The 109,679-nt window shown below is 36.4% G+C and overlaps 5 protein-coding genes across 6 annotated transcripts; 2 read left to right on the top strand and 3 right to left on the bottom strand.

Annotated features, from left to right (window-relative positions):
• The first annotated feature begins 15,376 nt into the window (after window positions 1–15,376).
• Window positions 15,377–23,982, top strand: LOC129275961 (RNA polymerase II subunit A C-terminal domain phosphatase SSU72-like). The gene is made up of 5 exons (XM_064109263.1): window positions 15,377–15,847; window positions 17,892–18,035; window positions 20,196–20,335; window positions 20,995–21,113; window positions 21,887–23,982. Exons 1-5 carry the CDS (start codon window positions 15,777–15,779, stop codon window positions 21,986–21,988), a joined length of 576 nt encoding a protein of 191 aa, XP_063965333.1. The 5' UTR covers window positions 15,377–15,776; the 3' UTR covers window positions 21,989–23,982.
• Window positions 23,983–23,988: 6 nt separating this feature from the next.
• Window positions 23,989–32,047, bottom strand: LOC129276303 (echinolectin 1-like). 2 transcript variants are annotated; one of them, XM_064109261.1, is made up of 6 exons: window positions 31,479–32,047; window positions 30,370–30,561; window positions 28,075–28,247; window positions 27,600–27,790; window positions 26,805–26,932; window positions 23,989–25,390 (listed from the first exon to the last, which is right to left on the bottom strand). In XM_064109261.1, exons 1-6 carry the CDS (start codon window positions 31,762–31,764, stop codon window positions 25,176–25,178), a joined length of 1,185 nt encoding a protein of 394 aa, XP_063965331.1. In that variant the 5' UTR covers window positions 31,765–32,047; the 3' UTR covers window positions 23,989–25,175. The 2 variants fall into 2 exon arrangements, with proteins under 2 accessions (XP_063965331.1, XP_063965332.1); XM_064109262.1 differs by having other exon boundaries at window positions 31,530–31,996.
• A 6,397-nt stretch (window positions 32,048–38,444) lies between these two features.
• On the top strand, window positions 38,445–47,809 carry LOC129276696 (uncharacterized). Its single transcript, XM_064109675.1, has 2 exons — window positions 38,445–38,533; window positions 43,901–47,809. The coding sequence occupies exon 2, from the start codon at window positions 43,916–43,918 to the stop codon at window positions 46,514–46,516; it is 2,601 nt and encodes an 866-aa protein (XP_063965745.1). The 5' UTR covers window positions 38,445–38,533; window positions 43,901–43,915; the 3' UTR covers window positions 46,517–47,809.
• Window positions 47,810–49,286: 1,477 nt separating this feature from the next.
• LOC129275963 (atrial natriuretic peptide receptor 1-like) lies at window positions 49,287–63,664 on the bottom strand. The gene is made up of 6 exons (XM_064109730.1): window positions 63,557–63,664; window positions 55,116–55,359; window positions 53,574–53,672; window positions 53,171–53,262; window positions 50,679–52,462; window positions 49,287–49,751 (listed from the first exon to the last, which is right to left on the bottom strand). Exons 1-5 carry the CDS (start codon window positions 63,662–63,664, stop codon window positions 52,286–52,288), a joined length of 720 nt encoding a protein of 239 aa, XP_063965800.1. The 3' UTR covers window positions 49,287–49,751; window positions 50,679–52,285.
• Window positions 63,665–69,768: 6,104 nt separating this feature from the next.
• Window positions 69,769–73,831, bottom strand: LOC129275964 (uncharacterized). The gene is made up of 2 exons (XM_064109729.1): window positions 72,110–73,831; window positions 69,769–69,837 (listed from the first exon to the last, which is right to left on the bottom strand). Exons 1-2 carry the CDS (start codon window positions 73,517–73,519, stop codon window positions 69,769–69,771), a joined length of 1,479 nt encoding a protein of 492 aa, XP_063965799.1. The 5' UTR covers window positions 73,520–73,831.
• Between the last annotated feature and the right edge of the window lie 35,848 nt (window positions 73,832–109,679).

Below are 109,679 nucleotides of genomic sequence, written 5' to 3'. Positions count from 1 at the left end.
TTCCGGTAAATAAACCGCATTTTTCACCGCTGTATGATCTTGAAAAGTTGGGTGCGGTTTATCCAAAGAAACAACAAAATTTCATCAGTAGATGAATAAGTTTCTACCAAGAAATATACAGAATATTTAGTTACATTGGTCATGTGACCGGAAACTTGCACAGGATGTTCACTGATATTTGATTACTCTTATGTCCAAGTTTTATGAACTAGATCCATACAATTTCAGAGTTATGATGGTTATTCAACAAATACCCCCACATGGCCAAAGTTCATTGACCTTAAATGACCTTTGACCTTGGTCATGTGACCTGAAACTCGCACAGGATGTTCAGTGATACTTGATTACTCCGATGTCTAAGTTTTATGAACTAGAACAATACACTTTCAGAGTTAAGATGGTAATTCAACAAATATCCCCAGCATGGTCAAGTTCATTGACCTTAAATGACCTTTGACCTTGGTCATGTGACTCAGGCAGGATGTTCAGTAATACTTGATTACCCTTATGGCCGAGTCTCATGAACTAGGTCCATATACTTTCGAAGTTATGACAAAATTTCAAAAACTTAACCTTAGGTTAAGATTGTGATGTTGATTCCCCCAACATGGTCTAAGTTCATTGACCCTAAATGCCCTTTGACCTTGGTCATGTGACCTAAAACTCAGGCAGGATATTCAGTAATACTTGATCAACTTTATGTCCAAGTTTAATGAACTAGGTCCATATACTTTCTAAGTTATGCTGTCCTTTAAAAAAATTAACCTTTGGTTAAGATTTGATGTTGATGCTGCCGCCACCGCCATCGGAAAAGCGGCACCTATAGTCTCACTCTGCTTTGCAGGAGAGACAAAAACAAGAAGTATATTTTCAGACGACGGAAAAAAGCTTGCCAATGTTTACTTAGGCATCTTGCATTCTTTGCTAGTAGCTAAGCTACAAAGAATAGATGCATATAGAGTCTGCCATCCTCTATAAGCATCTCGTAGCTTAGCTACTAACAAAGAATAAAAGAAAAATACAGAATAGCGCTGTAGTTATAGTCACATCGTGTTCGTCAGAGTATACAGTCCACAGTATCTATCGCAATGCACAGTGTACAGGGTCAATGGAGTTCCAGGTTTCTGAGGGCACAAGTAATATGCAAGAAATTGCAGAATCTCAATAATTTTCAAACGATACTTGAGCGATCCGATCACTGCAAGTGTGGAAAACGTGGCTGGATATCGTTATCACTATTGATACTTTCTAATATTTTTCGGCGAATTATTTTTGTGAGTACCACGTGATCATGACGTGATCTGCACAACGAACCAATCAGCGTGCCATGCTTCAAATCGCTGCCATGAGCTGTGCGGAGCTTGGCTGTTTGTGCTAAGTTCAGGGTTCCCAGCTTTTCAAGAAAACAAAATTCCCTGATAATTATTTAAAGGGGAATCCAGCCTTTGCCATAAAATGTTGTGTTGGGAAGGAGAAAAATAAATTAAATAGAATGGCGAAAGTTTGAAAGAAATCGGACAAGGGATAAGAAAGTTATAGCTGCTTTTAAATTGAGATCACTAATAGTATGTAGATTTCAAATTGGCAACTGGGTAAGTAAATTATGACAAGGGGCAAGGACAACTTTTCCATAGGCCATGTACTTTATTATCAGGGATTTGTGGTTTTCTCCTAAGTACCCATTCCCCTGGGGCAGTAATCTAAATATAATCCAGGTATATTGTTTTATGTCCTCATGATGAAAGAAAAATATAATTTGAAATAAAACTTTTTGGGAAAATGACATTTTAGCCACAATATGTATTGGAGTACATGGAAGAGTAGTCCTTGCCTTACATCACTATGACATCCCATATGCGGCCAATTTGAAGTCTCCATGGGTATAGTGATTACCAATATTTACAACTTTTAAAAAATCATTACTTTCTTGTTGTTTGTCCAATATTGTTCAAAATTTCACCTATCAACTTGTCTGATTTTTCTTTTTCTTATAAAAATAAGTTTTTATTTGGGTTGGATTCCCCTTTAAACCCAATACCAGATTCGCACGTTTTCTAAGTTGTTGAAGTGAATTACATGTATTTTCAGTATAAAAACGGTTACACTTCGTAATTCCGAAGGTTCGTAATTCCGAAACACGTAAATTGCCTATACCTCGATGTTCGTTAATCCGAACATTTGTGGCGTTATTCCGAAGGTTCGTTATTCCGAAGGTTCGATAATCCGAAAACGAAATAAGGTTTGATGTTCCGAAGGTTCGTTAGTCCGAAAACGAAATAAGGTTCGCTGTTCCGAAGGTTCGTTAATCCGAAAACGAAATAAGGTTCGTTGTTCCGAAGGTTCGTTAGTCCGAAAAAACGAAATAAAGTTCGTTAATCATTACGTTTTCGGACTAACGAACCTTCGGAATTACGAACCTCACTTTGTTTTCGGACTAACGAACCTTCGGAATTACGAACCTCATTACGTTTACGGACTTACGAACCTTCGGAATTACGAACCTTCGGAAAAACGAACCTTCGGAATAACGAACCTTCGGAATATCCGAACCTTTGGAATAACGAAGCTTCGGAATTACGAATGTATGCGATAAAAACAATAGTGTAAAACTAATTAGTACTACCATAACGAGTCATTCAATGGATGTTGTTTTGATATACAAAAAAATATAACAGAGTCTGACCGACTACCGTGCTCTCCACTTTTGGGCTGATCAAAATTCCCTGACATTTCTCTCATTTGAGGCGTTTTTCCCAGATTTTAGGTATTTTTATGAAATTTCCTGATTTTTCCCTGACTGGAAAAAAAGTAAAACAATTTTCCCTGATGGGCTAGGAACCCTGTAAGTTGCAGTCAACATGGTCAATGGATTCGATGTGTTCTTTTTCCTTTCCTTATTTTTCTTTTTCCCCTCCTCCCCTTCATTCTTTTTTCTCTTGCACTCCCCTGCCCCCAAGGCAATGCCCCCCCTCTTGCGGCAAGAACTGGGTCTGCATCACAAACAAGAGGAGAGACACTTACATTAGGCCTAGACCAAAAGCTTTGGTCTCTGTTACAAACTATGTATTGGTTGTTCCGCTGAACTCTGTTGGCTCCATTCACCGATTACACTGAGACCGAAGTTCTAACTCGATCTGTGCAGGGACTCAAAGGCCATATATGTTTATGTATAAGTTCGGATAAACCAGGGAAGTGGGAGTTGCGCGACAGCCGAAGTGAGTCAGTTTTTCAGTAAAGGCGCATGGCCAATATGGGAGACTTGTCTCTCATGAGGGAGATTATCTCCAATATCAGAGACTTTTGTAAAGAATTTGGGTATCCAATTTCAGAGAGTTTCCAGTTTGGGAGACCAATTTCCTTTGTTTACATTTGCTGCAAAACGGTTACCTTGGCGGCAAATAAAAATGTGATAAGCAGATTTCTCATGAAAAATTACCCCTTTCCACCATCTACTTTAAAAATTAAGTCTACTTTTGTTTTGATATGGATTTTAGTTGTCATCCACACATAGTACCGTAGATCTAGATGGCGTTGGCGGCTGCACAATCGCGAGCAGTCTATGAATGGTAGTGTGACCTAAATTTGCGTGTTACCTAATTTTGGGCACGGTCGAATATCTCAATATCTAATTAATATCTTGAAAAACTTATATCACCAACAGAAAGAGCGACTTCAAATTACTCAGTGTGGTAATTTTCTTGAAGGGTAAGGTCTCTATTTATTGGTGAAAATATTGGCAAAACATTGGCAAATTTTGTTACATTTTGCATCCGCTCAGAGAAAATCCGATCTTCTCGACAAGCATCAAGAAATCGTCAGTTTGCAAGCAAAGGTCTCCAAATAAGTAAAATGAGTTACCAACCAAATTTATGGCATTTTAACCTCCATCTGATACCTTTGGCTTTGTCTGCTTGATTTCTTTTCTAAAAGACTAAAGCCCTTGCAAAACAATCGTGCGCGAATTGAGGTCACATGCTTTTGATCGCCATGGAATTTTGAGATAGCGATACCAGCGACACCCTTGACCTACTTTATAATTCCGTCAAGTGAATTTGACTTTGGGATCTTGCCTTCCGTTTGGTATTACTATCAAATATAATGGTTTTGATTAATTTTTTACGTGAGCTGTGAGATAAAATTTTTGATTGAAAATCAACTTCATGATAAGTTTTAAAATGTGCGCAAATTATGGTCACCCCATCATTTGAGAAATGAAAAAAATTAAAAATGTTCATGTTAAAAAACTCCTCAAACTCAAAGAAGCTGTCTACACTGTGACTATGACTGTCATTACTCATTTAGTCATTAGCAAATAAAATTGAGTTTCAAAATGCATGAGATTTGGCGCGGGGTCGCGACCAGTATAGTGAGTGATTGTATTACCGACCGGCCTTGTATTACCGAACGCACGCATCATATGCATCAGAAAAAAATTCATATGCGCAAAATTTTGCAACATCCTTCCAAAGAGAACTTGAATAGAAATTGATGAAAAATGGTCAAAAACACATTTTCAAAGTCTTAATATTCTAACAATAATAAAATATGGTCAAAATAGCTCATAAGTGTTTTTGTTGTTTTCTCAACTTTTCCCATAGAAAACACACGTTCGGTAATACGATACCTTTTTCACGTGACCAAAATATTTCATGTGCGAAGAGGGGTCCGATTAGAAGCTAATATCGTAAAAAGGAAAAACGATTTCGGCAAAATTTTCACATATTTATATTTTGAAGGTAGTTGTGTATTTATGTTAAAAGTTTGGTGAATTTTATGAGAATAATGACTTTTAATGTGTTTGATATGATTGAATTCATGAGAAGTGTTCGGTAATACGATCCACTACCATACTAGACCAAAAGCTTCGGTCTCTGTTATGTTGGTTGTTCAGCTGAACTCCGTTGGCTTCACTCACCAAATACAGAGACCGAAGTTCTAGCGCGATCTGTACAGGGAAATCAATGGCCATATGTTTATGTGTATTAAGTTCGGATAAAACAGGGCAGTGAAGTTGCGCGACAGCCGAGGCAAGTCACTGTTTTTGTTCCTTTTAACTTGATTTTCCCCGTTTTTTGGCAATTAATGCCTAGAGGGAATATTAATTTGCATTTTGGTTGCGTTAATTTTCAAAAGTTTGATTCATTAAAGACAAAAATTGAAGAGCCCCGACGGGGGGATTTTGCATTGTAAGTCCCCTAACTTAGGCCTAATGGTGGCTGCACAGCCAAAAAATGTTTAAAAACTCCTCGAAACAGACGGCTGCCAGCTGTCTACTACCATACCAGCCACTTGACAAGCCGCGGCCGGTGTACCGGCGGATCCTGCGCCTGGCAGATACTGTTCTAGGCACCAAATCCGCCGGCGGATATGGTTCTCCTCCGGCGGATTCAGTACCAAAAAAGGCCACTCCCTTCGGAAGATATCGTTCTTGCGCTATCGCGATATCCTTCATTCATCACGTTCACACGTCATGCATGCACGCGCACCAGAAGTACAGGCGATATTGAGGGATCCAAATCTCTCCTTTTTTTTAAGGAAATGCATTTTTCATGATCATTTATGGTGTGGTGGGTGTGAGGCATCTGTGACAGCTAGAGCAAAGTTTGGGTGAGTTAAGTTTAGGGAATGTGGAGAGCTGCTATGTGGGAAAAGAATTCCTTTGAAGATGAAAGGAATGGTGTATAAGAGTTGTGTAAGATCGGTGATGTTATATGGGAATGAGACATGTGTTTGAACAAAAATAAGATGGGGATCTTAAGGAGGGCAAGGAGAGAGCAAAGGTGAGAGTGATGTGGGATGAAGTTGATGGACAGGAAGAAGACTGAGGACTTGATGAAGATGTTAGGGTTGGAAGAAGCGAAGGACCAGTTGGCAAAGGCGAACGTCGTGCGTTGGTATGGGGACGTGCTGAGGAGGGATGATGGGCATGTGTAGAGAAGGGCTCTTGAGTCAGCGGCGTAGCAGGGGGGGGGGGGCAAGAGCCAAAAATTTTGTGTAATGAGGCGACTATTTCTGCGCCTGGCAGATACTGTTCTAGGCACCAAATCCGCCGGCGGATATGGTTCTCCTCCGGCGGATTCAGTACCAAAAAAGGCCACTCCCTTCGGAAGATATCGTTCTTGCGCTATCGCGATATCCTTCATTCATCACGTTCACACGTCATGCATGCACGCGCACCAGAAGTACAGGCGATATTGAGGGATCCAAATCTCTCCTTTTTTTTAAGGAAATGCATTTTTCATGATTATGGTGTGGTGGGTGTGAGGCATCTGTGACAGCTAGAGCAAAGTTTGGGTGAGTTAAGTTTAGGGAATGTGGAGAGCTGCTATGTGGGAAAAGAATTCCTTTGAAGATGAAAGGAATGGTGTATAAGAGTTGTGTAAGATCGGTGATGTTATATGGGAATGAGACATGTGTTTGAACAAAAATAAGATGGGGATCTTAAGGAGGGCAAGGAGAGAGCAAAGGTGAGAGTGATGTGGGATGAAGTTGATGGACAGGAAGAAGACTGAGGACTTGATGAAGATGTTAGGGTTGGAAGAAGCGAAGGACCAGTTGGCAAAGGCGAACGTCGTGCGTTGGTATGGGGACGTGCTGAGGAGGGATGATGGGCATGTGTAGAGAAGGGCTCTTGAGTCAGCGGCGTAGCAGGGGGGGGGGGGCAAGAGCCAAAAATTTTGTGTAATGAGGCGACTATTTTGAAAAGGCCAGATATTGCGTATCGGGCATAATTTATCTTTAAAAAAAAGTGAGCGAAGCGAAGAGAATAATATTTTTCACTCTTCTCTCTTTAGATTCCTTTTTTTTTGGTGGTCTGTACGCCACTGTGAACAGGATTCTGCGGCAGTAGCGTGAAGTGTAAAAAAAAACGAGGGGCGCAGTATAGCACATGAGCTAAAAAGCTGCTTTATATAAGTCCCGAACGAAGCCAGCGAGAAAAAAATCACCTTTTCATGATAATACTACTAATAATACTTCCCTTATATAGCGCATAAAACTGAAAGTTTCTCTACGCGCTTTACAATAAATGAAACAAAATTCACATACTGCACACAAAGAAGAATCTAACTTTGAGCTATTTTTTGGCATTATATTCAGTAAATAAAATCATATTCTACACTTTTCCTTTGCTTTTCTTTCCTCCTTTCTTTTTGTTCTTGTTTGTAGAACTTTTTGGGACCATAGCCCAACCCTTCCATACGCAGTGCTGTGCGGTTGGGGTCCGGAATTTCTTGATATCAAAGCCATTTAAACCTCGCAGATTGCCGCAATTTTAATCAAATCGCGGGCATGTACAGGATATAGCTTTTACACAACACATTTATTCAACCCAGTTGCGTAATGAACCAAATATTTTGAGGGGCAAAACATAGTAATGTGGGAAAAATCTGTAAAAAGTCGCAAAGCGATCGAGCTGGAAAAAAATGCCTTTTGAAATTAAATTCTAATTATGTAATTGATTTTTCCATTAGATTCAGCAAATAACAAATTTCATTGTTTCCATTCATTTCATTATACCTCGTCTCCTTTAATTTATTTTATTTCTCTTGGGTGTGGAACCAAGACCTCCCCCCCCCCCCCCCGGCGCATGTGCAGTAATTGAACGTGATTGTGAACGGGAAGCGTTATAGAGCAATTTGAGGTTCAGTATAAATGAAGAGCCCCTACTGTGTGGGTCTGGGGCAAAGCCCCGGTAGCTTATTTACATAAAATTTAGCTAGCTTATAGCACAATGTTGTATGCAGTCCATCTTTCTTCCCGCTCTTTAATTTCAATCATCGGAAGCCCGGTCGTGTTATTTTTTTTTTCTTGTCCCTTTTCTTTGTTTTCCAAAAATTAGCTTTTGACTAATTGCATTTTACCTTCGTTTCGCGCTATTGTTTGCCATTTTGTCATCTTTTAATTTATTTCCCACCGTGCTATTGCATTACATATGCCTGTTTTGGAATGATTTGTTCTTTCTCAAATGTTCTTCTTTCGTTCATTTTCCCGATTTCCTTCCTTTTCCATTAAAAAGGGTTTTTTCTTCGTTTTCTTTTCACTTTTTCCTTTCCTTTTCCCCTCATTCCCCTTTCCCTTTCTTTCTCCCTCCTTTTTTTTCCTTTCCCGTTTTTCTTTTATTCCTGGTGAAATCCGCCAGGGGGCAACTCCCCCCCCCCGCCTGTTACGTCATGAATATCCATTAGGTGGACTGATGATGTCACATCTCCACTTGTTCTTTTGTAATTTATTATATGAAATTAGGTTTATTCAAATTTTTTCCTCCAAGAACTAGAAAATTTGGATTGACAACTGATTTAGTGCATTAGATATTTATTGCTGCAACTTATTTCATTATAAGGGAGACATATAATTCACACAAGTACGAAATAAATGAAAAAAATATGGTTTTGTGTGATAACATAAGAAAACGGAAAATGGGGATGTGACATCATCAAAATCGGATAATAATAAATAGCAAAGTTTTGGCGCATGTGCCAGGTCTATGTATACATGATATATCGAGTCATTGTTTCTCCTATTCCCTCACCCCCATCGAGCCCTTCGTCAAAAGCTGTATGGATCCGCCCCTGAATAAAAATTCACTAAAAGTCTAAAGGCGGACGAAAATCCCCTCCTCCCATTGGTAACGACATTGCCAGAGCCGCGCATGCGTGCGCTGCCGAGGTTGGACGTCTGTCCAAATAAATATTACACGTATCGTCAATAGAACCAAATCCGCCGAGGAACCAAATCTGCAAACATCAAGCCGCGTCAAACCCGGCGGATATGGTTCCGATTAAAAACGATATCGGCCATTAAGAACGATATCTGCCGGCGGATACGGTATCCGCCGGTGGAACCGAATCCGCCGCTACACCGGCAGCACCCAAGTCCCAGGGCCCCGGCTCGGGCCCGCCACGGCCACGCCAGCCAGGCTAGCCTTAGCCTGAGCGGAACGCACGTCCCCGATCAATCAATTCATAAACGGCATGCCTGGCACAGTGGTAGTGGCATGACCGAGTCTGAGTTGACGGAGCTGAGACGCGAAGGATCGAAAATGCCAAGCTAGTTTTGTCTCAATTTAAAATATGGCACGATTCTTATACGATTTAATCACCTTATTCAGGCTAAGCGCAGTACATTACAAAGTTATAAATAGGATAATAGAAAACTGCATGGGTATTTAAACTAAATTAATCACCTTTTTTTACCGAGTTGTAAGAACCAGACGGAAGTTACTTGCAGCCATAGTTGTTTCAGGAATTGTGGGTAAAAATGTGCAATAGGGTATTGATTTCGGAGAGTGCTCACTCTCGAAAAGCCCCAGTCAAAAGCACGAGCCAGCCAAGCAGGTGGTGTAAAAATAGGGGCGGCCATTTTTTTATTTTTCAAGTGTTTTAGTAGATGATAGGAATTCTGTAGTTACACGACACAACGTTAGACTTATTTCCTTTTAAAAAAATCTTTCTTCTTTTTATACTGCTTTCTACTCTCCTTTTGCCCTTTTTACTAGGCCTTGCATATATAGACGCCCTCGCCTCTTGTGTAAGACCCCCCCCCCCCTTTCACGAAAATCCAGATAATCGTTTGAAAATTCATATTTTCATATTAACAAAAAGATATCTGAATCCTTATAATAAAAAATCATGAGTGGATTAGCGCGAACCATTATAGTAATGGTCGACTTGTGGGCTTGATTCCCCTCACACACAAACGAGCGCGAGTGAGCGCATCGTGATGCAAAAGGTCTAACAAAATGATGTTTATCATCGTTATAGGGCCTCAATTAATCCAAGACCATTAACAGTAAGGCATATAGCCTTGAATGCTCCTTTGACTTGCCTCAATCTCATTGACCTCGGATTTTTTTGGTGCCACTATTGTAGTCTAAAAAACGGTGCCATAATCATGTGACACATACAAGTTTTAAAAAGGGCACTCACAGTGGCGTAACAGGCGGGGGGCAGGGGGGAAAGCTGCCCCCCTTGGCGGATTTCACCGGGAAAATAAAAAACCGGGAAAAAGATAAAAGGGAGGGAGAAAGAAAGGGAAAGGGGAAAAAGGAAAGGAGAAAAGGAAGGGGAAAGGGAAAAGTGAAAAGAAAACGAAAACGAAATAAAAATTATGGAAAAGAAAGGAAAGCGGGAAAAGGAACTGAAAAAGAACATTTGAGAAAGATAAAATCATTCCGAAATAGGCCTATGTAATGCAATAGCTTGATGGAAAATAAATTAAAAGATGACAAAGTGGCAAACAATAGCGAGAAACGAAGGTAGAATGGAATTAGTCAAAAGCTAATTTGGAAAACAAAGAAAAGGGACAAGAACAACTTCATAACACGACCGGGCTGCCGAGGATTGAAAATAAAAAGCGGGAAGAAAAATGGACAGCATACAACATTGTGCTATAAGCTTGCTAAATTTTATGCAAATAAGCTATCGGGGCTTTGCCCCAGACCCCACGCAGTAGGGGCTCTTCATTTATAACCTTCAAATGGCTCTATAACGCCCCCTGTAGGGTCCCTTCCTACATTAAGCTTTACGTTCAATCACTGGCGTACAGGCGGGGGGTGGGATGGGGGTGTCTTGGTTCCACACCCAAGAGGAAATAAAAGAAATTATAGGAGACAACGTTAAAAGAAATGAATGGAAATAATGAGATGTGTTATTTGCTGAATATAATGGAAAAATCTATCACATAATTAGAATTTAATTTCAATAGGCATTTTTTTATTTACAGCTCGCTTTGCTTGCTGGCGACTTTTTACAAATTTTCCCACATTGCTATGTTTTGCCTGCTCAAAATATTTGGTTCATTACGCAACTGGGTTGAATAAATGTGTTGTGTAAAAGCTATATTCTGTATCTACCCACGATATGATTAAATATAGCGGCAATCTGCGAGGTTTAAATCATGGATTTGATATCAAGAAGTTCCGGGGGCTCCCCCCCCCCCCGGACCCCAACCGCATAGCACTGTGTATATGAGTATGGAAGGATTGGACCATGGCCCCAAAAGTTCTAAAACCAAGAACAAAAAAAAAAAAGAGGAAAGAAAATCAAAGGAACACTGTAGGATATGATATCATTCACTGAATATTATGTCAAAAAATAACTCAAAGTTAGATTCTCATGAAAAGGTGATTTTTTTTCTCACTCGCTCCGCTCGCTCGTTAAGCAGCTTTTTAGCACATGCGCCATACTGCACCCCTCGTTTTTGTACTCCTCAAGCTCCTGCCGCAAAGAATCCTGCTCACAGTGGCGTACAGATTGCCTTTCCCCTTTGTTTCCCACACCTTTTTTCTATTCAGTTTTTCGCCTTCCACGGCCATGGGAATCGCATTTTTGCCAGTAATTATAAAGTATACATGGACAGTATGAAAAGTATTTTTGTTTATTGCACTGCCACAAAATTTCGGCTCTTCTGTTCAGAGCGGGTAAACCTTTATACCGTCACTCCCCGAGTCTCCAAATGCTTTTTTCCGTTTTTCAGCAGGCAATTTGTTGGCAAAGCTTCTGCTCAAAGGGGAAAGCATTAGATTCGTGCCGTGCTATGAGATATGCAAAAGTAGGTATACGATGAAACTTTATTCCATATCGCTGCACATCCATCTCCGATCCTGTTTTGGTTTTGCACCATTGATTTAAAATTTGGAATATCACTGAAGTTTTTTAATCATACAAAAGGAAGCGCTTAATTAATATTGAGCAAAATTACATGATTTTTTTTTCTTCCAAATAAGTCACAGAAGTATCCGTGCTTCGCGTGCATTGGAAAGGAAAAGTCCCTCTTCTAGCTTTCATCATCCCTTTCACATTTTGAGCTATACTTTTCTTCGTATTATCTAATAAATATCAAAATTAGAGCAGGTTAAAGTTTAGAAATTTATACAATTCAGAACTTGCCATTCGCGGGAAGAGATCCCTGCATGTATATTGCTTTTTACAGTCTGTTTTGCGAGTTAAAGAAATTTAATGTGGCTAAAGTTTTTACAATAAAATCTGATGTGACTAAGGTAGATATTTTATATCACTTTTGTTCTCATTCTTTTTAATAAAACGTCTTAGCTTTCGCGCTTCGCGCGGTAAGAGGAATTATTTTGAATTCCTAAATTCCCATTTTGTAGGCGCTCATCTTTTCTTTTGAAAACAGGTTTTGTTTTTAATCACAGCAAGTCAATTGAATTCGTGTTGATAACGGTATTAGGGACGCAAGAGACGTCTTATTTTGATTGAAATTTGATGAGATATCTAAAACTTCACCCCTAGGGAGCGCGCTTCGCGCGCTCTGTAAGTGTTGGCATGATTTGCGTGCACTTACTGCCCCTTCCAAAATTAAATCCTGGCTACGCGGTTTGATTTGATTTGATTTGATTTGACTTTATTTTACATATTTCACAAGTACAAACAAAATTATGAAACAATATCAGAAAACTTATGAGAATACAAATCAGACAAGGCATAACAATTAATGAATGATAGGCGAAATTTATGTCATAACTTTCGATTTTACATCCGATTTTGATGAAATATTCTGTTTATTTTCATATCGTCCAATGCTTTTCGTCCAATTATACCAACTCGTCTACTATCAATTTTCTACAGTCAGTTCGTCATGCAACTATCCACATAATCTAATGATTTCGTCTAATAACCAGTTAATTAGTCCATGCAATTTCGTCTAATTGGACAAGTGTGTTTGAGCGAAATGAATGAAAATAAAATGGATAGAAAATGGTCCTATGGACGATGGTAGACGAAGTGACGGTTGGACCAAATGGTTATAGACGAGATGTTGATGGACGTAATGGCATTATACTATGAAGGTAGACCACGAGTGGATGAGTTAGCAAGAGACGAATTACCAAATATGCTTGTTTGATTTTTCTCTATTGATTCAATTCCGGGAATGGACTTGACCTTAATTAAAGGAAAAGTCCACCCCAAAAAAAACTATTTTTATTCTTTTTATTTAACAGAGAGAAAAATTAAACAAACAACACTGAATTAAAATTTCATCAGAGTCGGTTGTAAAATAAGAAAGTTATGACATTTTAAAGTTTCACTTAACTTCACAAAACATTTACATTCACATCCTGGTCGGTATGCAAATGAGGAGACTGATAACATCACCCATTCATTATTTCATTTATGTGTTATTATATGAAATATGATAACTTTTATTTCTCCCTGAAATGGTTGTTTTTGACATTTTTCATTCAGCCAAGTTTGACCTTTGTTGCCAAATCTGTAAAATTCAAATATTGCATAATTCTTACAATAAAAATCAAAAGAAATAGTGAGTGATATCATCGACTGTCTCATTTAAATATCACTGAGTTGTGCATATAACTGTACAAGTTGTGAAAAAAAATGAGCGAAATGTCATAACTTTCCTATTCAGAGTATATGATTGTGTGATTTTTTTTTTCTTTTGACTAAAACCAACAATTTCTTGGGTGGACTTGACCATTAACTTTCTTAAATTGATGGAAATATTAGACTCAGTGAAGACCCAGGGAAACTGGGCGTTGGCGTGCGCCTGTAATCCAAGCTGTGTGGGGAAGTTACAAATTGATGCAGAGGTTCGAGGTTCGAGACCCGGTCACGTCTTTCGGATGGTGACGTTAAAGGTCGGTCCCAGACGTAAATAATCATATCTGATTGATACACGTCTGACAAAACTCAAACACACACACACACATGTCTTTTTGGGGGTGGTAATCTCTAGAATAAGTATGGAAAATGATACTTATTTAAAGGGCAAGTCCAAGAATTCGCGCGCGTTACGTATGGGACATTTCAGAGGCTTTAATGACCTGAAAAATAGTGTTAAATGACTTTGATTAAATTGAATACCCTCATGATGGTAGACATCTAGGAGAAGAATAATCATGCAAAAAATTGTGTCATATGGCCTTGACCTTGACCTTTTAGAGAGAAAAGATGTGCCGTTACGTATGGGACGCAGAAAAAAAGACAATTTTTATAACCTTTTTTCAAGTTGAGAATTCTCTGAAAGTATTTCATTTGACAGCTTGTAACTTAGTGTGATAGAAGTCTGTACACTCTAGTATATCTATGGCAAGTTTCATGTCATAAGCCAAAACCCTCTAATTACAGACTCTAATATAACAAATTAATGACATGTTACGTATGGGACAGTTACGTATGGGACATTTTGTCCCCATAGAGAACGTACATAATTTTCCCATAATTTCAAAAATCCAAATAATAAAAAATATGGAAATATCAAGAGTTTTTTTTCTTTTAAAATGTTCTATTGAGACATATTTGATATGACTGAAAAGAAAATTAGCCATTTCAACAATTTTTTTTCTTGTTTTTCATGGTTTCATGAATTTCTTATGTATTTCTATTGTTTTTATTTTTTTCATATTGTTCCATTTTCACAGTTTTTTCACTTTGATTGTTTTCATCAATCAGTATTCATAACAAATTAGTCTTTAAACACTAAAGAAAAGGTAAATAATCACTTTTTAGAGCACTCTTGAAATTGGTTTTTCTCCATTCACTTCGTACACAAATCTCCCCATTGACATTGTGTGTAAATGTCCCATACGTAACATGTTGTCCCATACGTAACATTTTTTTAATTAAGTTTTGATTAAAAAGTAAACTTTATTTTTGAAACTTTTTGTGGTATAACAATTTCCTACTTGGACAAGACCTAATTTGCATATTTAATTAGATGACACCACTTTTTTCCCCAAAAAGTAATAAGATGTTATGGGGTCCATGTCCCACCTATGACTAAATCTTACAAGTTTTGGTTTGATTTTCTATGAGTTTTTATAATTGTCCCATACGTAACGCCCATTTTACCAATTATGCAAATTAGGTGCCCCACATTAGCATACATATGTATATTATCAAATTTTTCTTTATGAAATTTTAAAATTCAACATTTGGGCTTTCTTACCCCACCAAAGATAACTTCTTAAATTAAAGATGAAATTTTGCCTTCTAGGGTGACCTTTTCTTGGACTTGCCCTAAAATGTAGCAATATGCCTGCATATGGGTAGAAATTTAGAATAGTCACTTGCGTCACTGCATTTCCGCAAATGTGTATGATACGCCGTTTATCCAAAAAAAAAAAAGAGATGCAGAATTAACCTTTCCTGAACCATTTTTTGAAGCCTATATTGCAACCTAAGTCACTGTATATGTTGTAGATTTATATTTTAGGGTGATTTTTTTTTCTAATACACCCCAAATGCCTAAAAATTTGCGGTAGGTCTACCACAGTTGATATGTTGACTTTTAATTTCTTTGCAATTTCAATCAAGTTTATTCTGTGTTGGGGAGTGTGGGAGAACATGACCACTATTATGTCAATCTAAATTGCATATTCTTTTCTGCGAATTCGCGCACTCCGCTCGAAAGTTCTACGAAAGCACGTTGAAGTAAGATGTCTTCTCAACTATGGTCTTCGCTTTGGTCTAATGCATTTTTATTCTAGGGGGGATATAGAGGCAAAGAAAGGACAACAAAAATGATAAAAAGTTTGAACTAGATTCGATGAAACTATAAGGTATTTTATTAATATGAATTTGTCCACTTGGACTTTACACTTCCAACTGATGAATTGCTGATGTCTGGCACCTTCAAAGTAGGTCCCAGGCCAGGCAAATCATCATTTTTAGAAAATGAATCTGTCCAAAAACTTTTGACTCAACTCGTCTCACCTGCATCACCCAGTACAGTGGTCTCACCCAGTCTCTCTCGATCTTTATCTGTCAAGATAAATAGCGGTAAATCTGGTCAGAAAAATGCCTCTAAAAATTGCAGTTGTGTGCTCGAGTAATCAAAACAGGAGTATGGAAGCCCATGCCATATTGAGGTACAATTCAACCCTATATTCATGTTGCTTATCACATTTAGAGCATATGCAATTGTTTGTGCGGTGTGTGTGTGCTACCTCAGGCTCAGGTCTGGTCCCATTCATCCATATCTACGTTGTTTCCATGGTCTAGGCCCTCTATGGCCTAATTAAACGCGGGCTAACGTATTGTTGGGCCTTAATTTTGTTTAATTTAATATTAATAACTCAGCCCCAGGGAGGTCGGGCGCCTTTGCTCTGCAGCCTTAGCTACAGTGGCATAGCTCCCTGGGTTATGGACTTGAATAAAGTTTATACTTTTTATAGTAAGGCAAGGGCAAGCATAGGCATAGCCATATTTATGGGTAGGCCTAACCTATTTAGTAATAGTATAGGCCTAGGCCTATAGTATTTTTTAATGATCAATTCAGACTTGGTCAAGACTCAATTCATCTTTCAATTCAAGAGAACAAGTCAAACTCATTCAGTTTTTAACTACAGACTTATAGAGGATCTAAGGAACTCATCAAGTAAAGTTAGATCAATAGGGGTAAAAAAATACATTGTGCGATTTCCATTGATCAGTGCCAGTGGAGAAAACTGTCTCTGACAGTGACAGGCCTTGCTGCTGCTTGGGCTAAGACTAAGAGCACTCAGAGTCACCCTCTCCTATTCACAGTCATTTGTCTAGATCGATCTTGAGTGAAAAGCAAAAAGCTGATCAGTGTAACTGTAAGTTGATGTGTTGTCTTTTGTGTGTGTGTTTGCTTTTATCGTAAAGGGGAAGTTCATTTTAGTTATGATAACCGTAATATTTAATGCAGGAAAATTAGAGAAAAATATTGGTAACAGTATGATGAACATCTGTGAAGGATTTATGAAGTTTTCGGTTAAAGTTTTGATTTGAGACAAGCAGCTCCTCCATACATGTATGTCATGACACTCATGTGATATAGATTCATAATCAAATCTTTTCCATCTACCAACGCTAAATTATAATTTCTCAAGAACTACCATTTCTTATGCAGGACCTAAGTTTTGGAACAAATTACCACAAGAAATCAAAATATGCCCTACTTTGAATATGTTTTAAAGAAAACTAAAAAAATACCTAGTTGAAAATGAATCCTAGAATAAAGTTAACAAAATATTGCCTTGGTGGGAGGTTCCGGATGTTTGGTTGTCTCTTGTTATTTCATTTACACTTATATTTCTGAATTCCATGTGTGTCTATTTCTTTTTCTATTGTTTTGTGTTATATTTTGGTATATATTTAAGAAACATTTTATGTAAATTTTATTACCTTTGGGAATAACCCTGATAGGCCTTTGGCCTTTGTTAATTCCCACCACATTATGATTCCGAACTGAATATGTTTCATTTTAATGTTTTTTATTGTATATATCTATCTGCATATGAATTTGTACTTGTGTTTTTAATCAGATGTGGAAATAAATTTGAATTGAATAGAATTGAAAAATTGAATAATTTTAAAATGTTATTTTCTTCAAATTTGAAAGTGATTTTATTTTTGCGGCGGATATATATCAGACACATCAATATTACCCCTTCTATAAGAAATATGTTTTCACTCATCAAATTTCATTAGAAGTTAAGGAAATTATATTTCTACTCGCATATGACTTTAAAATTAAAAAAATCACAACCACTCTTACTTGATTGGGCTTTCATTAAACCTACTGATACATTTTTCCTCAAATTTTCCTTATATTAAAACCAACTTATTGTTAGGGTGTACTCTTCATTTAAGACTTAATTAGATCTACTTTTTTTTTCCAATTTTGACCAATAATGTAGTAATAGAATTAGTCGATAATAGAACAATATTTCCATTTATCCTTGTTTTGAATTACTGTGTAAATTTTTGCTCAAAAAGAAAAAAATACTTTGCATTGTATTTGTAACAAGGGTGTTGAGTGTCATTGCAGGCCTTCTCCGCAGTACATTTTCACACCATAGTACATTTTAGGAAATGTCCTGATGTGATATGCCATTTCTGTATGTTTCCCAATGCCATTTTTAACTATTTTTTACTTCTTTGCAGCAAGAAAGGCTTCAATGTGAAGTCGTATGGAACCGGTGCCACGGTGAAGCTGCCTGGTCCGGCTGCAGACAAGCCCAACATATATGACTTCAAGACGACATACGAGGAGATGTATCAGGATCTGAAACGCAAGGACCGTGATTTGTATCCTTAATGAATAGAATAATTTATGATGATAATGGTAACAATATTTTGATGCTATATTACCTAGGGTACCAACTTCAGTTGAAATTTTGGTCTATTGGTTGGTCGAGCGTTATCCTTCTTCAATCACAAATGCTGAGCAAATAGCTTGAAGACAGAAGGTCCCATTATTACATGTATGTCTTTGGTATGGCTCTTCGTTCATTAGGTGCTGTACCACTGAGCCACTATGCCCTTCTAGTTACTTTTATTTTTTATGAATATATTTAGTACTTTAATTGATATTAAAGAAAAATGTTGATTTGAATAAATAGAGAAAAATCAAAGTAGTAAAACGCTGAAAATTTCATCAAAATCTGATGTAAAATAAGAAAGTTATGACATTGTAAAGTTTTGCTTATTTTGGCACAAAATAGTGATATGCACAATTCAAATGAGACAGTCGATGATGTCCCTCACTATTTCTTTTGTTTTTACTGTTTGAATTATACAATATTTCATTTTTATAGATTTGACAATAAGGACCAACTTGACTGAATAATATAGTATTAAACAATGCTCATTCCACTTTTTCAGAGAAGAATTAATCGTCGTTTCACTTGACAATAAGGAGAAAAATAGAATATGGCCTATTTCATATAATAAAATACAAAAGAAATAGTTAGTGGATGACGTCATCGGTATCTTCATTTGCATTCCCATCAGGATGTGCATATAACTGTTTTGTGAAATTAAGCGAAACTTTAAAATGTCATAACTTTCTTATTCTACATCCGATTTTTGTCTCACCTGCATAGCAGAGTGAGACTATAGGCGCCGCTTTTCCGACGGCGGCGGCGACGGCGACGGCGGCGGCGGCGGCGTCAACACCAAATCTTAACCTGAGGTTAAGTTTTTGAAATGACAGCATAACTTAGAAAGTATATGGACCTAGTTCATGAAACTTGGCCATAAGGTTAATCAAGTATTACTGAACATCCTGCCTGAGTTTCATGTCACATGACCAAGGTCAAAGGTCATTTAGGGTCAATGAACTTAGACCATGTTGGGGGAATCAACATCAAAATCTTAACCTAAGGTTAAGTTTTTGAAATGTCATCATAACTTAGAAAATATATGGACCTAGTTCATGAAACTTATACATAAGGTTAATCAAGTATCACTGAACATCCTGCATGAGTTTCACGTCACATGACCAAGGTCAAAGGTCATTTAGGGTCAATGAACTTTGGCCGAATTGGGGTATTTGTTGAATTACCATCATAACTTTGAAAGTTTATGGATCTGATTCATGAAACTTGGACATAATAGTAATCAAGTATTACTGAACATCCTGTGCAAGTTTCAGGTCACATGATCAAGGTCAAAGGTCATTTAGGGTCAATGAACTTTGGTCAAATTGGGGTATTTGTTGAATTACAGCCATAAATTTGAAAGTGTGTTGGTCTAGTTCATAAAACTTGGACATAATAGTAATCAAGTATCACTGAACATCCTGTGCGAGTTTCAGGTCACATGATCAAGGTCAAAGGTCATGTAAGGTCAAAGAACTTTGGCCACGTTGGGGGTATTTGTTGAATTGCCATCATATCTCTATAAGTGTATTGGTCTAGTTCATAAAACGTGGAAATAAGAGTAACCAAGTATCACTGAACATCTTGTGCGAGTTATAGTAGTTTTCAAAATCAGCACTGCTGCTATATTGAATCGCGTGATGCAGGTGAGACGGCCAGAGGCATTCCACTTGTTATGAAATTTTCAGCATTATGCTTGTTGGATTTTTCTCTTTTTATTCAAATCAACTTTTTGTTGGAATGAACTTGTCCTTTAAGTTTTCTGTTTCTCAAATGATAATGATAGCTGGATTTGGTACGTGCTTTTTCCAGAGGATATTAAATTCAAATGTTATCAACCTGAATTTGGCTCTAATTGCGGCTTCATCAGCAGTTTCCTTGCCTTAACAATTTTGAAATTTAAGACCTGGAAACACATCAAAAATGCTTTCATATTCATTCATAGTTTATACCATAGAATTCGTCAATTTGTCTTTAGAAACATTCATTTCTCACCAGCGCATATCATCATTTTGTCATTAACACATGAAACTTGTATTCTTACTCATATTCTTTGTTTGAAAGTCCTTAATTAACTTCTAACTAGATATACACAGAATGGTATTCTACATATGTTAGATAGGAACAGAAGGATAAAGCCAAAGCCAGAGAGATTTCAGAGCACCAAAGAGAAGTTTGATGTCGTTCTCACTGCAGAAGAAAGAGTTTATGATCAAGTGTTGGAAGGTATGTAAAAGCTAGGGTGTAGATAAGGGGAAACTTGGGGGGAAAATTCAAAGTGTTTTTAATTTTGTAATGTCAATTTGAAAGAGTATTATGATATTTTGTAGAGTGTTTGTTTGAAGCTAGTCTTCTGTCCCTCTCCATTTAATTTGATATATATATAAAAAACAATTTTACAGGGGCTTGCCTTTCATACAAGCATGGCTTTTCTTGGCCAATCCCTCTGTTTCTGTTTCATTCACTTAAAGCCAAAATCATTGTAGTTCACCTCATTTCCTGTTTATCCAACTATTTTTTTTATGTTCTTTTATGAATGATCTTGAAATGTTTAAGATATTTTCACTATGTATTGTTACTTTGAATGTATTTTTTTTTACAGAAAAATGAGTAGATGTAAATGTAAAAATCTAAATCTTATGTGCTGTAGGGGTACTAGGGATTGGTGGATAAGTCCTTGGACTCTCCTAAAGTCTATTCAGCTATTGTCAATTGCATTGACATAATATTTTCTAAATTATCTTTAATGTTTCATGATCTGTCTTTCATGTATCTATTCTAATAGATTATATTAATTATGGTATTGGCTTTCAAGATGACCACAGAACACTCCCCATTCCCTTCATGCCTTCCCATGTGACCTTTGACTTTTTACCCTTTAACAGATTTTGAATGCAAGGAGGAAGACACCCAGATGCCAGTTCACATCATCAACATTGACATTCAAGATAACCACGAGGAGGCCACTATAGGAGCATTTAGAATGAGCAACTTGTGCATAAAGGTAAGGCTTACCTTAGAATGAAAAGAAAATAAATCAGTAAAAAGAATCCTTTGTAGAATTAAAGGAGAAGTTCACCCTGGTGTAAAGTTAGTATAAAGTAATTCAGAAAAAACAAACGAAACCTGTTAATCAATATTTAGCAAAATTCCCTCAGAAGATTAAAGGAGTTATAGATTTTTTAAAAGGATTTGTGAAATCGAATATAGGTAGCTCATTCATGTGTCAGGTGATAGAAGTTCCATTTCATTCCTTCTTCATTTTATGACATATTCTCATGGTATTTGGCACCTACACATAGGTCTTGAGGTAAAGGTGTGCAAGACACATTTTTTTAAAGTGCCAGAAAAAATATTACCATGGTAACAGCATATCATGGCCAAAACCCCAAGGAAAACTCATTCCAGATAGAATTACTTCCTCAGGTTTTTAACACTTCTCATGAAATTTGGCAAAACTATTGGTCTTGGGGTGAAAAAAAAATGCAAGACCCATTTTCTATATATGTTGTAAACTGTGTTGCCATGGTAATGACATTGGGTGGGGTATTAATCACCTTCAGTGATATTTCTTTTTTTCTGTTGTTGATTGTTAATGAGCATTATGAACATTAGCTGTATTAGTCCATGTAGCCGCCCCCTATCAATCTTTCTCGTTCTTTCTTTCTTTCTTACCCTTGTGTATAGCTTAGCTAAATTTTTTTTGTTAAAAACTCAGTCTGATTGACGTTAAATAATTAATCTTTTTCCTACTTCCTTCCATTTATTTCCCATCAGCTTCAGGGGCTACGAGATCTTGACAAGGAAATAGATGAACTAATCCAGACATTTGAAGATGAACTCAACATCAGTGTTTTACATACGCTGTGTTTCTACTGACACTGGTTTAATTCAGTCTTCAGTCAGGTGCCACAAAGAACTGAATAACTTACTGGAATAGACTGCCCAATTAGGAACTGCTGATAAGACCTTGTTTTTTCAGTCTTCAGAGGGCATTCCTCAAAGAAGTAATTACGGGAAAGGACTGCCCTCAGGAGCATGGTGATGAATCTTGGGATTTCTTCATTCTTCAGTCAGCCGACACTTGGACTAAATCCCTTGCAGGAATGAACTACCATCAAGAACTGATGAGAATACTTGGTTTTCTTCAGCCTTGAGTCAGGGGCCATTTTTCAAAGCAGTAACTTCGTTATGTAGGCATGTCTTGGTCTTGTGGTTCTGAAACTCGCCTTTCAAACAGGGTCTTGGGTTCGAATCCTAGCCATGTTGTGTTTTCCGTCAGCAAAAAATGTAACCGCACTGTGCTGCACTCGACCCAGGTGATGTAAATGGGTACCCGGCAGGATTATTTCCTTGAATGCACTGAGAGCCGATGATGGGAGCTTGAGCTAAGACCGAAGAAATAATAGCAAGCGCTTTGTATACTCAGGCAAAAAGTGCTATATAAATCCAGCTATTATTATTATTGTTACGGTAATGGAGTGCCCAGTCGTTAGCTATTGATAATACCTTGTTTACTTCAGTCAGCGGCCACTCAAAAACTGAATCCCGTGGAGGATTGGTCTGTCCTCTAGAACCCAGCAATATTGCCATGGTTTTCTTCAGCCTTTCGTCAAAGGCCATGCCGCAAAGAACTAGATCCCTTACAGGAATGGACTGTCTAGTCAGGAAATGGTGAGAAAACCTTGGTTTTCTACAGTCGTAGGACACTTTTAACCCGTTGGCAACTGTATTCTTAATTTTCAAATAGACTTTGTACAGGAATCAGTCGGTTCCAGTAGGCAATGGGTTAAAAGAACTAATCCCTTTCAGGAATGACTTCCCTCAGGAACTGGTGATAACACCTTGGTTTTCTTAATTCTTCAGTCAGAAGCCATGCCCCCCAAAATTAGATCCCGTACAGGAATGGACTTCCCTGTGGAGATGGCGATAAAGCATTGGTTTTCTTCCGTCAGAGGCCACTCATGAAGTGTCAGAAGATGCCTTTTTTTTAGATATTGGAACGAGAATGTTGGATATCTATAACCTCAGTCTTGGTCTTAAATGATCTCACTCCATTCATTAGATATTGTACTATCATGGTATCAAAAATTAAGTTCAATCCCACACTTACTAAACCTTCCAAAATAGCCTTAAACATTCTGAAAGCTTTGTGGGACTGTTTATGGTAACAATGATAGTGTAATCTTTTGTGATAATTATTTGACATGGGAAGGCCAAGTTAGTACTTGTTCTGTATGAATTATGATTCCTTGATCAAGAATACTCTATTTGAAACAAAATATTTCTTTGTACTTCACAAGCAAATAGCATATTGTTAATAAGCCATAACTGATGTTCTCTTTGAAAATCATGAAAAAAAGTAATTTTTTGGCAGTCGGACTGTTCAGAATGACAACAATTCATTCTCTTATCTGCAGCAACCCCTTGTTTAATGAATAATGGGCTTCATGAATAATCATTGTTTTCTTACACAGCCGTATACATAGAAACCTTACCTTACCACTGTTCCTTCTCTTTAAAGAGGTTGGATGTCATGGTTTTCCATCTGTTTCTGTCCAGTGCTATCTTGCAGCATTTGTTTCATATCCCAGAAAAGGACCATAAATTTTATGGTCCTTTTCAGGGATATTTTTCTCATGTACATGCTGCTTTTCATGAATTTGATTGTAATTTTATGAATTATTAACCAATCAATATACAAGTGAGGCATATGATATTCATGGCTATCACTGGAGTGCAGACTTTGATGAATCTACTCTTAAAATTCTGTACCTAAATTTTTCTTCTTTTGTATTTACACATTATAGGCCAAGGTATATGAATATACTTCTGTATTTTGCTCTTTGTAATAAATCATGCCAAAACAAATATGCAAATCTTTTAATTCAGCATTTATTCTGTTTGAATTTCGTATCTAGTACATCAAGGTAATGGCAATTAATTTGCATAACAAGTAAATACTGAAACAAAAATAATGAAACATATATTTTAAAATATTTTACAGGGCCCCGTCTCACAAAGAGTTACGATTGATCCAATCAGTCTCAACTGTATGGAAATCAATCCATAGCATAAATTTTTCTACAAGAACTTTGCACAATCTTCTAAGTAAACAAAGAGAATCACACTGAATTTTCAAGAGAACAATGAATGTATGAATGTACATCATATCTAGAAAAATTTTGAACAAGTTTGCATTTTAGATGTTGACATTGTTGGCCGTCCATAGTTGTGTTTGATCGGATCAATCGTAAGTCTTTGTAAGACAGGGCCCAGATCTGTTTAATTCATACTCTGGAAAGTGGAGGTTGTAGTGGGGAAAAGTAGGGGTATAGGAAAAGCAGGATGAAAGGATGGGATGTGGAAAGACAGTGGTGATTAGAGGGAGAGAGAGACTATAATGGAATTATTGATTTTTTTAAAAGATATCCAAAATTGAAGAATGCAAAGATGAGGAAGAGATGGGACATGATAGGAAGAAAAAGGTTACAATCAAAGGTTATAATCAAGTAAAAAGTGTTGGTATGTGAAAATGGATGATAATAGACACATGAATATGAAATAAAAGAGAGAGAGAGAGAAAGAAATTGAATTGATTAACAAAATTTAATAACAGGAAGTTAGATAGCATGAGAAAAGAAAAAGGAGGGAAATGGGATGATCGGGAGAAAGATGAAGAAAACAGATATAGTACATTCTTAAGAATAATTTTTAAAAAGTTTCAAAAGAGTCATTATAAGAATGAAATATGGGGGACAATTTTATTCGTGCTACAAACATGAGAGATGCCACTTTGGGGAAGGGGGTGGCTGCACCTCCTATGAAAAAAGTACAGAAATGAAAGAAAGTAACGAACGTGAGTTTTGTAACAAATTTGCTGGGTAACTAATGTAACTATAAAAGTGACATTTTATTCAATGATCAGCCTCATTAAAATACCATTGCGCCGCATCTGAACTACATGATGAACTCTGTGATGAATACAGTAGAGAGGAAATACAATTTTCAAAAAAAAAAAACAAAACTGTCATGGTTGTGCTTTTTTTTAATTGTATTCAGCAAACTATTTTGCATAGACGTAGTAATAGGACCCATTCCAAGTGTATTTGTTGGACTGCCAGGACCCCATATACGTCATGGCACCGTTGGATGTTGATCTTGGACCAAAGTAGACGGACTCGATCAAGACCTGTTCCGATGCCTCATTGGGTTTTGGAACTTCACCCCATCCACACTTGTGCGATGTGCCAGCAGTGTTACGACAGGTTATCCGATTACCTTGGAAAAAAATAAAAGAGAAAGATATTCAAATCGATAAGCAAAACATGTTATTTGATCTATGGGAAATATTTTACCCCAAAGACCACTAGCGTACCTACGGTGGGGGGGGGGGGGCAGAGGGGGCAGACTGCCCCCCCCCCCCCAAGACTCTTTTTTTTTCTTTTTCTTTTTTTTGCGGACGATATCCTTTATTTGTGGTTGAAGACCTTTTTTTTTTTTTTTGCTTGTCAAATTTTTTGGCGGATGAATTTGCCCCCCCCCCTGTGGAAAATCCTAGGTACGCCACTGCCAAAGACAGATCAAAGGTTGACCGTGGAGACCCAGTGATGTACCTGACATTTACTTCCAAGCAAGTCAAAGGCCATCAAATAAAACAAAATTATATTTGGTTCCCCACCAGAGAAGAGAAATTGTAAAAAATTTGAAGATAATTTATAATGAAATAAGAATGATAATTAAGTTGGGCCTCGTGGCAAGTTTCATTTTACCCCCTTCTCTTATCCGCCCCTATACAAGTACCCATAGCCTCGATATATATATATTTTTAACAAGTGCACACCAAGTTAATACCAATAATGCATATAGCATTTCCATTTATTTGAAAGCAAGCTAAAAGAGCATTGTACATTAAATGCTTTGCCCACGGGCATAGGTGCCGCGGCCGGGGATCGAACCCCGGACGTTATATGTATAGCCAGGCGCCTTAGACCACTCGGCCACGGCACCATTTTGATATGTTTCACACACACTATCTCTCTCTCTCCTCCCTGCAAATGTTTACTCTCTCTACCTCTTTTTTTTTCTTTCTCTCTGTCCCTTTCCGCCCCTCTTCCTCTATTGCTATCCTTCATTTTCTTCACCCACACCTTTGCCCTTCTCGATATCTAACCATCCTGTTCTTCTTCCCTTCTTCCTTATTTTACTGGCTTTCCTTTCTTGACAATTATAAATGCAATCTGTAGGCCCTATTCGGTGACACGACATTCGCTCCGGCGACAATTGTTCCGGGTTTAGTTGGTATAAGATATAGGGTTAGGGTTGCAATAGGGTTTTATATTAGATTTATGACCGGGGTTTATGCCTAGTCTGCTGGGCAAACCCTTCACTCGAGTAAAGGGTCTGAATTGCAGCCTACTCATGCCTTGTGTACTGAAGGCCCTCTCGCTCAGGTATTGACACAGCAAGTTTTGTATGTGCTAGTCTTTGCGTGGAGACTCACTTGTTGATCAAAGTTTCAATCAGGGTCTGTGCCTGCAGACTAGTTTATGCCCGGGGGTTATGATAGGGTAGAGTACACATCAAGGGTTAAATCCCGGGGGTTGAATTTGGTAATTTCGTTAGTGTGTGAAATTTACAGCGGAGCAATTGTCGCCGGAGCAAATATCATGGAACCCTCTAATATACAACCCACCTCCTGGTAGGAATTCAAGCCTGGTGAAGTTCTCTCCGAATCCATCGATGTAGAAAGGGGCACGGTTAAACCAAGGAAGGATTCGGGCGTGGATACGGGATGGGTTCGTGCTGTCATCCGCTTGAACGCTTCATGAGAAATATGTGAAATATATAGAGCTTCAATAAGAAAAGATAATGTTGAAAGATCCAACTGACCGGCCCAATCCGAAAATGGTAAGGGGAGGAAATCGACTAATTATATAGACCAACGTGAGTAGTGACAGATCAAAGGGCACAGCAGCACAGGGCCACGTCCACTCCCAGCTTCCAACATATGTTAAAAATGCCCCTCTCCGACTAAGTGTTCACTTGTTTTCTTGAGAGCAATGTTGTAGTTTTTTAATTGAGAAAAAACATTGTCCTGGGGGTGGAGGAGGTCATCAACTACGCCCCGTCGCATAAATATTACTTGAATGATAACCAGAATGATTCCGTGGAAGTTATCGGGTAGAAGGGTTCTAACCCCCACTTATAACTTTTATGAACGAAAAAAGATTTCAGAGGAATAATCAAATTTGGAGTAAAAACCCTTTGGGGGTGCATGGTGTCCCGGGTACTTTCAAATAAATGGCAGAGAATAATGTGGCCCATATTGGGGAAAATCCCGAATCAAACCGTTTACGAGAGAATGCTTTTCAAACCAAATATGGGGATAAGCAAAGTGCTTCCAGTAGTATAATTTCCTTCAAATCTGCATACCCCCGCCCCTATCTACCCCCCCCCCTCTCTCTCTCTCCATTCCTTCTTCCATTACCTGAATGTGACATCTGTGTGGATCTTGAATGTATTATACTTCATATCTATCATTTCCTTTATGTCTGATGGCTCCATAACCTGTAGTCGTACTTCAATTAGGTCTTCGTCGATGAAGTTCCATACGTTCTGTTTACCCGCCTTACCATACCTGGCCCATCCGCCCCCAAACAATTCCATCTCACAGAAAACCTGTCGAAATTGAACATAGTATATTACAAAGCGTTAACTTTTTTATTTTGATATTCACGGATGACATTAATATGCTGCTGAAAGTACTGCATCCGAAGCAAGAACTTTCCATAACTCCTTCAACACTGTCAATGTTTTCATCAAGTTGGATAAGTTGCAGAAATTCGCAAGGTCTGGAAGTTATACGCAACATCCTTGTGGAGCCTTCAGCAATTTTCTTGAACTTTCCATATCTTCCTATAACATTGCAAATTTTTAAAAATCATTGTAAAAGTTTCTCGTACCTCTGTGAAATATCCGTTTTCCAAGTAGTAGTGTCCGGATGGTTTGTTACAAGTCAGTTTGAGCTGGTTGCAGGAGACCGCTGGCTTCATGGACGTACCTAGATCATCGCAATATTGATGGAGACTGGTGGTCGGTGACGACTGGGATGGACTAAATGTCATAGCTGGGAATCCTTTATCGAACCACAAAATAATATTTATAGATGTTACTTTTTGTGCAATATCGGTGTAAATCGTATCCCAGATCATTTCGCAATCAGGGTAGCCAATTGCCATTTACTAATTGCCAATGGGCTAATCACCATTACTAATAGTAGTTGTAGTAGTAGTAGTAGTAGTAGTAGTAGTAGTAGTAGTAGTAGTAGTAGTAGTAGTAGTAGTAGTAGTAGTAGTAGTAGCAGTAGTAGTAGTAGTAGTAGTAGTAGTAGTAGTAGTAGTAGTAGTAGTAGTAGTAGTAGTAGTAGTAGTAGTAGTGATATTAGTGTAGTAGAAGTAGTAGTAGTAGCAATACTGTCAGGGGCAGATCCAGTTTTCGACAATAGGGGTAGGGTGGAAAAACGTTTTTATCCACAAATTTTAACCAAATCGGCCGCAAAGAGTTGTTTTTGTTGGTTTCTCTGAAGGGGTAATCCCATTAGTGATTTATTGGCTTTATTCTTACAAACAAGATGATTAATCTGATTTTTTTTTACAAAAAGAACACTTATTTATATTTTGTAACATTGAAAAGAACGATTTTCTTCTTAAATGAACTATGCAAACGTAAAGCGCGGGCTGAAAATTCCGATTTGAAACTGCAGATTTCAAAGTTACTCAACAAACAATACGGGCGTAAAGCGAGAACTGTTTTTTTTTTTACAAATCTAGACCAAGAATTTGACCTAGAAACAAACGGGGCATTCTGAGCTCGTTTAGTAATCATGAAAATGATGGATATCTTCCTAATTAAATTATACAAGCGCAGAGTCGAGCCGAAAATCTTTATATGATACATGGAAGAATTTTCATTTTCCACGTCTTTCCCTCACCATGTTTTATTCACTTGCCTTCTCCCTCTTAGTTTAACTCTTTTTTTTTCTTCTCACCTCCTTTCCCCCTTTACTCCCCCTTTATCTTCTTTGTGTCGCCAATAAGGGGAAAGGGGCGGACCCTTCGGTCCCGCTGGATCAATTGAAATTCTACTTTCATAATTATTATTATCATCATTATTATCATCTGATATCAATATTATTGTTTTTATTATAATTATTATTAATCATTATAATTTATCATAATTTATTGTGATGTTCGACGGTAATTTTTTTGGGGATGATTACACAGGCCATTCCCTTCTCCGAAAAATGAATGAACATATATCCCCCAATCCCCTGGATTTACGCCCGTGGAATCAACACTCGCGTACGTCAGAGATTAGATTAGAATGGAGAAATTTCGTTAAAATACACATAATACATCATCATTAGGTCCGGGTTGAGAAAATTAATTATATTGCCATTACAAACCAATATTTCACAATTGAAAGCCTGGAAAAGAGAATGATATAAGGTACAATCGGCCGTCCCACACGAGGAGTGAACCTACAGGGTGTATACTCACTTTTTCTCAATTGTAAAAAAAAAAAAAAAACAGTTAAACAAAGTATATTGTGAAAGAAATGTAGTGAAATGGTGAAATATGTTGAAGTAATTATATATCCACACACACACTCACACATCATCCTCACCCTCACCACACACACACATATATAAATATATATATATGCATATATATATATATATATATATATATATATATGGGTGTGTGCGTGTGTGTGTGGGGGTGAGGGTGTGTGGATATTTATATATATATATATATATATATATATATATATAAAACTCCTGCCCTAAACACACACAACCATGCATTCCAACACACCCTTACACACACTCTAAAAAACGTTCGGATGAATGAACTTGAACAAAATACTGCGTGAAACATGTTTTATAATATTATCTTATCGAGTCCTGGAGCAAATACCGCTGTGACATTATGCGTTGTGACGTGTGACATGCATTAGAAATTTTCGCTGCGACAGTATGCGTTGCGACATGTGACGTTATGCGTTAGAAAAGTAACGACAATATGCGTTGACTGCGACATTATGCGTTGGTGTGAGATATCGGTTGTGACAGGGGCTACCCTGATTATTTAGCCCATTTACTACTGGAACCAAACATTGCCCCTTCAAAGTCAATGGGAATATCTAAATTTAGTATTTAATAGGTTAATACCGGAAATAAATAAAATAATAAATACCTTTCATCAAGTTGTGGACACCTAGTGCTTCTGCCTCCGAACACGTCTCGCCATCATCAGCAAGAGCTACGCTCATTGCCGCCAGGGCTAGCTTCTTGAGTTTGTTAGTCGATCGCTCAAGATCAGAAACCCTAGACTCTAATCTTGTCATCTTCTCCTGCATCTCGTCAACTTTGACTGAGTCCACAATTTCTGTGGGAGAATTAAAAAAAATCAAAGATAATCCTACAAAAATGTTCATCTACTAGTACCCTTTTTGGTGAAATGTCCATGCAGAGACGCCCATAACTGGGACAAATCACTTTTTAAAGGGCTATGATATCATGTTCATTATCACATATTTACTGCCGTCATTTTAATATCATTTTCTGTGTAAGATAGAGATTGATGAAAATGTATCTATTTTCATAAGTATCATCCTTAGATATTTTGATGTGTTTACTTCGGGAGTACTTTTTCTACATATTTGTCTGACAGGTTTTTAGATCTGACATTTTCCCTTGATTTTGATGAATCATTGTTACTATGGTAACTGTAGGATAAAATGGGACTTGTCGGATAAAACGCCCAAGAAGTCATTTCATAAAATATTCCCGTGTGGAAGAGGATAATATCAACGTGTGCTGAATTCAAATTCAAAAGGGGCCAAAAATACAATAAAGGCCAAATACAAATTACAGTAGGCCTACATACCGGTGCGATATTCATAAGAAATCTTTTTAATAAATCATGACAGTGAAAGTACATAATTGGTATATTACTGCAATGAATTCAATTATTATTGGTATCGAGCACATCTATCACGTTCATGATTTTTTTTTCTTTCACTTTTAACCAGCCTTTGCTGATCATTCAATATTTACCCCATTTTCGATTTTTTTTCTTTCCAAAATAATTATCATTATTCGTGTGTCAATGCTCTACTAGAAATACCCCCGAAACGCACATTCTTAAGCAACTTACACTCTCTGTCTGTATTTGCACCCCCCTCTCTTTATCCTTGACTTCGAATCTTTCTATATAACTTTCCATCCATGCTCAATCGTTTTTAGTACTCTGATTGAATTTCAGCACTAATTCGAAGTTACAAATATAATAGCCAACATCACCTTCAGCTAATTGGTCGACAAGATCAACAACGCCATCCCGACCCTTCATACCACTACTAGACGCTGTCGTTGTCGCCATCGTAGCCGTAGTCGTTGATGCACCGCCGTCCTCTCCATCGTTCGCCTCCGAGGCCGAGGAGCTGGGCTCGAAGAAACTTGCCAAAAATTCGTCAGTGGGAGTTGGTGATCGCACACCCTTAGCGTCCACACAGTCGGGGAGGTCGATGACCATGGTCGTGAGCAGGAGAACGAGGAATGCCTTCATCGTCTTCCCATGTGTACTCATCGTCAATGAATTCCTGGTCGATCAATGAGGAAACATGAACACCGTATTCCAGAAATCCCTTCAAGCAGTCTTGGTTCTGTCAAAATCAGAGTCTGATCTGACTTATTTCATGGCAGTGGGCCTTTATGAAGATGAAACTATCAACGAAACTTAGGAATACGTTCAGGGAGTTAGATCAAGATGGTAATACAATGAAAACGCTTTGTTGTACACTGTACTCCTGTCCTTTGTGGAGAGGGGTGGAGATGCACAACATATGAGTGGTTTCACTTTCCATGAAAACGAGCGGTTGGGTCTGAAACATTTCTTAACCGCGTATAGCCAGTCGTTTCACTTTTCCGAAAAAGGGGGCAGGGCACTTAGCATATCTGGTCATAGGGGGGGGGGGGAGGGCAAAGTGCCCCCTCACGTAATTTGGATAATTTTTCAAGTTGAAATTGCTTCCGGATATTGCAGTGACCATTTGTTGTTTAAAAAATGTACTACCCTCCCCCCTCAACCCGATTTTATATCGGTATACGACAGGGGCGTTTACAAGTTAACACTATAATATGAAAATTAAAGTATTTTATATCAATTTCGATACCAACATGACTTTCATCAATGATGCCAAAGTAATTTTGAGCAGAATCAGTCGCGGCACCAGGAAATTATAGTGGGGGGGGGGGGGTAAATTGCCAATTCGTCTACTGCCAACTCGTCCACTCACCACATGGTCTCCTTTCATGTAGTCTAATGCCATTTCGTCCATCAACATTTCGTCTAACAACCATTTGGTCCAATAACCATTTGGTCCAATCATGCATCACTTCGTCTTATCACCATTTCGTCTCATAACCACTTGGTCTAATATTCATTTAATTTATTTTGTACAACAGACACTGAGTCAAATTAGACCAAATGGTACACGGACTAAATGGATCAACTGGTTATCAGACGAAATGGTGAGTGTGCGAATTGGTAATTAGACCATGTGGATAGTGGACGAACTGATGGTAGACCAAATGATAGTAGACGAGTTGGCAATTGGACGAATTGGCATAAGAAGAATTGGAAATAAACCGGGGGTTGACCCAAATGTGCACGACTTCATTTTTGCACGCTTAAAATACATAATCATCGTATCTTATAAGGTTCCATGCACAGCACAGATCGACATCGCTTTCAATCTTTTCTTTCGTCTACCTTTCACTTTTATCCCTCTTCTTTATATTTTTTCTTCTCGATCCCCTCTCACTATACTTGAAAATCATAAAGGGGCGGTCGTCCCCTGACCACCCCACCCCTATATTGCGCCGCCCCTGAAAAGAAATATATTTTTATGTCTCTACCCCACCCTTGAACTACGCCGATGTACGACATCAAAGTCATCCCTTCCAATGTCTATTCCAAGGGATTTAATATGACAAGCTCCAGTTTGAATTGATTCCATTGGGGATGAGGTAGTCAAGGGCACTCGCAGTAGAAAAAGAGCGGCATGCATTGTCACAAATTTGAGTCAATTACACTTTGACCGGTAAGTTGGGGGAGAAAAAAAGTATAATGTGCTCTCCAGTCACACAGAAAAAATCCAAGCCGACAAGAAGACGTGATATTTCGGGAAAAAAAATTGTATAAAATACGTAAAACGTGGGCACCATTAGGTATTTTGTTGGGAGGTGAGGCAAGAAACCTGATGGTGACGTCATCTTTCCTCACCAGGGTTACATGACTTGAACCTCTTTTTCTAAGCGTATTCTTGACTGTTTACAATTTTTGCCTTTTGTCACGACCATGTCTCTTCCCCACCCCCGTTGGAACAGCCCCTGCTCATATCAGATTGAAAGTAATCAATATTTGCCTATTCCTTTTCAGTAAAACCGTTCAGACATTGTTGCTAAATCCAGTGTACCTGGCCCTCACTTTCGAAAATTTTCCACGAAATAATGAATTGTCTAAAACGGTTTGATAACATGACCATGCTGGTTTCGTTTTCTTTCAAGTAATGTCAATCAGATTTTCTAAATTCAAGCAAACACAAAAAACGTGACAATACATAATTTAGATATTACGGGATGCACAAAGCTTCAAAAATGTTGAGCTGACTATATAAGATATCATTCGCAAATAAGAGCACATATGTCTAAAGAGAATGGGTTTGGATCATGGATATGACCCTTGAAAGAAAGTGGAACAATGTGCAGGTCTAACCACGAATCTTTTTTATTAAAAGACTCATCATTATGATTTCAGGGGCGGCGCTACGTACGAGGGGGCAAAGGGCGACCCATCCCCTATGATTTTCAAATAGTAAAACAAAAAGGGGAGATAAAAGAAAGAAAAGGCTCAAAAGAAGAGTATAAAAAGGAGAGGAGTGTGTCGCGTAACTATAATATTACCCCTCACGGTAATTCAGTTGAAAAAAAAAACCTCACTTTAAGGGCGTCTTGCCCCCCCCCCCCATCATCACATCCAGGCGCCGCCCCTGCAAAATGGATCAAAGCATTAGTGACTCTCATTTATATAACTTGGTCGTGTGAAACAACTTTTCGGCAGTGGCTGCACCAGGATTTTTCAAATCGGTTTTACTGTGACTGTACGGGTGTTTATGAACACGCTTATTCTTGCGAATCGTAGCTGCGAAATACGATTGAGAAGCCTAAACGTGGTTTAAGTTTCACTGTCTTAGATTACCACCACCTCCCCCCCCCCCTCCTCCCTGCACAAATGATTCACGCCATATCATGCTAATGTAATCAGATATCCACCTAAAAATTAAAATATCGATATTCTGAAAGACGTGTTTCTGGCACTAATACAAAAGTGTCTAAGTTCTTATACTTTCATTTGGCGATCTTGTTATCCCCGACACTGCTGTTGTTGGTTTAACTTCACTGTTATGAAATAATTAAGGCAGATGCAGTGAAATGGATAGCCCTCTCCAAACTCTGCTCGGACCAGATCGCTCGGACGATGATACTTTGTTTTGGCGGGAAGTTTGCTTTGTGGCCATGGCAACAAATACACGAGTTGAGTGATGCTGTAGGTTGCTCGCAAGAAGCCGCTAGATCCCATCTCAAACTGAAATCTTACCCCTGCTTGAATGGAGATTGATTTTCTTGTATGGGTATAGGCCTACTAATCACTCTTGAAAAGAAATAGCAAAAGGGGAGATGTGTTAAAAGTCGGGAAAATTAATGAACGTGGGAGAGAACGAGTGGAGAAACGAAGCAGAATGATAACGGGCAAATGGGATAGTTTTGAAAATAAGAATTTTAGGAAAATTAATGAAGAAAGTTAGGAAAAAATGCTATGGGGAAGTCAACCAGATAATTAAAAAAGAAATCACAGAAACACTTCCAAAGAAGTGATTACATCATTTTGAGAAGTTGGAAGAGAATACATAAACTTAAGAAGGTGATTTTTCGGTTTCGGGACTTGTTTACGGAAGAAGGAAAAAACTTTTAATGCTCGTTCATGACAGCATAGGCTACTAGAGATCCATTATTTTTTACAAATGTTAATGGTGGTGGATTAATCTCGGACTCTGAAACAGGGGGTCGTAGGTTCGAATCCCAACCATGGCGTAATTTCCTGAAGATATTGACCCAAAATGCTCTGCACTCAGGTGAGGTAAATGGGTACCGCAGGAAGAAGCTCCTCGAATAGCTGGGAGCACCGGATGCGGGATTAGCTGGATCATATAGGAGCGCCTTGAGCACATAATAACCTTACTATTAATAAGGTGGAGAAATTGACATTACGATTGTTTATAATCGCGAAGAAGGTTGAGAAAAAATGCAAATATTAATTCAGTTTAATATTTGAATACTTTGAATCTTGTGATATTGAAAATGAAAGAAAAATAAGGTCTTTCCGAAGCGTGTCAAAAATGTCAAAATAAAAAACCATATATTGCTAAGGCGCTATTCCCTGTATTTCTTATAACATCAACACAAAACAAATAAACAAAATGACCAAACAAACTGAAAGGATAACAAAAAACAGGAGACAAAAATAAATTAAATGAAGAGTGAAATCAATAACAATAAAGAAAAAAGAGAAATAAAAACAAGAATGCATTGATTTTCAGAGTTTTTTACTTTTCATTTACTGTTCTTTTTTTTTCCGGCTAAAATGAAGGATGTATATCGTTGACTTTCTTCGTTCTTTCAAACAATTATATTTTGGCACAGGTTTTAATCTTCTTTTTTGAGAAACTAACCACGCTCATTCCCCTTCACTCGTCAAAGCATTAGTCGAAATGCCTAATGTGAAAAATAAAAAAAACAAAATGATAAAGGAACATGACATGCAATAATTGAATTATTATTCAACCAAGTGCCCTTGAAAATGGAACTTCCTCTTTTAAACATGCGAGTGAAAGATTCATCTTAAGTTATCGCCTCTCTCCCTCCCTGTCCCCCTCACACTATCTCCTTCTCCCCTCTCTCTCTCCCTCCCCTTTCTCTCCCCTCCCCCTCCATGTCTTTACACCCCCCCCCCCTTCTGTCTATCTTTCTCCCTCTTTATCGATATATCTCTCCCTTTCTCCCTCTTTTCCATCTGTTGCTCTCTCCACGTCTGCCCTCATCCCCCATCCCTCCCCCTCTCTCTCCCTCTTTCTTTTTCCATCTCCATCACTCTCTGTCAGTCTTCTTGAAGTTCAAGATCTTCTGCCCCAGGTCTCCTTTTCGAAGATACCTTATTAGGCAACATGTTTTAGTCCCTGCTTCCGCTGTAATCAGAAAATAAATCATCAAGAGTTGAAAGATCCAAACTCTTATTGGTATGTTCAGTTATTATATTGGGCATATCAGGTAGGTGCTAAAAAAGGGAGTTGACAGTACTAGTGTCGGTATGAACTTTAAGAAAATAGGGTTAGAAAATGGCGTATGTCCATAAAAAAACACGCTCCTGCGCATCGACTCATCCGCCAATGCACACTGTTAGAAAAAACAGAAGATTTTACAGAAGAAAAAAAAACTGATTTTACAAAAAGAAATAACCAAATCATTCTGTAAATTGGTAAAACAGGAAAGATTTTCTACAATTTTACAGAATAGGTCTGTTTTAAAAAGGGGGAAGAGGTTTTATTACAATAAATTTGTAAGGTTACATACACCAAATACCAATTTTCTGTAATTTTACACAAATGCATGTAATATTACACAGTGCAGTAAGATTACAGGCATTCTCGAGACTCTGCTGCGGGATTTTTTTCTAAAAGAAATTAAATAAAAAGCTTATTACATTATTGCAGGTATAATATGAAGAAATTCACCATGACGTCACACATCTTATATTACTGATTTATGAATTAATTTGTTTTTAAGTTATGTGACATAATTACGAGTGGCTCCTTTATTGTTTTGCATATATTTGAATAATTAGTTCCATTCATTTCAATCTATATATAGGTTGAATATATTGATATTATCGATTTCATTAATTTCAATTTATAAACAAAGTTTTAGACAAATTATTCGATTTTTTTTTATGCAAGCATGATGGAATAACGTGTTTGATATTTAATGTATATTGGTAGAATCATTCAGGATTTATTTTTGAAAGAAAAATCGTGGGACATACGTGACGTCTTTGACGCGTTGTCATAAGAGGTAAAATGTTTTCTTTTAAACATGACTCTTATATTTTTAGATGGATTATCGTGAAAGTTTTTAGATATTTTTCCCAGCTTTTATTAGATACGACTTGACGTCATGCATGGCACACTTCGCTCCTTTTTTAGATTCTTTATAAGGTGAAGCCCATTGGCTGTGAAAAGAGTCGCACGGTGTGTTCACATAGTCCACTATGTGAACACAGATGTGATTCATACTATTAAAGTACTCACATGTAACAGTGTGGAAATAATTTCACACTGTGGACGCCTAAACAGTATGTCTGTGTTAAAAAAATGAGTTGACATAGTGAAATACGTGAAGGTGTGACACACAAAGTTAAAATGCTTAAATCTAACAGTGTGCAAATGATTTCACACTGTGGAAACCTTGAGAGTGTTTGTGTGTTCAAAGTGTGTTCATAAAGTGGGGCGATTTTAATGAAATTCAACAGTGTGGAAACAATTCCACACCGTGGGTGCCTCAACAGCGAGCGTATTCACAGTGTATTTACATGGTGGACTCTGCAAAGATGTGATTCGTAGTATGAAATGCTAAAATGTAACGATGAGAAATTTATTTCACCTTGTTTTCCACACCAAGACCACCGTGTGGGACATACTGTGGCAATGGGGTACAGATGGGGGGCTTGGGGGCCGAGTGACCCCCAAAAGTTTCTCGACCAAGAAATCAAGGAGAAAAAAGAAAGAAAAGGACAAACATTATCGCTCGCTCATTTCACTTTTTTTTTAACTCACGCTACCGGCTACTGCAGTAAGGAAAGTACACACGACCTGTCGTGAAATTAAAGAGGAGGTTCTAACAATATTCCCTATTACAGTATCCCTTTACTTCACCATGAATTTCAAAGAGGAATAAAAGTCGACCCCGAGATGTAGAAAATGTTTTGGACGGATCGGTGACGCACCTCCGCGTCAATCAACTGATTCAGCCAACCGCGCTATTTTGCCTTGAGATCGTTCAACTTCTCTTACGTGAGTCGCTGATAAGGGGAGGGGCTGAGATGGGGCGGATAGTACTGGCATGAATATAAATAGATGGGTCTTAACAGTCCTCCTATTTTGCTGGTCTGCTGCTGATTTGGAGGGGTTTCTTTGACTTCCCTCGTAACCTCAACTTTTGCTTTATTTCTTGTCAAGTTAGAGGTAAGTGAAAAATGTATCCTATTTTATTGACGCGTGTTATAATTTTTAGCATATTTCTACTATTCATGATTTAAGTTGTTTTAATATGAATTTAGGAATATTTTGTATAAACATATATTTTAGGGCCCTCTGAGATGCGATGTTTCTTATGAACCATGAACCATCAAAACGTTCAAATTACTGTTCGATCCATTAACCTTTCATTTAAAATGATAAGAGTGATAGTTGAAAGTGTGATGACTTTTAAAATTATCTATGTAAGTGTGAAAAGTTCTTAGTTTGAATAAACTATTTTTTATTGCATTTAAACATCTTCAAGCTAGTATTGAATTTAGAGATCTTGATTGGTATTCGACAACTAAGATTATACACTGCACTGCCAAATAAGACAACAAAAGGTACTTTTACGATTTCAAAAATAGAAGTTAATAAGGTCTTTTTGAGCAAATAATCGACAGGAATATTTTTTATAAATTCAATGAATAACTTCTGAACGGATATTTAAGACAAATTTTCACTTTGCAGAGGTCATAAAAGGTATAGACAGGAATTTTTGTTCATCTTTGCTTCGTTAGTATTATTAATCATCTAATATTCGAAACCCTCACATTTATAAAATCTTATCCATCAGCTTCCTCCGGTTTCAAATTTTAAATCATATTCGCTTATGAATTTCTTAATTATGCTTTTTAAAATACATTAGCTTTAGGCAAAATGAAAAAAAACTCAGATATTTTGATGCTCAAAATGTTGTTTTACATCATGGGAGACATTGTTGAACGAGGAAACCTATATTGATGATAGTGATGATAATGAAGATAATGATGATGATGATCATGATAAGAATAATCATGATGATATTGATAATGACATTGATACTACCACTACTACTGCTTATAATAATAATGAAGATAATAATAATGATAATAATGATAACAATATTAATCCTACTGTTAGCAAATAATGTTTTCACTTTTAAAGTGCGATCACTCTTTTTTAAAAACATACTCAGGCATGACTTAATGGATCGGTCTCTAGTTGTTTGAGTTGTGTAAAATATTTGCGCTTCTGTTCAGGAATTGATTTGTTTAAAAGATTTGGTATTTTATAAGTAACTTATTTTATGCTTGTTTTATAAAGTTGAGTTTCATTGAAAAAGCGGCACATTCAATCGATAAATCTTCTCATTTAATTGGTTTGTTCCTGGACTTCTCCAAGGCCTTCGACACCATTAATCATGATATTTTACTTAACAAATTACATCATTATGGAGTGCGTGGGAATGCCTTGGAGTGGTTCAGGAGCTACCTCTTGAATAGGAAGCAATATGTCTTTTTAAACGGTTGCAATTCTCAAATGAAAAAAAATAATTGTGGAGTTCCCCAGGGTAGTATTTTAGGCCCGATTTTGTTTATAGTTTATATTAATGATTTTTGTAGATCATCAGACGTTCTTTCTTTCATTCTCTTTGCGGACGACTCTAACTTATTCTTTTCACATAAAAATCCTCTTCACCTTGCTAATATAATCAACTCTGAACTAGAAAATGTTACCGAATGGATAAGAGCAAATAAATTGTCACTAAATCTTCAAAAAACAAAATACATGTTGTTTAGCAACTCCATAAATACACTTCCTGTTGATATTATTTTGGATGGAACTCCCTTGGAAAATGTATCCCATATTAAGTTTCTTGGAATAACAGTCGATAATAAGCTCTCATGGAAATTTCACATAGATAACATATGTAAAACTATTTCACGCAACATTGGTATAATTAACAAGCTTAAATTTTGTTTACCATTATCGTCCCTGCTTACATTATATTCATCCCTTATATTGCCTTATTTAAATTATGGAATTTTAGCGTGGGGTAACACACAACAAACACTCTTAGACAAATTACTCCTATTACAAAAGAAGTCTCTACGTATTATATGTCACACGGCATATTTGTCTCATACTGACCCATTATTTTTTTAACATAGAATATTGAAAATTAAGGACTTATATTTGTTTAATCTCGGTCAGTTTATGTATAACTATAACAACAACAACCTCCCAAATGTATTCAATTCAATGTTTCCAAAAAATCAATCCATTCACAACTATCCAACAAGGCGAATGGGTGAATTTCATTTACCACTTTTAAGAACTTTGCGGGCTCAGAACACATTTATATACGATGGACCGAAGTTATGGAACTCACTTCATAATGATATAACAAATGCAAAATCTTTGAATTCTTTTAAGACTAAATTCAAATTATCTCTATTAAAACCTTATAATATACTCCCAAATTAATTTTAATTCATCATTTCTGTCAAGTCATCATCATTATTATGTCAAGTCATCATCATTATTACTTTAAACTAAAATTAAAACATAAAGTTATTATCCTTTTTTATTAAAAAAATCTGACACAAGTCCTTCTCAGATGTGCTCATTATTGTGTCTATCCTCTCCTCTATTTTCTCCTCTCCAGTCCGCTTATCCGCCTTCCTACCGGTTATTTGTTTAACGGCATCAATCACATTTTTCGTGCATTATATTCTTTCCAGGTTATTTTATATATTTTTTCTCCTCTTATACACATCATTGAATCCAGTTTGCTTGAGTCCACGACGGCATGTGTTCTATCTACGTACAGCAGCACCCATCCATCTTCTCAGGGCATTCTCCCCCCTTTTTCCCTTTTTTTTTCTTCTCAAGTTTTTCTGGGGGGGGGGTGGGAAGGGTAGATATTTTTAGGACGGGTTGTTTTGTCCTTCACCAAACTGTATATTTTTTATTACTTTGTATTTATTTTGTGAGTATTTCCCTCTCATTTATTCATTCTTTTCTCATTTGATTATCTGTATTTATACTTTGTTATTTTGTTATTTCTTGAGGGGCCCACATTGTACAAGCATTGCTTTTTAGTGGGTCCCTCCATTTCCATCTTAATTTAATTTCTATTGAAAAATAGTATATATATTTAAAACCTACAATGTGTTGCCCAAATCGTCTAAGTTTTTTTTTTTTTTCACTACATATGTATAATTAATTTTGTTTGCAACGGATACAAATATTTATGTTTTATATATGGTATACAATTTGTTTTTGTTTGATGGAAGTGAAATAAATGAATTTGAATTTGAATTTGAAAGTTGATTACATTATGTAAATATTGATGATATATAATACCATTGGTATTAAAAAAAGGATAACTAAGCAAACTATTTGCTTTTTTTAGTCCAGTTTGACGACAGGGTCGTTTTTGTTATCGTTATTGCTTTTGTTGTTCATGTTATGACATGTTATCTTTATTCAAGTTGTATGTTGTTACCCTGGAAAAACCATCACGGTAATTCCATGGTGTTACCACTGTATCGTTTTAATACCTTAATTTGAAAATAATCAATTTTTAACAGTTTTCATAAAGCTATTTATACAATAATTCATTTAAATACTTGTCTTGCAATTGTTAAATTTTCATACTGTGTATGTGTCCTGAGGCTTTTGAAACTGTTATTTTACCAAACCTACTCAAATGTGTAAAGATAGCTGACGGAAATGGTACTTAATATTATTTTTTATAATAAAGTGACAATATTATTTTCATTTTGCCGATAAACTCTTCATGTTTTGATAGAAAATCTAATAAGTACCCCTTCCCTTCATATTCAAATTTAAGTAGATTATTTTAAAGTATACGGGGGGAGCAGGATACCCCTTCCCATTGGCTTGCTAAAAGTTCGGGGGGGGGGTTTGCAGTAAAGAATAGGAAGAATTAGATTGAAAGTATACGGTAGAATAGGGAGATGAGAACAAAGGAAAACAAAGTCTTGGAAATATCTTAATGCCGAAAATTGATATCTCCCTTCTTTTAAGAAATGATGCAAACCATCAAGTCTGATCCTGCACGTGTACCCTAACCTTATTGCACGCTCAAACAAACAAAATCTCTTTATAGAGATTTTTATTTCATTTAAGCAAATTTATGCAATAAAATGGGAGTACTAGAAGACGACCCCTTTGTTTTGAAGTCTGATATAATTTCAAAGCTTTAGTTTTTGTCCGAGCTGCATGGAAACACCTCTTTCCTTGGTCAATTCCATCATAATGATTATGCATGCCCATCCGGCCGGTGGTCACTGTTTCTTACAATCGAATTCCTTGATCATACAAAGCCCATCTGCATGAAATATGAAATAAAAGTGATGTAGGTATTGAGGAGAACAAGAGAGCCTCGGCACGATATTTTTTTCTATTCGAAAAAAACGGGGAAAATTGAAACATTGCGCACTTTTCAAGATAGGGAGGGGAAAGCGCCCAACCTCTTATCTGCACATATCTGCTCCTAATCTTGGCACATCAAGTTCATTTCTTATCCTGAAAGGCTTCAACAAATTTTATGATGAAAGCTTCCGCGCTTCGAGCGGGTGGGATGAAGAAAACTACCGACATCATAACCCCCTCGTCGGATGGGAGTCGGTGCAAACACTATGTAAATCATTTGGAAGTCAAAGCTTCACAACATTAATTTCCATTGATGAACTCGTTTGGGATTTAGGGATATGGACCCCCCCCCCCTTCTCTTGGATAATTTACTTCTTCAACTTAAATACTTTCATCGAAATCCTTTGATTCTCTAGCAAATTTCAATTCCTACGGATCTTAATGGATTACTTATGAAAAATGAAAAAAATGGACCCTCTACCTTTGCTCGCGCACAATTTTGATAAAACATAAAATGAATTTAAGTGATGACCTTGTAACCAAGAAATGTTACCTTCGTAAAATGAAAATCTGAACGTGTGTTATATTCTGACGTATTTTTTTAAGAAAAGAATACAATTTTTCACCCCTTTTTCCGTTCTTTCTTCTCCCCCCCCCCCCCCCCTTTGTTTTGCCTTGTATTTAGGTATCAAGGTATATCGCCATTGGCTATTGTAATTTCAGACGTTTTGAATTTGCCCTCATAAACTCAAATGCCAAAATCAATCTTAAGAAAGAAGAAGAAACAATTTTATTCATATGATTAAATAGTTTTTAATGGCGAATACAAGCAAATACTATCCTTTAGCCGAACTATCATTTTTTTACAACCACATTCAAATCGCCTCAAAATTTATAGTTACTTACTTTTCACCCCATAACCTTAACCAACGGTAATTATTTGATTAGTTTTGCAAAATCAATGATAATTATGCCATCGAATTTGTGAAAGTGAATCGCGTGATGAGTTGCAGATTTGCCCATCAAGCTCAGGGTCGTGTTTTACATTTCGCTGATTTCTCAAGCAAAGAACTTTGATATATGTAGAGTCACAAGAAGATAATGACTTTCTTCCTCCCTTTTCATTATTTCCCTCTAAACTTACAGAATTTTCAAGCAAAGATGCGAGGGGTATTCATCCTTGCCGTTGTTCTTGTGGCGACCATCGCCCCTGCAACTTGCCAACGACCATGGTGGAGAGGGCAGCCCATCAAGCGACTTGGCCTGGGACAGCAACAACAGTTCCGGCCAAACGGCCAACGACAGCAACAATTCCGTCCCAACAATCAGTGGATGCAGCAACAAGACCCTGAGGCTGCTCAAGAGATGCGAGAGCAAATGGCAGAGCAGGCGGAACAGGAAGCCGAAGCCGCAGAGGAATTGCGAGAACAAGAAGAAGAGCGTGCACAGAAATTACAGGAACAGCAGGCAGAAGCCGCTGAAAGGGAAGCTCAATATGCACAGCAGATGCGAGAGCAGCAAGCTGAATATGGACAGCAAAATGCCTTCGCCGCACAGGGAATGCATCAGCAAGATACAGAAGCAGCACAGGAATTAGCAGAAGAAGAGGCCGAAGCTGCGGAAGAATTGCGGGAACAACAGGCCGAAGCTGACGCTGAAGCTGCACAGAATATGTATCAAGGTGAAGCAGGACAGGAGATGGAACAAGAACAAGATGCTGAAGCAGCACAGGAAATGGCCGAACAAGAGGAAGAAGCCGCTCAGGAATTAGCAGAACAAGAGGCCGAGGATGCAGAAGAAGCTGCCGAACTAGAAGCGGAAGCAGCAGAAGCCGAGGCTGAAGCAATGGAGGACCTTCAAGAAGCAGAGGCTGAAGCAGCAGAAGCAGACGCTGAGGCAATGGGTGAGCAGGGTGAAGCAGCAGAGGGAGCGGGAGAAGGACAAGGTGGGAGTTTAGGGACATCATTCTCCTTAGGAGGTAGCAATTATGGCCCTTCCATGGGAAGCGGGTCAGCTGGTCCATCATTTTACGATCCAACAGGAGGATTTGGTGGCTCTGGTGGGTCTGGAGGGTCTGTTAGCTTTTCATACGGAGGGTATCAAGGTGCATCTGGGGGACAAAACGGGGGACAGGGTGGAGCGATGGGAGCAACAGGCGGAGCAGGAGGTGGAGCAGGCGCGGGCCCAGGGGATATACCAGGAGGTGGAAACATTGGCTCTAATGGAGCAGCAACTGGAGGAGTGGCGGCTGGAGCAGGAAATTCACCGACAAATGGGGTAAACACTGGAGGAGTGGCGACTGGAGCAGGAAATTCACCGACAAATGGGGTAAACACTGGAGGAGCAAACGGTGCCGCTCCAGATGGAGCAGCAAATTGGCCATCAAGTGGAGGTAGCAACGGAGCAGGAAGTGGAGGAGCTACCTCAAATGGAACAACAACTTCAAACGGAGCAACCTATCCACCAAAAGGGGGAGCTACATCAAATGGAACAACAACTTCAAACGGAGCAACCTATCCACCAAAAGGGGGAGCTACCAATGGGACGGCAAATGGAGCTACTGGAGCGACGGGATCAACTGGAATGAATGGTAATGGAGGGGCAGGTACTCAAGCTGCAGCTGGAAACTCACAGGGCACAAACAGTGGAAATTCGAACCCTTCCGTTGTTGACGGAGTAGGACAAAGCATCGGAAGTTCATTTACAGAGACAACCAATGTCGGTGCCCGTAATGAGCCAAACATAGCCTTTGCACCGGCTCCTATTGCACAAGCACCAGACGCTCAACTTACTCCGGCCGAAACAGCTGCACTGGACAATACGTACATGGACAAACATCTTTGTGGTGGATTCCTTGGCGCCAATGGAATATCAGGACAGAAGAGTCTCGCTGTGCTTGCACTTGACTATGCAGGAATGAAACAAGCACTTAATCCCTGTAATGTGCCGAAGAATGGACGAACAACCGGGCGCACTCCAGTCAATATCGCTTTCCGCTCTGGTATGGAGACCCACGGTCAGGATCCTGCATCTGCTGTCCTTCGTGATCTTCCAGGTATGATCCAACGATATGGACAAACCCCGCGTAAGGTCCACCTCTTCTCTTGGCACATGCCATCCGAACATGCTCTTCGCAGCCTCCTCACTAAGAAACGACGAGGGGGTCTTGCAAACGTAGATGTGGCTCTAGGATACGTTAAAGAAAGCAAAATGGCTCTCTTCAGCGCCCTTCTCGGTGACACCACATTCACAAATCTATTGGGTCAACTCCAACAAGCCGGTATTAGCGTAAACCGCGTCTGTGACACTTGCAGCCAGATTGCCAACATGACCAACTGGCAACGCAAGCGCCAAGGACTTGTCAATGGGGTCGATGTATTCGACCAGCAGGCCGGACAGTGTGGACCCGTAGCTGAGGTTCCTGCAACTGATCAACTTGCCCTCGGCACACCCCAATGCAAGAGCTTCCAGGAATCCATGGGATCTTGCGTATTTGATCAGCTAACTGCTGCCTGTCCTTGGCTTCGACATTCCCAAAGTGCCAGCGAGCAACCATTGACATCCATCATGGAGAGGTGGTCCACGGAATGCGGAAAGAACCTCTCCTGCTGGCAAGAAAAGGGTGGTTACTTGAGTTTCCTTGCACGCTCAGCAGCCAGTTGCAGCATCTCCCAATACGGCGCTTCTTCGGCTATAGGTCAATGTGCGGGGGCAGCACAGAATGCACCTCTTGATCCTGCGCCACCTACACCTTCTATGTAGAAAGGTCGATATACCTGTTGATAGAGGATTTGATACACTGATATATTCCTGGTTATGATATGATGAGGAATAGAGTTATGTACATATACAACTTTTGTTCTTGTTCATAATCAGTAGGATTACTGGATCGCTTTTCTTTAATCCCTTACGTCTCTCTGTATCAGGATAAATGATCTTTAAGGTTGTTTATGATAAATTAGAAGAATCAACAATATATTCATCCTTTCTTCTGTATGTGCGATCTTTACTGTCTTTGTTGAAAACGGTAACATTGATCATCTTTGCAAAAGTTTTATCTAGTTCGTCTCCATCATTCTCAGTATTGAAAGTGGAACACCTTCCTCTTGTAAAGTTTAGAATTCCAGAATCAAACCACTTGCTATATCCCAATGATGCAATCCGCCAAAATACCTAAATGATCCATTACAATGCAATTATCATTGCTCGATTCACCAGAAAAAAAATCTCTAATTTGTGGAGTTTAATACTCCGACAACTAAAATTTCTCAATGTTTATATATATATACATATAAATCTGCATGCCTTGTATCGGTTCTGACCTCCGTACTCTGAATATTGGGTCCACAAACCGACTAGCTACTTTTCTCGTCTTGAAACTAATTACTTCATCAAACCTTTCTCTATGTCTAAAAGTCAAAAGATCCAGCCGAATGGTCTAGCTTCCTGTCGATGGTAGGTATCAAGATTTGCCGGAAAAGTTATAGGAAGATATATATTCTGTGAATTGTTCTACATACACTTTTTTTCATTTCAGTGACTCCCGATTAAGATTTCCAAGGGCCTAGGCTGGGTGTGCACTGGGTGCACGTGTATTCTCCCGCTGAGGTAGAGGAGTTCCTTCACTGGCAAGCAAAATGAAATACCCCTTTCTTCTGCTTTCAGCAGCTGATTTCCCAAGATGTGCACCCCCATACCACTTCAGTTCCACCTCCCCAGGATGTGCGCTCCTCATGCTAAAACCAGCCTACGCCCTTGATTTTTATAATATATTGGGGAAATACCCTCTGCAAGAACTGTACTTCAGAATGGACTACTAGCATTCAAAGAAGGCATTCACAACCTCCAACTATATCTAATAATCTTCTTTAAGACGTATCTAGACCTTTATTTGCACTGTGCTCTGTCTTTGTTATGGTAAAATGCACATTATAGATGTATTATCATGATTATGACCAGTCTTTACAAAACACAGAAGATATGAACACTGTTAATGCAATGTTATGAAAGAACTCATGAAGTACCAAAGTTTGAATAAATATCAGGTAAAATAAACTGATTCCCCACTGTTGTTGTTGTTTTGTGGTATATTTAGGTGGAAATAACTGAGACGAGCAAGACTTTTATCAGTGTTAATAAAAAAATACATCGACTCTGACTGGGAATGTTGCATAGATAGTTTGAATATGTTTTCAATTTAATCCTTCATATATGTATTAATTGCATTAACTGTATATTTAGTATGAGTTTTCTTACCTTATATGATCATTGAAAAGCTGAGTAAATGATGTTTACATTAACGATGTCACTGAGTGGGTGATTAACATGATTAAGCTATCGAGTGTCAAATTGAGCCGTGTTTGCTTTGATACATCTTTGGCAGTGATTGCTAGTTAATTAATAATCGATAAAATACCAGATGAATGTCGCATGAGGAAATATTATATTGTTTGCCTTATTGATCGATTGGTAAGTGGATTGATGATTGACTGATTTATTGATTGAATGATATATTGATTGATTGATTGATTGATTGATTTATTGATTGATTGATTGATTGGGTGATTGATTAGTAGGTTGGACGAATGAGTGATCGCTTGACTCTTTGAAAAATTGATTGTATGATTAATTGCTTGAATGATTGATAAATCGATTGATATATTGCTTGATTGTTTGATTGATGGTAAATGTCGGATACATCACCTGATTTTAAAAGGTCAATCCTTAGTGTGCAGTCACTATTGCTGTATATCGGATGCAATCGTTTTACCACGGAAATATTCTTACTCCTACATGTAGCACTGATTGGAATCGACACTAGGCAAACTTTCATTAGCCCCCAACAGTGAATAGATGAGGTTGAACATGAGGTAATCCCATGAGTAGATTGATATCGATCAGAAGAACGACAGTTAAGGCCTTCATTGTAAAGCATCATCCTGGCATTGTCAGTCTAGCTATAGCAGAGTCCACATGTCAGTGATCATCACTTGCTGTGTATAAAAATGGCTCTGTACAACGTTTTATATACTCAGCAAGTCAAATCTATTTCAAAACTTCAATATCTGTTGCTAATAAAGACGAATCATGTCCCCAAAATGGTCATGTGGAATCATTGAGTCTGCTATTACATCATGCAGTTCGAAAATAATATAGATGCAGTAGAATTTATAATGTATAAAAGTGAGAGAATTTCAGAGGGAATTTCCTGTTACCACTCAGTCTCCGCATTAGATCTTGGGAGCGGTTCATGAAAGAACTCGTCAAGTGTTTTGTCGACAAAGTCTGCTTCATCCGATAGTAACAATAGCATCATTCAAACATCTGCGCTTTTCAGCCAATCAGAATCATGGTAAGTTGTCAAATCTGACAACTTGTCAGACAAAAAGAAATGACGAAACGCTCCCTAGGACACTAAAATAATAAATTTATATTCAGTTTTGTAATCTTTATGATTATGACCCGTTCTGCCATTGAGTCAGTTCAAAAGAAACACGTCATAATAATTGCAAATCTTGACATCATTACTTTTCAGTCATAATGTTTTGTATTTAATGAACGTTTAGACAGTTTTATCATTTATTAACCTCTAAACAAACATTTGAATAATGGCATCTTTGTTTACGACATAAGGCGAATATTTAAAATCCTTTACGATCCGTGTTTGATACAGCGTTCCTTCCCAGCTGAAAAAGAAAATATTGTCACAGTGTCCCACGGTATGGTCGCAGTATGTACTCGGTAAAGATGTGATCCACACTGTCAATATGCTCAAAATAATTTCACAGTGTGAAGAAACTTTCACATTGTGGACACTTCTACAGTTTGAGTCTTCAATGGGCGTTCACGTAGTTGACTGTGTGAAAATATGTTTCACCGTAATGGTCAAATTTAACAGTGTGAAGATGATTTCACATTGTGCTTCACACTGTGGACATACTACAGTCAGGGGCGTCGATCCATTTCTCAGATTGGGGGGGGCAAAATCATGAATCAACTTTCCAAAGGCGCTCGATCACACAAAACAAACAGACTCAAACACACACACACACATATGCCTATATGTATATATATGTAGATTATATATATATATATATATATATATATATGTATATATATATATATATATATATATATACACACACACACACACACACATCTCACCAACAAACTAAATTTAAAAAAATTAAAAAATAATAGATGCAAGCGCGAAGCGCGAGCTGAAAATTTTGATATTTTGATCTTTAAAAAAAAAGAGTTTAATTGACGTTTTTAATAAAGAACAAGAAATATATCCAGCAAAAGATTATTGCTTATCGAAGTGGGAGTTCTTTTGAGGTATAGAACTGAAAACGGGACATTCTATTCACCTATTCAATCATGAAAAGTATGGGTTTTTGCTACAGAAATGATGCGAGCGCGAAGCGCGAGCTGAAATTTTTTTATATTCTAATCTGAAAACCGGACATTTTGAGCACGATTTTAGATGAAGAACGAGTTGTGTATCTCAATCTCGCTTGCTGATTTCTATGTAACATTACAATCTTATTTTATTTTTTGCACATGCGGAATTATTGGGGGGGGGGGCAAAACAATATGTTTGCCCCCCCCCCCCAATATTTTCATTGGTGGGGCGGTTGCCCACCACGTCTTGAGAATTGCTTGGTGTTAAAAAAGAAAAAAAGTTATACGGTTTAATTTCCACTGGTTTTTTTTGTTCATTCGAAATGGATCGTCAAGTGTGGAGGGGCTTTTGGTGGTAGGCAAGGACACTCAACAGACTTCCAGGGACGTGCATGACGACCGTGTTGCCATTTGATGATCTCTGTCATCAAATTATTTAAATTCTGTGGTGAATGAAATGTTTGGTGATGTTACATTGGCTATCTCTTTTTGTGCTGATTGCTATTTTCGTTATTCCTACATATAAAATTGAAGGTTTTCCTATCAAGAAATACCTTTTGGTGTCCTAACATGATAACATTGATGACAAATTTACAGATCACATATAAAATGCTGTAGTTTAAAAATATTAGAATTTACAAGTAAACTTAAACAAACTGACACGCATGGTTTTGTGTTAGGCCTATACATAAAAAAATACTGCATCAATTGGACATTAAAATACACCCCCCCCCCTCTCCCCTTGAGAAAATGTCGGGTGCTGGATGAATTGTACATCATGATGGCAACAACAAATTGAAGTAACATCTCCTGTACCATGGACCCTACTACATGCCTGTACTAAAGCTCGTTATACATTTTATTATGCATTGATGTTATCAAACCATTAAAAATTGTATTTGTCATGCCGTTGGGTCGCGATTTACGCCAAAGACAATGAATGAGACTTTCAACTCAGTGACATTCAAATACCTTATAATTAGCCAAAAATCTGATGATAGATTTTTGTATTGTTGCATTATCATATTTTTTTATGACATCCAGTCAAAATTGGGTTGGGTCAGATGTGTAGGGTCATATTCCGTGTGCCACCCGCTGTACATTGTGGTTATTGTATGACTCGAGCATAGGCCTATGATAATGATGATCATGATGATCTGGGTCGTGAATCACAACCAATGGTTATCGATTAAACGTTACTGTTAATCCGGCACACAATGAAACAGTTAAAAAATGCATTTTTGAGCAAACCTCTTTATTTCTTAACAGCCCTATATTTCGGTTCTGTTTCACTTTATGTATTTTTGTCTTCTCGTCTCCACACTATCAACCTGACGGAATCCAATATCATGCCTTGTCGTACCATTTTCTAATCCTTAATTCTCATCATGTTGCGTTTCGTAAGTTCCGTAATAATATGGCAATTCATTATACTGGTAAACAAAAATAAAAAATAATATCAACATTATTATGTAGCAATATGCCATTATCATGATTAGCTTCCGCCTGAACATACATAATGCATCAGGCAGCAACTGGGTAATGGTCCGTTTCCCGTAGTCCAGTTTCAATTCGGCCATTACCAGTCTAATTCTGTACAAAATTATGGGTAAACCGAGAATGTCAAATATAACAAAGCAAACAAAATAACAAAGCAAACAATGCAATGATTAAAAAGAAAATACGTTTCAGCTTGTTATAATCAAAGCAGGTACACATGCATTACTACAAATATGAACTGTATAATTACCCACAACTCTATGATAAAACAGTAGACACTTCAGTTCATAAAATTGATACCAGCACTCAATAAACCAGGCACTAACATCTGAAAAAATAACAATCTGGAAAACACAACAAATTGAACATTAATTCGGAATAAAGTTGAAAAACATGATTAAGCGGAAAGAGCTGTAATATACATCTATGATCATCGTTGCTGCAAATACATATCACAGTTTTACACTCTAGGCAAGATAGCTATACATATTTCAGTATTTAGGCACGGTATCATGACGTCATACGCTGGGCTATTTCGTCACAAGTATGAGTCTATTTCTCTCTATCGTCTCTATCTTATGCACAAGCTATCGGTATCGTCCTTGCTGTCGTTTGAGTATGATCAATTCAGCATTCTTCGTCACGATAGAAGCCATAGTTGAGGACGTCATTTCCGTTGACCTTTGACACGTTTCTTGACCCGGGGTCATCATGGTGACCGATGGTTACCTCAGGGCAAGGTGTATGGTTGCCTTGTGGAGGGTCCTTTCCAAGGAGCCAGTGCGTAAACATGTTACCCTTCCCCTGTGAAGAAAAATATCAAAATAGCAATATATTTTGCAATGAGAATGCGTGTTAAACATGTGCAATACAAACTTTCGAAACGCTGGAAAACGACGATCGAGTATAAGCAGTGCAATATGACCTAATCTGACGTAATTTTGACCATCCTCACAATTGCATCCCTATTTCAAATTTTGTCTTTTATTTTTGTAAATAACTTTTAAATTTTAGCATAATTAGATTTAGTTGTTTGTACTCAAATTTGGCTTTCTATAGTACATTTATGTTGTGCATAGAGACATGTAGGCTATCTAATATCGCCTAATTAGAATACGTCCTTATGATACAATGTTACAGTTTGTAATTTCGCAAAAGTGAGTTCCCGTGAGATTTACATGTCATAAAATTGATTCATTTTGCCAACTTTGCTGCCAATATGGAGTTGCTGAGTTTGAAAAAAAAATCAACCACGCCTTGAAGAAGTTACGTCAGATCCGACAACTTTCTTTGATTTTAAACGGCCGAGAAGCACTCTTACAATTTGAAATGTAGGATAAGACAGGACTTGTCGGGTAAAACGTCCGTCAAGTCCTTTCATGAAACGCTCCTCTGGGTCAGAATCAAACTCAAGTCTTAAATACGCGCATCTGATTGGTTTAAAATCAAGTTGCATACGTTTGATTGCAACTCTTTCAGCACCGCGGGGTCCCCGATACCGGAAGTACTTACTTTGACCTCTATGATACCCCTTGGCTCTGTCCGGAAACCTCCGATTGTATCCAGGACTGACTTAAACTCGTCACTGATGTGGATTTTCATTGCTGGATACAAAATAAAGGACAAAATAATGAACAATATATTCGAAGGGATAGTAGGCCTAGGGTTATAGAAAGGATGGGAGTTACTATTATCATAATAAGTGCGAACAATATTGAAGAACTGTTTCCTCCACAAATGCCTGCATGGGATGACACCAAATAAAACGGCTGAAACGATCGGGTCGACCAATGAAATTCAGGTGTTTTGGGCCAGGAAGCTATAAGAGAAATCCCGTCCCATTCTCCCCCCCCCCCCCCATTTTTCCCGTCCGGATAAATCATTTCGGATATAAATGAATTCGGTTTCTACTCACGATAGCTATTCGACTCCATCCGAGAAGCTGTGTTAACCGTGTCTCCGAATAAACAGTATCGAGGCATTTTAGACCCTACCACTCCAGCAGCACAAGGACCTGTGTGGAAATTACAAATTTCATTTGAAATTGATCAATTACTCTTGTAGTTTAACAATTTAAAAAAATGTGTACATTTAGAATTTCTGTTATCATATAATTCGGGCTGATATTTTGTAGGCCTACTGTTACGAAACAACAAGGAAAAATCATATTCAAAATAACTGTCAATGGTATTTGCAACATTTGCATTTTGGTTGCATTTGGATGGGAAAACCTGATACATCATCAAAGTCGTGCAATATGTCGGTATAGTACCTTATAACACGCTATAGTATGAAGGCTATGAAATACGGTCCATCACATACGACTTCTAGTGGTGAAGTTCGCGATTTTTTTTGCAAACTTTGCAAACATAAGTTTTGCAACGAAAATCGTGAAATTTGTGATAAAAATTGCAAAGTTACGAACTCCAAGACTAAAATTGCACGAATAGCGCGAACTTCAGGACTGTTCTTGTAATTTTGGCAACGAAAATCGAAAATTTTGCGACTGACATTGCTAAGTTTGCAACAAAAACCGGAGACTTCACGACTGAATTCGTGTGCCATGCGTGGGATCGACCGTACTTCTGCGCCACCATACTACTCGTTATAATTATGATTAAGCATGAATTGCTGATATTTTTAAAAAGTATGTTTGCGATTTCGAAATATATAGGATTTTAAGCTTATAAGCATAACGAATATATTTCATTTCCAAATTTGAAAAGAAAATACAAAGTAAAAAGAATTGTAATACAACATAATGAAATGAAATGGGAACCTTCTTGGAAGCAAAGCTCGTTTAAGAAGGTTCGCTTAAATAAATAAGTATATGAGAACGAATTTCAAAATAAATATAATTTACGAATCATATCTTGCATGTTATATTAAAAATAAATGCCTATTAAAAATATGTTTTTTTATCATATTCTCCCAACTGAGATAAACAAGGTTGGATAAAGGCATGACAAGAAAAGCGAAAGGGACAAACGCAACAAAACGTTACAAAAAGGACATAATGATGAAAGGAACGATACAAGAACAAGGTATTAACAAACTATATAAAAAACATAACATATATAGTACAATAACGGAAAAGACATAAAAATATAAAACAACGGACAAAACAAAACGAGTAAAAAAACATACAAAAAAACAAAGCTGTACAGGTAGATAGAATTAAAAGAACAAGCTAATGGACAGAGACGGGAAAGGAAGCGAAATAAACGAAAGGAGAGGAAGGAGGGAGGGAGGGAGGGAGGGAAGAGAGAGGGGCTGGTGAGGTAGAAGTAAATGTGGATAAAATGGAAGATCCTCAAAATATCCTAAGTAGTGTGAATAATAGGAGTGTTATAATCAATGAGATTCTTTAATGTTCTATTGAAACTTATTTCGTAAAGCGTGAGGACAACGGGAATAGGAAAAGATTGGTGCAAGGTGCACTAAAGATAGCTCTTACCCGTGTGTGCACCGATTCTTAAGAGCACCCTCTCCGATTTGAGATGAGGTATGCGGAAGGTCTGTACCCCTTGGATCATATCGAGGGCAAGAGAGGCGATCTCCAAGGCATGTCGATCACCGTTTCGTATTGGGACGCCGCTGACCACCATGTAAGCGTCACCGATTGTTTCCACCTTGTAGACGTCGTATTTTTCGATGCATGAGTCGAAGAACTGGTAGAGCAGATTGAGAAACGTCACAACCTGTCACGTGCGAAAAAAAATGATAGATCTTACAACCTTATTTTGAATCATCCTGTTTTTTCTAATCTTCCTTACCAAGACTGCAACATGCCGTATTGAAATAAACAATGCATCAAGGAGAAACTTAAAATGCGTCTCAATTTCTTGTTTGTACAATTTTCATAAAGACATGAAAATTCAAGACAACATTTATAGCATTTATGACAATACAGTCAATCATACTAGATCGCTAGTATGCGTTCATACCAAAAAAAAAATCACAGACGTCTTTCGCTTGGTTTTATGAATTGGTTTTTATAATTGAAATCATCTGTATGTTTCGACCTACTTCGCGAACAAAGCAAAATACACTCTCTTTTACCAACATTTAGAGGTAAAAGAAAGTAGTTGCAGCAAACAATTATTTCATGAGAAAGTCTTTAAAATCAAGGTTAGTTGTCACCATCATAGAGCTGGTACATTGAAATAAACTTATCTTTGTGAAATCATGAAATCTTAGTTGAAAACATATAATTCTGAAGATCACTAACACGAAAGGCATATGTCGGAGAGTGTATTAGTATTGCTTGGAAAAATACCCGGCATTTGATGGGATTCCGTGCTTATTTCTCAGCTATTACACATTCTCTTCAATAGTCATTTGGCACATATTTTTTATTTGTACATACAAACACTTGGGTGGTCATTATATTGGATTCCTTTCAAACTCATTTTGAGATCGTTACCACAACTGGTATTTACCTTTAAGCTAAGTTGACTATCTGTTATTCATTTATCACAATTTGATAGGCCTAATTCTATAAGATATTTTTTCCCATATCAGGTTTTGACTTGTACCGTAATGTATTAAGACACCATCATCATAAAATGAATATCATTCACACAATTTAACATAGCAGTTACATAGTATATAATAAGAATTGGGCCTAATATGCTCCCATGTGGAACTCCACATACTCACACGTACACACAAAGCACGTACGTAGTATCGCGTACACACGGACACGTTCTCTCTCTCTCCCTCTCTCTCTCTCTTCTTCTCATTTCTCCTTCATTTCTCCTTCTCGGTTCCTGTTGCCATCGAATAATTTGTGCGTGTTAAGTATGAACACGATTCATGTGTAATACAATACACTTCGATACTAGCTTTTTGAGAACAGGCGATTCAAATTTTTTCATACATGGCTAGCTACATCAAGTCACACGTGACGTCATTGTAGTGAATCGGAGCTGAAAGCTATGTTCAATAGTCAAGTCAAAATCAACGAAAAATATCACTTTTGCCATGTCAGAGAATCATGTACCAAATGTTATACTTAATCATGTTTTATTGTTTCGAAACAAATATTCTTTCAGAGATGTCCTTCGCAAACTGAGCGAGCAGCGATGCCATCTGCAACTCACCCCACCCCAATCCATTAGTTTTTGCATTGTATAAGGGTTGGGTGAATCTAAATTCTTTGATACTCCATTAAGAGACGGACGGGAGAGGAGAGGTGAGAGGTTTTTTTTTAATGATTAAACAGAAAAATACAATAATTCATGCAATGCGTGTAGGTACTTTCTTCAATGCTGTTTGCAAAGCATAATTTTGTCGGACGCCAAGGGGTCCTTGTGTCACCCAGTTTCTGATGTCTGAAAGGAACAGATTGTGGATAATGCCATCAAAACCCTCAGAATAAGGATATCAGATCGATACAGACCCAAAGTAAACAGTTCGACCTCCCTCATTTTGACAATCGTGACATCCAGGTTTAGTTTTCTTCTCACATACGACAGCCTAAAAGTAGATTAAGTAGGAGAGGTGTAGAGATATTTTGTTCTTCTTGATATTTTTATTCTTCCTTCTTCTATCTCAGTTTTTTTCTTGTTTTTTTCTTTTTCTTTGTCTTCTTATTTTTTTTCTAATCCTTGTGCATTTGGGTGAGGATTTGTATGCGTCTCTCTCACGCCCCCACACATACTCTCCCCCCTCTCTCTACCCACTCTCTCTCTCTCTCTATCTCTCTCTCTCTCTCTCTCTCTCTGGATCTATATCTCACTTCTTCACGCACACACACACCCTCACGTCCCCTCACCCTCTCTACTTCTCTCTTTCTCTATCAATCCCTCTCTTTTTGTGTCATGTCTTAATGCAAAGTCAGAAAAATGATGCAAACAAAGTCAAATTAGTAGCAACGTAAAATCAAAATAGCTCAAAGTGAAATAACAATAGAAACAAAAACAAACGATATCCGTTTTCCTTTCACGCACACCCATCGTTTCCTTCCTCATCACTCTCCCTCCACATATACGTAAATAATCCTTAAATTAAATAGCATTTTAAAGTGATTGTCTGAAGGCTATTTGCACATGAAAGAACTGGTTTGTTCCACTCCTTGGTAAAGTACATTCAAATATTATTTGTTATTTAGAATTTAGAATTCAACTTCTCACAAATGACAATTTTAGTCCATATCCGCTGTTGATGGATAAATAAGAATAATAGGCAACATCAAAGCGAAGGAAGGTTGATTGAAGAACCATGTTCCGGGTTATTCAAGAGCTTACACACTCACACAGCCGAACCGACATTATAATCGATATTCCGAATGTTCATTAATCGAAAAGTATGTTAGTAAAAAAATGAGACAAGTTTCGATATTCCCAAACTTTGTTCATCCCAAATCAAAATAAAGTTTCTCATTCAGATGGTTTGTAAATCCTAAAATAAAATAGTTCTGTTTCCCAAAGGTTCAATAGTCCAAATATTGAAGAAAAAAAAAGGTTCATATAGTTCACGGGGTCATTAGTTTGTTCAGTTAGCACTAACACATCTTATTATATTTTCACAATATCATGCAATATCGAACATTGGGAATTATGGACCGCAATGCGTTTGTGTGTTCCTACTGACAAATGAGAATAACATTCTGTCTGCAAAGTAAAGGGATTGTGGAACTAAATAGTACAGAAAATAGCTCATCCATCCCGACTATTGTCCCTTTACATCAGTATGCCTAATCATACTCAAGCGGCACAGACGGACTTAAGTTTTAAAGAGAAATTCCAGTAGTTGCAGTAAACACTGATTTCATGAGAAAGTCTGTAAAACCAGGCTTAATTGTCAGTATATCAACGAGGATCTAGATCTGGTACAGTTACATAAACTGAACTTTGTGAAATCTTGAAATCTACGCTGAAAAATGTTCAGACTGAACTTCCCCAACACAGATAAGCGCACGTGGGACAGTGTATAATTATTGCTTTGAGCGTCGGGCCCGACGCTCTACCCGAATCCTGTGCTTATTTGCTGATTTCTCAGCAATTACACAATTTCTTCCAGAATCCTTTGGCACATGCGTTTTATTTATACAAACAGACACTTTGGTGGTCATTTCATTGGATTCTGTACGAACTTTTTTTTATATCGTTACCAAAACCAGCATTTACCTTTAACTTGGTTGTTACATCTACGCGTGTCGTTGAACATATCCTTATTTGATGATCACGATGAAGATTGGATCGATATCGGTTTTGCCAAATTATGAGCGACACATCCAGTCTCCACCATGGACCAATGTATTTTGTTCAATTACTAGTATGTCAATGATGCTGTCTGTTTCGTGTTAGTGGTCGTGTTCAAACATAGATGGAAATTCGATACTTTGTGACCATGATTGCATGTACTTATTTTTTTTTCTCTGACATGTCTTGTGTGAGAAGAAACTGACGGAGAACGTTTATAAAATCTATTTAATACTTTCATAAACACAGACAAGCATTAATCAGAAATAAGTACACATTCCCATATCGATATCTAGTTAAAAAGTTATGATAAAACACATGAAGACAGACTTATGCCTGCTGTTATTGACACATTGAAATATGACAAGTGTTAGAATCCTATAATAAAACCAAATCTTTGAGTATTTTATTAACCTAATCATTTACAAAAAATGGAATTAAGTTATGCTTACTGAAGAAATTGACATATATTTAAAGGCAGTAGCAAATACATAGTATCAAAAACGTTTTATACATTTACACATCCTTATTAACGACAATCTCATTCTACCCTCCTTCCTCACCCACTCTCTCTCTTTCTCTCTCCCAAACTGGGTCAGATGGAACTTTAATCAAAGTTTTGTACATCTTGATTTGTTAGATAATCATGACCCAGGGGTGTTTCATAAAGCTGTTCGTAGGTTAAGAGCGACTTTAAGAACGACTGGTGATCCTTTCTTGTGGTAAATGGTATATTGAATTGGCGATGGTTTAGCGCGTTAGAAGGGTTCACCAGTCGTTCTTAAAATCGCTCTTAATTTACGAACAGCTTTATGAAACGGCCCACTGGGCCCCGTCTTACAAAGAGTTATGATTGATCCAATCAATCGTAACTCTATGAAAATCCATCAGTGTCATAATTTTTCCTGCAGGAAATTTGCAAAATGTCCTTTGTAAACAAAGGAGAATATACCATATTGTCAAGAAATCAATGAAATTATAGATATACATTCATATCTAGATTTTTGGGGGGAAAAACATGCATTTTTATATGTTGACTTTGCTGGCTTTCCATAGTAGCGATTGATCGACCAATCTCAACTCTTTGTAAGACGGGGACCTGGTATCATAGAGGGAAACAATTCCACATTCATGAATTCACTTACGCGAAACAATAAATGCACATTCAAAAAGAAAAATAATCAAATTGAAAGATTCCTCAAATTGGGTCAGATAGAATCTTATGCAAGTAGCGATTCTTATGTCATACTTTATAATACTAGAATATTGATCGGCCACTATGACGAAGTGTATGTCGACCGGCATGCCAAATTTGCCCAAGAAGTTAACCAACTTATACCAGCATGGCTATACACGTGACCCGCGAATTAAACGAGAATGAAATCTTCATCAGTGTTCGTTTTTGCCCTTGAAGGAAATTTGATTTCAACTTCATATCCATCAGGAGAAAACTGATTTAAAGCACTGATTTTCAGAAGGTGAATCAGTAAGCACCACTTAAGCAGTGAACGCTTTGGATTCAGTCAGTCCTTTCACCGGAGAACTGCAGCGCTGAGTTTCCACGTGGTTTTTGTGGCGCCTAACTCCTGGGGCCCTTGTCACAAAGAGGTACAACCAAACTTACCTCCAAAAATCAAACGTCAGGAGATCTTTAGCCAATTATCATGTGCGCGTATTCAGGACTTACGCTTGATTTTTTTAAAACACAATCATTTTGTATAACAGACCCCTGGACTGCTGATATACTTAATGCAAGAAATCTAATAACAAGGCACGTGTAAGGGTAGATGTTAACCTTGTTGAATTAATGCCTCAGATACCGATTCGGAGGTGGGAAGAAGCTTTCTCATCCCTAATTTCTGTAAATTATCGTGGCAGATTTCCTTCTTGGTCGGTTGACTTAATTAAGATCACGTGGCAGTAGGCGTGTATTTACGCCATATGACAACGAAAGAAGAGCCCAGGCATACAGATTTTTTTTTTCTTTGGGGGGGTCTCAGGTTCGGTGCCACCATCTTTCAGTTCAGAGGATGAATATTAGATCACAAACATTGTAAAATGCGAGTGCTAGTACTGGAGAAAAAAACTTTTTTCATGGAGAATTGATCGAGTGGTGGTAGCGATGATAGCAATGATGACGACGATGATGATGATTATGACTATGACGCAGGGCCCTGGAAAAGATTTTTTCTAACTGGTGCAGATGTAAATTTCAAAATAAAACAAAGGAGGTTTTTATTTCAAAATATAAGTCAATTTGGTCCCGAGAAATTTAAAAAGCAAAAATAAAAAATCACTACAAAGTGGAGGTCAATTTGGTCTCGAGAAATTTGAAAAGCAAAAAAAAAATAGAAAAGAAGAAGAAAAAGAAGGAGAAAATAGCTTTCACTTCAAAATGGAGGTCATTTGGTTACATTTCTCCGTTTTTCACACCTTCTAGAATTCCAGAGGGTGTTGCTTATGGAGAATAAAACACGCAGCACCCCCGCTTCCCAGGGCTACGACGACGACGATGACTGATGATGATAAAGATGATGATGATGATGATGATGACGATGATTATGTTTAAGATGATCATGATGGTGATGATGATAATGGCAATATAACGATATCAATAGCCATACTTATATATAAATTTAACGTCGTGCTCAGCGAACCAGCGACTTCAACCTCATTACATAGTGTTTTAAACCCTCGTAATCGGATTCTCGAATTTCCCGCTCTCAACGTATACAATTTACCTTTGGCATGTTTGGGGGTATATGCAAGCAAGACGCCACATAATGATAAGTCTGCATTATTTTGTCGAATTTTTCATGTTTGTGCAAAATGATTGCGTCGAGACCCAGAATTAAATTTGATTAAGAAATTCAATTGTGTTTCCATCAACAAAGGTGAATTTAAATATAGTTAAAATTGCTACATAAATACCCATCATTATTCTATTGTCGGGTTCACGAAAAAAAATTTCGCAAAAAAACTAGAATATATATTTCTTTGAAATATATGGGAGCCCTCTGAGTCTTGTGATGACAAGAAAGTACCTAGGGTGTTTTTTTTTCTTATGGTCTCCTATGTAGTGCAGCAAATTATAAATGTCGTACTAATTACTACGTTAAACGTCTTAATGTCAGTAAAAATAAACATAGTCACGTTTTTACTAGACCTAATGTGATTAAAATTCTTTGAGAACTCCAATTTATATACACTATCATCTTCTGTAAGGTCATGCGTAAACATTAAGAATAGCTTGATGAAACAGCCCACAGATCAGATACGTCAATTTGTAAACTAGAAGCACAATCTATACGTCATCTAATGAAGAGGTAGAAGATAAATTTTGAAACCAAGATTTCATACCCTGGGAAGCACATCTTATTCACGGTGGCCACAATTTCAACTGATATTGGAGAGAAAATACACCAAAACACTCGAATTATATGTCGTAAACATCTTCACTTGACCTTTGCAAATAGAACGAGAGTCGATTTGAATGCTATGTAGAATTTTTTATCCCAACATCAAATGTCGAATAGTTCAAGGGAAGAGATGTATACGATTAAGCTAATTCAGTTGCTAGACTATTTCGTGTAACTTTTCTATGTAGATATGATTCCCAATGTAATGTTGGTAGAACATCCTAGAACTATAAACATATCTGTGAGGATGTGTTAGGTGGGTGTGCGTGTGTGTTAAAGAGAAATATTGGGGTGTGTGGTTGCATGTGAGAGTCTGCGAGGGTTTTTTTACTGGATGTGTGCGTTTCGGTTTTAGTACACTGCAAAAACTCCGGTGTTAATTTAACACCAGCCCGGAATCTATATATGTCCACACCAGAGAAGTATTGAAACAACACCAGTTTGGAATCAAACCGATGCTGTTTTAATACTAATTTGGTGTTAGACCAAAACGAAAGTGGTGTTGTTTAACACTTCTCTGGTGTGGACAGATATAGATTCCGGGCTGGTGTTAAATGAAAACCAGAGTTTTTGCAGTGTAGGTGCTTGAGGATGTGTATTATATTCTTGCTTTCTTAGCAATCAGGTAAATATTACCACCCACCATGAGTATTTGAACTTGGCCAAAATTCATATTCGTTCACCTAAACAGTGGTTGTATTTGTATCACTGCAAATCGTCATATTTAAATGAATGTTCCATTTGCATTTTATGTGTAATTGTGTTTCACTTGAATCATTTGACTGAAATCAAAAGTTACGTTTTCTCTATCGATCTCAGTGTGAAAATGTTCCAACTTCTATGATATCGATTTCAATGTTCATAATATTTCTCGCCTGGTTTCCCTCGCTATTTTTTTAGAGCATATTTCAGGCTATAAGACGTTTTCGAATCAGCTCATTTACAAAATCAATAATGGCTTCAGAAATATGACAGAGATCAGCCTCTGTTTTCGTAGCATGTTTAAGAGTCAAAGGGCTCGTTCAGCGTGTCACGCTATATTTCTTTGTCCTCTTTTGGCGATGAATATCTTATGGAATTGTTAAAAATATTCCAGTCACAAACGATGACCAACATAGGTGCAACTTTCTGGTATGCGTATATCGAAGTCAAAATCCCCCAAACGGATAGGTTATCATCGAGTCAAAGGGCAATTAACATTCGTAGAAAATCAAGACCACTTTTAATGGCATAGTAATTATTTAACTGAATCTTGGAAATGATTGAGTCACCTTGATGTTCCAGTACCTCCTCCTCTTTTTTCGTTTTATTCTTCTTTTTTTCTTCTCCTTCTTCTTCTTCTTCGTCTGCTTCTTCTTTTTCTCCTCCTCCTTCTTCATCTTCTTATTATTCCTTATTTCCAATTTTCGTTGTTTTTTTTTCAACATTGCTCTCCTATGTTCTATACCTTTGAGCCATGAATTAAAACCAATAAACTCACATGCACTTTTATTCCGCAACTTTGTGTGACCCTCGCATTATCGAACCCTTCAATTTTCAATGCAAATTGAAAACTTAAGTTCCATTAACACGATACTTCGCAGTATGTATTATTCCATATCCTTCCATTGTCATGACAACTACTAATAGCCGGCCTAATTCTCATACATTGCGAAAGCAAATCACACTTAAGTCCATAATCTCCATGAAATTCTTCCAAACAAGTCCATCGTCTCAAGAGATATATTTCCAACTTTCTATGAACATAGAACTTCCGACTTTCAGAAATAATACGGGAGTATTCAGCATCAAATAAGCTGGAAACACGCGGGAGCCAAGGAGGCCTAAGTGGGAGGAAAAATAAAACAAATATGAAATTACTTTTCTTTGCCATGAATGTAAGAACAAAACGAGCTGACTACCGGTTGAATTTTTGTGTTGAGGATGTTAAGTTCGACCTGAGACCGTAGGCCCATATGAACCATTTATCATTATCTATTATTTCACCGTCCTCCTCTTCATATAGTGGGTGCGTCGTGGTCTAGTGGTTCTGACTCTCGCCTTTGAAACAGAGGGTCGTGTGTTCGAATCGTAGCCATGGCGTATTTTCCTTCAGCAAGAAATTTATCCACACTGTGCTGCACTCGACCCAGGTGAGGTGAATGGGTACCCGGCAGGAGTATTTCCTTGCATGCACTGAGCGCCGGTGATGGTAGCTCGAGCTAAAGCCGGGGTAATAATAGCAGCGCTTTGTATCCTCTGGCAAAAAGCGCTTTATAAATCCAACTATTATTATTATTATTATTATATAGTGATCACTCCTTTTCATTATTACGATGATAATGATGACGATGTTGGTGGTGGTGATGACGAAGATGATGATTATAATTGCAATCTTGATTATTACAATTGTCTTTTTAATCTATGACTGTATATATTACTTTAAGACGTAAGTTATCATGATTGTATTTGCCGATCGTCGTGGTCTTCGGTAGCTGGAAGAACCTGGCGCTATTTCTATTAAAAGTATTAGTAGCAGTAATAGTAGCAGTAAAATTAGAAGTAGTAGTTGTTGTTGTAGTTGTAGTAGTAGTAGTAGTATTAGTAGTAGAAGTAGTAGTATTACTTTGGTCAAAAAGTGATTTTGAGCATTTTAAAAATTGGACGCGCGCGTCGTGACCTCTACATGACTTTTGATGACATGGACAGTTGACCCTTGACCTGAATTTAATATGATGTAAATATGACTGATTTTTCTTATTATTGATAATGGAGATATGATTGATAATGTGATTTTACAAAATTACGACGTCAGTGTAAATTTTTAAGTTTGAACTCGTTTAAAAAACATTGCATAATAGATCCGCATAACTGATAAAATTTTGAAGAAAAATTGATGATGAGTTTTTGGAAATTTTCTGCTAACAAGAAAAAGGTGGAAAAATAAATAAATAAATAATTGATAATAAAGAAAATTCGTACGAAATTAATAGTTGATCTGTCGATTGACAGATCACCTGATGAATAATAAATAAAAAAAGAAAATTCATACGAAACGAAGAGTTGATCTGTCAATTGACAAATCACCTTAATTAAGGTGGTTTCGATGTTACTTGACGGAATTTATGAAATAGATGGGCCTAATACACGGTGATAGAAAAAGAAATGCACAATGGATGACGAAATTGGTAATTTTGCTGCATTATTGGTGAATTTCAAATTAATCTTTATTAACTTTTCATCTTAGCGCTATTTTACGGTTGTACCTTTAGGCGACAAAACGTTATATTGCGATACTACCGCATGATCAATTGTTCATATCCTCATCATGTCATCGAATATATTAATTGCTGAGTGTCGCCGTAATACATATGTAGTTACACTGGAAGGCCACAATGTTCACTTATCTCTAAAATTGTCTAATTATATTAGTACATTTTGTAAAGTCATGCGATGTTTATTATCGAGTCTTTTTGTGCGTGACGTTCCATGTAATGCACACTGCGTTCATTTAGAATCACCAATGACCTTCATTATGATATTAGATTATGATCATGATCATAAAGCTTGCAATAAGCTGCAATATTCTTTTCAGGGACTAGAAAATTCCAGAAGCCCTTCGCCACTGGAAAGAACACAGTGTCCCAAAGTGTGTGATTCAGTGTGGAACACAATGTAAAAATCACATTCACACTGTTAAACTTTCAACATTGTGAATCACATACTCACTTTGTCGACCATGTTAACACGCTGTGAACAGTCACACTGTCGAGGTGTCCACAGTGTGAAAATATCTCTACACTGTTGTATTTGAGCAAGAGTGTCAATAATATTTTCACATTTTTTTCTTTAATCCTCATAAGAGCGACTTTATTTGTTCATATAATATTCATAATCGTTATATACAAAAGTCACATAAAAAACATAAATAAAATGATGAGACATGAAGTAGGAATTAAGGATTGAAAGAATCTTGGAGACCTGTTTTAAATCGGGTCTCTTCTGATTAAATTTTCTATACATTTTGAATAAGATTAGGTCTTTCATAAAATAAATAGCATGAGTCTGGTGTTTTTCGTTTCCAAAATAATTTCTTATATAATTTCTCTAGATTACAAGTTGTGAAAATTTCAAAATAATAATAATGATATTTCCACATTGTCCACTATGTGAACATCCTGAGATCACACTTTGCGACATTGTGTTCTCTGCAGCATGGTTTAATAATCAAACCATCATAAGAATTATTAGAAGGATTAACTTTCCAACTTTACTTCTTCATGTTCTTGTTGCCTTCAAAGTCTGGGACGTGCGAAAAGCACTTCCCTCATCTACAACGCCAATAGTAGCTCGACTTAATCATGTTAATCCAACTTGAAGGCAATAACTATGTCATATCTTTTCATGAAATTATGTACTTGATTTTAGCCTGGCTTTTAAAATCTGGGGCCTGCGTAAAGCACTTCCAACATCCCGAATACTTAAACCAACTTTAGAGATCAAAACCATCTCCCATTTACCCAAACATTCCGTTTTGAAGTATCCATTATGATATATATTTCTCATCGCCTTGACATTTATACCAAGCCTTATTTTACCTTATGTTTATACCAAGCCTTATTTAAAAATGGAAGACTATATTTATGAAATGGAAGGATACATATACAAAGCTATTCTTAAGGAAAATAAAATCAATGGTTTCATTCCAGGATTTTTTTATGGTGTGGGCAGTGCCCAAACACAAATATGAAAAATTATTATACATCCAATGTATCTTCGTTCGTTTATTTCAATTTAACGTTGAAAATCTTTGTTTATATGATGGGTTTTTTTGCCTCAAATCAAATTACGTAGTTGTGCAAAAGACCATGATGATTGTTTAATAACATTATGTTTTCATAGCGGTTTTCTATGGTATCTGTGTACAGAAGAATGTATTTTATATAATTTATCTTGAAATTTATTTGAAAGAATCTTGTAGAGGGGAAAAGGCCTTTCATAAATTTGATCACATTTTCCGAAAGAAAGAAGTAGGGCATGTGTATTTAAGGTGTTCATTGAATGCGCTTCTCACCACTGTTTTATAATGTGGTGCATTCTGAGGTAAAGAATATTAAGTTACTTAAGATATAAAATATTCATAAACTGAAAGGGAACACAATTTTAAAAGCGCTTGGATAATGATTGCCAACGGATTATATAGGTTGGATTCGGCAATATGTTATTACTTTTATCCGCCAAAGTAGTAAAGGCTTGCTATTTTTATCTTATAATGGATTTTTGTATTCCCAAATGATTTTAGCAAAGATTAGAAAACAAGTATAATAGGTTTACAAAGTCCAAATATAGACTTTGAAGTAAATAGAAACCTTTATCTTTCTATCATATAATACCACAATAATTAATCTGAAATCATTCGAATCTGAAGTTGAAAATTCTTGAAATTTGAATTCTCCATTTTACTTTCATTTGTTTCTTAAGGGAGTATTAGTGGTTTTTTTCCTCGTCCTTGTGTCCTTCTTATATATATATATATATATATATATATATATATATATATATATATATATATATATATATATATATATATTGTACCTTTTTTTTATTTTTTTTATCTGTACTCTTATTTTTGGGGTATGTTTTATGCACGGCCTCCCTGCATGAAAAAAAACAGCCATTGGCCACCGTGATTTAATCAAATTCGTCCAACCATTAGACAAGACCAATAAAGGGAAAATTTGAGTTGTAAAAGCAATTTGGTGAAAAAGTTGGAAACCGGTCTATTTCACACAATTTTAATGTGCTGAATCTGATAAGACCAGTTTCCAACCCAATTTCTCATACTTTGACCATCTAATTTGCATAGACAAAATGGCTGCCAAATTGACCATTCAGAATCTTATTTCTTCAATACTCTTTTATAATATTCGCTTTCACTGACAAAGGTACTGCAAAATCCTCCATACATAACGTATACCGTTCAGGAAAATTGGTTATTTCTGTTTGCAATTAATCAATTATGCAAATTTATGCATATTTTGCAATATTATGCTATAATGTTAATTTCAGCCGAAACATTCATTATTTTTGGTACAAATAGCATTTGCATCATTACTAATAATTTTATGGCCCTTAATACAACATATAATTTTCATGCATTTCATTGTACTTTGATTGTTTTATGTATTTATTTGTATACCTTAACGAGATCTTTCATAAACAAAATGGCAAATATCAAGGGCAAATATCAAGCTTCAATGATTAAATTGTTTCATAAACATTTTTACCAGAACTGTTAATTGTACTCTGAAACAAGCACACACATGCACCCACACCCACATCTGTATACACAGTAATATTCTTACAAAGTACATCAGGCATGCCCAATATAAAACCACATTGATGCTGATCATATAATATTGACAATAAGTTATAAATAGTTTATAAATTGATAACTTGTATAAGAAGTTTATTTATTTATTCAACTTGAATATTCAATATTTTTTTAATCCTTTATAATTAGATAGTAGTAATAATCAAGTAAACGTGTGATCTATCAATCGGATATAAGTATCAATTTTTTGTTAACATCCTTGTAACTATTTCCCCCAGTCAACAATAAAAATGAATACGGCTTCAATCCATTCCTTGGAAGATACTTTGGCAGACGATTCTGAATATAGAATAGGAAATTATAAGAACATAGACCTAATAACAGAAGAGCTCCATGATAAAAACATGGGCAAGAACAAGCAGGTTTCCAGCCTAGCAAATGTAGAAACTAATGTTCACACTGCGTCCTATGATTGAAAAGTGCTAGGGATGTCATATTCCCATCGCAATGAACTTTATCTCAGCAAGGCTTTTGATAGCATTAACAGTCCGTCACTGCTGAAGGTGCTCACTTTTCCGGACCCCCGTAAACTATGCTCCCTACAATCAATACAATCTTTCACCATTCCTGAGTCCCGTAGCACAAAGGCTAGCGATTAATCGTACACTTGATTTTTACGATTTATTGTGTATTGTAGTCAGTGGAATCAATCGTAGAAAAGTGTTTCTATACGATCTTTGCTAAGCTTTGGTTTAAGGTACTATAGAAGTGCGTCAAGGTTGCATACTTTCGCCAATTTGTTTTGTCATGAGCAAGACGGTAACTGTAGAGAGAGGCATCTCTAGGCTCTATAATCGAAGAAATTCCCGACCTAGACTTTGGTGATGATATCTCAGACTTGCATGCAGCGTATTAGAGCTATTAAGGAAGCTATCGGATGCTGTTGTGGTGAAAGCCGGGCAACAGAAGTGGATTGATAATCCACCAAAGGAACACCAAACATGTCAGGCACCCATCATCCTCTGAAATATCTCTTCGTTAGGTAAAAGAAAAAGGCTATCCTTTAAAGACGTCAACTACATATGTGAATATTTGAAGTTCTATATAATGGCCAAGGGGACATTACCCATGAAATTCGCTGCAGTATTGGAAATTTGCTCTCCGAGCATTTTAACACCTAAAATTAATCTGGTCAGCAGATTCTCTCTCAAGACTAAATCTTAGGTTTTCTCTACGGACCTGTCACATGATCGAGAATCAGACACATCTCAAAAACACAAACACGATGACTTCGATACGAACTGCCTTCGCAGAATACTTTATACTAAATTGAATGGCATAAAACAATTACAGATGACTCTCATTTACCTGCCCTCCCAATCAAGCCATCTAATTGAACCCCAAATCGAGGAAAGCTGACATTGATCATTCAGGATCCCGAATGTAAAGGTATATCAAGCTGGGGAAGCTGGCTGCCTCTAAGTTCGATGAAGTGACAGCCTTTGAGAGGACAGGGGGGTACCACATTGAAAATACGTGTGGATGCACATGCAATACGTTAAAAAAGGTTTAATGAACTCTAATGATCAAAATTTGTTATTAGAAGTACATGGAGTAAATTGTTCGTTGTTGAACTTTAGAACATCACAGCCTGGCCTATAAAAGGTCTACTCGATAGACAAAATGAGATATTATATGGTTTCGTGGGTGGGTTAATTAGTTCTGAGAAGTTTTGACAGATTTGGGCAATTTGACCAGCATACATGTCAGGGGCCGCGGAAGCGGGGGGGCTGGGGGGGGGGCTTCAGCCCCCCCCCCCCCCACTTTTTTTCCAAAACCGTGTACAAAAACGTAAAAATGACCATATGATTGTAATTTTTTGCATGGTCAGCCCCCCCCCCCCCACTTTGAAAACCGTTCCGCGGCCCCTGCATGTAGTGTAGAAACACACAGGAAATCTCAGCAGAATGCTTCCACTTAATATTGCAAAAGAAAAAAAATACTCTAAATGTATGTAATCAGATTGTGTTGAACAGGGAACATAATTACACCTACGGATATTAACTGCCACTGATTGGGTAAACCAATAAAGGAATTGAGAATTTATTACACAGTATTATCATGATTTAAATGTGAGCATTAAAAGGGGAATTTCACTCTGATTGAAGAAAAGTTTGTTGTAAAAATGTCAGAAAATAATAATTAATATTGTTGAAGGTTTGAGGAAAATCCATAAAAGATTGAGAAATTTATTATAATTTTAAGTTCTGGATTTGTGATGTCATAAACGCGTAGCTGCCCCATATGTTATGTCATATAAAATGCATACATTTCAATTTTTTAATGGTACGTGATCACTTATTTTTGTTTTCTTTTAATGACCGATTAATGATATACTGAGGATACAGTAAATATTCTATTTTCAATTTTCTGGGAAAATGACATTTATTTGATTTTTCACCAAGCGATATGTAGGAAAGCTGCTCGCATGTGACGTCACAATTCAAATAATTGAAATTCTAATAACCTTTATTTAATTCTTTGATGGATTTTTTTCAAACCTTCGCCATATATTTTGTTATTTTTCTGCTATTTTTTTTACAATAAACTGTTTGTCAGGAAGAACTTCCCCTTTAATCATCTAAACTTCTAAATATGAACGAACAACATAATTCAAGAAATCATTTTATAATTGAAATTGAGCCAATTAATACCACCTTTGCTTTGAATACAAACATATTCACGAAACTGATTAGATCATCACCAGTGTGCTTTTATATGGGAACGCCCACCTTGCAAGCATTTTACTTTGTATGCAAATGCGGGTGTGGGTGCATGTGTGTATGTCCCTGGATATAATTAAATGAATTAAAAGTTGCTGTAAAAGCGTTATGAAATAATGAAATAATTGAAGCTAATTATTTTTCTGTCTTTGATAATCAATACTTTGACAGAGCTCATAACAAACATTACAAAACAACTGGTTAAAAATACAAGGTGTTACATCAGAAATTCAAGAAACAATGAACTACATAAACATTGATTGTGATATCATATTCAAAAGGCCGTATAATTATTCATAATAATGCAAATGCTATTTGTACCAAAAATTATAAACATTGAGCTGAAATTATCAAATTATAGCATAATATTGCAAAATATGCATACATTTGCATAATTCATTAACCGCAAACAGATTTTACAAATGGTATACGTTGTGTATGCATATTTTTGCAGTATTCATGTCTGTGAAAGCGAATATTATGAAAGAATTCTGTAGGGATAAGATTCTGAATGGTCAATTTGGCAGCCATTAAGTTTACAGAGGCCTCTTTTCCAGAATGGCTCTAGTCTACATATCAAAATCAGAAAGCGAAATGAATAACATTCACCTCCATCGGGCTACTGAATTTTGATATTAATTTGAGTTTGAATTTTAGTTTCCGTTCGAATTTGAATATGAAGTTGAATTTGAAATTTGAATGTCAATTTCAATTTGAATTTGAATTACCTGCATCGGGCTACTGATGGCTGAAAGCTTGGTGAAACCCACAATGTCGCTGAAGTAGATAGTAACACTGTCATAATTCTCAGCCGGGACAGTCATGTTGAGTTTGAGCTGTTGAGCCACTGTTCTTGGAAGCATTCTATAAAGCAGGGAATCGCTTCTCTTCTTTTCACTGGCCAGCTGTTTGGTCTTCACGGTTAGTCCAAAGGCATAGGCCTGGATCTTCGATGTGGTCCTGATGGCAAAGAATATGATGATTGGCGCCACGAGGGCAATGATTCCGAATAGGATACCGTCAATGATTACTTCGTCTATGATAACACTGATGCTGTCATCGATGATGTCGTCGATGTGATCAATCACGACATCCTCGACTTTCTTGAGGCCATTGAGATACCCGCTGAGGTTCCCGAACCAGTCTGTTGATGATAAGGTAATTATACCTGAAGAGTTAGCACTTAGAGTTCGTACGATTTCATCCCTCATGATTTGCACAGTAGTTTCAATCCCAGAAGTTATGATGAGGGTCTCGTAGAAGTCCTTGGCGTAGCCGCCGGAAAATTTAAAAGATGATGCGAGATTGTAGGTGAGAAGGATATCGTTTTTCATGAAGGATAAAAAGTCCTCATTTCGGAGTGTTCGATTCAAAAACGCCTCTTCTCCGTAGGCCATAAGAAGTCCTACATTCTCTTTTGCTTGGACCAAGAATTGATAGGATACGATCTCATTCCAAAGACCTTCGTGGACATTCTCTCGGAGTGTATCAATGAACCAATCAATCAAAACCTTGTTGATATTGGAATAAAAAAGGATCTCCTCTGCAACGTCAACGGAAGATAAAATGTCTCGTTCTTCATCCAAATACAACTGAAACGTCCCCTTCGAGTCGTACATATTAGACTCTTCTGAATTTTTCAGAGGCCATTCAAGTAGGTTGGCAAGGGCATCATCTGTTCTATTGTAACAGTCTTGAAGACGTTCCCCCCAGACAATGGATTCTGTGGACGTCATGTTTTCGGATTTTACGATAAAGAGGGTAACTTCCGAGCGTTCGACCTGTATGCTGTGGATCAGTTCTCCAACGCTTTTCGAGAGAGCTATTTCTCTCCTGGATGCCTCTAGTTTGTCCCGTTCGCGCAATGTAGAGTCCAGTTCAACACTGACAAAGATCAACAATGCCGCAGCAGGAAGAAGTGGAAACAAAACCATCTTCAGGATTTGGAGGTGTTTTCCTTTTTTGGAATAGGGCGAGATATTACAAAGGCCCATTTTGACGGATACCAGGGCAGATTGTTTCTTGTCACTACTGGGTGTTTGGATACTTGTCAGAGACACATGGCTCAGGTTGACACTCAATTTCTTCTTCGAAAAGTCATATCCGTCATCGGGAATGGTAAGACCATTATTTGCCATGTCTGCAAACGTTATGTTTAGGCTCCTGACCAGAATATGCCTGGAAATTTATCCAAAACCATGAATATTTCCGGATTAGTTCTGTATCAACAGCGTCTATACGACCATTTCTCGTCTGATGGGTTTATTCAAAGATGTCACTTTTAAAGAATTACTTTCTCGACCGAAGATGACATGCAACAACTCAACTGTTCATAAGTTGCTGGATGCACAGCTTGCGACTTATCAAAATGTTGGAGGAGGAAAGCAAAAAAAGAAAGCAAGTGTTCTAGACAAATCACCGATGGCAAACTGACAAGATGAACTACCTGCATCTCCTCACATTCCACACTCTAAAGCTCCACTAACAAATACTCCCAGTTTGTCGGATTGCAAGTTATTATTTCCGCCACGGCAACAATTACACGACTCGCGTGACGCAGATACATAGATTTTGTTTGAGTATGCACCCTTTCGCAAACTAAGCCGTTCACTCCCTGACGAAGCTTTGGCGTTAATGTACATCTACGTCCACACTTCCACAAAAGTCGCGTCATCTCTCCTGCTCTGATTCCTATACCCATATTTCGATCTTGTCAATGTTGGGAGCGTTCACGGTTGCACGCAGAGTGGAATTGTTAAATTGATATTCTTCGCAGTCATGGCAGTGGGTACTTATTTCAAATGCGTGCCCGTCGCCACTATACCCGATGTGCTGGGCTGTAATATATTGTTTCCATCACGCCGACCTAAAAGAAAGTGAGCAAACTCTAATAAACCTTAGAAATCAATCTTGCTCGTAGGTTGTGAAAAGACAGAATCCCTACTTCTTTGATTTTGATTTCTTGTTAAACTGCATCTATCACTGCTAAAATTGCGTTCAAGAGTGGCTTTAGCCGACACCTCTGTCCATGAACTTGAAACAACCATTCCCTCTCGATAACTTACAGTTTTGATATCTACTGCATAGCATATAAGGTCTCAAATTCAGGCTACCTCCAGTATAGTAGTGAGTTAGGTATTGTCGGTGCCCAGGCTACTCGTCTACCCAAGCGATGATTTATTTATTCATTTGTTTAATTAATTTATTTATTTGGTTAAAAACAGGGAAGCCCATTCAACACTGTGTTGGTCTCCCGTGGGGCCCTGTGACAATGTACATAGCACAACACAACAAATATAGCAATTCATTTACATAACAACATCGGAAGAGAGGCATAAATTAGTAAGTACATGTGAAGGAATCTTAAAGCTAAAGTGATAATTAAAAACATGCAATTTACAATAAAAGTATAATGATGTAAAAAGCAGATGACGTGAAATTATTCAGACGTGTATTCTTACAATTACAATTAGCCAAAATCTGTAAAAAAAAAAAAAATAAGAAGAAGAAAGTTAGCTGTAGTTTTGAGTCGAAAATAACAGGTATTATTCAATAAAAATACTATTGAAAATTGAGTGTGAAACATTGACTCCTCCCATACTTACTTATACAACTGACAGCCCGGTGCATGTCACTGTTTTCTTTATACTTTGTTTTGTAAAGTTTATTTTCGATCTGTTCTCGATAATTTTTTTTTCATTGTTATGCTTGTGTGATTTTTCTGTCTTTGTCTGAATGAACTTTTTGTTGGGTTGATGTGGCTTTAAAACAGTAACAATTATATTACTTCTTTCGATGAGTCCAGATGCTGGCCCTTCGAGATTTTTTTCCCCTCCCCTCTCCCGAATACCCAGTGATCCCGCGACCCTCGAATTTACCCCTCTCCCGAATTTACCCTCGAAGGGAGAGGGATAAATTCGAGGGTCGCGCGATCATTGGGTATGTGCAGTGTGGAGGAAAACGTGCAGTGGATGGTGCGCAGAGAGTGGAGGGGAAAAAATCTCGAAGGGCCAGCATCTGGACTTCTTTCGATCTGAAAAGGGTTGCTAACAATTCCCATGTTGTCAACTCTTGCGTTAAGTGATTCACTGGTGTAATTTTGAAAAACAGAAATAGGCCTATATTTTTCTTTCCACATTTAATTCCAATTTTTCAATACCAGTGATTACATTTGTCATGATATTAAGGAGGTTTCACGAGACATTGTGGTTTTCAGAGATGATTGCAAAAATTAATCATTTAGGGGGTTCTAGGACGATGAATAAAATCTACACTGATAAAAAGAAACACAAAACCCGTTAATGAAATTGAAAATGTTTTAACATGTTTAAGGATGGATGATTGATATAACAAGAGGCATAATTCATGGCAAGTTATTTAATAAAAGAAAAGGGAATAATAGTTGCCCATTCGAATTATTTCTTGACGACTTTAGAATTCAAGGAATTTTTTGGTTCATTTTATGATAATTAATTTTTGAAAGGTGAAAGCACAGCAATCGTTTGACAAGATACAACGTGTACAATTTATCACTCTTGAAGTTGTGTGCGCGCGCAATATAGGACCTACATTTTTATTTGACGCCCTTTGGAATAAACTCTTCGCTTCAGTCTAGAAAAGGAAAAACGTGACAAATGGCAACCACTTGATACCAATAAATCGCATACATTATAAAGGTTAAGGACATGAGAGAGATGGAAAAGTTTTCTTAAAGTTCATCTCAATATTCAGCTCTTTATGACTTTCCGGTCTTTGCTGTATTCAAGGGCAATCGTTGACGTACCTTTGGAGATTTAATACTCTTTATCATTATTTCCAGTAAGATATGAACAAATTAATATCAGGAAGCTGACTTTATACAGCTTGATATAAATCACACCGTTCGAATGCAGGATTTTTCTCAGCTGAGGGTATACCAGCGTATTTTGTATATATAAAGATTAATTCATTTTTTAAGGCGATAAATCCACTGTTGCTATTGACTTCAAAGTTAACCTGATGTCTTCAGGGATAATTTAAACTTGAACAAGTCCTATGACAATTACAAAATTCAGAAGTTAACTTGTTAACGCGATTTCGAATACAATTTGCGTGGAGATGAATTTTAGAAGGTGTAGGCCCTTTATGTCATAATTGCTCTTTAGATTCCAGACCCAAGATGTATTTTATTTAATTCTCTCGGCCGTGGTGCCTAGATTTCTATTGCATTTGCTATTAATAATTTTCAAAGGAATTGCAAATACGCAAGAAACTATGATTAATGTTCAAACTAATGTATCATAAAATGTGGTATAGGTCATGGAAGGTATAAAAGCAGGCAATGCAACCAAAAAGGCATGTTTAAAAGATAGACGAGGGTATTCACGAAGTAGGCCTAACTGACGGTGTTTAAAGGGTTGATAGCTTCGACCATACATTTTATAACTTCAGAAAACCCAATATTAGTCAGCAGTAAATATTATTATGCATTGTGTAGAACATTATACTTAGTACTCAATGATACATATGGTTATTTTTTATTATCCTTGTCATTATCATTATAGTTAGTCGTAGTTACAGTAATAGAAGTAGTAGTAGTAGTAGCAGTAGCAGTAGCAGTAGTATTATTAGAAGTAGTAGTATCATCATTAGTATTATAATTGTTACTATTATTATCATTATTTGTTATCATTATTATTACTATTATTATCTTCTTTGTTTTATTATTATCATTATCATCATTATTATAGTTATCATATTACAAATTGAATACATCACAGATGAAGCGATCGTTTGTGCACTTGCTGCTGACTTTGTACGGCCAATTATATGATCATAATGGTTTATTCAGTTCTCTCTGAACTCCAAGGCTAATGTGAATTACAATCATGTTAGAGAAGGGAGATATTAAAAACCTATTCAAATCACAAAGAATTAGTATTCCGCAGGGCAAGCTCGATTTACGATCATTGTTAATTATAATCATGATCAGTAATAACAGTACGCGGACCTTCTCGATACGTTCTATAACAAAACTTGAATCATGCATTGAATACGTGATGAGCAATGTAAAAGCTGACGTTGATTTGCTTTAGGATTTCAAATTATGAAACATATTTCTGTATTCAATATCATGTAGATATTAAGTTATAAAAATCTACTAGATTATTGTTGAAATGTTTTCATTTACATTACTCATTATAACAATTTTGTTATCTGCAGGCTTTATTTTTCATCAGCATTACTAAACGTATAATTTTGGATTTCTATGTTAATATATCTCTCATATGACGCTGTTATCAATATTTTCATATTATATATATATATATATATACATATATAATTACATAAGACATCAGAAATGCGAAACAAATGATATTCACGAGTAATGCAAGTTTGCAATACCAACAAGTTCTTTTATTCACTTTCCCATATATATATATATATATATATTTATGTCCCTCTTATGAATATTCATGAGTATTCTAGATTAACGATTGGTCAATTCGTGATCATGTGACAAAGTATAATTTCAATAGGAAAACACATCGCTGCAATTAGCTCCGTATAGTTTTCTTGTAGCTCCGTATATTTTTCGATATACTTTCATGGGCAGAACTGCGCATGCTCATGCTCGATATTTTCTCTCAACTTTGAATTGCGCATGCTCCCTGACTTGACCCACCAGATATCGATCATCCGCAAAAAGTAAATAAAGTAAAATACAAGCTCTCGTCCAAATTACCGTACCAACAATCTGAAAAACAGTGTGGAATTTGGTCTAGATTACAAAGCAGAAAATCTAATTCCAACGGCCACTCATACATGATCCTTTAATATGGAATAAACATACATAACAAGGTGAGTCAAGATCCGATACTAATTTTTAGAGCATACATTTTAACTGCGCGTATCTATTTTGAGTGCCACTGCAGCAACGGCCAACGCAGCGCAGCGGAACTCTCATAAAGTGCAGTCGGGTAGAAGCCGCGCGCAGCCTACCCATGAACTGTCCAGCAATTAGCTCGACAGGCCTAGATTAGGACTAGTTCCGGCAACGTTAGATTTGGTCGAGATTGGTTCAAAATCAGCAAGGACTAGGTCCACAAAGTTGAAGAGGGATATAAAACAAATATATCATGCGTTTCTTTGGAAAGCATAGTGGGAATTATTAATCCTCGGGCTTCGCTCCTCGGGAAAAATAGTAATTGCCAGTCCAACCCCGGATAAATAATTCCCACTATACTTTCTCAAAGCCTGATATATTTGTATAATATATTACATGAAAGACTTTTGCACAATATACGGAGAAAGAAAAGTTGAGATCAACATAAACATATTTGCCAACCCTGATAAATGAAAAAACGGGTAGATTCGGTAGAGGGGATGGGTGGTCGAGCTGGACGGGATAGGACCATGCGGGACGAGCTACCACCTTCCATACCTCGGGAAATTAAAACAAAAATATATTTTTTTTTCATGTTACGACACTATCCCTTCTCGGCCGATTACCAGTACAGATAATGTGAAGTTATAAATCATGTTGTTTAAAAATAAGCAGCAACCTAAAAATGAGGGAAATAACAAAAAACAAGTGAAATGCCTCTGGCGGTCTCAACTGCATCACGCGATTCAATATAGCAGTGCTGACTTTGAAAACTACTGTAACCCGCACAAGATGTTTAGTGATACTTGGTTACTCTTATGTCCAAGTTTCATGAGTCAGATCCATAAACTTTCAAAGTTATGATGGTAATTCAACAGATACCCCCATTATGGCCAAAGTTCATTGACCTTTGACCTTGGTCATGTGACCTGAAATAAGCACAGGATGTTCAGTGATACTTGATTACTCTTATGTCCAAGTTTTATGAACTAGACCAATATACTTTCAAAGTTATGATGGTAATTCAACAAATACCCCCAATTTGGCCAAAGTTCATTGACCCTAAATGACCTTTGACCTTAATCATGTGACCTGAAACTTGCACAGGATGTTCAGTGCATGATACTTGATTACTATTATGTCCAAGTTTCATGAATCAGATCCATAAACTTTCAAAGTTATGATGGTAATTCAACAGATACCCCTAATTCGGCCAAAGTTCATTGACCCTAAATGACCTTTGACCTTAATCATGTGATGTGAAACTCGTGCAGGATGTTCAGTGATACTTGATTAATCTTATTTTCAAGTTTCGTGAACTAGGTCTATATATTTTCTAAGTTATGATGACATTTCAAAAACTTAACCTTAGGTTAAGATTTTGATGTTGATTCCCCCCAACATGGTCTAAGTTCATTGACCCTAAATGACCTTTGACCTTAATCATGTGACATGAAACTCAGGCAGGATGTTAAGTAATACTTGATTAACCTTATGGCCAAGTTTCATGAACTAGGTCCATATATTTTCTAAGTTATGTTGTCATTTCAAAAACTTAACCTTCGGTTAATTGCCAAACGTCGATGCTCATTTGCATGCCAGGAAACCTCTACCGAGCAACAGGCTTCATTAGAAGAGGAAAAGTGTTCTTTAAATCAATAAAATTGTATACATTGAAAAAAAAATCTATACAAAAATACATTCCCTTTCTACAAGGGAGAATAACATTGGAGTAATTTTTTTTCTCTCTCTCTCTCTCTCATTATTGAAACTTAGCACTGTGTCGCTCTTATTAACTAAAGACATTGCAAATAACTGTTCGCAAATTTCCCTTTGTCTTTTTTTTTGTTTGGGGGCTTATTGAGGGGGTTGGTAGGGATTGTGACATTTGATATCCAACAGAAAATTACGCATTTACACAAAATTGAAGCCTTTTGTAAGGAAACCTGCTAAATTTCGATTTATACTGGTAATATCTGGAACTCCTTGAACATGTCATTCAAACAGATTATCTCTTATTAGGTTGACTAATTTTTGAATTTATTTAACGAGTAGACATTTTTCCTGAATTTGAATCATTTTAAGAATGACTGACAATTGAAGTGGATATCACTTTATTTGTTTCTCGATTTTATGGTCATTGTGGAGAGTGCATTTACCAACCATAACTAATACACGACTGTCTTATTACATTTTCCCTTTTCCCTTTCGTATTTACTTCCTCTTTTTTTTTTTTTTGATCTATTTTCTAAATGTTCATATGTTTTGATCGCGGTGTCATATTCTTCTTCCTTTAGAACCTTGTTGTGATTCTATTTGATACTAATTCTTTGATGGTTTTCAGGTATAAAACATGTAAAGTGTACACATTAAGAAAAGAAGGTGCAATTGTGCACCCTTTGAAATGCATTTGGAGTCGCACTCTTAGAAGCTTTTCAGTAACTAGCTTTATATTGCACAATTTTAAGGTGCAAATTAAACGTATTTTGAACGCAGTAATAATTGCTTCCTAAGAGGTTCACCTTTGCACCTTTTATGGTGCAAACAGTCATTCATAGATGCAAACAGTCTCACAAAGGTGCATTTTTTGCACCTTTTTTCATTTAGGGTGCAGGATTGCTGAAATTTCTTTTATAGCAGAAAACTTACTCTAAAACATCCAGTGTTTCTTTCATTAGGCGGTGATGGAGCACATTTCATTTAAACTTTATAAACTTTAAAAAATATGCGAATTGTAACAAATTCTTAACAATTAGAATGTAATGAAATATGTGCAGGGACACACTTTTTTAATATTTGGACCTATACGTTATCAAAATGTAAACTTTATTGTTTGAAATAGATATATTGCTTTCAAATTATATATAGACCTTCGAATTCAGTTTGAAGAGTGGAAATTACTTAGTGAGGTTTAATGGTGTAAGAAGATAGCGTTTTATGACATTACACCATGTACACTGACCATCTATCTGGTTGGTCAGTTATTAATTTTCTTAAGACTGAGATACGTCTTATTTTGAAGGAGTTTATGATAGCGGGAAACCTCGTTTTGTATCCAACCGTCCATGCCTGGAAGTTTCTCATAAAGAAAAACTGATAAATATTTTGTGGACGTTTTAAATACATAAATGCGATCACAATGACACCCCATTTGGATGGAGTTTCTTACCCTAATGAATGTCCATTCATGAAAATGGTGTGTCGTGTTGGAAATGATTCTTTGTTTTCATCATTATCATCAGTACCAGTAAATGACTGGAGATGAGACAGAAAAGGAGCTCCTCGAAACCTCCATAGCATACTTATCTGTATTGAAGATGTTCAATTGCCACTCCGAGTGGTGTTTGCTTCCCATGATGATACCACGAGTGATTTTATCATTGGTCGTAACTCCGTACGTCGCCAGTGAAAGTTGCGAAATGTTTGCAAAATGATATCTTTAAAGTCAATTTATTATGGCAATCAAGTTGATTGGTAGTGCCCGTGAGAATGATTGCTAATCTAAAAAAGAAATACAGAAAACATAAAAAGAAATGTGATGAAAATATCACAGGTTTTTCTCCCTTTCTCTCTCCCCCTCCCTCTCGTTTCCCCCTTCTTGTCTACTCTCTCTCTCTCTCTCTCTCTCTACCTTCCTGATCTTTCTTCTTTTCTGTGGCCTCTCTCCCTCTCTCTCTCTTTAATTCTCCCTCCATTCATTCATCCATTGAAAAACAGCATTTCTTCTCATCTATCTATATCTGCTGCATACTCCCCACGAGCACACCACACATTCACGCACCAATACACACGCGTGTGCACCCTCACACACATACAGGCAATGTCTTTCTTTGTCTTTTTCTCTTTCAATTTGCCTGTCTCGCATCGATTCCTTCCTATATCATTGTGCAAAACATCCGTATCCATCAACAGTAGAGCGTTGTGGCCCAGTGGATTACTCTCCGGACTTTTAAACAAAGGGTCGTGGGTTCGAATCCCAGCAATGGCGTAAATTCCTTTGTCAAGAAATTTATCCAAATTGTGCTGCGCTCGACCTAGGTGTGATGAATGGGTACCCTGTAGGATTTATTCCTTGAACGCTTTAGCGCCTATTAATATGGCGGCTTAGCTACAGCCGGGGTAATAATAATATACCAAGTATCCAAGCGCAGTTGAGTATATTCACTGTAACTGCGCTACATAAATGGACATATAAAAAAGACACATTTGACTATGTTTCTACAAATGACATGATTTTTACTCCAAAAAGCGCGTTATTCATGATATCAAATTATTTAATAAAAACATGAGTATTGAAAGAATAATTGAACAGATAATGCTTTTCACATTAATCTTTTACAAACGATGCCGGTTCACGTTGTGAGAGAAGAAAATAAGCAAGGAGTAGAAATTTACTTGTAGCAGTTATTATCTAAAATATTTCAATAAACTAATAAGCATATAAGGTCTTATTATTGTTTGCAATGATATTTTGCATTCAAACAGACCAATTAACTGTGTGGTAACTTTGTTGATAATGACATCGACTTCACTTAAATGCCGCAGTCACATTTCTCCTACGGCGGTCCTACGGCGAGTCGAAAACAGCCTTTCTATTCATTTTTATTCAAACCACCATTATGTTGCTGGTACAAAAATGTTAAAATGGCTGTTTTCGACTCGCCGTACGGGAATTTTGACTGCGCCATGAGGAACGTCCTAAATAAGATTAATAACACAATAATTAGACAAACTGCACCAATAAAATCGGATGGTCCCATTATTGTTGGCACTATCATTAAATTGTTATTTTACTATTATTGCTGCCATTGTTAGCATTCGTAATTATTCTTTATGATTATTTTTAGTATCACTTCCAACAAGCCACCATTGGACACATTCCGCCTTTGCTCGGGAATTCGAATTCAAATCACAGTTTTCGAGTGAGCGTGAATATGGTCCGATGATTCTAAAGGCGAATTGCAATCATTGTTACAATGATGATTCAAGATTCACGTGTGAAAAGGCCCTATATCTTTTCGAGATCAATTTTTACTATATAAACAGACTTCGAAGATCGACTTAAAATTCAAAATTTGAGACTGACCGTTAACAGATTTTTTTTCAGGTGTCATGGCCAGTCTTGGTGGATTGATATCAGGAAACAAACATCTCTACCTTTTATGCAAACAACATCTCGCTCATTTTGAAACGATAAAAGTCATATATTCGGTTTTGTTTGCCCAGAAATATCAAATTCAGATCTATTGGAAGTTTTGTGATAAACAGAATCTCGTTAAAGGTGAAAGGTAGTTCATTCTGAAGGCGTCGCGGTTAAAAAAAATATATATATATAATGTATAAATAATCATCGTAATTGTAAATTCTCCTCATTCTTGGGCGTAACGATGGTGTTTAGGAGTGAATGTTTGACCTTCAATACTCGTAATGCACTTAAAACATTGGAATGATGGGCAGGATATTGAACAGTGTTACTCAAATACTGAATTCTTATCACTGTTCACATTTAAAAAAATATAATCGTTGCTTGTCTAATTCAATTCTTAAATTAATAAAGTGCTATTGTCACAAACAGTTTTTCTTTAGCTAATGACAATTCATTTTTATCGAAATTCTACAAGAGTTTACATCAGTATTCAAAGCGGTACAGAATTACACCAAAATAAACACATCATGTAAATATGATCTATGAATAATAAGCACCACACACACTCACTAAAAGTTCATGGTGGAAATAAAGGGCATTTTATTTTTTTCTTTTCAGAAACGTATGCCACTTCATAACCGAGCTAGGACTTATGTGTCACCTGGAATGTCGTACAGCGAGGATCAAAACGTAACTTTACTAGAGGAAACTCTTTTTTATGTATTCCTCCAGATCTAAGTAAGAGCATATGAATTTGGGACCATTTGAGACACTCCACTTATCAAGGACGCCCAAGCTGTGTTTTGTCTCCTCGGTATAAATGTGAAGTTCTTGCATGCGTCCTTGTTTTTTTTTTTCCATCATGGGTAAGAGCAAAGTGCGCGCACACACAAACACAAACACACCCACCCACATTCAAGACAAGGTAATCTTTCACATGCCTCTGGCATTCATGAATAACCTATGCGATTTTAACCGCGTGAGTCCTATAGGTTTTCGATTGATTGGTGAGACTGAAGTAGTGAGTAGGTAGATCCTTCGGTGTGCCTTCGGCCAGGGTGAAGGGAAAACTGGGGAAGATACGTGAGGAAGAGAAATATCTCAGTCCTTGCCAACTGCTGTCCTGGACAAACCCTTCGACCTACAATTGGAGTAAAGATACATACGGTTAACCCCAATAATAATAAAGAAAATGTTCGTTTGTTTATTTACCTTCATTTCTATTTGCATTTAGGTGTATGAGCTGGTTGGAAAGTATGGTCTAAAGAAGGAAAAATAACTTACTAAATAACTGAAAAAATGATTTCGTCTGGACATTCTATGTTGCTAATGTAGAGTCATCATTCAAATTACGATTTTTGTTATCATTTGAAAGGGCGGAAATTCTACTCCGGATGGGCCCCATCTTACAAAGAGTTGCGATTGATCTGATCAACTATAGAAAGCAACGCCAACATCTAGAAATGTTTCCCAAATATGATATACCGCCCTTTCACACGGTTAAAAAATCGTAATTTGAATGACGATTTCACTGAAAAATAAGGCCAATGACGAATATTTAGCAAGTGAAACCAAACTAGAACTTGATTAGAATCACGAACGCTAACACTAATCACGAATCGTAAGGGCCTTTTCACAAGTGAATCTTGAATCATCATTGTAATGATTGCTATTGTTATCGTGACTGTGATTAGCGTTCGTGATTCTAATCATGTTCTAGTTTGGTTTCACACGTGCTAAATATTCGTCATTAGCCGTATTTTTCACTAGAATCATCATTCAAATTACGATTTTTTTACCGTGTGAAAGGGCGGAAATTCTACTCCGGATGGGCCCCATCTTACAAAGAGTTGTGATTTATCTGATCAACTACAACTACAGAAAGCCAGCAACGCCAACATCTAGAAATCTTTCCCAAATATGATATACCTGTGCTTCCTTTTTGTTAACATAGGACATTGTGATAATGTCCGGTACAAAAAAATATGATTCTGATGGATTTCCATAGAGCTTATTTGAGGTTGATTGGATCAATCGCAACTCTTTGTAAGACGGGACCCAGGTTTGACTTACCTCGTGAGGATGCTTCCTGCTGAAGGTGAAACTAAGAAGACTGCCAAGGAACGGTAGACCCTTTGGTCCTGGTGGGTAACTGACTGTCTTTCTGGAAGAAGTCGTAGATGATAAACAGGAGAAGGATCAGACCAGATGTCTTGAGGACACTACCAAGGACAGAAACATCGGAGATGAAAAAGATGTGTCGAAAGCCACGATTGGAAAACCAATGGGCAAACTAACCAACAGTCGTTGGGGGACTCGTTTTTGTCTCACCTGCATAGCATAGTGAGACTATAGGCGCCGCTTTTCCGATGGCGGCGGCGTCAACACCAAATCTGTACCGAAGGTTAAGTTTTTGAAATGACAGCATAACTTAAAAAGTATATAGACCTAGTTCATGAAACTTGGCCATAAGATTAATCAAGTACTACTTAAAGTCCTGCCTGAGTTTCATGTCATATGATTAAGATCAAAGGTCATTTAGGGTCAATGAACTTAGACCATGTTGGGGGAATCAACATCAAAATCTTAACCTAAGGTTAAGTTTTTGAAATGTCATCATAACTTAGAAAATATATAGACCTAGTTCATAAAACTTGGATATAAGGTTAATCAAGTATTACTGAACATCCTGCATGAGTTTCACATCACATGACCAAGGTCAAAGGTCATTTAGGGTCAATGAACTTTGGCCAAATTGGGGGTATCTGTTGAATTACCATGGTAACTTTGAAAGTTTATGGATCTGATTCATGAAACTTGGACATAATAGTAATCAAGTATCACTGAACATCCTGTGCGAGTTTCAGGTCACATGATCAAGGTCAAAGATCAATGGACATTGGCCATGTTGAGGGTATTTGTTGAATTACCGTCATAACTCTGTAAGTATATTGGTCTAGTTTATAAAACTTGGACATAAGAGTCGTCAAGTATCACTGAACATCTAATGCGAATTTTAGGTCACATGTCGAAAGTCAAAGGTCATTTAAGGTCATTGAACTTTGGCCATTTTAGAGGTAATTATTAGATTGCTGTCATAACTTTCAAAGTTTATAGATATAGTGTATAAAATGTGGATATAGGGGTAATCAAGTATCACTGACAAGTTTTAGGTCACATGATCAAGGTCGAATATCAATGAACGTAGTATTGTATCATTATATGAATGGTGTTTTTTGTGAATAATTATTTTATAGTAGTTTTCAAAGTCAGCACTGCTGCTATATTGAATCGCGTGATGCAGGTGAGACCGCCAGAGGCATTCCACTTGTTTAAAGATAAAGCCGTAGTATCACCGGGATCTCAAGTATAAGTGGACGGTCTGGGTGACGAAATCAAATTCTTAGATAAAGGTTAGCGTTTCAAGTGTGTAACGGGGTGGGCAACAAAGGTGTCATGTGGACACCAAACTTTCCTTTTTCTATTTAACAAATATTATTGACCATCTCTATCTTAGAAGTGCACATATTATTATTTTTAATAGACTTATAGGTTATCAAGTGTATCAACATGTAATTTCCTGGCCTGGTTGACTGACCTTGCAATAGATCTTGACCCTTTTCTTGACTTACAGATTTGACTATGGACAATTGTGGTGTGCATTAACAAGTGATTAAGTCCTTTGAAAATTGTGTCTTAATGTTCTTGTTTTTGTTTTCAAGGTGAGAAGTAAAAAGTAGATGTAACAGGGACTTAACTTTAAGATATCATCCATCTTAACTATCTCTCCCTCTCTGGATTCGATATTAGGAAGGATGCGACATGTGTAATTTATAGGTGTGGTCGTGTGGATGTCCCATGGTGAACGAATATATATCGCCGTTCAATCATTGAATACTTACAATATTTTTAATAAATTTGGGAATGCATCATCGGAGAGAAAGATGTAATCATGATGATATAATAAAGAGTGAGAACCTGTGAACGCTTATCGTGGAAAATAAAATGTTTCACTATCCAGTTGCCATTTTAGATCTTCATGGTTTTTTGAACGATTGTGTAGTTGCTTGCCTGACAGTTATTGATGCTAGAATATGAAAGTAAAACCATTTAGTTAATCTCGCGACCACACGAGTGAGTATAGATTATTATTGAAAGGTTATTAATTACCTACAATATCTCGAGCTTTTATTCAACGACAACTGACAAATCCCTAATTTGAGTTGTTGAATGTTTCATTTTCAATTAGTTTTCTCACTTCATCGATCGCCCCAGGTCCCCTTGAATAGTAATGTCTGCGCCCTGTCAGGTTTGCAATTAAACGATCAATACTGTATGAATGTTAAGGTCGAAAAGGATATCGTATTTCCAGTATGTAACCCATCATCATTGTCATTGATTACGGAATGGAATAGATAATTTGGGGAGACTACTGCAGCAAATATATGGTAAAGTTACAAAGTGCACATTGCTTCCTAATTTGTGACACCATATTGTGTATGTTTTAGATATTTATGTTTTGTAGAAGCTTTCTGAAGTGGATTGCCTTGAACTAATTGATGCCATGATTTCGAAATGAAAGTAACTTAATTTAATTCAATTCAGTATCATTAATATATTGTCTGCCAGTCAGTTATTCAATTCAATTCAATTCAATTTTATTTTCCACATATTGAGTAAAAAACATGCAATATAATTACAATTGAATACATACATAGATAATAAACAATACAAATATAAAAAGTTACAATATATTACATAAAAAGACATAGAATAATCAAAATGTGGAGGGGATTGACAAAGGCCATATTGATCTATCAAGGTCAATCCCCAATGAAAGAAATAAATGGAATACACAAATTACATATTGATAAAAAAAGAAAAAAGATACTAGACCTCAAAACCCCAGACAAAGCAAGAGAAAGTAAAATACGAATAAAGGGGGAGAGGCAAATATAAAACTACATTAAGGAGTAAGAAGGTAAAATTTATATTTCCGTTTGAAAGACAGGAGTGTGGGGGAATGTTTGAGTTCATTTGATAAAGAATTGCAAAGTTTGGGTCCGACATATTGAATAGTGTTTCGTGAAAATGTGTATTTGAAATTTGGAATAAAGAGATCATTCGCTTGCCTGGTTAGACGACCAGTAAGTGATTTATTTTGTACAAAACATTTATTAAGAAAGTTTGGCAAGAGATTATTGTAATAAGAATACATAAATATAGCAGTTTGTTGATTATTAATTTGATCTATAGTGAGTATTTTATATTTGGCAAAAAATGGTGCTGTATGTGTACGAGGGTTAGAGTTTGTGATAATTCTTATTGCACGTTTTTGAAGTATTCTTAATCTACTCAGATGGCAATCAGAACAATTTCCCCAAACAATATTACAATAGTTCAAATGTGGTAAAATCATTGTATAATACAGATTAAGAAGGATATTCAAAGGTAATATAAGTTTAAGTCTATTCATGACACCTAATGTTTTTGCTACTTTACAAGACACGCTGTTAATATGTTCTTTCCAAGTTAATTTGTCATCTATGGTAACCCCCAAAAATTTAGTAGAATGAACAAATGGAATATTACAACCATTGATACATACATCTATTTCATTACAATTTATATTTTTATTTTTAGGTTGGAATAACATACAAAAAGTTTTATCCAAATTTAATTTAAGTCTATTTGCTAAAAACCATGAATTGACCTTAGATAATTCAGTAGAGAGTGTGTTATTCAGCGTCTGTACGTTGTCCCCTGTTAAAAATAAATTGGTGTCATCTGCAAAAACAATTGGTTTGAGTATATCACTTACATATTGAATATCATTAACGTATAAAAGAAAAAGTAACGGGCCCAATACTGATCCCTGGGGTACGCCTAAAGAAATTGATTTTATTTCAGAGGACACATTATCAATTGATACATACTGGAGTCTATTACTTAAATAACTTACAAACCAATCCAAGCAGGAACCTCTAATTCCATAGAATTTCAGTTTTTCTATTAAAATATTGTGATTGATACAATCAAACGCCTTTGATAAATCTAAAAATATTCCGATCAAAAATTGCTTATTTTCAAATGTTTCAGAAATGGTATTAATAAAATCAAGTAATGCCATATACGAAGAATATTTTTTCCTAAAACCATATTGTCTATTATACAAAATATTATTACTACATAGAAATGACATGAGGCGAGTATAAACAAGTTTTTCAAAAATCTTAGAAAATGTAGAGAGTACTGAAATTGGACGGTAGTTATTTAATACACATTTATCTCCTTTCTTGTAGACAGGACTAACTTTCGCTAACTTAAGCTTACTTGGAAAAATCCCGTTTTGTAAAGAACAATTAAAAATATTGCACAAAGGTTTTACAAATAATAAAATAGTCTTTTTAATAATGTCAACGTCTATATCATCATATCCAGGACTTTTACTAGATTTTAGATGTCTTACAATTTCTAGTATTTCATGACATTCAATTGGATTCATGAACATAGAATGTATATGATATTTCTTAGGAAGGAACTCTGAAAAATGATTCTGTACAACTGGTAATGTTCTTTCAATGTCATTCCCAACATCAGCGAAAAAATTATTAAATGCATTTACAATAGTATTTTTGTCAAAAATTTGTACATCGTCAGTCTTAATACATAGACAATGTAACTTGTTCTTCACTCGATTCAAAATATGATTAATTATTTTCCAAGTACTTTTTGTGTTGTTACAAGATTTCTTAAACAAATTAAAATAATATTCTCTCTTGTGTCTACGTATCTCACAAGTTACTAGATTTCTATAAGTACAGTAAACATTTTTTCGATACGTTGTTGGATTTTTAAGATACTTCCTATACAAAAGATGTTTTTTATTAATCATTTTCTTTAATCCTGAATCAAACCAGGGTTTATTTTATTAGATATATTTTGTTTTACTGTTTGAAGAGGAAAACATTCGTTGTAAATACTAGTAAGACTCAACATAAATGAATCAAACTTGATATCAACATCTGGCGATTCAAGAACCATATTCCAGTCAACAGTTTGCAATTTAGTACAAAATCTAGAAATATTAACCTCATTTATAACACGCTTATATTTTACATTATTGCACAGTGATTTATGGGGAAAACTATAAAATTTAGAAAAGGTAAAAATAGGCAGGTGATCACTCACATCACTTAAAATTATGCCAGTACCAAGGTTGTATTCAGGCCTGTTTGTAAATACATTATCAATAAGAGTCACAGAATTATCAGTAATCCGTGTTGGTTTGAGAATCAACGGAGTAAAGGAAAATGTAAGAAGAAAATCAATAAATTTATCAATATCATTATTCATTGTGGGATTCAATAAATCAACATTAAAATCACCAATCAATTGACATTCCTTTTGCCCTGATGATATTTTATGGAGCGATGGCTCAAAAAAGTTAAAAAAATCAGTGACAGGTTGAGAAGGGGGTCTGTACACTGTGGCAAGAATTAAGCTTTTTTCTTTTTGAGACACTTCAATAAAAATCGACTCAATAGAATCATTAAAAACATCAAGATCAGTGCGCCGATGAAACCTCACACCATGTTTAATAAAAAAGCCAACACCTCCACCTCGCTTATTCTTACGCCCAGTACCAACAAAATTGTAACCACTGAATATAAATGTCTCGTCATTGATTAGCCAAGTCTCAGACAGAGCTATGATATGGAATGAAAAATTCAAAGTAGACAAAAGAGATTCAATATTTTCAAAATTTTTCTTAATACTTCGACAATTGAAATGCACAACTGACAGTGTACTATGGTCATTAAGATTATATTGGCAAGAACTAAAGTGATCATTTAATTGAGGTGGCAGATAATAGCAGGTATCATTAATAAAATCATTTTCTACAGTCCCCACAGAAGCATGCTCCTGTAAACTCTCCTTACAAAAAGGACATTCATGATTATTCAAATTAGGGAGTTGCCTCAAACAAAAAGAACAAGACGTTGAAATAGACACAAGACGTTGAAATAGACAGTATGATAGTGATCTACAGTCTACACAGCAAAAACTGTGGTGTTAACCGGTGTACATAGATGACCACACCAGTTATTTTACTCCGGTGTTAAATTGATGGTGTTAGTTTAAAACATGTAGGTGTTATTACAACACCTTTGGTTGTTACATTTACACTCTTTGGTGTTATGTTCAATCTCTAGGGTGTAATTTTAACACCTCGGGGTGTGGTCCTCTATTAACACCAACTGGTGTCAGTTTTAACACCACAGTTTTTACAGTGTATAAAAACTTACCGTTAGATCTTAAATAACAATACATTCGATTATTTGGATATGGGAGATATTTCTTAATAAAAGAATTGTGTCTGTAAGCAAAGGCGTCGATCCTGGGGGCAGATGCGATTGCCCCTACCCACAATTTATATTTTTTCGACAAATTAGGGGTTTGTTGGAATGGGTTTATGGAGTGGAGCTTGATACAACTCTCCCAATCTTATTTTATTAGATGTTTTCTAAACAATTTTAAATTATATAATCAAATTAATGAAGGTTTGTACATTAAGTTGTGACTATTTGAATAAATACGTCAGTTTATTTAATCTACTTTGAATGAAATCTATATTAAAAATAAAAACATTCTCACCTGATTGTACGATATGTTCTAAGTTCGAAGCACTTATTTTCTTTATCTGTTCCTTTTTTATATAAATTTAACACGGATAAATAATACTACTCTTTCAATAATCACTCGTTTCACAAAAAACACCATGTCTTGGTTGATTTGATGCGTTTGCTGAGGATCATAGTTTTTCATTATTTCTGATCTCACGACAAGGCTTTCAACACCGGTTAATAACAATTACGCTATATAGCAATCTAGCTCAGAGTTATGACACATTATCACTGGTGAAATCTACTCCAGATCACGGTTTGGAATCGGTTTCATTGGTGCGACTATACCAACAAGTTTAACTAGAATATACTCTGAGTCGATAAACATTTGTCTCTTTCTATTTTCCGCTTTATATCTAATTCTCTCCTTTTTAAATATGTCCTTCACTTTTCCACTTAATTTATATTTATCATGGGCTTATCAGATCATTTTTTATGTTCAAAGTGCGATTTCCAATTAATTATGATTAACTTTGAGAATAATGTTACAGTCACGGCAGCGACTCCAAATCGACCAATGCTATGTCATGAGGCATAACGACTTTTCTTTTATCTGGAGCGGTTATGACTATTAGCCAGTTAAATTTGAATAGATATCGAAGGAAATAATGAAAGGGACACTTCTAGATTCCTGACTATATATTTTTTTCTAATATGACAAAAGTTCCGATAATGTTTGACTTTTATTTGGTAATTCTCATTTCTGATTTCAATAAGGTCCATTTTTGTTGAACATCATTTGCGTTTTGCCAGCACTATACCTTATTTTTTTTATTATTTGATTTGACAAGATTGTTCTAAGAATATACTACTTGCTGTAGTTTCGACTAACCATTCAGCTTTTAATGCCAGAAATTCCACCTTGTAACAATTTGGCTCATTAAGCAGTTGTTCATTTCTGAGGAAGCACAGAAGTATACAGTTGGTTTGAAGCCGATGATTTTAGATGTTCAAATTGACCGGTCCATGTGCAAACCGAAAACCGATTTTTGTTTGAAAATACCGAATATGTTGAATGAAACAAACTGGAATTAGAGCATATGATCAAATATTAGTACTAAATTCCTTTGGTCGCAAACAATTTGGGGAGATATCAGTTGCAAAAACAACAAATACATGGACGTACAAGGAGATGGACGATTAACGCGAGCCTTCTTTTGGTTTGATATATTGAAAGTCGATGTCCTTTGATAATGTGCATCTTATTCTTATTTAGAACGTACAGGTGTTTTGACTTAAGCGACTACCAAGGCCTATCTGTAGAGTTTACCTGGTCTTGATTTTTAGCTCATCCGGCCCAAAAAAATTGAAATTTTCAGTAGACAATTATTTATGCTAATTTATGCGAAATTTATTCATAAATCACAGAAAATACTTCCTCTTCTTTATTTGTTGACCGATTTTGATTTTTTTTTTCTTCCATATGGTAGAGCTGCATGAGGTTCACCAAACTTGTACACAAAATTTTGAAATTTTGTTTAGAAAATTATTGATGCTAAGTTATGCAAAATTTATGCGTATTTTAAAAAAATCACAATTTTTTTTTCTTCTTCATTTGTTGATCAATTTCATTTTTTTTTTGCTTTATATGATAGGTCGAGGTGGTGATACAAAATTTCAACACAGAATTCTGAAACTCATTAAATATGCTAATTTATTCATATATTATCTAAACTCACAACAAATACTTATTTATTTGTTGATTGATTTTGATTATTTTTGTTCCATCTGAGAGCTACATGAGTTTCACCAAGGTTCTACACAGAGTTAAAAAAAATTTACTAGAAAATTATTTATGCTTAATTTCTATGAAATTTATTCATAGATCACAAAAAATGCTTCTATGTCATTTCTTCATCAATTTCAATTCTATATCCTCAATTTATCTCACCAATATAATTCACTACAGTGTCAACTGGGCTAAAATTAAAATTGTGTTAAATTTCGTTGCGAATGCCGGATGAGCTCCACATCATTGATGTGCTAGTTGTTGACTGATGTCTTGTTTCAGAACATGCTTCATGTTTCTTTAGTTTGTTTTGTTTTCACATTTCCACTTTTCTTATTCGTTCTCCTTCACTCTTAAAAATGTTGGGCAACATACGGTCCACACAACAATTGGTTAAAACTTTATCCAATTCTGGGTAGTTTTACACCAATAATGTGTGCTTTGGGTGAAAACTACACAGTATTGGTTGAAAACTACCCAGAATTGGATAAAGTTTTAACCAATTGTTGTGTGGACCGTATGTTGCCCAACATTTTTAAGAGTGTTGTTTTACTCGTTTCCACCTGTTATATCATAGGGGTGGTCAACCCTGCCCCCACCTCCAGGGGCGGATCCAGGGATTTCCAATAAAGGGGGAAGGGGCATTTTTGTACAGAAAAAAAAATGTCTCCCATTGCGTATGCACGACAATTTGACGAGCAAAAAATGGTCCTCACTTGCGTGTGCGCGACATGACATATTCCCCAAACAAATATTTGTTATGGCTCTTTAGGGGGGTTGGGGGCAAGGGCCGGAAGTACCCCTACCTGCATCCACCACTGTCCAGCTCCCTTTAGAGTACCGAAATGTGACGTCATCAATTTTCACTTTTTTGCATTTCAGGGCTGTTTATACCATATTTTGGTAGCGCATGATGAAAAAACCCCACTCCCAAAATTTGGTGAGAATCGGTCTATGGGGCCTGAGAGATGACCTCATGAATACATAATTAGCCCCAATGAAGTTAATGTATTATTGGCCTGGTTCTGAAAAATAGGAGCCAGACCAGTAATACATTGACTTCATGGGACTAATTATGTATTCATGAGATCATCTGAGGCCCCCAGGGACCGATCCCCATTAAATTTGGGTAGTGGGGGTTTTCATCATGCGCTACTAAAATATGGTATTTTAAAAAAAGTGACGTCATCACTTCGGTACTCGAGCACCTGGGCCCTGTTGCATGAAAGTTACCATTCTGCTAATTTTAGCATCCAATGGTAACTAACATGGTAACGATGATCAAAAGCCAATCAGAATCAAGGTTTCCATGCAAGTAACCATTGGATGGCAAAGTTACCATAATAGTTACTCTTAGTCAACGGGGCCCAGGCATGTTTAGGGCTCATCTCATACTGCATGAACATGATATACAGGTCATGTTGGTTCTCTGTTATGCTTCGGAGACAGATATCACTGCTTCCGATCAATTGGATTTGACTCTGAGACTACGGCAAATTAAACTCTATTTGGACGATTAGAACGCTTGAACTCTAAAGGCCTTTCTACTTCGTTTTCCAATGTGAACATTTCCATGTTTGTACCATGAATGACTCTGGAAAATAGTTCAAGGAAGATATAACAAGACAGAATTGTAATAATTTAAACGTTGTTTGAAGTGCAATGAATTCCAATTTGATTCACATTTAAACAATTATTTTACGTGCATATCAACGAGTCTTGTTGAAACTATTTTTGTGATATTGGAAAGTACCTAAGCATACCTAAGTAAGCGCGTATTAAAAAGAAGATTCTGTTGGAAAATATACTCAGTGTAAAAAAATGCCCTTACAAAAGTGTGAATTTTAGATAACTTGATCATCTATAAAGTCCACCATGTCGTTCAAATCACTGTAAGCTACATACACTATCAGATCATTCTCGACGATGTTTGTCTTGTATCCAATATCCTTGACATCTATTTATTTTCTGCCTGCTAGGTATTGATCGCCGGTCATGAGTAGGCGATCACCGAGCTTATATTTTCGGATAGGCCTATATGCTCATTTACTAATGAGTCCGGAATCATTTTTGCCACATCCATGAAACCTTCTGCAAGTCATATATGATTCACGCTATAGGTGGTATTTGGCACTAGATCCCCGATAGTCAGGTCCCTTAGGCCCATAATTTGAAGTTTTGAGGAGTTTACAAAAGCACCGGACTTTCCCTATATCACTATTAGGTCAACAGCTTTATTTTTTCCACAGAACGTGGTGTATAAGGTAGCATCTGCGTGCGAAAATATGCTAATTTATGTAAATTAGCTGTAATTTATGCATGAAGCTGTATACCTATTAAAAAGGAATTAGTAAAATTGAATGAAAAGATACCAAACTTTAAGAAAGTCTCTATATCAGATCGATAGCTTTAATTTTCCCTATAAAACATGATGTTGAAAATCCTGTTTTCATGCAAAATATGCAAATTTATGTAAATTAACAGTAACTTATGCATGAATCTACATATCAATATGTATTTATTATTAAAATGGAATAAACTTTAGGAATGTCTCTATCAGATCGATGGCTTTAATTTTCTCTATAAAACATAATAATGAAAATCCTGTCTTCATGCAAATTATATGCAAATTTATGAAAATTAGCAGCAATTTATGCATGAATCTATATGTTGATAGGTATTAATTAGCAAAATGGAATAAAAAGAAACCAAACATTTAGAATACCTCTATCATCTCAAATCTTCAATTTTCCCAGCAATACATGCTATTGAAAATCCATTTTCAATGCAAAAGTATGCTAATTTATGTAAATTTACAATAATTTATATATTCAATTCAATCTTTATTTCGCAAATAGGATAGAAATACAGAGAAACATCAAATAATATATATAATAATAATATAATGAGATGAGGCGAGGCCAACTCAACATATGACGCAGGACACCATTATTTGCTTTAGCTTTCGTCTTTTAATTGAGACTTCGTCAGAAGCGTCTGTAATTACAGACTATTGTGATAGTTAAGTATGACCGTATCCTATCTCGTTCGGTCATACTTAACTATCACAATAGTCTGTAATTACAGACGCTTCTGACGAAGTCTCAATTAAAAGACGAAAGCTAAAGCAAATAATGGTGTCCTGCGTCATCTGTTGAGTTGGCCTCGCCTCATCTCATTATGTTTAATATTCACAACTCAACAGCGATTGGTAGAAGTAAACTTATCATCACACTATAATAATAATATATATAATAAATATATATATGAAGCTGTATTCCAATGAATAAGCAAATAGTACAGTGAATAGAGGCCGAAATCTTGAGGAAAGCCTCTCCCATATAATATGTGTGCTATTGATAACAAATTCATTTAAAAAGATGCTAACTAATTTTGATAATTATGATATGCTAATTATTTCTGCTAATGGAAATAATTCTGCATAGATAAGTGCTGCTTATTGAAGCAAATTTGATGCAAATTCATCTTGGGGGAGCAGAGCCCTCTTTGTACGACTGTCCATCTTAAATCATGTCCCCCATTCTCACTGCACTCACTACAGACACATACACATAGATTAAAGAATTTATAAAAAAATGTTTATAGGGTCTGAAAACAACGAAAACGAATCAAGTCATGGATATCCTGATGTGGTAGAATCTTTATTGATTCAATTATTTAACTATTTTAAAATGAATGGTTGTGTGGCGTCTAACCAACAGTTTCTGTGTGTTTCAGTTATTATCGAATGATCTATCCCACTTTTGCAATGTAATTATAACTTCTATGATTGATTACGTAAGATTATAATTTTCGAATTTCGAGGTACTTCTGCATGTCATAGTCTACCCACGTGATACGTCATTACGAAAGAAGTTATGACAGGTTCGAGGTGATATTTAGTCAGGTTGTTGTCCCCGATCTTGGCAAAGAGGGCTTCGTGAAACGGTTAGCAGACAAATAGCTCACTATCTCCGATTTAGTCAAGAAGTTAGACTTATGACCATGATGACGGTGTTGAGGCACGGGCCCCCAGTTTCTAAAGATTGCATGACACACAAGCAAATCCAATGTGGTATTATTATATCTGCTAATGCAGTACAAACATTATTACAATACCGTTAATTCAGACAAAATTGAAGATTAAATTACGCTTCTATCATTTTGAAAGCGACTTCACAAATCTTCTTTGAATCGAGAAGCGTTTACAGTTTTCTGAATGATAATGCTCGACGAATCGGTGAAACGCAATGAAAGGCACATTCTGTCTTTTCACGGCAGTTATATTGCTTTTGGATTCGTTTCTCTCCGAAATCATGAAACTGCTACGATTCCATCACTGTTTAATGAAGTTAAAATTCGTTCTTTATCACTTTTACCAGCAAAGAGTGAGCCACAGTGGACCGACATGACACTTCTTCACTGTCATTCTGAATTTCCCCAATATGATTGTTGGACATCTAGGCATATTTATTTGCTAATTTTCCTGGCATCATAATGCTGTTCAGGTTGCCGTAAGGACTGATTCCTTTTCCCTTTTCCTTATACTTCACCCCATCTCTACCTCTTTATTTATATTCCCTTCTCGCCTTTTCCTCTTTCCTCTCTTCTTCCTAACCTATTCTATAACCTTTCTTTTCCATCAGCCCTTGCCTCCTCATTCTCTCCATCGTAATCTCTTTTCCTTCCAACCATTCATGTTTCATTTATATATGCCAGACTGTAATATATCATATAATTTGCCGAACAAAATAACACCTTTTTTATACACTTATGTAGATAGCATATCCCCTCCTTCCCCCTTCTCGTCACTTTACTATGAATTTTGTTATGAATTGAATCGACGCGTTTGATATGTAAATAATTATTATCTCTTGTTTTATGTTTGATTATGTATACCGTACTGTATTCATTGTATGTTGCCCTGTATTACGATCGTCTATAACTGATAATCTCGGCCCATTATTGTATTTGATTCCCTTTTCTATGAATAAAAGGTGATTCATAAAAAAACAGCAACGTGACTAACCTGTCACATGGACTCTTTAAAAATGATACTGATGTTTATTTCGAATCCCTGCAATCTTTTAAACGTGTATGATAATATGCTGGAAAACGCTTTGAGCCGTTTATGGGAAAATCGCTATATAATAACTTGCTATTATTATTATTATTATTATTGCTACTGTTATTATTATTATTATTATTACTATTATTATTATCATTACTATTATTATTATCATTATTATATAAAGCTGCCTTTTTTAACTAATGTCATTCTTATTCTCTTAGCATTTGTTTTGCTCGCCTTTTAAATATTTGTGTATTTTCTACGAAATTTTTTTAGTGAATACTTAATATATATACTTTCTTTTAACTTGTAATTTATTTAGAGTAGTGTATTGTTTTTTGTAGCTTTCTTTCATGAATTCCCTATTGTCATTTTGTTATTCAATTTTTTATTATTTTAAATATAATATTTTTTTTTTCAATTTGTTTCCCCTCCACAGGGATTTTATTATTATTCAAAACATAACAAAATATAATATTTGATGATTCCTTTTTTATATATTTTTAACCTGATGTATCAGGACCATAATATAAAACAGCTGTGCTGATCATGATTTTATCCTGTAAAAAAATTATAATAAATAAATGAATAAATAATAATAAATTTCCCGAAGTGCAAACTTGAAATTAACATGTTTGCCATGACTAATACGGCAGTAGCTTTTGTTTTTGCATGACAGATCACCGACCTTTTGCATCTGTTAGAGAATGAGAGAATTGATGCGAAAATGAAGCAATGGACAATTATTCCATTCGCAAAATCATTTTTATACTTGTGACTTGTGCATGTTCGATATTTCTGACGCATATGGGTTTCTGATATTGCGCTTACCTATATGGTGTAAACCAGGGACATGCATACGAACCTCACATGTGGACCGATGATACACAGCACACGGACGACGTCCTCAGTCCAACGTGTCGCCATTACAAAATGGTCCAAAACTTAACAAACTTGAATTGAAGGATTGGTGTATGAGTAGGAAGTGTGTGGATTTGTCATGGTAAGGTCCATGGTGTATGTGAGCTTCAATAGCCACTTGATGTGGGACACTGGACAGAGGTCCGAATCATATGTCAGTTCTTTTAAATGGCGGCTTTAATATAGGTCCGCGAAGAAGGTACCCAGAGGCAGACCCGCATATTCTTCATTCAACATGATTGAGCAAACTTAGTATCAATAAATTCAACTGTGGTCCTTGAATATCAAATGAAAGAGTTGAGCCTTGTCATCTCAAACGGCCTTCAGATATATCTGGTGACATGAAAAGAAAAAAAGGACTTCGTGTAGATCTGTGGACTTGTCTCATCACATCGGGTTGGTCGCATCGGGTTGGGCAATCGCGTATACCCGACCATTCGAGAAAAGGACCCCCTAAATTCTCGGAACGTCGGGTCCTTTTTTATTAAACGATCATTCCATAACTTTGCTATAATTTTCACAAAACGGGAAGGTGGCAGGGGGTTGAGTGCCGCCAATTCAATGCTGGAAATATTGCCCCTCCTGATGCAGTTTGTCAGGTATACCACTGACAGAGTGTGAAGGTGTTTTGTTTGTAGGACATGTAGGAGTGGGAATCGGGATTTGTGTATCTTTCATGTGGGTGCATGTGTATATCGGGCAGAGTCAATCAATGGCGAAAAACGTTTATGTGGAAGTACAAAATACTTTTTTAAAGTCGCCCCCCCCCCCCTCCTTGCCTATAAATGAAAAGCAGCCTCTCAAGGCTTCTTGGCTACCGAAAATTCATACATTATATTTTTCTTTTTGAATCTCGGTTTCCGATGCAAATGTGCACCACAAGTACACTTTATTTTGTAAATACTGGGAAAATGGTGATATAACATGTATAAAAAGTAAATGTGTCTACTGTTTCGGTATGATGAATGTATTTCGAATAATTTATGATTGGTCAAATATTGATGCAAATAATGTTGACATAAGAAAAAAACGTAACATTTAGAGAAAAAAAATGTAGGTGTATGAAAATCAGCTGATAAGATTATTATTCCCCCACCCCTCAAAATCGAATGAAATGAAAAATCAGTGAAAACCAAATTTCGAAATGAAAAGCGCTATAGACATCTCAAGTCCAGAAATTGTAACAATTCCTGACTCGAAATACAGTTTGATCCTAAAGACTCACACTATATGTGCCCAATAGAATGATGACAAGTGAACCGCTTAATCTTCACTCATTAAACAGTTCTGCCATGTTGCCAAGGAACATACACTGCAAAAACTCCGGTGTTGATTTAACACCTGACCGGAATCTATATTGTATTGTATTGTATTGTATTGTATTTATTTAATCACGGTAAAACTTACATTCAGTCATAACAGACTGCTTTTCAGCAAGTCCGTGAACATTAAAAACATATAAAAGTGAGACAATACGAAAATATTCAGAAATATTACAGTAACACATAAAATAAAACATACATAATTAAAATGAAAAACAATGATAATTAAAACTACATAAAACCGCAGTGCGAAAAGAAATTATAGAAATTCTCTAGCCCCCCCCCCCCCCCGGCAGATATATGTCCACACCAGAGAAGTATTGAAACAACACCAGTTTGGAATCAAACCGATGCTGTTTTAATACTAATAGGTGTTGCATAAACACCTATCTGGTGTTAAACTAAAACCAAACTGGTGTTGTTTCAATACCTCTCTGGTGTGGACATATACAGATACCGGGCTGGTGTTAAATCAACACCCTAGTTTTTGCAGTGTATGCATCGGTATCCTACGAGACAGCCTCAGACAGTAGACCTTCGATTACTTACTGCACTGCTAGACTATATAGACCAAGAGCATTAGTTTCAACAGGGAAATTTCTGGTAACAACTGATTTTTTCAGGATAGGACCATGAATATGTTTAGAATAACACACTAAAAGTCCTCATAATTCCTCCTTGAGGGTTTTTCGTAATCTCAAAAAAAGAGTTTGCATAATAATTCTTGGCTCAGATTATATAGACTATGAAAATGCACTAACAAAATGTGGATTAGAATATCTTGAAAGGAGACGAAAAAACTGTGTATGGAGTTTGCTAAATCTCTTTAAAAAAAACCCTCACTGTAATAACTGGCTACCAAAAAGGAAAAATGTCTCAATCTCATGAAGAAGTGTTCCAAACTTTGCTCAGATAAAATGCAAAACAGATCGTTTAAGGAAAAGTGCAATACCATATTTCATTGATTTACTAAATTCTTAATAAATTTTTACTTTCATACCCTTGAAATCAACTCAAAATTTTGCCATTGTTTTAGTTTCCATTTCAATCCAATTGATATTTGAATTTTTAATTGTCTAATATTCATCACTTTTTAATATTGTATTTTTTTTCCATTCTATTTTATTATATTTAATGAATTTGTATGTACACTTGCTCTTTAACAATTATTTATTATCTATGTACTTTACATGTTTATGTTGCTTTTAACTATGACTTGTGAACGTTTCATTGTAAACATGCTCATTTCAGCCTTCTGGCTGTGTAACATGTTCTGTTTTTATACGAAATAATCCATGATTGAATTGAACACACTCATTATCCACCCTAGACATCCAATTTCGATGCATATTTCATAGTTTAGGGGCTAAAAAGATATGTTGATACAGGTTAGAGTGAACATAAGCACTCCAGGGTACCTGTAAATCCAAGATGGCGTCCAAAATGGCTGCCAAAAAACCCCTAAAGATCCACAATCCACCTTTTATTTACTTTATAGTCTTTAATTTTGCTTCTATTCAATGGTGTTTAAGGTCAAGTGGTACATTGAGAGAAGTTACAAGGACGGTCAGTGGTCAAGCATGTCCAAAACTCAAAGATGGCTTCCAAAAATGAAGTCTAAATAAATGGCTGCTGATAATGAAAAACCTACAATCCATATAATACACAGTATGCCGAGGTTTTTATGATTTGGGTGTCTAATCCATCGTTTAAAGGGTCAAATGGCATGGATAGTACGTTTAGGACAAGTTTAAAGGACACTACGTGGTCCAGTATATATGTTAAAAATGATGTGTATTATTTAATAAATTATCTGATTTAAATGAATTGGACCTCGTAAATCGAGGCACGCATTATTATAAATATCAACAACTATTCGTTCAAGTTATGATATGACAGGTAATTAAAAATATATATCCTTAACCCATATTATTTCTAGGGCCCCGTTGCATAAAGGTTACCATTATGGTAACTATGCCAATGGAATCCTTTATTTTGATTGTCAGTTGATCAGCGTTTCCATGGTAGTTACCATTGGATGGCAAAGTTACCATAATAGTAACTTTTATGCATTCAAAGAATTGTGGTCTGCAAATTACGATGCATCTATTCCTACCGTTACACGGAAGAAACCGTTTCCTAACCGACTAAAGCCATTTCGTTATTTCCATTTGTGCATCATCGGTTGGTTTACGATTGGTTTAGTTAATGCGACTGTAGCCTCAAACTGATCAACATAATGCTCAGCATCTGAACTTCTCTTGTGTTTATGTAGTGGAGGTTTATATTTGTCCAAATGTCTAGTCCGTGTTTTCTGTCAAAATACAATTTCCATGATTGGTAGACGGAACAAAATATCATAACGATTATTTTAAAGGGGCATAACATGGCGTCTATGGCAAATTATATAGAGTCACGACCGAGCGCAAATTGTGGCCTTTTTAAAATGGACATCTTGTCTTGGTACAATTTTTATATATCATCCAAAAATGAAATAATTCTTCACCCTTTCTCCATTTCTTGTTCTTGTTCCCTTTCCCTTTTTGTTGGGGGGGGGGGGGTTGCTGCTCCTCAAATCCCTCCCACTTATTTGCACCAGTGTTGATCACACCCTCATGTCACAGCCTCCTCCACACCCCTCCTCCTCCTCCAACCCCACCACCACCACCACCACATTTGTTGCAGGATTTGTATCTTTCGTTTTCTTAATTTCGAACCCGGAGAAAATTGTCTGCTTTCTCTGCTCATTGAAAGTTAGCATTAATCACGATCATGATGCTTATACACGTGAAAATAGAATAGAAATGCAAATGGAGGACTGTAATTGAGTAACCAATAAAATGCCTGCTTACGCATGTTAGGCACTGCATATCAATCTAATAATATTACCAGTGAAAGAGACAAAATTACAATTAAACTGCCAATTACGGCTGCACGAAGACTTGGATATGGAGACATATAGTACTACAGAAGTCGAGATTAATGGATTAAAGATGAATTTTAAGATCGGGATAAAGGAGTGGGTGTAACAATAATATTGAGAAATCGAAACAACGCAGAAGGTCATTTTGTTCTAGTTCAGCATTCCCATGATTCCGGCTCCCATTGAAAAAAAAAATTTACCGTTACAAGCATGGCCACAATTAATTAGATGCGATTGATAATGAAGGAGAATTTTAAGAATAAAACCTTCAACTATTCTCTTCACTCCGTCTGTATCTATATTATGATCGCCCATATCATAATATATATCTACATGTATAGATATTTTTTTACCTATGCATATCATAATATATATCTACATGTATATATATATATTTATTTACCTATCTATTAACATGTATATATAGTATCTATTTATCTATATATGCACCCATCTATATCTATATATCTATTTATATTTGTTTATTTATCTATCTTTAATGTCTATGGCCCGTATTCTGAAGTCAGGTTTTAACTTAGACCATGGTCTAACACTGCGCTAAAATTATGGGAAGCCAAAAGTGTAAAAAAATTTATTAAGTTGTATGTTTCATATGTTTACTGTGCTCTTTCCTGATTCATCGATGGTGAAGACAATCATCTATTCATACTTCCTAGATTATTATGAATGATTTGAGAGCCAAATGAGCTGAAATATACTGTTAGTGATTTATGTAACAACTGGCTATCCATACTTAAACAACAACTTGAAACCTGAGTTTAAGTTAAACCCGTATTCAGAATACGGGCGTATATAATTATGTCTATCTAGCCGGCAGGAGATCCCGGATTGACCAAATCCTAAGAATACAATATTTATTGCAATTAATTTTCATTTTCTATTCTATCCTTGGTTCTGTTTTTTTTTTATATAACCGGTCACTTTTAAGATTGTTTTAACATTTCCAAGTTTATTACACTCATAATAGGTTTAGGACTGAATGTTATATTCAGTCCAAAGCAGTTCGAGAAAAAACGTGTATAGTCTCATTGTACGTCGTATATTGCGTTCTCATTTGAAAAGAAATATATTGAAACCTTGGATCTATTTTTTTTCTTCTTGTTTATCGAAATATACAGTAATACATCAATGAATGATATTAGTATCTGACATTGTCTTTTATCATGATGATAGATGTTGATAAAACTGGAAAAATATATGTACATTCGTATACATCGTTATTTTGGAAGGTTGTTTCGAATATCTATATTCCCTTGAATGAGTTTTCATGTCATTGAATCACCGCATTGAGAGAATAATGACATCTTTTATGTCTGTAAATCAAGTTTCCTCAGCCTGCGGTCGAATTCATTAACGGGAAATGTTGATGAAAAATAATGTTCCCATTTTCTCTAATCATGCTAATAGTCCGAGATTGTTTTAGCCTTCAGGCATTGAGGATTTTGAAAAAAAAGAGGGGGTGTGTGTGTGTGTATGAGAGTGTGTGCGTGTGCGCATGCGTGTGTTTTTAACCTGGATATGGCAAAAGTAGATACATTCCTCATCAAACAGGAAAAGGGAAGTATAAAAACTTTTATTCCTGAAAAGTTTTTATCTCTTCAGTTTCCACATCGTTGAAAGGAACTCAAAAGAATGTTATTAAATACATTAAAACACAGTTTTGATGAGCGAAACGTCAACGAAATTTGATAACTGCCGATCTCGCTTGACATCGCCTCCGAAATTTTGCAAGAGACCTATTTCTTATACCCATTTCCAGATTATATGCACAAAATATGGACACGGTTTATCAAATATCGTCGCATTATATACGAATTTGTCAAGGTTTCGAAGCTTCGACCAAATTTAAAGTCATTTACTTGGTAAGACAGTGATGGTTGATAATGTTAAGCCTTGTATACAATTATATATATCTTTATCATTTATTTGTATGTATATTTATATGTCAAGGACGATGGATGAATGGCAACAAGCACTGATCATGCTGATGCAAAACCTCCGTGTTGTCTCCATAGAAATAGTGGCTGGATCATGTTGCTTTTTTTGTTTCTTATAATTTATTTCGCCAATTTTATCAAGGATGACGCAAAACGTTTTTTTGTTCATGTTGTTAGAGACATTAGTTTTTATGCGTCTTTTTTGTGGGTGTTTATTGTTGGCAATTTGTTACGGTATGATTGTGTGTGAGTGAGTGGAATAGATTAGCTCGTTTTTTAGCTGGGAATGTTAGCATGGTAAGGGTGGGTATAATTATGTAGAGAGATAGTTTGTGCGTTGTTAGGGAAAGAGGAGGGGGGGCAGACTGAGCAAGAGAGGAGAGAGAATGTGTGTGCGCACGTGTTTGGGTGTTGACGTGTGTGGGGTACGTATGATTGGGTGTATGGGTGGGTGTGTGGCTGGGTGTGAGCGAGATAAATAGGCGAAGGAATGAGTGAATGGGTAATATTAAAAAGAAAGAATCATATTGTAGGAGGCATTTTCGCCTGTCCAGTCGTAAACAGCCACGAACGTAAATCCCGGTGATGGGGGATATTTTTTTTCTTCAACATGTTTTTATTAAGGATTTCATTCAAATGGATTACATAAACTCCAGATAAAAAAAAAAAAATACAAATCTTAATTTTATATCAACAAGGATACGCAAAAAATAATATTTACCCAAAACTGAAGCAAATAAGGACGGAATGAAATTCCTTAAAAATATACTTTTATATAAAATAAAACTAACTAAACTGAGCCTCCAACCTTCTATGTTTTTTTAATAATAATTGATATTGAATGACTGAATGATTTGCAGGAAAACAGAAATCAACATACATGCATTATCATTGTAACCCCTTTTACATCAAGCTTCAACATAACTTTACATAATTATACACACACCCACCTTAACACCCACACACACATGCACATACCATGCATACGTAAAAAACATAATATATACATATCTGCATATGAACGATATGAATGATATCCCCCCCCCCCCCACACACACACACACACATTTTTTGGAGAGGGGGGATGGGGATGGCATGTACAATCATCCCCCAACACTTTTCAAGACAGAAAAAAAATTATCAAATGGTTAATACAACTGTCAATGTATGGATTCATCTTTGAATGCAGCCAGTCTTAAATCAAATTAATTTTTCATTCTAAAAAGGCAACATTTCTCGTGCGGTTCCGCTCCCGCGCTCTGTCTGTTCTTACATGTCCTTCACAAATCCCTTCGCTTAGCATATTGCAAAGGTTATATCCACTGCATCATAGGGGTATGGTTATAATAAGTCCATTTATGAATATGAAATTCCAATTACTTTCAAATATGAAAGGCGATTTGGTTATCATTCTGTCTTCCAACTATTGAAACTTCTTTCCTCTCTTCGCTCTCCTCTTCGCTCTCTTCCTTCCAATACGCTGTCCTCTCCAGGACATCGTGCACGCTTTTTGGGAGATTACTTCTTCGTGGTTCAAGACTCGCTCGCATTTGGATTTTAACTCTAATTCACGTCACAATAAATCATTACAATAATCGAGAAAAAATTAAAACATTGTGATAGTCCTTCAACTAAGTGAAAGAGTATTATGTACGCAGTTATATTCCCCTGTACTTAAAGCCAGTGATTGTGACAATTACACACTACAGTACTTGAAAGGATTTTGCACCCAATCTTTCTTCCATCGACTAAAAATTTGCTCGCTCACTATGCTGAGTCGCAGCATTTATCAAATAATTTACACCTAATAAAAACATTTTTAAAATGGTCATCATGTCTTCCAACTGCTGAAAATTTGCTCGCTCGCTCGGAATTGGATAATGTAGTTCAATAGTTCGTATCACAACAAATGCATTATAATAATAGCCATTGAAAAAATCGTGAGAAGCCTTTAACCGTAAGAGAAAAGTATTATGTATACGGTTATATACCCCCGTATACATAGCCATTGGTGTGGGGTGTCCACCAAATTTTGAAAATGTCCATATCAATATACTGCTATCATCCTCCCCCCCCCCCCTCCCACACATTACTCGGACCGGATTTACGCCATTGTAAACAGCAAAGGGTACAAACGATGGCAACTTATAAATGACTGATTTATTCTCGTTACTTTTTGTGAACTAATCTTTTGCCAAAATTAATTGGTTGTTCCGTGCTGTCCCCTATCAAGTCATTTTAACTGGATTTTAAGGTGCAAGCCCAAATATATTATCATCTTTCCATTGACATCATAATTTCATGATTTAGACACTACCATCAACCGAATTTGCTCGATATGATCAGAACAAATAGAGCCACTCTCGATATGTCCATTTTGCTTTTGGTATCCCTCACACAATCTAATTGCATATAGGGTTTATACTGTGAAGCCCTTTTTTATTATGCTTATATTTTAATGTGTAATATGGTATAGTTTGTCATTTGCTGATTTCAAAGTTTTTTTTATATATCTATGCATCTTCAGATTGTTCTTTAAAAGTATTTTTTTCTCGAAAAAAAAATTTTGCCTTTAGCTCATCTGTGTGTGTTTTTTTTTATTACACATGTTTGGCTTAGATATTTGATTTGTGCGTTCCGGGGGGCCGGGGGACTTGGCGCGTGAGTTCTGTTTCAGCTGCGTTTAAGTGTACCTCTTTCTACAATTAAAGGGATGATCTGGGCTGAAAATATTTATATCCTAATACATAGAGTAGAATTCACTGAGCAAAATGCCGAGAATTTCATCAAAATCGGATAACAAATGATAAAGTTATTGAATATTTTGTGAAAACAGTCGTCATGAATATTCATTTGGTGGGCGGATGATTACACATCCCCACTTTCCGTTTTCTTATGCTATTACATAAAATCAGATTTTTTCATTATTTCATACTTGTGTGAATAATATGTCTCCCTTATAATGAAATAAATTGCAGCAATAAATATCCAATGCACTAAATCAGTTGTCAATCCAATTTTTCTAGTTCTTGGGGGAAAAAATTTGAATGAACCTAATTTCATATAATAAAATACAAAAGATCAAGTAGGGATGTGACATCATCAGCCCACCTAATGAATATTCATGACGACTATTTTCACAAAATATTGCTAAACTTTAAAATTCAATAACTTTGTTATTTGTTATCCGATTTTGATTAAATTTTCAGCATATCGCTCAGTGAATTCTACTTTACTTATTCAGCTATAAATACTTTCAGCTTGGACCATCCCTTTAACGTTCACCGGCTATCAATTATTGTATTAAAACAAAGCTTAGTCACAAAATATTTTTTTACTCTTATATTTGACCGCTCTTACAACATACGATAGGGGAATGTAAAATAAATTACAAATAGGGCCCAAGTGAATGAATAGCTTAATCTTTATTAAGATCAATTGGTTTGTGAATTCATTGATAATTTGATAAACAATCGAACCAATTTCACGAATAAATTTTCGTCATACTCAGAGCCAATGGCATATAAACAGAGACTTCCCTATCCCACCCTCTCTTTCTCATAATAATGTTCTTTTTTCGTAACAAAGAATTCATATTTCAGAAGATTATAAAATCACAGCAGTATAATTCCACTTTCATTTGCCCTTTTTTCTTGATTAAATTCCTTTCCCTATA

Source organism: Lytechinus pictus, chromosome 14 (genome assembly GCF_037042905.1).
Source record: "Lytechinus pictus isolate F3 Inbred chromosome 14, Lp3.0, whole genome shotgun sequence".
Lineage (NCBI taxonomy): Eukaryota > Metazoa > Echinodermata > Echinoidea > Temnopleuroida > Toxopneustidae > Lytechinus > Lytechinus pictus.
This window is presented reverse-complemented; position numbering and strand designations above follow the sequence as displayed.

What these genes read in the sequence shown, in the direction of transcription:
- LOC129275961 (XM_064109263.1), top strand. Translation starts at nt 15,777, where the DNA reads ATGCCTCTAAAAATTGCAGTTGTGTGCTCGAGTAATCAAAACAGGAGT. An exon ending in AAACGCAAGGACCGTGATTT is followed by an intron (nt 18,036 to 20,195) that starts GTATCCTTAATG and finishes ACTTCTAACTAG; the next exon opens with ATATACACAGAATGGTATTC. An exon ending in TGAGCAACTTGTGCATAAAG is followed by an intron (nt 21,114 to 21,886) that starts GTAAGGCTTACC and finishes ATTTCCCATCAG; the next exon opens with CTTCAGGGGCTACGAGATCT.
- LOC129276303 (XM_064109261.1), bottom strand. Translation starts at nt 31,764, where the DNA reads ATGAGTACACATGGGAAGACGATGAAGGCATTCCTCGTTCTCCTGCTC. An exon ending in AAAACGGATATTTCACAGAG is followed by an intron (nt 27,791 to 28,074) that starts GTACGAGAAACT and finishes CAATTTCGACAG; the next exon opens with GTTTTCTGTGAGATGGAATT. An exon ending in CACACAGATGTCACATTCAG is followed by an intron (nt 26,933 to 27,599) that starts GTAATGGAAGAA and finishes TTTCTCATGAAG; the next exon opens with CGTTCAAGCGGATGACAGCA.
- LOC129276696 (XM_064109675.1), top strand. Translation starts at nt 43,916, where the DNA reads ATGCGAGGGGTATTCATCCTTGCCGTTGTTCTTGTGGCGACCATCGCC.
- LOC129275964 (XM_064109729.1), bottom strand. Translation starts at nt 73,519, where the DNA reads ATGGCAAATAATGGTCTTACCATTCCCGATGACGGATATGACTTTTCG. An exon ending in CCATCAGTAGCCCGATGCAG is followed by an intron (nt 69,838 to 72,109) that starts GTAATTCAAATT and finishes ATCATGTGACAG; the next exon opens with GTCCGTAGAGAAAACCTAAG.
- LOC129275963 (XM_064109730.1), bottom strand. Translation starts at nt 63,664, where the DNA reads ATGAAGAAGGAGGAGGAGAAAAAGAAGAAGCAGACGAAGAAGAAGAAG. An exon ending in GGAGGTACTGGAACATCAAG is followed by an intron (nt 55,360 to 63,556) that starts GTGACTCAATCA and finishes CGCACGTGACAG; the next exon opens with GTTGTGACGTTTCTCAATCT. An exon ending in GATGGAGTCGAATAGCTATC is followed by an intron (nt 53,263 to 53,573) that starts GTGAGTAGAAAC and finishes TTTTGTATCCAG; the next exon opens with CAATGAAAATCCACATCAGT.